This window comes from Pogona vitticeps, chromosome 13 (genome assembly GCF_051106095.1).
Source record: "Pogona vitticeps strain Pit_001003342236 chromosome 13, PviZW2.1, whole genome shotgun sequence".
In the NCBI taxonomy this organism is placed as follows: Eukaryota; Metazoa; Chordata; class Lepidosauria; order Squamata; family Agamidae; genus Pogona; species Pogona vitticeps.
The window spans coordinates 12,711,863-12,856,041 of NC_135795.1; the positions used below are offsets into that span (position 1 = coordinate 12,711,863).

Below are 144,179 nucleotides of genomic sequence, written 5' to 3' on the forward strand. Positions count from 1 at the left end.
GATGCTGTACTACCTCAGGTCGTACTGCTATGAGAAGTGAAGCACTGGACAGAATTGTGGGATACTCTGCCTCCTGAGGCCAAGTCACTTGGCTATCTTTGAGTAACTGACAGAGTACCTTGAATATCTTTGGGTAATACTCAGCATGGGGCACAATTTCCAGCTGAGCCTCAAGCAACCAAATATCGTCTGGAAAAGAGATTGCAGGAAAGGAGAGAGAAAGAGAGAAAGCGAGAGACTGAGGAGATTTTAAAAAATACAGTGACATCACAGTTACATAAATAATCCTTCTTGGAATAAAAATGCTGATTTAGTAAATTTAGACATCACTTTTCCTGTGGGAGAATGTTAGCTTCCTGGATTCTCCCATTTAAGCTGGAAAAGGCATGGATAACTGTGGAGAGTCCACAGTGGGTGACAACAGCATGTAAAAAAGCCCATCTGTTTTTGGAATTCTATTTCCTTTTTAAACTCATATTTTGTGTGCAGGTGTTTTAATATTGTAATTGATTGTATTTTTAATTGCTATATCTCTTGTTTTTTAAAATTCTATGGAAGCTGTGTTGGGTCCCTCTAGAGAGGAAAGGCAGGATAAAAATAAAATATAATGGTAGTCCAGCATTCTTGATTGTAGCTCGGGCTTTTGGGAGTTGCAGCTCAACAACATTTCATGGGCTGCAGCCGTCCATCATTGGCTTTCAGTGTTTTATTAATGAAGAGTTCACAACTCATAAATACCACGCAACAGGAGCCTTGCTGTTGTTGTATTCAGATGGACTTTGGACTATCCAAAAGAGAGAAAAACATGCACAAATGGAAGGTCTGTAAGCTGTAGAAAACTATGCACGCGCCACCCAAAATTTGGAAATTTAAGAAATGGAATAATGAATGATTCCAAATACTTCCACTTTGCAGACATAGTGCAGGAATTCAGGAGTTGAAAACCTGGGGGAGAATGTCAACAATTTCTACCGTCCTGATGTCTTCTTTGAAATTTCAAGGCATCTTCTCCTTGTTCTTGGCCTAGAAGAGGCTGAATGTCATCACCTCCATTCTGAATCTAGTGGTGGCAATTCTAAACTATTATGTTCGTATTCCCATATTGTGGTGGTTCCCAATCTTGGGTAACCCAGGCATTCCTGGACTGCAGTTCCCAGAAGCCTTCACCACCACCTATGTTGGCTGGAGTTTCTGGGAGTTGTAGTCCAAGAATACCTGGGTTAACCAAGGCTGGGAACCACTGCCATATTGGAAGTAACCAACATAAAATAGCAGATGTCAGAAGGTTGATTTATTTGGAAACACTCAGTTGAAGCTATTTTCCTGCCCATTCCAGTTTCCTTAGTATACTTCTTTGGATTTTTCCAGCAGGCGTCTTGGGCAGCTCTTGTACAAACTCAACCTGTGTTGGGGAAGCAAAAAGATTTTCTGACTTTTACGTACTCTTGTGCCAGTTCAAAGCTTCAAAGAGCTTACACTTCACTTATTTTATGGATTTGCTGGTTTCATTCCTATCCCTACCACAACTCTGGAATAATGCTTTAGCACTAATGTCAAAATCATCACGTTTGCCTGAAACAAGCAAATACAGTAGATGCCTCTAGTCTTCTAAAAAAGAACATTTTTACAGTACTAACGTTTTAAGCATATTTTTAAAAAAATTTACTTTGAGAAGATCAGAGGCATCAGTTTGTTTGTCTCTTTACTGCAGAAGTAACAACTTCAATATTAACACAGGCTCCTGCATGGGCAGGAATAATAAAAGATTACAATAGACCTTTGAGACAGGTCAATCTGAAAGTCTGAGCGTGGTCCAAGTTTGCCCACTGCATCCCACGCTCTCCCAAACCTCTCTACAACAGTACCTCTAAAGCCCTCTACAGCTTTGGGCCAGGCTACCTGAAGGACCGTATCTCCCTAGATGTGCCTTCTCGGTGATTAAGATCAGCAGAGGAGGCCCTCCTCTCGGTCGCATTGCCAGCACAAGGACAGCTGATGGGGGACACGGGAGAGGGCCTTCTCGGTGGCAGCTCCCAGGCTATGGAACGCTCTCCCTCGGGAGATCAGATCTTTTTTATCCTTCTGAAAAAAGCTAAAGACCCATCTCTTCAGGCAGGCTTTTAACAATTACAACTGGATCCCTGAACCCCATTTTAGCAGATAATTTTAATCTTTTTCATGTTTTCATTTTATTTTAAATCATATATTGTTTAATTTGTCTTTTATTATTTAACTTATTGTGTTTTTAATTGTGTGAATTTTAATGCTGTGCGTCCCTTGTTGGGAGAAATGCAGCATACTACTACTACTACTACTACTACTAAATGATGATGATGATGATGATGATGATGATGATGATGATGATGATGATGGTGGTGGTGGTGGTGGTGATGATGATGATGATGATGATGATGATGATGATGATGATGATGATGATGATGATGATAATAATAATAATAATAATAATAATAATAATAATAATAATAATAATAATAATAATAATAATAATAATAATAATAATAATAATAAACCAACATCTTAACCGTGACACAACCCAGTAGAAACGGGCACAAATCTGGATTGTTGGATCATGCAGAATTATTGTACTGACACTGCAGGTGCCATGTGGCCCCATACTCCCCCCCTCCAGTTGGATTCCCCCACTCACCAGCTAGTGCACGCTGTGCTCCTTCTCCTCTTCAGTCACATCACCAGTTGCAGTAGGCGCACACAATGTCCTTCTCCTCTAGCAGCTGCCCTCTCAGATGAGGAGGCGGGGCAGGGATGGCTGAAGCACTGCCTTTAAGTGGGCAACTGCTGGAGGAGGCAGAGAAGGGAAGTCTGTGCTACTGCCACAACTGGTGAGATGACCGAAGAGGAGGAGGGGTAGAGCATGCACACGCTGGTAATTGGGGGAATCTGGCTGGGGGTGGGTGCAGAACAGGACCATACAGCAGTTGTGGTACCAGTATGACAATCAGATTCATTCCTATCTCTACAACACGGCCATCATCAATTTATTCAGGTCAACAGCGTCTTACAACCAAACAAAAAATGTAACTTTTTCGAAAGTGCGAGTCGAACCACTCTACAATCCCATCAAATAATGTGGGAAGAGCCCTGATGTGTCAGCTCTCTCTGGTACAATAGCCAAACATACATCCTAAATAATTCAATAGGTAAATGAGGAAAATAACTTTGATTTTCCAGTGTGATCCTCCATACTGATCCAATGCAATTTTCCTGCTCAGGAGAGGAAAAATACTTGCCTTTCTAGGATACTTGTAGGGAGCAGTGACCTTTTTCACATGATCTTGGAGTTCCTTGATTAATTTTTCGGGATCATGTGATGAAAAGGCAGGAGACAAAATGACAAAAGCTTTCACTACCTGTTGAATAAGAATGATATGCATTCTGAGAAAACTCTGAGAAAATGTAGGTCTTTGATACAATTGGGTTCTTAGCACATTGGTATATTAGTTATTTGGGTATATTGGTCTACTGGCTATTGTGACCCAAGACATATGAGATCTGCAACAAAATGTGGTGGAGTGATCCTGTTGAGGGTTCCAGACAGGTGGCTCACCAGCCAGCCAATCAATCACAACTCTTTCCAAGACTCTTCATAGGATTTATCCAGGAAAGGCAAACAACAACAACAACAACAACAACAACAACAACAACAACAACAACAACAACAACAACAAAACCATGCAAGATTGTCAAAATTCAGCACAGAAATTATAACAATCTTGTACAGAGTGGTGTTTCATCTGCCCTTCCTGTGCAGGATTCCTTTGGAAAGGGCAGAAGAGACACCACACTGTACAGGATTGTTACAATTCCTGTGCTGAATGGAATATTTCCTACACAGGAGTCACTGACAAGGCCATGAACAGAGTGATAGTCCCCCCAGTTATGGTGAGTGGTGTTGAGTATATTCATTTGAATTATAGCGTTCCCACACCTCACAGATGTTCACATAAATTAGCCTATGCAATTTTATGCAAAATAATGTCCTCTTTTTTTTCTACTATGCATTTCCTCTCATTTTTGGTGATGAATTAAGTTGCCATCCTAATTCTGAGTGGGTCTTTTAATGTCTACAGTACAATGTTTGGGCACGTCCAGACGAAATGACTGAAGACAAAAACTGATGAGAGGGCAACTTTGCAATGAGGAAGCGGTAAAAAGTTCTACCCATACAGACATCTTTTTCTAAAGCTTCAGAGCAAACCAATCAACGTACGAGTGAATTTTGCTCCTTGCCTGAAGACCAATCATTGAACAAATGTTAGGGAATTTGCAACCTATCAAGAGTGAAACCTCCTGGTAGGAAACACAAATCTCCCCATAATTGGTAAGAAACTTATTTTATTTTATTTTATTTTATTTTATTTTCAAATTTTGCACCTGGTCCTGAATCGACTTGATTACCTCGCCTCTGACAGGATCTGGGCTGCTGACAACAGCAGATTCAACCACGGCCGGGTGTTCTATTAAAGCACTTTCCACTTCAAAGGGTCCGATACGATATCTAAGGAGACAATGGGATCGTTTCTCGGGAGCTTTTGAACAGAACAGAGAGCAAACAAATAAGACAACCAAACCCGAGTCTAGTGAACTTACCCAGCGGAATTAATGACATCATCCAATCTTCCAACAAACCAAATATAGCCATCTTCGTCTTTAGTTGCTCGGTCTCCAGTGATATAAAACCCTCCACGTTCACTGGCTGCTGTTTTCTCTGGGTTGTCCTGGGAAGAATTAAAACATGATTCTACACAGGCATTTTGTCTGTGGCTGCTAATCTGTCTACTTTGGGCATTGTCTCTCTGCCCCCCTCCACCCATTGCAGGGATCCCATGTCCTGCCATCTGCCACTTTTGTCACCTGCATACCTGTCTTCCCCATCTGGCCCCAATCCTTCACTATTGCCCCCCAAGGAAGAAGAAAATAATGAGGTCAGGACTCTCCCCTGGAAGGCAAAGGTAGGAGATACTACAGGATGGGAGCAGGCCTTTGGCAGGGGCGTGGGGCTCAGCCTGTGCCCCCCCAAGGCTTGCACCAGACAAACAGTTTTGCCATTCCTTACCCTGCCTGCTGGGAAAGTATCCCTTTCATAGCACAGAATAAGGAGAGCGCTAAGAGCAAAGTCCATGGGAAGGCTAAAGACCTGAATAAAATCCCGGCACTGTCACCAGCAACGTATATTGCAAAATGAAACATAAGCAAGCTAACAAGTGTCGCTCAAAGGCACGTGAAAAGTAATGCTTACTAGGTAGGATGAGAACAGACAAAAGGGCCGCTTGGGTTCGATTCTGATTGCAATATCCCCTTCTTCCCCTGGAGGCTGAATCTTGCCCTCGGCATCTAGGATCTGATGAACAAACAAATAAAAGCAAAAACAAACCAAAAGCAAACCAGAATATTATTTATTTATGTATTTATGTATTTATGTATTTATGTATTTATTTATTTATTTATTTATTTATTTAATCAGATTTATACCCCGCCCATCTAGACCAAGAACAGAGTAAAGCAATGATGATGAGGGATATATAGTTTCAGTGGATCAGTGCTAATTTCAAAAGTGTTTCTATATCTGGAACTGCTAGATAGCTCAGTGGTTTAGACATCCAGCTGTGGAGCCAGAGGTTGGGAGTTTGATTCCCCCACTGTGCCTCCTTGACAGGAGCTGGATCCAATGATCCATAAGGTCCCTTCCTGCTCCACAGTTCCAAGATGATGCTGATGATTTGAAAACCAATGAAAATCCAAAAGGTCACTTACAGTGGTGCCTCGCTAGGCAATTACCCCGCATGATAGTTTTTCGCTAGACATTGACTTTTTGCGATCGCTATAGCGATTCGCAAAACAGTGATTCCTATGGGGGAATTTCTCTGGACAATGTTTGGTCCCTGCTTCGCAAACCGATTTTCGCTAGACAATGATTTTGTGCTTGCAAAACAGGTGTTTTCGGGACTTAAGCTTCGCAAGACAGTTATTTAAACAGCTGATCAGCGGTTCGCAAAGCGCCTTTCCTATGACCGATCTTCGCTAGACAACGACGATTCTTCCCCATTGGAATGCAGGTTTCAACAGGTTTCAATGCATTCCAATGGGGAAATGCTTTTTACTAGACGATGACTCCACTAAACAGCAATTTCAGTGGAATGGATTATCGTCTAGTGAGGCACCACTGTAGTTCTCAGTGGCATCCGTTCTCCATTCATAGTTGCACAGAATGAAAATTGAACAGGAAGGAGGAATGGGGCTACTGTACCCCTCTTCCTCATCTGTCTAATCGACAGAAACATAAAATACCCAAAGGGGTTTCACTTGTGTGGAGAAATGGGGCTACACACTCAGGTTGCCTCCGTTGCCAATGGAAAACCCATTAAATTCTGTGGAATAAAGCGAACCACAAGACTAGGAAGCTGCCGCTGAATTTTAAAGATGCCAGGGTGTGCCTAGCCTGGCCCCATCCGTTGTCAAATTTTTCACATACGCAGCCCGGGACATGCAGAGACTCTGAAAAAGCCTGAACTTACTCTTGAGACCTTTACTGTCTGTTCACTATAGACATAACTGAGAAATAGTGAAATGTGCCTTGTACAAAAACAGGTTTTATTTCCATATATCCCCTACGTAGCACAAAAATGACAACTCTTCTAGTTGCTATTTTCAGTTTTGTTGGGCTTTGGAAGATGTACCCTGGACAGACTATTTCACTATATCCTAGTCAAGTCCCAGACCCACCCTATTATATTGCCATATTGTTTCCTGCTGACCTACAGGGAGGGATCTTTGAAAATTAACCAGCAGTTCTCTGATTTCCTTACATGTGTTTTGCATTTCATAGGAGATTTTGCACAAATAATGCGAAGAGTGGGCTTTGTGAAAATTGTGGAGACCCTGATGAGGGAAAATGGCCTGGAGGTGAGGAATTGTGTGGGGCCTGAAAATTCATTATCCACCTATCTCACTGGATAAAGACAGGATGAATTAAGAAGAATGAAGAATCCATTATGTATTTTTTTACACCCCTACCTGGACATCGTAAGGTGGAGATGCCTTTCCCAAGGAGCCAGGTTTAATTTTCATTCCTTTTGCATTAGAACATATTGTTACCTGCAACAGAGAGAAGGAGAAGCACAGATTAATGAGATTTCAATTGATTTCCAAGTGGGATGTGTAGGACTTTTTGCAACCTCGCATGCTGCCTCTAGCAGGTTTGGCTGGGAGGGACCTTTCTGGAACGGAGTGACTATCAATCTATCCAGCAGTAATCAATTTTTCCTTCCCTGCCTCTGAGTTCAAAGAGAACTCCAGCCAGTTTGTTTTTTTTAATACGAAGGACGAAAAAAACAGGTAAATATTCATCCCTTTGTATTCGTGGAGATCTCTGGAACCCACAAATATGGATCGTTGAATATTTACCAAATTGGCTATATTTGTTGGAAAAAGCAATCCGTTTTTATATTCGTCCCCGTCTTTAATTTCTATTTACTGTCAAAAGTTAATTTTTAAGGCATTTGGAAAGGAACTTTTCTAAGTAACAAGAAAAAATATTTTTATAGCATCTTCTGCCTTTTCAGGAGTATTTTCACTAGAATTACCACTAGAATTGGCACTAGGGCATAACAGATATAATTCTCCTATATTTTTTAAGCCTGATGACACCAGCTCAATCTTCTAGTGGCAAAACAGTGCAGTAAACTATTTTTGGGGTGGGACAAGGGTAAAGATGGTGACATGGTTAGCCCTTAATGAATAATGCAACAAATTTATTTTAAAAAGTAATCATCATCATCACCTTAGACCTGCAGAACTGGAGTGGACTCTATGGATGGGGAATCCTAACCTCTAACTAAACTACCAGGCTATGCAGCAGCCAACTGTCCCAATTTTGATCCCATTCATGTGCAGCTCTCCTTAGTCTAAATTCTAAAGTGATCGTGCCAGATATATTTGTGGAAAAACAAAAGCACACAGACGTACTGTTTCCGTTTGTCCGTATCCTTCATAGATGTCCAGTCCGGTTTGTCTCTTCCAGCGCTCAAACACTTCAGGGTTGAGGGGCTCTCCTCCGGTCACACAATGCTTCAGGCTCATGAATTTGTAGCTTAAGAAGAAATGATGGCAACAAGGAAGGTTATAGGCCTCTCTGCTATAGGCAGGTGACCTTCGGATTTCTTCTCCCATTTTCATAAGCTCTTGAATGATGCGAGATTGTGTGTCTCTTAAACCTCACAAATAAGAGATGGGCATGAACCACCAAACGGGCGGTCCATGCCCATCTCTACACACAAACCACACTGCCACCATATTATGCCAAACACAACCTGCAGACTTCTGCATTTCAGACTGTGCAGTGCATACGGTAAAACCCCCAAAATTATGGAATGATTCGAAGGATAGCTTGGGCTAAACGTCTGTGAAAGAGACTGTCTGTTTTCCTGGTCTTCATAAAGCAATTGTTTGATATGCTAAAGGGTCCTTTTCATACATAATTAGCACACATTTGTTAATACAAACCTGTGCACATCTACTTAGAGGTAAATCCCACTATGGTTAATGGGGCTGCTCCATTATTTGCCAGTGTGTTGTAAAACACAACATGCTGTCACATACATATGCTAGAAAGCTTGACAACATTATTGTTGTTATTTTTACTACAATTCTTAGGTTACTTTGGGGGGGGGAATTTTATTTTTTTCAACTGAAATCCTAATTACATTGGCTGGATTGTAGTCCAAGATCCTCCCATGCTCAGGGTGCAGGAATTAAACATATACAGTGGTGCCTCGCAGAACGAGCGCACCATAGAGTGATGAATTCGCTCTACGGTGACGCTTTTTCGATCGTGATGCGATGGCCCCAATGGGCGAAAATCACAGAGCGAAGGTCGGTAAGTGGTTCGCTTACCGATCTTCGCTTTGCGACCCGCGGAGCAGCTGTTCCGTGGCAACAAAATGGCCACCGGAACAGCCGAAATGGCCGCGTGCAGCGTTTTCGCGCCCTCGTTAAGCGAGGGGAGGGCGCGAAAATGGCTGCCGGCCATTGAAAAACTTCGCTGAACGGTGAGTAAATCAGCCGATTGGAACGCATTAAACTAAGTTTAATGCATTCCAGTGGCTTTTTTCTTACTGCTCAGCGATGTTTCACACAGCGAGGGTTAATCTGGGACGGATTAACCTCGCTGTGCGAGGCACCACTGTATTTATATAACTATATGGATGAATACTGTATATGATATTAGAAATTCAATTCTTAAAAAACCTCTGGTTTATGAATGTGGGATATTGTGTTTCTGCATCTACGATTCAGAATGTCAGGAAATGGCCCAGTATCACTGCACAATATAATGGCCACATTGCCAGCAGGAAAAAGGATGCCAAGCTTTACGTAGCATTGGCAGCCTGAATGTTGACGACACCCATGGCAGCTGTCAAGATGGTCTACAGGATGCCCTCTTGTGCTCACTACCCTTCACAAAGTGAGACCATGCAGGGATAAATCCCAGAAGCTGACTCCTTTTTTTCCCATCAGTTACCCATTTCTCACCAGAACACAAAGCAATTGTCAGGGCTGTTTTTCAACAAGTGTGAACAGCTATACTCTTTTTAAAAAAATCGTAGACTTGAAAACCCTTTGACCAAAGGTCCCCAAATTTGGCACAGATCCAGAACAGATTTTCTGCTCTATCTGTCCCAAATTCATTGCTGATCCAAGATGCAGTTTCATATCATTTTTGTCTGGGGCACACACACACACCCTTTTTTATTGAGTTGGCTTAAAGCCTGCTGAATGCTGCTCCCGCACAAAATATTCACTGCATGCTTGTGCAGCAAAATATACTCATGTAAGTGTTATTTTAACTGGCGTCTGCAAGAGATCTACTGAAGGGCTAAAGATCTAGAGAAGAAAAAGTAGCCTGAAGAATTTTGAAGATGAAACCGTATGTGTGAAGTGTGATAACCTAGATGCACCACTAGATTGAACTATTAGGATTTTGTACGTCTTTCTACCTCATATGTAGGGACCCTGGGCCAATGAGTATGTTATTAGATCACCGTTCTCCTCACTCCCTGCATGAACCCTGGGTGTGTGTTTGTATGTGCACTAGAGCAGGACTGTAAGAAGTAATGCCAAAATTTCTTGTTCTTGACAATTTTCCAAATCTCTCCATGCTGAGACTGAAACTTTCTCCTGCATCTGGTAGATATCTCACCTTTCTACACAAAAGGGATCCTTCTCTCTCACACACACAAAACACCCTTTGTAACCCATTTTTCTTCATTACAAACTGCCAAAAATTTTTTTTTACAGCTTTATCTCCTTTCTGGAGAATCCCGCACAGGGAAGATATTATTCTGTGTAGAATTGCAACAATCCTGTGCCGAAAGAGGTTTCTTCTGCTCTTTCCATGCCCAGGAAAAATGCCATTCTGTGCAGCAACCATAATAATTCTGTGCAACTTGGCATTTCTTCCATGAAAAAAAAAATCCATGATATTTCCTAAAGGATTTCTCAGGTAGGCAAAAAAAAATCCCCCACAGTGAAGTCTTCCTTCAGGAGAATGTTATTAGTTTTTTTTTTCTGGATTTCTGTTCAAAATAGAGGAACTAGGAAATTTACACCTCTACAGCATCAACAAGACGCACCCACTTCCTTCTCAGTGATCAGATTCCTACAGAGACAGGGGGTGTTGAAGCTGAATCATGAAAAATGTGCATCCAGGAATTTGCACTGATTTTACAAAGGCATTTCTTGGGGTGCAGATGGAGAGCCCAAGACCAAAATAAGATTAGTGATTTAGCAGAGCTAAGAAGTAGCACAACAACTGGGTAGCTTTCCATTATATCAGATAATGATATTATCATTATCTGATATAAGCCAGATGGGGATGATAGGAATTGTAGGCCAACCACTCTGAAAGGTGTCAGGTTTGGGAAGACTGAGAAGGAAGTATACTTGATAAAGAGGGCTAGATCAGTGGTCTGGAAACAGGGGTAAATTACCCCAAATTGGGTAAAAATGGAAATCCTGGGGGTAATGAGCAGAGCCTGCCTCGTAGGATTTTAAGCATAACCTTAACCTTGCTAACGTGTGAAATGAGTGCAGTAATTGGAGTATTCTTTGGCACTTCCCTTCTTTGGGATTGGGATGTAGACTGATCTTTTCCAATCCTCTGGCCACTGCTGAGTTTTCCATTGATGATGATAAAAAAAAGCACACCGGTCTTTGATAATGGGCTGTGGCACCAGGGTGTGTGACATGACCTTTAGCCTGGTTTGTTCCTTTTTGCACACCACACATGGAATGATTAAAGTGGTAGGAAACGCCCACCCCCAACTCTGTGTTGGCTGTCTGTAGCAAGCATGTCATTGCTAGCACAAATCTGGCAGCCACTGATGATGATTAAATCCTCTGCGAGCTAGCAAAAATGTAATGCAACTTGTTCGGCACGTTGGACACCTTACTACTCCCTATACCACCCCATGGCTGGAGTCCAATGTGTTCCAGCAAAAATAGTGCACATCTTTATTAAATTTGGTGCATCCTGCTAGTTTGGTACACAGCCTGTGTAGATTCAATAATATTTTGAATTCAAATAATGTATGATTTCCTTCCTTTCAAATCAAGGGGGTAATGTTGGCATATATAAATTTTTTGGGGGGTAAAAGGTTAAAAAGTTCCCTGACCCCTGGGCTAGATGGAGGAAGCCAAGCTCAGAAAAACCACTGCCTACCTGTCTTGTGTCTTACCTTCGTGTATCCATGCCCTTAGAAATGTGACCATGCATTTATGGTCCAAGCTACCTGCTGAGGCAGTACCTGGTGGCATCGTGCTGAACCAACATCCGGTAAGCAGTGGGAGCGGTACAGAAAGTGGTGATGGGGTATCTTGCAAGGGTCTATATGGAGAAAAGGATGTTAAAGTCATTCCCTGCATCCCCAAATGTGGCTTAGGAACATGGTGGCTGAAATCGAGCAGAGAGACCTATGCAACGTAATGCTGATCACTTCATCACCTTGGATGGTTTGTTCAGAATCAAAGCATTTCCAACCCGAACCCCCACTCCCGCAGGTCCTAAGGTTCCCTTCAGATCCCTCTCATCATAGTGTAGCCCCTGGAAGTCAAAGGTGGGAGGGAAGTCCTTAATTTCTGGAAATTGCTGCCTGTAGTAAAATCATGCCAGCAGCTGTGATTTTTGGAAGTGAGAGACATTCGCCCCGCCCCTCTCGTGGCCTCCAAGAGCATCTCCATGACGAAAGCAGTGCCAGGGGAGCAAATCCGTCCAAATTTCAGTCAGGTCAGAAAATGTAGGTTTCTGAAAACCTGCCATGACTGATGACATCACCGTCTTATTTGTTTTACACTAAGGTATTTCAGCGAAGATTTGCCAATACTAAAGCATGAGGAAGAATCCCTTTTACTGGGTAAATGACGTATGTAGTTGTATACAAGGAATAAAATATATAGTATGGTACGGAATTTTGTACCAAGAACCAATAGGAAGAAATAACAAAATATGGATGATTTGTGTTTTTTAGAAAATGCAAGATCCAGCGGGGGGGGGGGGAGGAGAATGTGAGGAATGTCATTTGAAAATATACAGTGTTGCATATGTATAAAAGAAAGAAAGCTTCTTAATCATACTGTTTAAAATTTTAAAATGCTTCTCATTAAATGTTTTGGCAACAGCCCTCCTAGAAATAATAGAGCATAACAGCTCTGTTGGTAGATCACTCCACATGATCTCCAGATTTCAGTGATATGGGCGGAAGGTCACCCTATAGAAATTATCTGTTCGTGCAGGTGCAGGTTTTCTTGACCAGATCAGAAAATGTCAGGGATTGAAGATGGGACCCTTGCATGCAAAATATGTGATCTATATCTTAGGGAGCGACTAGACAGAGAAATGTGGAGCAATCTAGGTTGCATTTTATCTCTTATCTTTGGTGCAATTTAGCCTCTTATCTTTGGTGCAATTAATTTTATCTCACGCTTGTGTGATCCTTCCATGAACACAGGAGATGTTTCTTCTCTCATGAGAAGGATCCAGACAGCATTTCAGATTGCTCCAATTTCTCCCCCTTTTGAATATTGCTCCCCCTCCACTACCCACTCCTTTCCTCATTTTTTGTTGCGGCTGTCATTCCACTTCCCTTTTTTGTTTAGTAAGTGATATAGCGCTACAGCAATACATCAATTTAGCACGGATCCTTTTATCTGAAATAGTACTGTGTCACTTAGGATGACTTTTTTTTGAAATTGTGAGAAGTAGAAAACTTTAAAGAGGGTTTCCTCACCATCCTTCTATTGTCACAACTCACTGCTGTGTCACAGAGTTGCTACCAAAGAGAACACTGCTCACAACTCTATTTGAAAAGAAATTAAGCAACCACACAGAATGAAATAATCAGAAGTGTTCCCAATCACACCAGATAAACTGAAGCCCTAGCGCTGTGCCAGAGAGGAGCAGAACAGCTCACGAAAGGGGCAGGATGGGTTGCTCCTACTGAAAACACATGTGCTCCCCAGAAAATTTTGTTGTTGTTTAGTCGTTAAGTCATGTCCGACTCTTTGTGACCCCATGGACCAGAGCACGCCAGGACTTCCTGTCTTCCACTGCCTCTCGGAGTTGGGTCAAATTCATGGTGGTCGCTTCGATGACACTGTCCCAGAAAATAGGGCAAACCAAATCTCACCAAAAGTGAACCAAATTATGAGCTACAGTACGTCCTTTCTGATCAACTCCCTAACTATAGACATTCTTTTAAAGAAGACCTGCTATCCCGTCTGCACATGGTGGCCTCTTACATCCAGTATGACTTTGGGTTCAAAGTGTGGCAGGTGATGGACAAAGACACACGATCCAAGGATCCATGGTGCAAACACACTACTCCAGGCTGATTTGACCCATCCTGTGTCTGATGTATTCCAGAATATATCCGAAGGGCTAAGGTCCATCCAGCGCCTGTGGAGGAGAAAATAATGTATCTGCCGTCATTTGCAGACTCCAGACTGAAGAGTCCTGGAAAGTAGGTTTCATGATGACACAGCAAACAAGTCCATGCAGAGGAATTAGATCCCAGAAGAAAAATTTATTGTAAGGGCTTCCTTCCTGCTTTGCATACACAGAGATAAATTTTGACATGTTGGCTAATGGTCCCCATAGCCACATCCTTATGGCCGAGATGGTGAAAAAGGGCCATGCTTCTGGGGTGTTCTAGGATTGTAGTGCAAAACAACAGCAGCTACAACATCCCTTTCCCCATCTCTGCCCCCCGAGGATTGTAAATGCAGGCAGAGAGATGTAGTCATGCCATGAAACTAGTGTTAGCCGTTTCTATCTGTGCCACCAGTAGGTCTTAGAAAAGTAAGTGGGATTTAATTGCCTGTTCTGCACCAAAACCCTGAAAAAATGCTACAGGGCCAAGTCAGAATGTTGTATTATTAATAGGGAGATGAGTTAATCCCACTCAATTACTGGGAGGGAATGGGGACGTATATGGCAAGCCATACTGTATATCCCAATTAAGGACCTTTGTTTTATATGCCCACTGTTATGTACCCAGAGGTTGAGTTTGCTGCAAAAACCAGATTAGTATCATGGTTTTAGAACAGAGACCGGCAGAGGTGCATCTCTCCAGATGTTCTGCAAATCAGTCAACCCTACCCCAGAGGCACAAGTAATGAATTTTGTTTACCTTCTGGTTTTGTGCAATAAGTAATGTAACTAGTAGTTGAAAGTTTAAGGCGTAACTGGTAACTCTCCAGTTACTTGGATATGACCAGCAAGACCTAGTTGCTTTCCAAAGTTACTTTTAAAGGCATTTAAAGGAACTTTTAGAGGCATTTTGACTGGGGGTTTTTTTAAAGGTGTTTTTTTTTAAAGTTTTTGCTGTTCTCTGATGGATCTAATGGCAACTGAAGTGTTATTTGGTTTTGTTGCTAGTAGTTTTACATGCATCTCCCACGTGTAATATCAAAATTGACCATTAGAGGGAACCAGAGTTTCCCTGTATTTCCCCTGGCCCTTAAGAGACTACATGATGCAGCGATTAAAATGTTGCACCACAGAACCAGGAGACCATGATTGACAATGATCACTTAGCCATGAGACTCACTGGGATAGACCGACCTACCTCACAAGATTGTTTTGAGAGTACAGTGGGGAAAAGAGAGTCGTGTACACCACCTTGAGCTCAGTGGAAGCAAGGCACACTATACATGAAATGACTGACTGACTGAAGTCAGTTTCTTTGGCATTAATAATAAAGAGCGCAACAAATTGTATCCGGAGCCATAAGTAGAATCGGGTGACTAGGGCTTTGACAAAATGTAGAGAGTACATGAATTTGCCACTGGAAGAGTATGAACCAGGCAGGAGGCTTTGAGATTTCTCATAATTTAGCCCCTATAATTCCCCAAGAATTTCCTCACCCAGAATTCTGGGAGCTGCGGCCAAGAAATCTAAGTCCACAGAGGACTTTTCCATCACTCATAGGTTAGCCTCAGGACGTACTGTTTGCATTTGAAGGGGAAAGAACTGGCTAAACTTGAGAGGTACTACAAAGAATTATACGACTAGTTGTTTTTTGAGATGCACCCTTTACACAGTCTAATGGGCAGAAGGGTTACCGGTGCCATAATCTCTGGCTGAAGCAATTCCTGGTGGATTCTGAGAGTAGCCGTGCACGTCTTATTACGTCTAGTAGAAACCTGCCTTTTGGTCTTTGCTGGTAGTACGGTTTAACCCACCCATCCTGTGCAGTAGTACTGCACAGAACCAATACAGCTATTGGGTGCTGAGACCCAGACACGCTTCTCCATCCCTCCTTCTATTTCCCCACATATGTCAATTTCACACAACCTATGTTTAACCCATAAAGGGCATCAAAGCTCTAAGTGCTAAACTAGTTATGATGGTTTGGGGAGTAACAAGCATGAAAATGGCCACCTGGTATGTATAATGCAGCACATTCCATTTAAAAGGGGACCAACCTCTTAAATCCCTTTTGGTGCCCCTGGAATTTAGGCCCTCCTACCAAGCCATACCCTGGCCAGCAGGGCCAGCCCCGAGGAATGCTGGGAGTTGTGGTCCAATGGCACCTGGGCATGAGACTTGGTCCACCCTGGTTTAAAATGTTAGAATGGGAATTGGGAAATCTATGAGCCCTTCCACTAAATTGGGTCACTCTCTTGATGTACCTCACAGGGTTGTTGTGAAGAGAAAGGAAGCCATCATGCATTGGAAGAAAGATGAGATATGGATATTGTTACGGTAACGGTGATGTCATCTGCCCATCATTGATATGGTTGTTTGTCATCTACCAATAGCGTGACGGGAGGTGGGACATAAGAGGGTGGAGCTAGGGTATGTGTCGTGTGAGGAGGCTGTCACAGATATAATTAATAATAAATAGCTAAAATGACTTCCTGTCAGGTTTTGAGCTCAATTCAAGGTGGAAATCATCATCTATAAAGCCCTAAATGGTTTAAGACTTTGATGCCTGTCAGAATGTCTCTCCTATAAAACATCTGCTCTTCTCAGTCCAGGATGTTAAAAACAATGATCCTAAGGGAAGTCAAAAGAACAAACACCTGCAACCAGGCTTTTTCGGTGGTGGCTCCACACCTCAGGAATAAACATCCAGCAGAGGTTCACCAGGTGCCTTCCTTCATAGTCTTTAAGAAGGCAGTAAAAATAGAAGAGTTTAAAGCTGGCTTTTATTAATGATTCTTCCTGTAATGTCCAATGTCATCTTAAATTGTTCATTTATTTAAAGGATAAGTTAGCTAGTCAGTGGTTCTATTGATCAATTGATTTGATTATTGATTTGTATTTGTATATTGTTTATATTTTTATTGTTTTATGTTTTATTGTATTTTGCCAGAGAGTGCATTGCTATAGGGCAGTTTATCCATCCATCCATCCATCCATCCATCCACCCACCCACCCACCCACCCACCCATCCATCCATCCATCCATCCATCCATCCATCCATCCATCCATCCATCCATCCATCCATCCATCCATCCATCCATCCATCCATCCATCCATCCATACCTACCTGCCACTGGCTGTAAATCCAATGCCATAACTGCAGTGGGTATGTTCCACCATTTTGGGTGATCCTGTGCTTCCACTGGTAAAGTAGATGAGCATCGGCTCTTGGCTCTTTGTCTTAACACACTTGTGGTCAGCAGGTGCTTCTCTTAACAACAATCACACCACGTGGCATTGTAAAAACAAACAAACATACAGCAGCATGAATTGGCCTAAAACGAAGCAGATCTATGAACTGTTCAGTCGGTCTTGACTATAGAAGGGTTCTGCTCTTGTGGTTCGAGATAACGCAGCCCAGCTGCCAACTGGAGTGAACGCTCCACCTCCCTTGCCAAGTGGGCTAGAGTGTAAAGATAAGCACTCTAGCTGGGAAATTAATTTGTGCCTTTGAAGGTATCCCCTTTGTGGTAGCCTTTGATCCCTCTCTGAGTCCTAAATGGAAGAATGTTCCTATGGCCCTGCTTCGCAAGACGAATGTTTTCCTTTTTTTGTTCCTGCCTCATGTTTGCTGGTTTTTAAATGTTTTTCTATGATGTTTAAAAAGTTAAAGTTTTTTGACTGAATTTTTAAAAATCATCTGCACAATATATATGGCTTTAAAGAGCACTTAATAAACCCTTTGTAAACCAAATTTGACTTTGTTCTGACTTTTTTGCCCATAGGAACGCATTAATTAGATTTCAATGCATTCCTATGGGAAAACGTGTTTCGCAAGACACATTTTTCGCAAGACAACATTAACCGCAGAATGAATTAAATTTGTCTTGTGAGGCACCACTGTATCCTGATTCAAAAGAGGTGGGGAAGCAGTTGCCCAAAAATCTTTCTAGATCTTTTGCTCTCCCCCGCCCCCATGTAATCTAGCAATTGATTGCAGTCAACTGTTAACAACAGATATACTGAGCAGAATCCAATGGAAAATTTATGCTGGCATAACTTGATCAGGTGCCTAAACTCCAGATGCAGATTGTCACAAGTTAAGAAACAGCACAAGCATTTGCTGTCCTGTGCTGAGTCACATGGCTGGGGTTCTACAGCAAATGCCCAGGCTGACATCTTAATTTGTGGCAATTCACAGCTGAGATTTGCATGGATGGAGTTAATCCAGCAGGTGAAACTAATAGCATTCTTGCCCATTCTCTTATTTCTTCCTCACTCAGTTGCAACACCTTCCAGAAGACCTACTGCAGGAGGTCCTTGAAGTTCAGCCAGCCGTCTCTGCCTCTGTCAGACACAAGGAGCTTGGTTCTCAAGGATTTGCATTCCGATGCAATGGAGTCCACTCCGGGAGCCAAAGTCTCGCTGACCACAATGCATTTGGCTTTGGAAGCCTGGAGCCTGTAGGCAATGTCCTTAACTGTTAACTGGGATGTCCCCGGAATGAAAACAATGCCTAGAAAAGAAGCAGGGAATGAAATAAGTAAAGAACACCCACTAGGAGGTGCCCTATGGAGCATTTTCCTGCTCTGTACCATGGTAGAGTGGTTAGTATTAGGTCAGAGCTGTTGTGAGAACTTTGGTGGCTGAAGAGTCCAATTTCAGGGGTGCTGTGAATCTACTCCAGGTTTTAGTACACACTTTTCAAGGACTGTCTAAATTGGTAATCCAACCATCAAAATAGGTTCACCACCTTGGATAATTACTGCGATATGCAAACTACAAGTCTAAAACCCAGAGCGGATTCACCACACTTCTGAAACGGGAGTCTGCCACCACCATTGTAAATAAAATAATATTGTTCCTACATATTGTTTCGTTGAAGGAGGAGGATGTGGATCAAATGCAAGAAATAAATTAATAAAACAATTCTCCATTCCAAGATGCAGAGCTATGAAACTAGGCTAGCAGCACCCGAAGTTATGCCTGGATCTTCCAACATCTAAATCATATCTCACCTGAATAAGCAAACACATACAGTACTGGCCAAGATCCTGTGGCTTAGTGTAGTAAGATGCACGAGAGTAGGCCCATTGAATCAATAGGGATTGAGTGAGTCAATTGCTTGATAAGTTCTATGGATTCAAATGGTCACACTCTAGCTAAGACTTACTTTCAAGTAGAAAGCCACAGTTAGAGTAAATCCACTTCAATCAATGGAAGTTATCAATGGGTTGACTCTCTAAATCCTCATTGATTCAATGAACCTACTTTAGAAAAATTTACTGTGCTGAGTAATAGGATTTTGGCCACTGGATCCATTTAAAACACTTCTTATACAGTATATCCATGTATTTGCTTCTTTAGCCATATCATATTTGTGCTGTTATAGGAATATGTCTGCTACAGAGTTTAGCAAAGTTTCTTTTTCAAACTACAATTCCTGTAATTTCTCCCAACATCACTACTTTTTTTAAAAAAATAGTTGCAGCAGCAACTTTTAAAAGATTTGATACGGTGTCTGAGTTTCTCATTGGAAAAGATGCTGGTAAAAATCAAGAGGGAATAAAAATCAAGGAGATAGTAACCATAACCATGTGCCATCAAGTCAATTCTGACTTATGGTGATCATTTTCAGAATTTTCCTGAAAACTGAGAATACAGTGGTGCCTCGCTTAATGGGCGCCCCGTTTAACGACGAAATCGCATAGCGATGAAGACTTTGCGATCGCAAAAGCAATCGCATTGCGATGTTTTAAATGGGGAAAAATCACTTTGTGATGATCAGTTCACTGTTTTGCTTACCGATTATCGCATAGCAATGATTTTCCAACAGCTGATCGGTGGTTCCAAAATGGCTGCCAGGTAAAAAGAATAGCCGCCCGCTGTGTTTTTGTGCGGTTTCCTCGCTTACCGGGCAGCGAAAATGGCCACCGTATGGAGGATTTTCGCTTAAAAGTGAGCTTTAAGCCCATAGGAACGCATTAAATGGGTTTTAATGCATTCCTATGGACTTTTTATTTTCACATAGCGACAAAATTGCTTTGCAGTGATTTTTGCTGCACGGATTATCGTCGCTATGCGGGGCACCACTGTACTCAGAAGTGCTTTACTATTCCCTTCTTCTAGGGACATCCCAGAGTTGTGCAGCTTGCCCAAGGCCACACAGGCTGGCTCTTCTGAAATGCACAGTGGGAAATTGAACGCCTAAACTCTGGCTTTGCTCCCAGATGCCTAACTCACTGATTGAGACAGGCACACTCTTGTGCATCTTAAATCTAACACATTTATTTTCAGTGTAAGCTTTTTGTGAATTAAAACTCACTTCTTCACACAAAAGGAATGCATGTTTATGCACAAAAGTGGATTTTAATCTATGAAAGCTCACACTTAAATAAATCTGCTAGCCTTCAAAGTGACACAATACTTTGTCCTTGGTTGTTGTTGCTGTTTGCTTGGGGTTTTTTTTCTTCTTCCCCTTCAAAAAATTAAATTTGAATTTAAATCTGGATTCAGATAATGAAACATGTTCAGAAAATGTTAAACTACAGAACCAGTGAACAGTTTCCCGGTAATATTGGAGTATTTACTCACCTGCCCGCATACAGGCCACTTGTAATAACCACCACTCTGGAATCCGTGGTAGAACTGTCAGGATTCGGTCTCCTCTTTTCAATCCACAGTGACCTGAGAGGACATTGGCAGCTTTTTGAGCCAAGAAGCCAAGTTCTTCAAAGCTCCACTTCACCTCTTCCTGATGGTCATTCACCCACCAGAAGGCTGGGTTTGGAGGCCTCTTTCCATCCTAGCAGACAACATATGAAGTTTAATGAGGTAGAAGGTCTATAAAGCACCCACACAATCCACAGTGCTTTATCTGTGTTGCAGAAGTTTGAATTTTTGGTAAAAATTTCTTTGTGCTACTCAGTAGAAGTACAGAGATTCACAGAGCAGAATAGCTACAAGTTTCCCAGATAGTCCACCCCTTTCTCATTAAATGGCACTTGCAATCTCAATAGACATTAGTAGGAGAAAGAATAAAAACAGTTCATTACTAACAGTCGTGAATCGATCAACAACAAACAAACAAAATGACTTCCAACAGAATAAAGAGAGGGAAAAGGAGAATAAATAGCAGAGAGGTAAGATTGTCTTTGAATTCACATGTGGGAGGAATGTTTGGTTAGTGATGGATAGAATGACAGTCATGCCAGCGCAGAAAGGTCCCTTCCAGCCAAACAAACTATAGGCAGCATGCAAGATGGTAAAATCCCCAATAATTTGTATGTAAGCAAGATAGGATTTTGCAATTAATGGTGATAGGGAATGAATAAAAAAAGGTAAAGGTAAAGGTTCCCCTTGACAATTTTTGTCCAGTCGTGTTCGACTCTAAGGGGCGGTGCTCATCCCCGTTTCCAAGCCATAGAGCCAGTGTTTTGTCCGAAGACAATCTTCCATGGTCACATGGCCAGTGCGACTTAGACATGGAACGCTGTTACCTTCCCACCGAGGTGGTCCCTATTTATCTACTTGCATTAGCATGCTTTCGAACCGCTAGGTTGGCGGGAGCTGGGACAAGCGACGGGCGCTCACTCCGTCGCGTGGATTCGATCTTACGACTGCTGGTCTTCTAACCCTGCAGCACAGGATTCTGCGGTTTAGCCCACAAGGAATGAATAGCAATCAGAAAAAGCAGTCAGGAGATATGGATCTAATACCTTTAACTAGGCATAGTTCTACTTTTGCTTTGCCCCTCAAAATGTTGCCGATTTGTCTAAATCCCAATCTGAAAGAGGACTGAAATTCTTACTCAGTCCTAGTGATGGGCATCTGGAAGTTTTGCTTGCTCCTCCCTTTGTAGATTTGGGTAAATACTAATCAGAAATTAATAGCAGCAACAATTTCACCCACCCCTGCCTGTAATAAGTTACATTTATCACTCTGGAAGGCCTACCCAAATTAAATTTCAAATGGAACAGAATTTATAGGCGAGACAAATTTTATTGTTGCAAAATTTCCTAGTTACTTTACAAATGCATTTTATAACCATTTTGATGCAAACGTTTGATGTTTTTACATGAGGGGGACCCACGCAATATGAGGCAGGTGGTTTTAATGTTGAGGCTGGTCTGTGTATGCTGTTTTTCTATTCAATCCTCTTGTTTAAAGAAAAGTAACAAAAATGAATAATACATCATGCGACTATTACAAAGTGACAATGACCAAGATCATTATTTTTAAAATATCATATTGAGTCATGAGACTGAATTATCTCTAGAAAGTAAATGTCCAAGAACATTTGTATAGAGTTCCTTTGAGACAAGCCTTCCCTATGCTTGCATCAATGGCTACTCTTTCTTCACAAAAAAAGAAACAAACAAACAAAAACGCAAAAAACCTCCCCAAAATATATACAGTGGACCCTCTACTTATGGAATTAATCCATATTGGAACGGTGGCTGCAGGTCGAAAGGTCTGTAGGTCAAGGCTCCATTGACCTACAATGCATTGAAAACCGATTAATTCGTATCCGGCCGTTTTTGTTCCATTTTGGTTTTTTTCTGGTCTGTAGATCGATTCTCCAGCTGCAAGTCAAACCTAAATTTTGTAGCCAGAGAAGTCTGTAACTCGAAAAGTCTGTAAGTGGAGGCATCTGTAAGTCGAGGGTCCGCTGTACGTAAGATGCTCCTGAATTCTTCTGAATGCAATAGTCACATGACCAAGGAAAGCCAATCCTAGGCTTCATGCAATATTTTAGTTTTGTAGGATCACTGCTGCATAAAACCACCCTGAGCATTAAGGAGAAACCCAAAGAGGACGTACATTGTTGGTTATGTTGCAGCTTGCATAGGATGCTGTTAAGATGTTGGGAAGGAACTGCCGCGAATGTCAATCAACTCAATAACAGCCAATTGTTCCCGCTCTACCTCAACTTTCTTTTTCCCACCTTTTATTTTAGTCAGAGTTTTGTCAGGGTTAGCAACAGAGTCTGCCAGAAGTGAACAGTTTGGTCAGCTATGTAACCAGGCAGTCTGTCAGTCAAGAAGCTCATTAAATTATTAAATTCAGTGAAGTAACCAGTGAATAATTTCACACACAATAAGATGGTTGTTTCTATATAAGAACGGTAAGGAAATAGAACATTTTATTTTTTTTTCATTTATTTTGTTTATTTATTTATTTATTTGATTTTTACCCCGCCCCTCTAGACCATGTCTACTCGGGGCGGCTTACAAAATAAAACAGAACAGTATAAAAATATATAAAATCATAAAATTACAATTACATGACCAGAGACTCTGAGTAAATTATGGAAACAGCAGTGCCAGTTGAGGGAAACTAACAAGTAAGGGGTGGTCTATTGAGGGAAACTTGAAGCCAATCGGCTTTGTCGGTTTCTGCTTGAACCATTTTAGTAGTTGTGTAATTAGGAAGGGGAAGTTTGCTTTTCATTTTGAAAGCCACACTCCGTTTCCTCATACGCTCTGCCCCAACAAATGTGGCCATCCGTGTCCAATATACCTAACAGCTGCAATAGCTTTGGCCAGAGGAACAGGACACCTACCTTTTCCACGAGAGTCCACTCATCCAGGACATCGCTTGCAAAATTGAAGTAGTCGGGGACTTCCTGTTCGCCCTTGTTTATAGCTTCGTAGTGAGAGGTGGTGACAAGAGAGGCCAGCTGTCTCTTGGGATGACGAAGGGGTGGGCAAGGGGGCCACAGAATTTGGAAGCCCTTGAACAAGCTCCTTTTCATGACAACAGCTCGTACAGCTGTTCCAGAGTGACAGTGTGGTTCGTTTCTCTGCAACAATTTCGAAATCGCCATCAACATCGTCGTCTAAAGAAACAGTTCTTCATGTCACAGTTAGCGTCAACAGCTTATATCTGCAGGCATAACCAAGTTGCAAAGATCACTCTTTCAGCATCAATCTTAGAGCTTACTCACATCTTTTCCTCCATATTATAAATGCCAGCCACCTCCAGTCTTACAAAATAAAAACATAATACTATTCGGGGACAAGCAAGTTATCACAGATAGGACAGTTGATTTTGATAAGCTGGATATTATACTTCTGGATAAGCAACAGAGAAAAGCATTGGGGTTCCATCTACAAATAATTGTGCGATGTCAAGTCAGATCTGACTTATTGGAGACCCCTTTCAGGGTTTTCTAGGTAAAAAGCATGCAGAAGTGGTTTATCGTTTCCTTCTTCTGGAAGCATCTCAAAACTGCACAGCTTGCCCAAGGCCGTACAGGCTGGCAGTTCTGGGAGAAAATACTCTCAGCCTCTGATTCTGTAGCTAGCTATCTTACTTACTGAGCTACCTAGCCAACTCCATCTACAAGCAACCTCAAAAGTACAGAAAATACAAAAATTGCAAAGTACCAAATACTGAGGCAAGAAATTAAAAGAATATAGAAGCAAGATTGAGTCGCCCTCGTCCCCATTCTAATTTCAACAACTAGAAACATTCCGAAATGTTTAGTTGCTAATTTAAAACAATTACCAGTAGCTGCTAATATGCTCTGTGCAATCCAAAAATCAGTGATTTTGCAAATGCCATTTCACCTTCAAATTTTTAGAACTTGATTCCTATTTTTTTAGATTTGACCCTTTGGTTTGCTTCCAAGTACATACCAGCAATGCTGAGAAATAAGAAGTGCTGTATAGTAACTTCTACTACAAGCAGAACTGTGAAATACTGTATTGGTAAATATCAGCTCTTTTGGGAGCAGGGCTGGCAAAAAGACATTTTAAGAGCTGAGGCAAAGATGGTCCCTTCTCCATGTATAGAAATGAAGAGATTAGCATTCTGGGAATTGCAGTGTAATAAGGAAGAGTTTGACCCTTGCTTAGGGGTAAAAGGAGGGCAGCTCATAGAGGCAAGCCTCACCCCAAAATTTGAGGGGGTTGTCTCCCACCCTGGTTGAACCCGAATGAAGGTGCGCAAACAGCATCCTATCAGATTTCATTTACCTTACAATTTGGCACCCGTTCACCCTGAACGAATGGACAGGTGACCTGGTGCTGTTTGGTCTCAGATTTTTGCAGCTACAGTATTTCTATGTTTGAGAATTGGAGTGGGGGGGGACCCTGAAAATGAGGAAACAGACATAGGGGAGGTGTTCGTCAGTGCCATCAACTTCAGCAGTGTGGTGGGCTTTCAGTGTGTAGGCAAAGCTCCTGGCAGGTTTCTTCCTGCCTGCCTGCCTGCCCAGAAGGTGTGTACCTAATCCTTCCCCAACTCCTTTTCCTCCATGAGTCCCTAGTACGTCAGGCAGGGTTCCTATGGACTCTGGATCACTTAAAAGGAGATCAGAGGAAGTCCCTGGCTTGGGATCTGAATACAGTGGTGCCTCGCTTAACGGGCACCCTGTTTAATGATGAAACTGCTTAGCAACGAAGATTTTGCGATCGCTTTTGTGATCGCATTGCGATGTTCCCTATGTTTCGCTTACCGATCATCGCAAAGCAATGATTTTCTAACAGCTGATTGGCAGTTCCAAAATGGCCACCCACTGTGTTTTCACGCCAATTCCTCGGTTACTGGGCAGCGAAAATGGCAGCCGTATGGAGGATTTTCACTTTAAGGTGAGTTTTAAGCCCATAGGAACGCATTGAAGGGGTTTCGATGCATTCCTATGGGCTTTTTAAAATTGCATAGTGACGAAATCGCTTTGCAGCGATTTTTGCTGCACGGATTATCGTCGCTATGCGGGGAACCACTGTACTGTTGCCCACCTGTTACTCAGTTCTGGATCCCTCCAAGATAAGCTTCCAGAAAGAGCATTGCCTTTAACCGCACCCCACCCCCAGCTTCACTCCTGCCCCATCTTCTCCTTAGAGCTGATGCTACCAATGCTTCTGCTACTGACCCTCCTAACTATTTGCTCCCCTGCCTAGGAACTGGGGCTTTGTTCCTGACCCCTGCAAAGATATGTGCCCGGGCCAGTCAAGATGGAAGGTCCCTCTCTTAGGCAGAACCTTTGTGCAATGTGTGTCCAGGAGACAATGCTGAGTGAAGGATGGTTGCAAGATGCAGCAGTTTGGTCTCAAGTGCTTCTTCCACTAGGCCTTTGTGGAGGACGAGGTGAACAAAAGAAAAAAGAAAGGAGGGAGGGAGGGAGGGGAAGATCTAAGGCTTGGCCTGCTCTCCTAGCCCTCCAACGGGGCTGGGCTAATGCTTGGAGAGGATGTGGGGCACAGAACCCTTTAGGATCCATGGCATGGGGCGACCATCTCAAACCATGGAGCTGGATAACAGCAGACAGGTAGATTCAGGCAATCATCTCTCCTCTGGCACTGTTGCAGGGAGTGCCCCCAACAGTACAATAATGAGAGGAACAGGAGTAAAAAAAAAAGAAAGAAAACTGGGAAGAAAGTCTTCGAGTCATAGAATCATAGAGTTGGAGGGGTCCTATAAGGCCGCCGACTCCAACCCCCTGCTCAACGCAGGGATCCAAGTCAAAGCAGATCTGACTGATGGTTGTCCAATTTTCTTTTAAATGCCTCCAGCGTTAGAGCGCTCACCACCCCTGGAGGTAATGGGTTCCATTGTCGTGCTGCTCTAACAGTTAAGAAGTTTTTCCTGCTATTCAGACTAAATCTGGACCTCAACAGATGGGAAACATCTGAGCGTTCAGCCTGGAGGCAGGCGGTGCACCACGGCCTCTCCCAATTTGAAGAGACCCTCGCCCAGCAGGCTGAGGCAAAGAGGCAGTCACGAAAGCAGCAAAATCAGGGAGCTGGACAGGGGACAGATTGGATTTGTCTCCAGTGTGGAAGGGATTGTCACTCTCGAATTGACCTTCTCAGCCACACTAGACGCTGTTCCAAGTCCTCCATGCAGAGCACGACACCATAGTCTCTCGAGACTGAAGGATGCCTATGATGATGGCTTCCTGTAGCTTGAGCCCATTGTTGCATGTCCTGCACTCTGGAAGGACAGATCCTGCCCTTTATAACTACCTTTCAGGTATTTGAAAAGTGCTCTCATAGCTCCCCTTAGTCTCCCCCCCCCAAGGCAAAACATGTCCAGTTCTTTCAGTCTTTCCTCCTAGGGCTTGGTGTTCCCATTCAGTAGCCTGGCTACTCTCCACCCACTGCCTGCTAGCCAAATTCAGAGCCTGGCTTGTTTGCCGGCCCGCCAGCTGAGAACATGGAATGGCCGCAGAGGAGTTTTTTAAATAAATGGGTGAGGCTTGCCTACATCATGGGGAGGGAAAGCAACAAGTCAGGTAAATTTAGGCAGAACAACAGAGGTCTAAGAAAGTTATGAGAAGAACAGTAGTGCAAGTTTAAGTGTGTGTCTGAGAGAGAGAGAGATAGGGAGAGAGAAATGTCCCTCTAGTGTTCCCAAACAGTGGTCTTGCTTGCCCTTAATGCATCCCCTCAATGCTTAGCCAACTCAGAATGCTGGACTCAATTTGCCATCTGCCGTCACTGGAACACAAAGAGGCACCCACAGCAAAGGAGGAAAAGGTTGTGCAAACGAAGGCTGGCAGAAAGCTAAAAATAGACGAATAAATACAAATCAATACAACGGCAGGGGACAGAGAAGAGTCCCTAACGTTACTGCGAAGTGCTCTCTTAAAATCCACACAAGAGATTCAAAAATCCATTCCACACTCACACAGAGAAAGGGTGCAATCAGATGGAGATATAGTTTTGGGCTGTTGTGGTATGGGCCAGTTCAAGCCATTTTCTGGCAATCAGATGAGGTACAGGAGATGATGAACCAGCAGGCCCTGAATCTGCTCCTTGCCCAAACCAAGCCTTTTGGACCACCAGGAGGGCTACTCAGTTTTTGGAGCTGGGCTAGAGTGCTTCCTCTATGCCTGGAAGGGTTTGCTTTGAGAGAGATTGCTCCTGGCAAATCCTTCCCATCCCTTTCACGGCTGGGATCCGATGGCTGTTGTAGGTTTTTTCAGACCGTTTTGCTGTGTTCTGGAGGTTTTTCTTCCTAACGTTTCGCCAGTCTCTGTGGCCGGCATCTTCAGAGTTCCGACTCCGGTCCTCTGAAGATGCCCGCCACAGAGACTGGCGAAACGTTAGGAAGAAAAACCTCCCGAACATGGCCAAACGGCCTGAAAAACCTACAACAACCTTTCCAGTCCATTCAGAACACACTCCTGTATTGCCATCTGATCACATCCAGAGACTCATGTGTGAAGTGTAAAATTCTGGTGTAGCTGTCAAAAAATAATTTTAAAAAGGGAGCACTTGGTCTTAGAATAAATGGCAATGTACCGCCCCTTCCTCTTGCTGTGCCAAAATACAAAACATCTGTTTCGTGGAATGAGTGGAGAAATTTACCTGATTTGATCTGAGCCCTTTCAGGGGTAGCCAGGAGAGCTTTGGGACTTTTGTTGGGACTTGGGACATCCCTCTCCTTCTGCTTTCATACCTCTTCTGCTACAAGGATAATTCTGTTTTCCCACTGAAACACAGTACCAAGGAATTCCCCACCACCACCACCATTTCATCATTTTAAGTCCCAGCATACTACCTACAACAAAAGTGAGTGATTTCTGGGGAGGTGTCCTAACCCAACGGTCCCTAACCTTGGGCCTCCAGATGTTCTTGGACTGCAACTCCCAGAAGCCTTCACCACCACCTCTGCTGGCCAGGATTTCTGGGAGTTGAAGTCCAAGAACATCTGGAGGCCCAAGGTTGGGGACCACTGTCCTAACCAAACGGAGTGTGTCCGAGGGCTTTTCGAACCAGCATGTATCTGATTCGGTAATGAGAAATATACCTGCTCTGCTTTGTTTACTGACTTCTTTCTAAAGCCGGTGCACACCACTAACCCGAACTGACACTGAAATGCCTTTTTATTCCCCAAATGTACACTAGAGGGTGATTTGTCACAGCAAATTGCTCTAAATTCTATACAGAACAAATAAAAATGGACTTTGCTGTTTTGTTTAGATTTGTCCCCGTTTGGATTAAGACAAACCCTTGATAGAATTTGGAAGAACAGGGCTAGGCATGAGCCATTTTGTATGAGATCAACTCTACAGGGCAGAGTAAATAAAATGCAGATGAGGAAATATGGACTTTCCCAGGACAGCTATTTCCAGCATAACACATAATGCTCAAAGCAGGTTAAGTAAAGGTAATGGTTCCCCTTGACATTTAGTCCGGTCGTGTCTGACTCTAGGGCACGGTGCTCATCCCCGTCTCCAAGTCATAGAGCCAGCGTTTGTACGAAGACAGTTTCCATGGTCACGTGGCCAGCGCGACTAGACACGGAACACCGTTACCTTCCCACCGAGGTGGTACCTATTTATCTACTCACATTTACATGCTTTAGAACTGCTAGATTGGCAGGAGCTGGGACAAGTGACGGGAGCTCCCTCCGTTGCATGGATTCGATCTTACGACTGCCGGTCTTCTGACTTTGCAGCATAGAAGCTTCTGTGGTTTAACCTGCAGTGCCACCACATCCCTCAAAGCAGGTTACAGACTTTTTAAGAAAATAAAAAGGGATGCAACTACTTGTAGCTAAAAATCAATAAAACCATATAAACCCGACCCACTGCAGAACCATTAAAACCAAACAAAATATATTAAAAACCATTAAAATCACCAAGGTTACAGATTAAAACACCACATTAAAATGGATGGGTTTTTGTGTCCTGAGTGGCCCAGACATTTTTGCTGCCTGAGGTGAAGGACAACATGGCACCATTGTTCTATGCCATGTATGAGGCCAAACTGCCAAGAGAAGGCTACTTCAAAGCCACAGCCTAGAAGTAATTTTTTTGCAAGTAATTCCATTACTTTAAACAGTTTCTTTGGGTAGCAAGTAATATTTCAAGCAGTTAAAAGTTATATCAAAAGTAACACTTAGTAGTTACAAAAGTGCAATGACTAATTTTTCAAGGTACTTTCAAAATTACTTCCTAAAGAAATTTTAAGGCCTTTCACTATTCTACTCTCTTACTAAACCTAAGTGACAGGAAAAATATTATTTGGTCTTCTCTCTTACAGTATGCAGTATTAAAATTGGCCACTAAGGGGAACCAGAGAATATTCCCTTGCATCTCCTAGCCTAATGGCAAACGCAACACAATATACAAATAAGGAAGAACACAATGTATTATCTTCAGGATCAGACAAGGTATAATGCTAATGACAATCTGGTTGCTCAGCAATAATCAATGTTGCAAAGAGATCCTTTTTAAAAAAAACAAGCTGAAGTGGCTTGTGGACAAGAGGGGCACCTCACCCCTAAATTAGGGGGTCATGTGCCATCTTTATTCCAAATTGTCTTCAACATTGGCAAGGAGAAACTATCCCTTCCATCACAAATGAGATCAGCAAGGTAACTTAAAGGAAGGACAGCAGATTGCACAGTAGACACAGTTCTGTCCTCCATCATCTTCCCACAATCCCTTGCGGGCACCTGGCACCTCACTTTGTCTAATGTTAGGGATGGCCCCACTTGAAGGACTCCTGAGAGATGCAGAAAAATGGCTCTTTGGGAGGAAGTGACTCTTTCCAGAGAATGCAGTTGTAAGTATGATTTTAATTCAGTTACGTTACAGAGCAGAAGACGGGATAAAACAGACATTTAAACTTGAATCACTGTATTTAAGCTTAGAAATTGCTGGAACTAAAATGGCTAACTTGATTTAAGTTGAACACACTACTTTCTCACTCATATCCCATCTTTGTAATGTTTAATGATTGTCTGAGGCATCTAGTCACAGACATTATGGAGTTTGCTAGCCAGTGTGGAGTAATAGAGTGTTGGACTAGAAATCAGGAAACTTAAGTTCAGATCTTTGCTCAGGCGCTGAAATTCATAAGTGGGAGCAGAGTGGAGAGTGCACAGCAATGGCAAACCAAATCTTGAACATTTCACATACCTTGAAAACCTTATGACAGTTGTCTCAACTCGGATATGATTTTGTAGCACATAAGAACAATGAAGTAACTAATTAAACCGTTAATCATTTTTGCTCAGCTTCTCTTCTCTTCCAGCATTTCACTTGCAGGAAACCTTTTGGGAGCGAGATGTAAAGGTAAAGGTAAAGGTAAAGGTTCCCCTTGACAATTTTTGTCCAGTCGTGTTCGACTCTAGGGGGCGGTGCTCATCCCCGTTTCCAAGCCATAGAGCCAGCGTTTGTCCGAAGACAATCTTCCGTGGTCACATGGCCAGTGCGACTTAGACATGGAACACTGTTACCTTCCCACCGAGGTGGTCCCTATTTATCTACTCGCATTTGCACGCTTTCGAACCGCTAGGTTGGCGGGAGCTGGGACAAGCGACGGGCGCTCACTCCGTCGCATGGATTCGATCTTACGACTGCCGGTCTTCTGACCTTGCAGCATAGAAGCTTCTGTGGTTTAACCTGCAGTGCCACCACATCCCTCAAAGCAGGTTACAGACTTTTTAAGAAAATAAAAAGGGATGCAACTACTTGTAGCTAAAAATCAATAAAACCATATAAACCCGACCCACTGCAGAACCATTAAAACCAAACAAAATATATTAAAAACCATTAAAATCACCAAGGTTACAGATTAAAACACCACATTAAAATGGATGGGTTTTTGTGTCCTGAGTGGCCCAGACATTTTTGCTGCCTGAGGTGAAGGACAACATGGCACCATTGTTCTATGCCATGTATGAGGCCAAACTGCCAAGAGAAGGCTACTTCAAAGCCACAGCCTAGAAGTAATTTTTTTGCAAGTAATTCCATTACTTTAAACAGTTTCTTTGGGTAGCAAGTAATATTTCAAGCAGTTAAAAGTTATATCAAAAGTAACACTTAGTAGTTACAAAAGTGCAATGACTAATTTTTCAAGGTACTTTCAAAATTACTTCCTAAAGAAATTTTAAGGCCTTTCACTATTCTACTCTCTTACTAAACCTAAGTGACAGGAAAAATATTATTTGGTCTTCTCTCTTACAGTATGCAGTATTAAAATTGGCCACTAAGGGGAACCAGAGAATATTCCCTTGCATCTCCTAGCCTAATGGCAAACGCAACACAATATACAAATAAGGAAGAACACAATGTATTATCTTCAGGATCAGACAAGGTATAATGCTAATGACAATCTGGTTGCTCAGCAATAATCAATGTTGCAAAGAGATCCTTTTTAAAAAAAACAAGCTGAAGTGGCTTGTGGACAAGAGGGGCACCTCACCCCTAAATTAGGGGGTCATGTGCCATCTTTATTCCAAATTGTCTTCAACATTGGCAAGGAGAAACTATCCCTTCCATCACAAATGAGATCAGCAAGGTAACTTAAAGGAAGGACAGCAGATTGCACAGTAGACACAGTTCTGTCCTCCATCATCTTCCCACAATCCCTTGCGGGCACCTGGCACCTCACTTCGTCTAATGTTAGGGATGGCCCCACTTGAAGGACTCCTGAGAGATGCAGAAAAATGGCTCTTTGGGAGGAAGTGGCTCTTTCCAGAGAATGCAGTTGTAAGTATGATTTTAATTCAGTTACGTTACAGAGCAGAAGACGGGATAAAACAGACATTTAAACTTGAATCACTGTATTTAAGCTTAGAAATTGCTGGAACTAAAATGGCTAACTTGATTTAAGTTGAACACACTACTTTCTCACTCATATCCCATCTTTGTAATGTTTAATGATTGTCTGAGGCATCTAGTCACAGACATTATGGAGTTTGCTAGCCAGTGTGGAGTAATAGAGTGTTGGACTAGAAATCAGGAAACTTAAGTTCAGATCTTTGCTCAGGCGCTGAAATTCATAAGTGGGAGCAGAGTGGAGAGTGCACAGCAATGGCAAACCAAATCTTGAACATTTCACATACCTTGAAAACCTTATGACAGTTGTCTCAACTCGGATATGATTTTGTAGCACATAAGAACAATGAAGTAACTAATTAAACCGTTAATCATTTTTGCTCAGCTTCTCTTCTCTTCCAGCATTTCACTTGCAGGAAACCTTTTGGGAGCGAGATGTAAAGGTAAAGGTAAAGGTAAAGGTTCCCCTTGACAATTTTTGTCCAGTCGTGTTCGACTCTAGGGGGCGGTGCTCATCCCCGTTTCCAAGCCATAGAGCCAGCGTTTGTCCGAAGACAATCTTCCGTGGTCACATGGCCAGTGCGACTTAGACACGGAACGCTGTTACCTTCCCACCGAGGTGGTCCCTATTTATCTACTTGCATTTGCATGCTTTCGAACCGCTAGGTTGGCGGGAGCGAGATGAGCATCTTACAAAGCGAATCAAGCCATAAAGGCCAATGCCTTGTTCATTGGTGCCCACAGTCTGTTGTGCAGTACCTAAGGGTGCCATCCAGTACCTAAGGGTGTAGATCTCTTTGCACAAGTGAAAGCCTCGTTGCTTTCAATGGGATTATCTTTGACTTGTACTGCTGCAAGCTGGAGATCACACAGTGTTCTGTCTGCAGAGCTGTCACACTCTCTGATCTATCTATATATTCATTTTCTTTATATTATTTATAATAGAAACAATCCATAGAGGGTCCAAGGCAGCTCACAACTACTAAAACTATAAAACAATCAACAGTTTTAAATGCCATATAAATATTATATTAAAAACAATTAGACGTGTATCTAGATTAAAAACAAGATTAAAAACATTTTTAAAAACATCTAACAATCTGTAAATTAATAAATGAAGCAATCCCGAGACGCTACTTAAAAGCCTGACAATGGGAGGACAAGAGGGAGGGGGCCAACCGGGCTTCTTGGGGCAGTGCATTCCGCAGTCTGGGGGCAACCACTGAGAAGGCCTCCTCTTGTGTCCTTGCCAAATGAACCTAGGAAGGTGGTGGTATCCAGGGAAGGGCCTCCTAAGAGCTGAAGAGGCTCATATAGAGTGATATGATCCTTTAAATAGCCTGGAGCCAGACCCTATAGGGCTTTGTAGGCAATAGCCAGCACACTGAATTGGTCCTGGAAACAGACTGGCAGCCAGCGAAGCTGTTGTAATAAGGGAATTACATGCTCCCTGTAACCAGCGCCAGACTAGCGGCTGCATTTTGAACCAACCAAAGTTTCCAAGCACTCTTCAAAGGCAGCCCCACATAGAGCGTGTTACAGTAGTCCAGATGGGATGTAACTAAGGTATGTGTCACTGTAGCCAAACCGACATCTCAAGGAACAGATGTAGCTGGAGCACCAGCTTTAGCTGTGCAATGGCACTCCTGGGCACCACCAAGACCTGAGCATCCAAGTTGAGGATTAAGTCCAGGAGCACACTTAAGCTGCGGACCTGACTTTTAAGAGGGAGTATAACCCTATCCAGGCAGTGGTCCCCAACCTTGGGCCTCCAGATGTTCCTGGACTTCAACTCCCAGAAATCCTGGCCAGCAGAGGTGGTGGTGAAGGTTTCTGGGAGTTGAAGTCCAAGCACATCTGGAGGCCCAAGGTTGAGGACCACTGCAGTACAGGATGAAACCTTATTCCCTGCTTTGCCTTTGGACTGACCGCCTCTGTCCTGTCTGGAGTAATTTTCAATCAGTTAGACACTGGTCTAAGTACAGAATGGCTTCCTTGGAATCAGTTGGGAAGGAGAGGGAGAGTTGGGTGTCATTTAGCATACTGGTGGCATCAAACCCCAAACCTTCTCAGCAGTTTCATGGAGATGTTGAATAATACGGAGGACAGGACTGAGACCTGAAGGACACCACAGAGACATGGTTAGGGTTTCAAACAGGATTTCCCCAACATTACCTTCTGAATTTGGCCGACCAGGAAGGATCGGAACCACTGTAAAACAGTAACTCCAAGACCCATCCCAGAAGGATACCATAGCTGATGGCACCCAAAGCCACTGAAAGGTCCAGCAGAAGAGAGGAACACACTGTCCAGTTCCTGTGGTAGGTCATCCACCAAGGTGTCCAAAGTTGCCATAACCATGCAACGATATCACATGCACCAGAGCTTGATAGAAAGGAATACTATTTTGGACTACCACTCCCAGAAACCCCCCTAGCCAGCATAGCCAGAGGGAGCTGAAGACCAAAAAACACAACTTCTCAAGTTTGAGCATGTGGTATGTGATGTGACTGCTTCAGATCTAGTTCACTCCTGGCAACTACTGGAGGTTAAGGGACTGTGCATGCCCATCCTTGGGCTTCCAAGAACACCCAACACCACCCCCACAAAGGTGCGAAATCATTTTTTATTCCCCAAGCTCCCTTGTACCCACTCAGGCACACAGGGGGTAATTTTACTTTATCTGTAGCAGGCACTTTAGATTCTGCTCTAGATTCTAAACATATTTGTTATTTTAAGGAAGACAAACACTGTACTAGAGTGAAATGTGCTACAGTACTTGAATCATGCTACTATGACACAATAAAATTCCACGTATTACTGGACAGCTGGAACTGGGGAGCGAACTACATGATGTATAAAATTCTATGATTTCCCCCTAATCATGAAATTATATAGGGCCATCAAGTCCACCCCTCTGCTTGATGCAGGAATACAAATCAAAGGATATCTACCAGGTGATTATCTAAGTTTTTCTTGAATGCCTCCAGTGTTGGAACACTCACCACTTTCTTAAGGTATTTGGTTCCACTGTCTTATTGCTTTAACAATTAGGAAGCTTTTCCTGATATTCAGCTGAAATCTGGCTTCCTTTAACTTGAGCCCACTGGTGCGTGTCCTATACTCTGGGATGATTGAGAACAGATCTTGCCCTTCCTCTGTATGACAGCCTTTTAAGTAATTGAAAAGTATCTCCCCACAGTCTTCTTTTCTCAAGGCTAAACATGCCCAATTCTTTCAGCCTTTCCTCATAAGTCTTGGTTTCCAGCCCCCTGATCATCCTTGTCGCTCTCCTATGAACTTGTTCCAATTTGTCAGCATCCTGCTTGAAGTGTGGTGTCCGGAACTGGACACAGTACTCAATAATAATAATAATAATAATAATAATAATAATAATAATAATAATAATAATAATAATAATAATAATAATAATAATAATAATAATAATAATAATAATAATAATAATAATTTATTGTCATTGTAAGTATATACACATACAACGAAATTCACAGACACCCAGAGACCAGACACATGCACACACATAAAATTCCCCAAACACTCCCCACCCACTAAAAGTCCCCCACTAAAAATACAAACATCTACACCTCAGGACAAGTAACACAGTCCAACTAATTATTCACTACTGGTGGTCTTTAAGCTCATTATTAATTGCAATTATAGCTCTAGGATAAAAACTATTTAGAAAACGTGTGGTCCGAGTCTTAATTGTTCTATATCTTCTGCCAGACGGTAACAGTTCAAAAAAGTTATAAGCAGGATGGGAAGAGTCTCTCAGGATGCTGTGTGACTTCCTCAGACAGCGGGATGTGAAGATGTCATCCAGGGTTGGTAGCTGGAGCCCAATGATATTCTGGGCAATTTTAATGGTTCTCTGTAGAGCTTTTTTGTCCGCTACAGAGCTACTCCCAAACCATGCCAGAATGCCATAGGTTAGGACACTCTCAATGGTGCTACGATAGTGGGACAGAAGTAAATGCTGTGATAAATTTAACTTGCCGAGCATTCTCAGGAAATGCAGCCTCTTCTGTGCCTTCTTCATTAGCATGTTGGCATTTATAGTCCATGAGAGGTCCTCTGAGATGTAGACCCTAATCTAAATAATTTCATAAGGCACCATGCATGACTGTCTGGCTCATAAAATCACACTTTCCAACCTTGGCTTTTCTTTGCAATTCTCCATGGCTGGAAAGACCTAGCCATAGATTTTGGCTTCCATGCCAATCCACTTCCACTCTTTTACTATTTAGCCCGAGAAAGAGTCCTACCGAGTATACATTTTGGAAGGTTGCGTATTTTCTGCATTATTAATTAATTAATTTGATTGATTGATTGATTTTCCACCTTTTCTTTAAAAAGGACCCAAGGTGGCTTATATGATTAAAAACATAAAAGCTGAAAACAGCAAATTATTCAAATATAAACAAGAATTAACACTATATTTTAAAATGCCGTATCCAAACACTACGAGAAACGGGTTTAGAAGCTACAAAACACCAGCCATCCCATTTATTGTCCCATTTAGTGACAGTCAGCCACTAACCTGCCTGAAGAGAAATGCTAGTTGGAATAAAGCCTTTTAGAGCTTCATTGTTCAAATGAGGATTTTGAATTCTGCTCGGATCTGAGTCAGCAAGCAGTGGAGGGGTTATGTGATCCCTGTGTCCATCCTCAGATAACAACTTGATTGCAATGTTTTGGACCTGCTGAAGTTTCTGGACACTTTCCAAAGGCAGTTTCACATAGAATGCATTACAGTGATCCAAATGGGATATAGCTAAGGCATGTCTCATGTGGCCAGGTCAGACCTCTCCAGAAATGGACGCAGCTGGTGCAGTCGTTTTTAATGATGCAAAGGCTTTTCTAGACATGGCTGAAACCGGCTCAGAGGCAAATCCTATTGATCCTTCTAAAACTATGATTCCACTGTGGATTTTGTAGCTTGCTTGCTCATTGTGGAGAAGTTTGCACAGCTAGGGAAAAAATGATGGTTCCGAGGTGTGTATTCACAAGGTTACATGTTTCGAAGCAGCACTGGCTCAAAAATCTAGACAGGATGCAACCCAAACACAAGCTGAGACCCTTTTTTTGTTGCTTCCAAGGATTATGCCTCTGTCCTCAGGTGATGAGCTGGGCTCTGGAAAAGATTTTCCAGGATGGTACTTCTGGTGCAGAGCATTATTTGCCGAATGGAGGCAAAGTTTATCTCCCCTCTGGGTCAGAGTGCCCTCTTAGCTGGCAGAGAAAGCCCTCTTTCTCTCTCTAAATTAGGATGATCATAAAGAAGACCTCAATTATAAACTGTAAGCCTCTTTCTGTATTGGGGGTACCATGGGGGCTATTTACCTCCCTCCCTGTTCAATAAATGTCAGGAAAAGGGCCTTTTTGAATGCAATCCCGAACTGGTATGATTGTTGGCATCACTAACTAGTGGATTCTCTGGCTTATAATTTTTTTTTTTTTAAAAAAATCATTTCTGAAACTCTGGGGGGAATACAGCTATTGCCATGCCCTCCCCCACCATGTTTTTCCATGTGAATCTGTTTTCAAGAAATTCTCTGAAATTGGCTCTTATCTCCCAATTCCTTTGTCTTTCAGTGGTTTTCTCAATCCTATTTCCTTCCTCTGGACTATTACAGTATCATCATTATTCGGGTAGCAAACTGGGTCAAGGCACAGCCTTCCACACGTCCTTCCTTCCTTCTTCTTTTTTAAACCAAGGGAACAAGCCAACTGTTAGCAATGCGGTCATTTCAGTGGTGAAGTGAAGCCAACTCTGTTTGCACAAACCCCTGTTCTTAATATATTTCATTGTGTGGGAATTGTGCCACATAGGCATATGATAAGGCACTGGGCATTTTTTTTTTAATTGGAGTGAGTCAAGGTTGTCTCCCTCTTCATTCCTGGTGCCTGTGAGGTATTGGAAGGACAGAATGAGAAGTTGGTGGCTTCTCCTTCTTCTGGGGTCTGCGTATTCGACCTTCTTCATGGTAGAAACGACCATCAGCCCAACGGAGAAGAAAGGGAAGGAAGCCAAACGGATTAAAGAGGAGGATAATGTCCTGGTGTTACAAAAGGGCAATTTTGATCAGGCCTTGAATGAAACAAAGTACCTGCTGGTGGAGTTCTGTGAGTATTCTGAATGATGGGATCCACTAAGATTGACCGTAGCCATTAGCAAATATTGACAACTGGATTTGGCAGATGGCTACGAATCAACTGTAAACTTAAGCTTTTTACTAAAGCAGTGGTTCCCAGACGTGGGACCCCAGATGTTCTTGGACTAAAACTCATCAGCTGTTCCGGGAGTTGTAGTCCAAGAACATCTGGAGAATCATGGTTGGGAACCACTGGACTAAAGCATCTTTGTTGTTATCAAGTCAGAACCAATTTATGGCGACAGGGGTTTCTATACAAGTGGGATATTTAAGGAGTGTTTTTATCCATTCCAGAATCCCAATGAGCATCCATGGATGAACAGGGATTCGAACCCGGGCCCCCTGTGTTCTACTTCGTTACTTTAGCAACTACATCACACTAGATATTCAACAATAATTGTGTTCTGTCAAGTCAACTTTGACTTATGTTGATCCTTTTCAGGGTTTTCCTGGTAGAGGATACTCAGAGGTGGTCTACCATTCCCTTCTTCTGGGGGCATCCTGGGATTGTGCAGCTTGCTCAAGGCTATGCAGGCTGGCTCTTCCAGGATGCACAGTGGGAATTTGACCTCCCAACATCTGACTCTGCAGAAGCTGATACTTAATTCACTGTGCTATCCAGCCAACCAAAATCTTAATGCCTCCAGGAGTGCTCCTTCATCCATGAAAGATGGCTAAGGCGGGTGAGAACTTCTGTCCAACAACATCTGGAGTGCCAAAAATTGCCCACTGCTACTCCAAGGTTGTGCATTTCTGTGTCCGGTTATAGTAGCTACCATGTTAGTAGTACCAAGTCTTCCATAATGATCTAGACCTACTCTTCTTCCAGGTTATTGACTGGGTAAAGAGTTAGTGTAAGAAATGGCAGCCACTGCAAAATATGGTGCACAGTACACTGAGTATATCTTGAAGATCTGTAAGCTCATAGATGGTGCTTCCCCCGAGGCATGTCACAACTACCTCACCAGGTTCATAGGCTTGAAGGTCAATTTGTCACCTCATGGTCCATGGGTTTGTCACCTGATGACCTATGAGTAAGAAGCTTCTTCATACCAAGCTAGGGTGGGGCTTCAGCCACCTCTGGGACCCTACTCAAAGGCAGCTTGATAAAATCTGCCAGAGCTTGTGCTACACCAGGGTAAACACCTCCAAGAGCCATGGTCACCTCTGTGCCACAATGATGGGGCAGATTCACCCTTTGTAGATGTCCTAGTGAGCAAATGGATGCAGAGGAACTTCTTGAGCTCGACTGTGTCGCAAAGTATGTCTGGATTATTGCACAGAACAAAATAACTGCTAGTATTTCATTTTTGTAATATTCACCTTACTTCATTTTCAATAACTATAAATAAATAAACCAGATAGATAAGTAGACAGGCAGGCAGGCAGCTGGCTAATAAAAATGTGCTGCTTTTAAGGGACTCCTCCCCCCCCTCAAGCAGCTGAAGTATCTAAAGGCTACTCAGTCTCAGTCCATCATCTTCAGACATAACAACTGCTAAGTCTTGTCTCTTCAGAATCAATCAACAAAATCCAAGCCTCATTTATATTTCAGGCCAAAAACTGTAAGAGGCGCAATTCTGCATTAGTGTACATGCGCAGTTCTCCGTTTTCTCTGCCTCTCCTGATTATGCGCGTTTACCCTATTTGTAGCTCTCAGGTTTAGGTATTTGTTAAGTAAGACGGGAGCAGGAGAGCACTGGATCTGTAGCTAAATGTGGTTGCTTATTAACTTCTCACAAAGTAAAAAGCAAATAACTTAATGTAAATCATTAATGTATTTACTGATAGTGCTACAAAAATAGAATGATTTTGTAGGCGTTGAGTATTTACCCAATAGAATGCCATCTACAGCAGGAGTTCCCAATCTGGGGTACATATACCCCCAGGGGTACAAACTAGGACATTTAGGGGTATGTGAAAAAAATCGCATAATAATGGGAAACGGCCTAGGGAACGGGAGGGAGGTGGAACGGAGGTCTGCATTATGGATGGGCATTTGGACAAAACTTATGTGAGAGCTTCCGGACAAGCATCCACGACCCTCCACAGTCCTCAATGGTCGGGTCCATTCCATCTCCTCTCAACTTTATTGTCCTCATCAATTGGTTGCTGCTTGATTGGTGAGAGGCAGGTTCGGGTGACACTGTGTGAGGGGTCGGGTTAAGCTGCCTTTCCAGTCTGTGACTATGTGTCAGAACTGCAGCTGCCCTGTCAGCCTTTAGCATAGGGCAGTGGTTCCCAACCTTGAGTCAACCAGATGTTCTTGGACTGCAATTCCCAGAAGCCTTCACCACCAGTGGCACTGGCGGGGGTTTCTGGGAGTTGCAGTCCAGGAGCATCTGGGCCACCCACGATTGGGAACCACTGGCTTTGGGAGAAGCTGGTGAGTCTTGCATCAAGATTCTTGGAGGGGCTGAAGAAAGCAGAACACCAGGTGGGCTTGGAAGTGCTTTGGGATTGGAGGTGGAGGAACCTGTTACCATTAGACTGAGGTGGCTGTTTCGGTGTCGGGGACTCTGTGGGTTCCAGCCCTGCTTTATTCTCTTCAGTGCCAAGGCCTCGGATGGGGAGAGGGAAGCAAGCCATGTCACACAATCCATCCTCGCCTTCAATTCCCAGTCCGGCTAAAAGGATAGGGCTGTGTGTGGTTTAGACCCTCCTCACCAAGGGGTGGGAGCTGCTTGGTGCATATTTTGGGTCTTCTGATTGCCCTCAAGAGGGGGTGGGTGCTCCAACACTGGAGGTCTTCAAGAGAAAGACAACCCCCTGGCCGATCTCCTTTGATTTGGATTCCTGCCTCGAGCAGAGGGTTGGACTGGATGGCCTTTGAGGGCCCTTCCAACTTCACAATGCTATGATTCTATGACTTTACTATCTTAAAGTAAAATTGACCTAACCACTCAAACCCATAAAGGAAGTCATGCCTTCATCATGAACGTGCCTATCTATATGCATGCACACGCACACGAGGTTCTAGTGGTGTAAAAATTATAATAACTAAACCAAAAAGAAGAAAAAAGAAATAAAAAATGAGAACACAAGTTGTCAGGCAACGTAAGTCCATCACCTCATATTGCAGCTAAGCCACATGTGGCGGAGAGCAGCTGCAAGGGAGTATATACAGCCTGGAGCCCTCACTCAGAGGTCCTTCCTGATGTCGAGGCAATTGGACGGTTTGAAGTGTATATCAAACAGTCTTCCTCTCCTTTCGTGCTTTCTCAGCATCTCCCGTTTTGGGATATTAATGCTTTTTCTTTCCCTCTTTCTATTTTTAATCATGTCTTTTTTCATTTTAACATTTTAAACCCACGAATGCTGGAGTTTACATGAAGGCTCCGGGGGCGGGGGGGGGTTGCTTCTCTGTCCCATGAGTACTTCTGAGCTATTTGCTCCACACAGTGGTCAACACAGGAATACCGAAATTATCCATCCATTTACAGTGGTGCCTCGCTAGACAGTTACCCTGCATGACAGTTTTTTCGCTAGACATTGGCTTTTTGCGATTGCTATAGCGATTCGCGAAACAGTGATTCCTATGGGGGAATTTCACTGGAAAATGTTTGGTCCCTGCTTCACAAACCGATTTTCGCTAGATGACGATTTTGACAGCTCCCTCCATGCTCGCAAAACAGGTGTTTTCGGGACCTAAGCTTCGCAAGACAGTGATTTAAACAGCTGATCGGCGGGTCGCAAAGTGGCTTTCCTATGGCCAATCTTCACTAGACAATGACGATTCTTCCCCATTGGAACGGATTAAACAGGTTTCAATGTATTCCAATGCTTTTCACTAGACAATGATTTCGCTAAACAGCGATTTCAGTGGAACGGATTATCATCGTCTAGCGAGGCACCACTGTATACCTAAATGTTTCAGCGTTCAAAGACCATACACAGCTCTAGTTTCCACAGCCTGAGATCTACTAACAGGTTGCCACACTAATTGATAGACTTTGTAGAGCTTGAAATACGTCATTACAATATCAAGATACATGCAGCAAATTAATCAGTTACTGTGTGGAAATTTCCAGCAACCTGGTACCAAGGACGAAGCATTAAACCACACTCCCAAAGCCTAGCTGTGACTAGCTTTAAGCCCATCTTAAGAAGATGCCTGGCCATGCATTTTTGGGACATTCATTCATATTTTTCCTGCATTGTACACAAATCTGCTGGCGCAGACTTGAAGAAGTGATATTTTAATTCCTGAAAGCTTGCATGAATTGTAGAAAATTCTGTTTGACATTCTGAACAAGGTTGTGCTTGGTAGCTAGCAGTGTCTGATGTGTTGAAAAAAGGAGCAGAGCTATGGCAAGTCAATACAGTAATGTGCCTTTTCTAGATAGCAGGGAAAGAGAGAGAGAAACACATTGATCTTTTGAAGGGAAAGGCTGGGGGAGGGTCTGAACTAACCAGAAAACCCTTTGAAATGTTTTCTGACTCTCTTATGAAATAGAAAAAAGGTGTTTTTTTGTGTAAGGAAATCTGGAGAGGCTTCCAGTTTCCAATGAAATTTACGATGGGCCTGGACTCCCTCTTGGAATTTCTTCCCAAAATTTGGAAATATTCATTTTTAAGATCCCATGGCTGCTGGTTATGATGACAGGTTCCTTCTTAGACCTTTAACCCGAAAGGGAACTTTCTCATGTTGTGTTTCCAATCCTGTGTTTGCAACAGGGTTAGTAGAGCTTGCTAGAGACTGACTGGAGAGTGGTTGGGATTAACTGGACCCCCCTCAAGAAAAGCTGTGGCCAGGAAGAGGCAGCCCATCTTTCCCAAAACAGTGATAACTGGAATAAGGGAAGTTTTCCTAAGCTCTCCATAACGTACAAACACACACCATACCCCATACACACATATGACAAAAGCATAGTCCTCTGTTGTAGTTCATCGGAGTTGAAAGCATACTAATTTTTAATCTCTTTATTGCTATCGTTATTGCAACAATGATAAGATGATCTTACACAAAACTCTGTCTGAAAAATCCTCACAATTTGTGGCTAATGACAAGTTGTTTATTTATTTAAAATATTTATATGCTGCCTTTCTCCTAAAGACACGAAGTTAAAGGCTAAATAATAAATTATTGCAATATTTTGAAAAAGTTATTCCAAAATGCAGATTTGCTGGGTTGCCCAGCTTTCCTCCAAAATGTCATATGTTTCGCTGTGCTTACCTGCCTTCGAGAAGCGGAAGGAGCTAACTCAGTTAACCATTTGTCTCACAGCTAAAGGCTCCTGCTTGCTGACGCTGATCTTTTATCCATGTTCAGTGCCTTGTTTTAAATGAGGAAGTTACTTATGCCACAGCCTGAAAGGACCCGTCCAAACGGCATATGAACTGCGCAGTGGAGTGGGACAAAGTCCAGCTTTAGCACAGAACAGTGACCTAGATCTGCATGCATTTCAAGAATTCACAAAGTTTCTTTTCAATGGCAACATCAGTTGGGGAATTCTAGGGACCATTGTCCACAAAAGTAATTTTCCTGAGATATAATATGTCCAGATCCTACCCATGAAACTTCTAAGGCCTGTAGTAACAGTGAATAAAAGAATAAGACAAACATTAGGGATAGGTGGTTGCCCTTCCTTCCTTGTTAGTCTCCACTAGAGTGCACCCACTGAGTACATGGACTTGTTAAGTCTGCATTGTCCCATTGATTTAGTGGGTCTACTCTAGTGGTGGCTTTGCTGGTATGTGTTGGGGGGGCAGAGTTCTCACCTATACATATCCAAGGTAAAGGCAAGGGTTCCCCTTGACATTTAGTCCAGTCATGTCTGACTCTAGGGCACGGTGCTCATCCCCGTCTCCAAGCCGTAGAGCCAGTGTTTGTCTGAAGACAGTTTCCGTGGTCATGTGGCCAGCGCGACTAGAAACAGAATGCCGTGACCTTCCCACTGAGGTCGTACCTATTTGTCTACTCGCATTTTTACATGCTTTCAAACTGCTAGGTTCGCAGGAGCTGGGACAAGTGACGGGAACTCACTCTGTTGCGTGGATTTGATCTTACGACTGCAGGTCTTCTGACCTTGCAGCCCAGAGGCTTCTGCGATTTAACACGCAGCGCCACCACGTCCCCATATGTATCCAAACTCATGTGTAATTCAGATTGCCAGCCTGGAAAACAATAAAAAAATTGCATATGAAGTTCAGAGACATGACAGACCTTAAAGAGGGGTTTAAAGATGCTAAATTTGTAACAATTATTCCAGGTTTAAGAGTACTGGACAACTTTAGAATTCACTTTCAGTGGGATGGCACTGAAGCAATTCATTTCCCATTGAATTTGATTTTTACTATCAGTCTGGATAGCTTTGTAAATCTGCTATGCCTCGCTCCACCCCAGAATTGAATCTGACTATTCTGGTTCAATCAGGAATTGATACAGATCAGTCCATATCAGACTGATTTTGTCAGTAATTTGGACACTGGCTGAACTCAAGGAAATCACTGTAGATCAGGGATTGGGAACCTGCAGACCTTCAAATATTTCTGGACTACAGTTCCAGTATCTCTAACCACTGACTATCATGGCTAGGACTAGTGGGAACTGCGCTTCAGCAACAGCTAGAAGCTTAGGTTTTTCCACCTTTGATTAATTTCCCAAGCAGTATTCAATACCTCCTGCTAGGAATCTGTCAATGTGGAGTGTCTTCCCCTAAGCTAGGAGTGGCTCCCTCATATGATGTGACAATAAATCTTTCTCTCTCTTTTTTGCTTGCTTGCTTGCTTGCTTTGTATGCTGCCTTTCTCCCCATAAGGGATACAAGGCAGCTCACAACAACTGAAATTAAATCTATAAAATGAAAAGAACTGCTAGATTGCTCTGTGGTTTAGGCATCCCACTGCAGAGCCAGAAGTTGGGAGATCGATTCCCCCACGGTGCCTCTTTGACAGGGGCTGGACTCAATGATCCATAGAGATTAAGATAAGATTAAGAACAACAGTATTAAAAATAAAATATAAATATCATATTTAAAAACAATTAAACATATATTAAGGTTTAAAAGCAATTTCAAAACATTTAAAAATCTGTAAATTAACAAAAATGCATTCCAGAGGCACTTACTCCTTAAACGTTCTTATATTTTGGCTCATTTTAATGTCAGACATCGAAGACAGGAGATAAATAATTCATGTGAAAAGGGAACGATGGGTCTTATTTTAAAGCCGGTGGTGGTACTGGTTGGTTAGACTGAAGATGATTAATGGAGGACTAATGATAATTCTGATGAAAATAAATGTTTCAGGGATTTGGAACTGATCGTCAAGTTAAGAGAAAAAGATTTAAATCTCCTACACATTTATCAAAAGTCTAATAGAAATGACTGTCCAGACCAGGTTTGGAGGGCATTGTTATATAATGCGGTGTCTTCAAGAACAGTTCTAGAAGGTCATGCATTTCAACGTTCATGCCAGTCAAGGGTGGAGAAGTCTTGGGCTCCCTAGGATCTTGGCACGTCCCACCAGAGGAAGCCAGCCAAAGCAACAATAAGGGATGATGAGAATCGGAGTTCAACAATATCAGGAGGGCTGCATTTTCCACATCCCTGATCTAAACTCAATTTCCACTAACACAACAAGAAGGTTATCTCTGCTCAGAACGTCCAGCTGGCCAAGTTTTAAAAACCATCTCTGACATTAAGACCACTCAAAATTGTTACTAGCAAGATCCTATGTTGGGGATGGTGAGACAAACCTACCAAGTTGGATGGGAGATAGGGTGTGATTTAGCTCCCCACCAAGGAAGGAACATGGATCTGTGTAAGCCTCAAACTATACATCACAGATAACACATTGTTAGAAGCTGAATTAATGTTCCAGTTATGGGATTCTGGCATAACTTCAAGTCTGTTTGCAAATTAAACCTGACGCCTAATCATAAAACAAAGCAAGGTAATTTGCAAATTGTGGGAAGGCTGTAAAGCTCCTTCTGAGATGATCAGGTGTCTTTCAGCACTTGAGGAATTGCATCTTCTGATCACGAGCTATCTCTAGAGTTTAATTCTCTCCATACAGTTCAGTATGGAAGTGAGAGCTGGACCATAAAGAAGGCTGACTGCCGAAGAATGGATGCTTTTGAACTGTGGTGCTGGAGGAGGCTCTTGAGAGTCCCCTGGACTGTAAGGAGAATAAACCTACCCATTCTAAAGGAAATCAACCCCGAGTGCTCATTGGAAGGACAGATCCTGAAGCTGAGGTTCCAAATCTTTGGCCATCTCATGAGAAGAGAAGACTCCCTGGAAAAGACCCTGATGTTGGGAAAGTGTGAAGGCAAGAGAAGGGGACGACAGAGGATGAGATGGTTGGACAGTGTCATCAAAGCAACCTACATGAATTTGACACACCTCCGGGAGGCAGTGGAAGACAGGAGGGCCTGGCGTGCTCTGGTCCATGGGGTCATGAAGAGACGGACACTACTTAAGAACTAAACAACAACATACAGTTCAGTCTGTTTCCCATGAGCCATCCTGAATCATCAGAGCATTGGGCTCTGTAGCATTCTGTCCTCACAGTGGCCACATGAATGTGCTTGGTATGTCCACAGGCAGGACACCAGGACAAAAGCATGCTCTTGCTCACAATCCCCAGCAACTGCCACTTAGAAACATGTTCCTTCTAAATGTGAAAGTAGCATAGAACCATCATGATGGAAAGTCATAAAAGAGTTTGAAACATGCAGGATAGGCTGGTGCAGTTTTAATCCACTCCCCAGCCCTTAATTTCAATTTGCAAAGGGTCATCAGAGTTATGTTACAACAGTGGATAAAACCAAATATCGGTAAAGGTAAAGGTTCCCCTTGACATTCTTAGTCCAGTCGTGTCCGACTCTAGGGGCGGTGCTCATCCCGTTTTTCAAGCGGTAGAGCCAGCACTTGTCCGAAGACAGTTTCTGTTGTCACATGGCCAGCGTGGCTAGGGAACGCCATTTTACCTTCCCACCAAGATGGTACCTATTTATCTACTCACATTTACATGCTTTCAAACTGCTAGGTTGGCGAGGAGCTGGGACAAAGTGATGGGAGCTCCCTCCGTCACGTGGATTCGATCTTACAACTGCTGGTCTTCTGACCCTGCAGCACAGAGGCTTCTGTGGTTTAGCCCACAGCACCACCATGTCCCAAATATAATTCTTACCAATTTGGATGTTTTCCTACCAAGCATACGAAACATGTTTCAGTTCTACTGGTGCTCAGTTTACTCAGGCTTTAAGTCAAAATGCAATAGCCTGCCAGTTTACAAAGCAGAGTTTGGACTCATACAATAACATCCTGGGTCACAACACAGGGCTGAGTTCCATACAACCTCTGGGACTCCAAAGTACAGCTTATTTCCATAGGACAGTTCCCTAATGCTGCAAATTGGTTCATATAATTTATAATTTATTTGGCTGCAAAACCGAGCAATCTTCTATATATAGGATTGGTCTAAGCTGCTAAGCAGTGTTCAGTTCCATGCAATAGTTATCCCAGTTACAGAGACCAGCTCCACACTGTTTTAACAGTCTTCTATTGTCAGGGTCAAACGTATAACACTCAAACATAGGTTTCAGAGCACTATAAAATGTAATAAAACTTCTTGGCAGTTTGAATCTATCATGATTTGTCACAACTGACATTTATCCCTGAAAGAGTTAACTCCATATGACTCCAAATAAGCTAACCGATCATATCAATGTGCATCTGGGTATCAAGGCATAAGTAGTTTCCTTGTTGGAATGATTCCAGGCAACATCACCTTGCCTATTTCTACAAGATTTATTCATCTACATTGCTTCTATGCATAAAAATCCAAGAGTTATTAAAATATGTAACTTTTTGAGACATTACAGGTACATTTTAATTGCTTCACCATGCAAAAAAAAAAATCATTCTTATAGCTATGAGAAGACGCTGTAGGTACAAATGCTTAAACAGTAATCCATTCTTGAAATTTGTCACAAGTGATTTTTATCCAAAATGCTTAGAACTATGGAAAGTTTCAAACAGAAATACTGCACGTTCAAAAGCAAAAGTGGTATGCAGAACTTAAATCATGTTACAATCAGAGATGGGTTTGAACCAGAAAAAAAAATGGTGGTTTGTGTCTGTTCATGGTTTATTGTAGTTCATGAACCACAAACCACAATCAACAAACAAACAAACCCCAGTTCATGTGTGTCTGTTAACCTGAAGGTGGTGGAGAGAGCCTGTGAGCTCCATGGCCCAGGAAATCAGCCACTCAACAGAACTAAGTGCCGGCCAGGCAGGTAGGTGTAAAGGTGAGTATATTTAGGGTGAGAGGAGAGAAAACAGTAGCCTTAGTCTGTCCCCCTGAAGGTGGCATAGAGATCTTGGTGGCTCTGAGGTCCAAGTGAAACCTTTCAACAGAACTAAGTATGAAGCAGGCACACTTAAATTTTAGTACAAAGGAGACTCACAAAGAAAAAGGAGTCCAGTGAAAAAACTATTTGCAAAAAATAGGGTTGAGCCAATACTCACCGGGGCAAGAAGGGCTGGAAATAAGACTCTAATTTCAAAATAAAGAAGGCTGAGATATGAAAGGAATCCCCTGGAATCTGTGTCTCAAAGCGAAAGAACAGGCGGTGGGGGGGGGAGGAAGGAGGTGAAAAGCAATCCTAAAATACCAACCCACCCACCCTTTCTCAGCCACAAGAGTTAGATAATTTTTTTAAAAAGTTGAAGAAGTATTGTACCCAGTTGAAGAACAGGCTTGAAGGGGGTGTAGTGAAAAAAATTAAGTAAAATATATCTTGTAACCCCCCCCACTGAAATACAAAAGAGCTATGTACCAATTTAAAGAAACCCACCCCCAAAATCCCAGTAGTCAGGTTTAGTAATCTGAATCAGTTCAGTTCAGTACTTGCCTAACACATGTGAAGTGAGTCCCTGGAGCAAAAATGATAAAATGGCTGCCATGTGCTCCTCTTATATATAATAAGAAACAACTCGCCCAGAATACGTTCAGCTGCATGTTTGGCTGCCAGACCTGCCAATCAAGCTGTCTCTATGTCTTGCCAAGGGTTGCCTAGTGGATTTGATTGACAGCAGCAGTCTGTGCAGGTGTGTGCGTGAGGAGGGGTTAAAAAGGGAGAAAAAAAAAACAACGAACCAAAAATTGATTTGAAAGTTTATTGGTTCAGTTTGTTTCGGTTCATAGATTTTTCTAAACCCAAACCAAACTAACGAACCAGCCCATTCTGACAAATTTCGGAGTTTGTTTTTTCGGTTTCTGCCCATCTCTTGTTACAATCTTATTTTAAAATTGCAGGAGCATATAGCCTGAAAAGGCACAGTCAAAAAGCAGAAAATATACATCTCTTAAACTAACAAGTATATTTGTATTAAAAGTAAATATATATGAAAGTAAAATACATTTCTTAGCTTTCAAGCATGTTCAGACACACACAAAATTATTTAACAAGGTTCTTACCCAGCCAAGCCAATTTGAATCTATGGAGGACAATCATGATTTCTGTGTGTTGCCTTTGTGTTGTTGTATCTCCTGCCTGCTTCTTGCTTCTGCTGCCTGGTTTCTGTGTTGTTGGGGTATCTGGTGTATTGCAAATTGTGTGTCTCTTGTCTCCCTATATTTATATTTCTCTTATTTGTTTACATTTCCCTTCAACTATAAACAACTGAAATTTGCCACAACTGGTAACCCACAAAACTGGCTCTTCAAATTTCATAGACTCAATAATTGAGTTGAAAGCGCCTATAAAGCCATTGAGTCCACCCCCCTGTTCAGTGCAGGAATCTATGAGAATCTAAATTGCTTTGCCAAACTAGCAACACACTGTGGCAGCAAAATATATTGCTTTATTTTATTTTGACTTATTCCCTGGAACACCTACTGTAGTGGCAGGTTGTAGGCATCCTTCAGTCTCGAGAGACTACGGTAACGTGCTCTGAATAGAGGACTTGGAACAACGTCTAGTATGGCAGAGGAGGCTAATTCAAGAGTGACAATCCCTTCCACACTGACAACAAATGCAATCTGTCCCCTGTCCAGCTCCCTGATTTTGCTGCTTTTGGGACTGCTTCTTTGCCTCGGCCTGCTGGACAAGGGTCTCTTCAAATTGGGAGAGGCCGTGATGCACCGCCTGCCTCCAGGCTGAACACTCAGAGGTCAAGGTTTCCCATCCATTGAGGTCCATTCCTAAGGCCTTCAGATCCCGCTTGCAGATCTCCTTGTATCGCAGCTGTGGTCTCCCTCTGTGGTGCTTTCCCTGCACTAATTCTCCATACAGGAGATCTTTTGGAATCCAATCATCAGTCATTCTCATGACATGCCCAAGCCAACGTAGATGTCGCTGTGTCAGTAATGTATACATGCTAAGGACAGTGGCAGGTTAACTCTATTGTAATTTACTTTGGTACAGTTTTGCTAGGTGAGAAAATGCCAGGAGGCCAAACTGCTGGTACAACAACTCAACAAGGCATCAAGGCACCACACTTACATTTCAGCAATCTATATTTTTCTCTCTCCCCCCCCTCCATTGTTTAGCTTTGTTTACACATACTTAAGTGGTAGCTTGTAGGAAAGAAATTCCTTTATGAGGCAACATTTTTATGTTTATCTTGCTTATCCTGTAAGGCTTTGTCTTGCAGTGAATTTTAGCACACAGCCGTCCAAACCTCATTTTGTTAAGTACTATGTACCTTTCCAGGATTGCATTTTTACACTCGCCTTTATTATTATAACACTGTATACATACAACATTTCAAACCTTGACACTATCACTTATCTTCATGCTTGATCAAAGATAGTAGTGGAAGAGGAGCATCAATGGGGAATTAATGCAGACAGCACCTCTCCAGGGTGGAAATCCCTCATATAAGATCATGGACACACAGATAACGTGACACCTTTTCTGTTGTCAAACCAACAAGCAGATAAATAGTGGTCTTTATTTTCTCTTGTTTTGGATTTTTACAGATGTTGCTTTATCTGGCCCATCTCAGAGCTTGGCTACAGAATTTGCTAAAGCTGCAGAACAGCTGAAGAATGAAAACATAGAGATCCGACTTGGAAAAGTTGATGTGACAGAGCAGAAAGAGTTAAAAAAGGAATTCAATATCCAGGAATATCCCACCCTGAAGTTTTTTGCAGATGGTGACCGAAAAAATCCCATTGACTGCAAAGGTAAACCAGCAATTATTTTCAATCCTCCAGACCTTGCAGATTGTGGTTTATTCACAAGGGGGAGCTTGTGTCCAGCTCTTAAGGACTGAGCACAATAACGTCAACATTTTAAATCAGAGCAAATGTATGCATGTGAAATTTCTCTCTGTAAGGGAAAGGACATTTATTAAGTCTGAGCTTCACGAAGAGTAGCCAGCAAGGAAGAGGACAAAAGATCACACAGACTTACATACGCAGGCAGAAGAGTAAATAATTGCTGTGATTTAAGTATTTTTAAAAGTTGCCATGCTAATTTTTTTCCAGAATTGGTAGCTTTGAGACTAATGTAACTGTTTGAACATGAGGTTTTGTAGCTCCTAATCCACTTCTTTACACACATTGGTTGAACACCTGTTGGTTAGAGTAGTAAGTTACACTAAAGCAGACCCATTGAATCAGTGGGGATTTTGTGAACCAACTCCTCCAATCAATCCTCCTTTGATTGACTGAAATGGGTCTACTCTGGTTGAGATTTACCTTAGTGTAGTAAGTCACAACTAGAGTAGGCCCATTGATTCACTGGAACCTTTAGAGAAGCTGATTCACAAAATCCCCACTGATTCAATGGTTCTGCTTTAGTGTGACTCTAACCAAGAAGATTTCAGCCAGTACCCAGAACTCATGTATCAAGAAGTGGATTGTAATCCCCAAAAGCTCACATGGAAATGAATATGTTAGTCTGAAAAATATGTCAACATTTTTCTGCTGTTGTGAATATGATCTAAGTAGAAATATAATGCATCTCATAGAAACAAATCCAAGACATTTTGCTGTTTGAAGCACGGCAACGATTGGTGCCCTGATACTGTTCTAGTCGAGGTGCACAGCATCTCCAAACCTAGGCATGTTATTCGGGCACCTGAGGTCAAAAAGCTCTGGCCATGAGAATAAGAATGAAGAAGTACAGTGGTGCCTCACATTATGACGTTAATTTGTTCCAGTGAAATTGCTGCAGAATGAAAACGTCGTAATGCGAAAATAAAAAACGCATTAAAACCCAGTTACTGCGTTCCAATGGGCTAAAAACTCACCGTCCAGCGAAGATCCTCCATAGGGCGGCCATCTTCCGTGGCTATCTTGTGAGGAATCCGTCCCAGAAAACAGTGGGGAGCCATTTTATTTACCCAGCGGCCATTTTGAAACCGCCGATCAGCTGTAGGAAAATCATCATTTTGTTCGCGAAGCAGGGAACCGATCATCGCAAAGCGAAAAAAGCCTATTCAGACCATCATTTTGCGATCGCAAAAACATCGTCGTAATGCGGTTCCATCATAATGCAGGGCAATCGTAAAGCAGGGCACAACTGTAATCATTTCCTACCTTCATATGATACCCAATACTTGCTATCCGACGTGGTTGCTTCATTTGGTCTGATAACAAGGCCAGACCCTTATTTTGCTGCCCAAGTTGGAAATTCTCCCCAGCACTTCTCCCTGGAAATAAAAGCTCAAAATCATAAACTACATAACCGAAACTATTCTGCCCTTTCAGGAGAGTCCAAGTCAGTTGTCTGTAGGAGTTTAATCACTCTATTTAATGGCAGGACCATGTCTGCTTTTGAGAGTCTTCCCCCCCCCCAGCAGAAACCATGCACGGAGAATCAGTTTTTAATCCTGAAGCTAGGTATCCTACTTTCTCATGCTAGTGGAAATAAAAATATTATTCCTAGAGGAATATTTTATATTTATTCTAACAAGAGTGCAGTGTGTGAGGGCTGAGCTTACAGCTATTGAACCAAAGTTACTAATCCAGAAGCGTGTCATTTGGAAAGTACACAACATTTCAGTGTATTGCTTCAAGGAACTTATTCAGAGAGAGTGCAGAAGAAAGAACGCTAAACCTAGGTATAGAAGCCACTAAAGTTGCTTTCCAGGTTGGCAGGTCTGCTGAGCTGAGCGATTCAGGTGAAGCCTCTCTCGATAGAAAAAAAAGAAACAGGAAGTGCAGGGGAAATGAGCCAATGAGGCCAGTCTAAACATAGACTTAGAAAAGACAAGGGGAAAAATGCGAAACGTTAGGAAGAAAAAACCTTAAGAACATGGCTGAACAGCCCGGAAAACCCCCAACAACTATCGGATCCCGGCTGTGTACAAAAATGTACAAAAATGCTACTGTCTTAAAAGCACTAAGAACAGTTCTTAAAATGTCGGGAGGACTAGCAGAGTTTTAACCTGGTGCCAGAAGGATCATCCTGAAGGCTCCAGGCGAGCTGTTCTGTGGAGAACATTCCAGAAATGGAGGGAGGGCGACCCTCCTTCTTAGAGTTTTATTTTGAAACAGTTGTTGCCGTATATGAAAGCCAACTCCATTTGCCTGAATAAATGTCACCAAGGATAATAAGCTCAGTTTGTGAGAAATATGCACGATGGAAACAGTGACAGTATATTTCAATTTAAAGGCCAATGTTTACACTAGCTGATTTAACCATTTGGACTTCATGGGGTTTTTTTTTAATTACATAAAAGAGCTCAGCTGGGCACTTAAAATGCTGACTGACATCTTTCAGCACCTTTCCATTTTCCCTTTTGTTTAGCAGAAAAGCCCACACAAACAACCCCCCCTCAAGAGGGTTTTTCGCCCCTCCTTTTCTTCTGACATCTAATTTAATTAAGCTGACTGCTCAATAAGCCACAGGGTGGTCTTGAAATCTTTCTGGATTACCCGGCCGGTCAATATTTTGCATGGAGGGTGGGTGGGTGTGGGTGTGAGGGGCAGACAGTGTTTTCGAGGGCTGCCGTGCCAACTGTGGCCCTACGTGCTTTTTTCAAGGTTTTTCAGGGAGAATGGCCTGGCCCAAAAGAACATCTGCGAAAGCTGGTGATTAGGCAGCTAATTGGCAACATATCCAATTAACTGGGGAAGTCTTGAAAGCATGAAGGAGAATTAGAGACTCAGTTGGCAAGTAGGTATTATTGTGGAATTGCCCTGGCCTGCTTTGAGTTTGGCCACAAACCCCTGCCAGGACGAGCCCCACAATCAGGCATAGCGAGTCTCCTGATATGGGCGGTGAGTCTATTTGCTGCCTCGTACACTCTCAGACACCCAGTGTGGTTTCGTGGATTGAGTAGTGAAATAAGACTCAGGAGGCCTGGGTTCGAATCCCCACTCAGCCATGGAAACTCACTGGCAGTGTGGAACTGATAAAGCCACCCCTTAAATGTCTTACGAACCTTGAAAGCCCTATTAGGGTCGCCTAAAAATTAGTTCCAACTTAGAGGAACATAACAGCAAACACTCAAATATAACATACACTGAGGCTTTGTCAGGTTTCTGGGGCTTCTGCCCCAATTCCCCCCATCTCAGGCAGAAGTCTGACTGGACAAAGATATGCAAAGAAATCTGGGCACGAGAAATCAGCATGCTGGACAGTTCCAAGAAGAGTTTTCGGTCTGGAACTCAGCCTAGAATGCTGGGGCAACAGAAACGGATCAGGCCCAAAAGGAGCCTAAAATGGACGGCAGGTCCCTTGAAGCCTCGTTCACCTCACCTCTATGCTGCAGGACAGTTCTTGTGGAAACCAGGGATTGCCAGCGCATGGCCTGTTTGCCACAAGCTTGAGAGGGGGCCAGAGATGGCCTGCAGCTCCCTGTCTGCAGCACCCACACAGTCCACATTTAATTTTCTTTGGAAAACATTTTCTTTGTTCAGAAAGTCCCCTTGTGCCCAGTTTGGTCAAAATAAAAATTGAGGGACACTGCAGGATGAAAGCCTTTTTTTAAAAACACACACACACACAATTTGTGTTTTTAAGAAAAAGGGAGTGGAGCATGGGAGCAGTGGTGGTGCTCCAAGACCATGGGCCCTCTGGAGATGGGCCATGGCTGGCCTACGTCCTCTGAGTCAGAGGGCAGAAATGCCACCTCTCCCCACATCTGTGCGGCTGACCCCGGAGAGCCTTCGCAAAGGGCTGCATCCAGAGAGATAAGAATCTCATGAGATTTCTGGAGGCAATATCCTTCCTGAATATTACCCTTTGCAGGATCCTGGCCCAGCAGATTTGGCATGTCATGGAAGGGTATTAAAATGTTTGCCTCTTAATATGTTAATGCTCTGTTTTTCTGCTGCTGGAGAATGGAGACAAGTGCTGAGAGACTTTCTCTTTCCATTCCCAAAATGACTAGATTGATTTCGGATACTATGAACCTTGGTTTAACTTGATTGAATGGCGGGGAGCGGGCAGTTTGCTACTCTGCTTCAGGCACCAAAATGTGCTGGGCCTTGAGCCCTTGGGTGGCATGGCCTCATGATGGCAACAGGACCCGTGTGAGCAGCCACTAAAATTCCCCACACTGAAGTCAAAGCAAGTTTACTTAAGAGCATTGTGGAAAATTTAAATGCAGACTATCACTTTTCCATATTTCAAGGGACTCGGCACTGCTCTGCTAAGGTGATGAGGGACTAGAGACTACCTGAAGTCTGTTCTGGAAGCAGTGTCCTATTTAGTGCTGGAGTTTTCAAGTACAGCTCCCTAGGTGTTGTCAAACTACAACTCCCAGGATACCTGAACGCAGACCAGGTTCTGGAACTTGTGCTGCAGCAATAACTAGGAACCCATCTTCGGGAGCGATCGATACAGTGGCTTGTGAGCTGGAAAATATCATTCTCTTCTGTGGCACACTACTGCGTGGGGAAGGGATAGTGTTATAAAGGAGGAATCGGGGCTCTTAAATTCAGACAAATCTTCTGTCTATTAGACAGGCATTCCTCAGACCCTCTTGTACCATAGCTTGGTGCTCACAAGAGATGTGGTCGCTGACTTTGTTAAGCAAGGTTCTATCAGGTTAGGTAAAGGTAAAGGTTCCCCCTTGACATTGAGTCCAGTCGTGTCCGACTCTAGGGCGCGGTGCTCATCCCTGTTTCCAAGCCGTAGAGCCAGCGTTTGTCCATAGTCATTTTCCGTGGTCACGTGGCCAGTGCGACTAGACACGGAACGCCATGACCTTCCCACCGAGGTGGTACCTATTTATCTACTTGCACTTGCATCCTTTCGAACTTCTAGGTTGGCGGGAGCTAGGACAAGCAACGGGAGCTCCCTCCGTCGCATGGATTCAATCTTACGACTGCTGGTCTTCTGACCCTGCAGCACAGAGGCTTCTGTGATTTAACCCGCAGCGCCACCACATCCTCCCTATCAGGTTAGGCCTCACTAAACATAGTCACCCAAGTCAGGCTGAGGAAAATATAGCTGGGCTTGCTCCTCCACTTCATAAAACTCAATTTAACCTTGCCCTGATTTCACAAGCTCTGCCTAATTTCCCTTGTTTTTCATATATATATATATCCATGATAATCTGCAGCAGGAAGACCTTAATACATACAGTTATTCATGTGAAGGCTTCACTATTGTGGAGGTTTGAATTTCTGGTAAAATTCCTTTTGCTACATAGAGGACAATAGTCTGAAGTTCCCAAAAATCCACCCCTTACTCATCAACTGGCACTAAAAGTCCTAGTAACTCACTCTGAGATATTTGTAGGAATTTTTTTAAAAAAAAGTTCCTTTGCTTAAGAGCTGCTTGAAATTACCGATTATTTGTGTATACTGCTTTCTTTATTGCACACTGCAACCAACCAAACAGATCAACAGCAAACAAACAACTGACACCAACAGAGGAAAAAGAGAGAAATAAACTCTCAGCAGAGAGGCAGGGCTCTCTTTGAATTCAAAGGCTGGAAGGAACAAATGGTTAGTGCTGAATAGACAATAACCCCAGCCTTGAAAAGGCCCTCCCAGTCACACGAACCACTGAGAGGGTGCAAGGTTGCAAAACCTGCATGAAAGGTGTTTTTTTTTCCAGCAAAAACATTTTGTGCCAGGGTTAGGGCAGAGAGCATGCACAGTGGGGTCTCGACTTACAAACTTAATCCGTATTGGAAGGCAGTTCTCAGGTCGAAAAGTTCTTAAGTCGAATCTGCATTTCCCATAGGAATGCATTGAAAACCATTTAATCCGTATCTGCTCTTTTTGTCCATAGAAACTAATGGGAAGCTGCTATTCTGCCTTCTGCCACTAGAGGGGGATATTTTTTCTTTTTTCCTTTTAACCTAAGATGACTTAGCTTTTTAAAAAAGGAAAAAAAAGAGTTCGTAACTCGAATCTAAGTTTGTAAGTCGAGTCCATATATTCCTATGAGAGCGGTTCGTAAGTCGAAACGTTTGTATGTCGAGCCGTTTGTAAGTCGAGACCCCACTGTAATTCTGTCAACACAGCTAATTGGTACAACCTACAGTTTGATAGGATTTAGAAATATTACATGTTGGAGTGGCCTTGGCTGGTTAGGAAACCTGAGGAACTTGCATACAAAATTAATCTTCACAAGCTTTCCTCCTTAATATTTGCTTTTCCTCTTCTCTTTTCTTTGTATTTCATTTTTCATTCTTTCCCATCTTGAAGTTTTTAATATTGATTGTAATAATTCTTTTTTTGTTATTGCTATTATTATTGCATTATTATATTATGACTTTGTAAGCCGCCTAGAGTGGTCATATCGACCAGATAGGCGGGATATAAATAGAATAAACAAACAAACAAACAAACAAATACTCATGCCCTGATACAGGGCATCGAATAATTACCATTCTCCCATAGAAATGAAAAATCATTCTGAAAGAGGATTATAATTTTGAAGGTAAGCTGGCGAATCATTGACCACATCTTTTTTTTTTTTTTAATGACAGGCGTTAGAAAGGCTTCAGCCTTTGTTACCTGGGTTAAAAGAAGGCTAGGACCTAGCACCATACTTGTTAACAGCACAGACCAGGCCCATGGCTTCATAAACGCTGAAGATTTGGCAGTAATTGGCTTTTTTAAGGTAAGGCATTGCGTTACTTTCATTGCTGGCTCCTAACCGAGCACAGTTGAGGAATAAAGCTGAGGCAGACCCCGGGAGCTCCTGACCAAGGACAGCTAAAAGGCATTTGATGAGGGAGAGGTAGGAAAGAGAGATCTATTGGAGGAAGCAGCAAAAGAAACGGAGAGATTGAGGAGATCGGTTTAAAAGGAAGGGAGGTATCCTTAACAGCAAGCTAAAACTAAAAGCAATATTTAAAAAATTCTTCAGGTACGTGCAGAGCAAAGGCTAAAGAAAATAGACAGCAGCTCAGCGGCTCAGTGGAGATGGAGAAATGATAACAGAAGACAAAGAAAAAGCAGAAGTTCTCAATTCCTGTTTTAGCTCAGTCTTTTCCCGGAAGATCCTCCAGACAATTGTGAAGTACAGGTGGAGGGGGATAAGATTGCAGCTGGAGGTTGATAAACAAATAGTGAAGGAATAGCTTAGTAACTTGATGAGTTCAAATCTCCATCAGTACTCTTGGATGAACTGCATCCGAGCGTATTGAAGGAACTGGCTGAAGGACTCTCAGAATGGCTCTCCATGATTTTCTTGAAATCATGGGAAATGGGTGAGGTGACAGAGGATTGGAGGAGGGCTAACGTTGTCCCTATCTACAAAAAAGGTAAAAAAAGAGAGAAAACTGGGAACTACAGGCCAGTCAGATTGACATCAATCCGAGATTGCTAATCAAATTTGTGGATGACACAAAATTGGGTGGAATAGTTATCGCCCTGGAAGAAAAAAAAAAAACAAAATTCACAATGACCCAGATTGGCTTGAGGACTGGGCTGAAAACAACAGATTGAAATTCAACAGGGCGAAATGCAAAGTACTGCACCTAGGAAAAAGAAACCAAACACACAGTTACAAGGTGGGGGATACCTGGCTGAGCCATACTATGAGCAAGAATGATTTTGGAGCTATTGTAAATCAAAAGCTGATTATGAGCCACCAGTGTGACGTGGTTTCAAAAAAGGCAAATACTATTTTAGGCTCCATTAACAGAAGTATAGTGTCCAAATCCTGTGAAGTGCTACGTTTGCCTCTATTCAGCCCTGGTTAAGCCTCACCTTGAATATTGTGTCCAGTTCTGGACACCACACTTCAAAAAGAATGCTAACAAATTGGAACAAATTCAGAGGAGGGCAACAAAGATGATGAGGGGGCTGGAAACCAAGCCTTATGAGGAAAGACTGAAAGAATTTACTATGTTTAGCCTTGAGAAAAGAAGACTGAGGGGTGATATGATAGCACTTTTCAAATATTTGAAAGGCTGTCATACAGAGGAGGGGCAGGATCTGTTCTCGATTATCCCAGAGTGCAGGACACACAACAATGGGCTCAAGTTACAGGAAGCCAGATTTTGGTTGAATATCAGGAAAAACTTCCTAACTGTTAGAGCAGTACGACAGTGGAACCAGTTACCACGGGAGTTGGTGAGTGCTCCAACACTGGAGGCATTCCAGAAAAATTTAGACAATCACCTGGCTGATATCCTTTTTTTTAAATTCTTGCACTGAGCATGGGATTGGACATGATGGCCTTATAAGCCCCTTCCAACTTCATGATTCTATGATTTATAATTCTATGATTCTACATTACAGTATTACAAATTTGTGAGGAGATAATCAAGCCCACTCTGGACTGCCAGAGAGATGAACAAGTGGATTCTAGAGCAAATCTAGAATCCTGAACCATCTCTGGAGGCAAAGTGGTGAAACTGTGGCAATCCTAATTTAGGCACACAATGAGAAGGCAGGATTCTCTGGAAAAAAAAACAATAATGTTAGGAAAGGTGGAAGACAGCAGGAAAGAACGAAGACCAAATGCAAGAGGAACCATAAACCATAAGGAACTTAACTGCATGTCCTCAAAAACAACCCCCTATTGTGAAAAACCAAGTTACAAGGGACAAAAAAAAAAAACACCTCAAAGCATCCTGGGCAATTTATATTGTGCTGCATTCTTGACGGCATTATCAGTAATGGGATGGCAGCTAAATCCCTCTCTCCATAAAATCCTAATGCTATATAAACCCCTAAAACCCTTGTCTAGCTGCCGTAGTGCAGCTAGACAAGGGTTTTAGGGCTTTATATAGGATTTACTTTCTCTCATCTTTCCCATATGAGGCTATTGGGTACTTCCCTGGAGAAATTAGATCTCCTGGTTTCCCTGGCACCTGGGATGAAGCCATGGTAGAATTCTGAGCCCTAGAAAAAAGGTCTCTTTCTGTCACCGAATCACCTTTCAGGGATGAGTGGCCAAGACAGACAAATGAGAAATGTCAATGCTTTGAACTACAACTCCCAGAATACACGAACCAACATTGACTGTGTTGTAGCTGGAAAAAGCAACATTTCCTATCTCTGGTGGTGTGGTGGCATCCTTCTTCACCTCAGTTTATTGTCCAAGCTGGAAAAGAACTATCTCAAGAATGGTACCAAGTTCAACACGGGGGGTGGACATTAGGAGCATCCCCAAATTCATATTTCCACCTAGGCAGATGGAAACAGGATAGAATTCGATGTGTTATTTGTTTCAAATTATGTGGGATTCTGGGAGTTGCATTCCTAGGCCATGTTTAAGCATGGGGAACGAAGACGTTTGTGGGACGAGTAGAAACCCTTGGTGGTTCCCTCCAGCCTTGGGCTCAAAAGTTCTCCATCCCTAGGTTACAGTCCATCTGTAGGATGGGCTCTGTCTTTGCCAGGTTCAGCCTGCTACAGTATGGACAGCTGGCTAGATTGCTCAGTAGTTTAGGTATCTGATTCTGGGCCAGAGGCTGGGAATTCAATTCCGCACTGTACACCCCCAAAGAACCAGCCTGTGTAGCCTTGGGCAAGCTGCATACTCCCAGGGCACATCCAGAAAAAGGTCATGCTAAACCACTTCTGAGTATTGTCTACATAGAAAACCCCAGAAAGATGCCATAAGTCAGAATCGACTTCACGGCATGCAATTATTATCGTAGTTCTGGTGCGTGGTATAGTGGATAAAGTGACAAACTAGGACTCAGTTCAAATTCTCCTCAGTCATGGAAACTCATGGTGTGTGTAGAACTGGTAAAACCACTCCTTAAATATCTCACTTACTTTGAAAGTTGCTTCTCAGCTTTGGAACCAACTCCTTCCTCTTATCTGCCTGGCCCATTTGCTGGTGACTTTTAAGAAGCTCTTTAAAATCTGGCTATTCCGACAAGCCCTTTGCTCCAGTTCCTCAATGGAACCCAGTGAAGTTAACAGCTACTAAGACCACAAGGCTGTCTTTTTAAATGCTTAAATGCTCAAATGTTTTTGTATTTTATTATGTTAGGGTTTTTTTTGTTATACTAAAGTTGAAGTTTTGGTTTATTGTGTAGGGTTTGATGTTTACTTATTGTTTATTGTTTATGTTGTGAACTGCCCAGAATAGCCTCAGGTTAGATGGGTGGTACATAAATAAAATAATAAAAGTCCTACCAGGGTTGCTATAAACCAGTTCTGTCTTGATGGCACATAACTGTACTGATGGACAACATTTCTTTAAACAGAGACTTCAAGGTGGAGCCGTGGAGGTTTTCTACGAATCTTCAAGAGATGTTCCAGAACTCCCTTTTGGGGTAACAGCCAGTGAAGAAGTTTTCACTGATTTTAGTGTCAGAGAAGACATGGTGATTATATTCCAAAAGGTATTCCTATGCATTTCATCATATACACTGAGTAAGCAATTCCTTCAGTCCTGCTGATCTTTATGTAGCCAAATGTCATCATTCACCCACAAGAAGAAGGATGTATTACCAAGCTTGGGAGAACCTCAAAGTTTGCAGTAGGGTTTAAAAAACCCAATACATAGCAGGTGAAGATAGGGAGGTATCGTTTTTGCCTTAATGTCTTTTTTTTGGGGGGGGGGGGTTTGCAAGGGACCAAACCAGCCTTCTTATTAAACAGGGTGATCTCATGGCTTTCGGCAGCAGATTTGGGATGCCAGGAAAATATAGCAAATTCTTTGGTTTTTGTGTATGTGTGTGAATGTAATTTTACTACCATGGATGAGGAGAGATAGGGGTGGTCTCTTCTGCCTCCTGTTCCAAAATAACCTGGCTGGCATTTGATATAATCTGCCTTCATGTGTTTGTGTGTGTGCATGCGCGTGCACCTGTGTGCTATTCGTTGTCCTGTCTCATACCACAAAATACTTTGTGCATAGGGTAGAGGGATCTAAAGGACAATTGTAGAGAAAGAGGACACTGGTCCAAAGAGGTCTGATCTAGCAGAATCCTTCTCATGTTCTCCTTTCTTTTTGACAGCTAGTTAAAGCAACTGTGAAATAGCACTTCAGTCCTTTCCATGGGATGGAAGATGCTCCGAAAGCCATTTTTACCCTCTCCTGGGATTGGGTAGGGATGGTGGAAATAATGAAAGGAGGCCTTTCTTTAATTTTCAGTCTTTCGTTGCTCTCCGAAAGAAAGTCTCTGCAATATGAAACATTTAGCATTCCGAAGGGGAAGTTAAGGAAGATTACGGATTTCTTTTGTATTTTGTATTTGAATTACTCTGCCTTTTTTTTTTTGTCTTTTAATTTATTGATGTTTGCAGTGACCTTCTCCTACTTCCTTTAATGTTGCCGGAGTGCCCAGCTGCCTGTCCTTCACCTGGTGAAATGCAGCCTATGGTACTGCTTTGAAGCTATCAAAGCAGTGGAAGAGAGAGCTGTCTTTCCAATTCAATCATATTTTGAAGCTTGGGGTCAATAATATGTCCTTAGTAACTGTGTGCAATTTTGATTTTGATCACGATAATGGCTTCACTTTCTCATCTGTGTGATTTCCTGAGCAAACTAGCCTCCTGCAGGATGCTTTCCAATTGTCTGCAGCACTGGTTCTTAACCTTGGGTTACTCAGGAGTTTTGGACTGCAACTCCCAGAAGCCTTCACCACCAGCTGTCCTGACTGGGGTTTCTGGGAGTTGCAGTTCAAAAGCATCCGAGTAACAAAGGTTAAGAACCACTGGTCTACAGCAGTGGTTCTTAACCTTTGTTACTCAGGTGTTTTTGAATTGCAACTCCCAGAAACCCCAGCCAGCAGAGCTGATGGTGAAGGCTTCTGGGAGTTGCAGTCCAAAAACATCTGAGTAACAAAGGTTAAGAACCAGTGGTCTACAGCAGTGGTTCTTAACCTTTGTTACTCGGATGTTTTGAACTGCAACTCCCAGAAACCCCAGCCAGCACAGTTGGTGGTGAAGGCTTCTGGGAGTTGCAGTCCAAAACTCCTGAGTAACCCAAGGTTAATAACCAGTGGTCTACAGGCCCTGGGGTTGTAGCAGCAATGCTTCAAACAAGGCTGAGTCCGGCTGCCATTTTGTGTTTCCCACAATGCCCCAAAGTACTGCCAGATTAACAGTATTGTGGGAAATTAAAGAGACAGCTATCCCGAGGTGCTCAGAAGGCTGGGTCGAAAAGAATAATGAGGTGGATCTTAGGACAGACATCAGACGTTAAAAGCTTTGCATTGCAGTTTTTAACAAATGTTTCTTCAAGAAGGGAAAGAACTTAAAAGGAAAGATACGCTCTAACTTCCTACTCCCTTCATGAGATCTATGGTTGACTTCATTGCTAAATCCAGTGTTTCTTGCGATCCAGGGAAAGCCTGTCCATAATGAAGCATTCAAAGAAGGCAAAGTAAATCAAGTGGAACTTACCAGACTAATCAAAACATTTACCATGGAGTTGGTCACCGAATATAATCTTGAGGTATGTTAGGTGCTTGCTGCCTAAAATCAATGGTATGGATACCCCCTAAAGTGCTGAGCTGAAAATGTTACTTTTAAGATTAGGGAATATAATGACAAGGAATATAGTGGTAGGATGATGCTCTGGCTGAGAGTATACTATTTTCCCATTCCCCATTTCCAGTTGGCTTCAGTATGGTGTTATGTCCCTTTTTTCTTTTGGGGGAAAGATTGTCTCCCCTCTAGAATTAGGCATTAATAGATGAGTTTATATCTGGCCTGTGTGTTTTCCATATCCATCAAATCACAAATTTGTTCCACCCAATTTCCAAATCATTCTGCATTTCCCTTGTCCAACCTGCACAAAAATTCATGTTCATGTCCATTTGTAACTTTTCCTTGCATACACATTTTTGTTCAGTGATTCACCTAATTATTATTATTATTTTGTGTGCACCACTTCCTTCAATCTGCACATTTCTGTCTGGAATTTTTTAAGGAGGTAATTGCATCACAAATTTTGGAACAGGGCATCATGATAAGAACAACTCTATTTTGATTCCCCCTCTTGCTTATCATGCAGAACAAACAAAATTGCTTTCTGTCCTATTTCTTTTAAATTGTTTACTTGTTTTGTACTCTTCATGAAATGTGTACAGTTTATTGCCGGGTTTTTGTTATGATAAACAAAACACAATTATTAAACGTAAGAAAAGAGTTTAACAAGGAAGCATCCAGGAGGAAAGAACTTTTGGTGTGGGTTGGCATCTAGATCTTTCATCCCGAGTCCACCTGCAGGTCTGTTTCCTCCTCTCTTGAAATCATTTGCAGCTCCCATCAGCCCTAGCCATCATAACCCATGTAGGAGGAGGATGGGAATTGCAAGCCAACAAGGACCAGACTTTCCCATCTCTTCTCTAGACTTACCAGTCATCATCCTGATAGCCCAACATCTTTCTTGTAAACTAGGCATTTGCAAATTTCAGATGTCCGGTGCTAATGCTTCTTCTCCAGAACCTCAGAGAACCACAACCATCCTCTGCCCCCCACCCAATTTGCAATTTTTGAAAAAAGGCTCTGTGTGTGTGTGTGTGTGTGTGTGTGTGTGTGTGTGTGTGTGTTCATGCACGTGTGAAGCCTACAAGCCAGACACAGCCATACCTCATCTAGAGAGAGGTAATCCTGGAACACAAAGTATGATAGCAATTGCTAGAGAACAGAAAAGCTTTCCATGAACACTTCAGTGCATCCCTGATGTATTTCAGCTTTGGTAAATGTTAACAATAAGCTCCTCTGAGAGCCAATTTGTGCTGGGGGAAAAATGGCTCATTTAGCACTGCATTGAAATCTCCCAGTAGAACTTTTCCCCAGCCTTTAACCAGGGGCCAGGGATAAGCATCCCATCCCTCTAATTATCAGATTCTTTGCTTTAAGGAAGCAGTGAGCAAAGTGGGCCCACCAAATATCTAACTCCAAGTAGGGCATTAAGGGGAGGAGGGGCATTTGAGCTCACCTCTAGCCAGCTAGATCATCTGCAACTGAGCACAACTATCAAGCGGCACCTTTTTTCCTCTGATGTGCTACACACTTGGAATAGTTTGATTACATTTTAGGCACTAGGAAATCCTGGCTCGGTAACTTGTAATTAGTGTTACTAGTTCCATGGCAGTTAAAAGTGGTGTCCTACTAATATAACGGTGTAGAGTAGGCAAACTATCTTTCTGGATTCCGTTCTCCACTTGGCAAATACTTATGGAAAATAAACTGTTTTCTGTTTCCCCAGACATCTGTGAAGATTTTTGATATACCCGTGGACAACCACGTCGTGCTGTTCATGCCCAAAAGCTCCAGTGCGTTTGTCGAGGCTTATGAAAATTATTCATCTGTTGCTCCAGAATTCAGAGGAAAGGTCTGTAGAGTTGACAATCAAGTTGAGTTCTCTTGCACTTCAAATGTCAAATATCAAAATATGGCTGTACATAGAGGCATGGCAGTAAAGAGCCTCGTGGCGCAGTGGTTAAAACGCTGTACTGCAGCTAAAACTGTGCTCACGACCTGGGGTTCAAATCCCAGGTAGCCGGCTCAAGGTTGACTCAGCCTTCCATCCTTCCGAGGTCGGTAAAATGAGTACCCAGCTTGCTGGGGGGGGGGGCAATGTGTAGACTGTATAATTAAAAATTGTAAAACCGCCCGGAGAGTGCTTGTAGCGCTATGGGGTGGTATACAAGTCCAATCAATCAATCAATCAATCAATCAATCAATCAATAAATTTTGATGTGCACGTAACTCATCACAAGGATCCCACTAGTCACCCATTAAACCATAGAGTCCAAAATGGAGGCAGTTGTGTTGTTGCAGATCAACAAAACCTGTTCTAGCAGTGTTCATCTCCATCGAGAATACAATGTTTGTAAGACTAATGGGTCTTAATCACCCATTCAAGATCAATAAGGGCAATGGTCAGGGAGCTGGGAGTTTTCATCCCACTCAATCAGAGGAAATCAGGTTGGGAAAAACTATTCTGGGAAACTTTCCTGCTTTGCCCACCATTCCTCAGATCATGTTCATCTTTGTGGATACTGATGAAACCAGAAATGGGCGTGTGATTGAGTACTTCCGTGTCACGGTGGCGGAAATCCCTGCTGTCCAAATCCTAAATCTCACCAACGATGCGAGGTACAAGATGCCTGCCGAGGAAGTCACCCCAGAAAATCTACGGAGCTTCTGCCAGAACTACTTGGAAGGAAAAGCAAAGGTACTGCATCTTTCTTGCATGGAAACAAATGAGATCAAGTAACCAGGTGGCATTGCGGATTAAACCGCAGAAGCCTCTGTGCTGCAAGGTCAGAAGACCAGCAGTCGTAAGATCGAATCCACGTGACGGAGTGAGCCCCCGCCGCTTGTCCCAGCTCCCGCCAACCTAGCAGTTCGAAAGTATGTAAAAATGTAAGTAGATAAATAGGTACCACCTCGGCGGGAAGGTAACAGCGTTCCGTGTCTAGTCACACTAGCCATGTGACCACGGAAACTGTCTTCAGACAAACGCTGGCTCTATGGCTTGGAGATGGGGATGAGCACCGCCCCCTAGAGTTGGACACGAGTGGACTAAATGTCAAGGGGAACCTTTACCCTTACATTTAACCCAGTTAAAAAGCTTATTTACGAAGCAGACAAGTTTCTCTAGTGTTGCACTGAGTTTATGGTGAGCTGGGGCTATAGTGCTGTGGAAATTTCACATTACTTAGACCAAAAAAACCCACCAAACATAACCCCCCCATGTAAGCCTTGAAGAGAAGATTAAGTTGAGTGATGACAGCATTCTTCAGGCATCTGAAGATGGAGTGGACATGTTCTTTGTTGTTCCGGGGGTGGGGGGGGTGGCATGGCAAGAACAAATATGTGTGAACTGCAAAGGGGAAAAAGCTTTCAACTCAACACTGAGAGAAACCTTGTTGGTGAATTGCTTTGAAAGGTGGCAGCCTCTCTTTCACTGACAGAGACTGGATGACCACAACAATGATTTTGTAGTTCTAACATTCATGAATGACAGATCCTGTATGGACAAGAGAGTTGGACCAAATCACCTCAAATCACATCTGCATTAAAATACTATGATCTGGTGATCCTGTCTTTCTCTTCCAGAATTTATATGAATTCCCCTGGTAAGTCAAAATTCTAAAGGAATGAAATATAGAATACAGTGGTGCCTCACTAGATGATGATAATCTGTTCCACTGAAATCGCTATTTAGTGAAATCATCGTCTAGCGAAAAGCATTTCCCCATCGGAATGCATTGAAACCTGTTCAATGCGTTCCAATGGGGAAGAGTCGTCGTCTAGTGAAGATCGGCCATAGGAAAGCTGCTTTGCGAACCGCCGATCAGCTGTTTAAATAGCTGTTTTGCGAAGCTTAGGTCCTGAAAACACCCATTTTGCAAGCACGGAGGGAGCTGTCAGAATCGTTGTCTAGCGAAAATCGGTTTGCGAAGCAGGGGCCAAACATTGTCTAGCGAAATTCCCCCATAGGAATAACTGTTTTGCAAATCGCTATAGCAATCGCAAAAAGCCAATGTCTAGCGAAAAACCTGTCATGCAGGGTAGCTGTCTAGCAAGGCACCACTGTACTGGACAACACTGGAACAGGATTCAGAGATAAGAGCCCATCACTGTGTTGGCTGGATAGTTCAATGGTTTAGGTATCTAGCTGTAGAGCCAGGCAACTCCCCACTGTGCCTCCTGAGAGAAGAACCAGCCTATGTAGCCTTGGGTAGCCTCCACAATCCTAGAAGAAGAGGATGGTAAACCTCTGAGTATTTCATACACAGAAAACCCTGGAAAGATTCACTGTAAGTCAAAACTGACTTGACGGCATAGAATTATTATTACCATTATTAGTTCATCAGTCCCTATTTATGGGCAATGGTTTTGCTTTGCTTTCAGCTTCTATCTCTTTCTTCTTCTTAGCAACACTTGTCTAGTGAGGAAATCCAGAAAGGCTGGGATAAGAAGCCCGTGAAAGTCCTTGTTGGAAAAAACTTTGACAAAGTTGCCTTTAATGACAAGAATCACGTGTTTGTCATGTTCTGTAAGTATCACTCAGAGACACTGCATCTGTGCTACACAGCTGTAGCAGTTTGACTATCTTATGGAATCCTGGGGTTTGTAGTTTGGTGAGGCAGTTAGATATTTCTGCTAGAGTGCTTTAATGCAGTGGTCCCCAACCTTGGGCCTCCAGATGTTCTTGGACTGCAACTCCCAGAAACCTTCACCATCACCTCTGCTGGCCAGGATTTCTGGGAGCTGAAGTCCAAGAACATCTGGAGGCCCAAGGTTGGGGGCCACTACTTTAATGGACTTCCACAGCGTAAAATTCTGAGCACCTCACCCAAGTTCGAAAGTTCACAATTCTATTAAGTGGAACTATGGCAAAGCGGTAACAAACTGCACTGATTAGTGCAGATCAGTGGTCCCCAACCTTTTCCCAGCCGTGGACCAGTTGGAGGGGGTAGGGTCTGTGTACGGGTGGCGTGGCACACTCGCATGGGGGCATTGCAGGCTTGAGGGTGGGTGTGGCACTCTTGCACGCATGTGCGGGGGCGTGGCATACTCGCACAGAGCGTGGCGCACTCGCGGGGAGGGGAGTTCATGGGGGGCAGGAGATCTGTGTCTGTGGCCTGGTCCTGCCTCGGCCACGGACCGGTGCCAGGTCACAGACTGGGGGTTGGGGACCCCTGGTGTAGATCACCAGTTTAAGAGCCAAACTATACTCTAAAAATCTAATAATATTGCAGACAACCTGTTAAGTGTTTCAGAGAAATGATTCTGATAGACTTTTGTTGTTGCTGTTGTTATGTGCTGTCAAGTCACCTCCGATGTACGGCAATCCTATGAATGAGAGCTCTCCAAAATGCGCTCTCCTCAACAGCCCGGCTCAGCTCTAGCAAACGCAAGCCTGTGGGTTTCTTGAGAGAGTCGCTCTATCTTGTATTTGGTCATCTTCTTTTCCTCCTGCCTTCAACTTTTCCCAACATTATTGCCTTTTCCAGAGGATTCTGCCTTCTCGTGATGTGCCTAAAGAAGGACAGCCTCAGTTTCAACATTTTTGCCTTCAAGCTTGAGTTGATCTAGGACCTACTTGTTCATCTTTCTGGCAGTCCAGGGCAACCACAAAGCCCTGTTCCATTTTTTTCCCTGTCAGCTTTCTTTACTGTCAAGCTTTTAGCCCCTTTAGGGTTGAGCCAACATACATCTTGACATGCAAAACCCATATTTACCTCCCAATATCCAATCACAAACCAAAGCAAGCTAATTTGCAAATTATGGGGTGCGGGCAATTCTATTTATTTATTTATTTATTTATTTATTTATTTATTTATTTATTTATTTATTTATTTATTTATTTATTTATTTATTTATTTATTTATTTAATTAATTAATTAATTAATTTATACCCCGCCTATCTGGCCCACCGGACCACTCTAGGCAGCTTCCAAATATAAAATCAAATAATAAAACATAGACAAATACATAATAATCAAACAAGAACAGCAGTAAAGATAAAAAGGAAAAGTAAGAAAAAATCAAGAGTTGGCTGGAGGGAAGGCCTGAATAAACAGCCATGTTTTTAATTGGGTTTTAATTGTTCTCCTGCTGTGACAAACAGAATTTTTCAGCACTTAAGGAATTCTTTCTTCTAAAGCTATAATAATATGGCTGTATAGTTTGGGCCATGGTGACCAGATTTGGACTGATTATAGGGAACAATTCTCATTATGACTATATTTGCCCTATTATTATTTTTCTCTCCTCACAGACGCCCCATGGTCACACCGTTGCCAGACATTGTTCCCCATTTGGGAAGAGCTTGGCAAGATGTTTGAAAATCACAAAAACGTAGTCATTGCAAAAATAGACTACACAGCAAATGACATCCTGTTGGTCAATGTGGAACGGTATCCATTCTTCAGGTACTTCCCAGCAGGATCTGAAACTGAGGTGAGACCCTGTTAGTCCTGCCTTATGTACTTTTGGGGTGATGTATATGCTGGAATGGAATGAAATGAAATGGGCAAATGTTAATCTCCATTATTGCTCTTAGAAATGGTCAACTTTGATGTAGAATTTGCTGCAATTTCAGAGTAGTGCTTTGAGAGATTAGGAAAACAGCATGCAGGGGAAAGAACACAAATCCATACTGCCTGGATTTTAAGAATGAATGTATCGAATCTGTGACCCGCAAGATTTTGAGTATAAGTGTGCAAAGAAACCTCAATGTTTGAAATGCACACAAATAAACACACACAATTAAAGTGAGTATCTTTGAAACATGTGCAGAAACCTGGTTTAGTTAACCACAGAGATGTAAGCAAAAGACGTACACGTGAATAAGACCATATGCTGTCGAGTCAATTCCAATTTATGGTGAGCCTCCCAGGAGTTTTCCAGGGGTGAAGTATTGAAAAGTGCAGCTTGCCCAAGGCTGCACAAATGGCCGGGTATAAACAACACAACCCACAAACGTTCTTAGTGATCTTGGCTCTCCTGGGGGGGGGGCATAGCGGGGGCTCAAATCTGCAGCCAGGGACTCCAGCCCACACATTAGTGGGAATATGCCTTCAAATTTCAGTACCTTATGGAATTCTATACCTCAGGAAAGGTATTTGCAAAAACACACAGACATTTCATATCCTTCCCCCCCCCCATCAAGGCATTGCAAAACGGAGCAAAGAAGATTCAGTACAAAAATGGGGAGCAAAGGGAGGTGGCATTTGGAAAAACACCAAAGAACAGTGCAGTAAGTGGGAATGACAATAATGAAAAAAGGTTCAAGTTGTACAGAAGTTTCTACTTATTTTTTACTAGAATCTCACCTACAGTGATGATTTGCTCTGTCCCTTGATTTACTGGTGTTTAGTTAATCATTCAGGCCTTCTGTAGCTATCCACCATTTATCTGACTGGTTCAGGTAGCATTTAGAAAGCAGAAGATGAAATAGGTAAATCTGGATAGCTCTGTGGTTTAGACATCTGGTTGTGGAGCCAGAAGTTGGGAGTTCGATTCCTCACTGTGCCCCCTTGACAGGAACTCAGCTCAACGATCCATAGGGTCCCTTCCAGCTCTGCAGTTCTAAAATTATTATTATCAATTATCATTAGTAGCGGCGACAGAAGCAGCAGCAGGAACAACATCTAAGCCATTGCCTCCAGAGTCCTAGCCTATCCGCTTCATCATCCTGGGTATCCATATCATTTTTAGCCACTATTATTTTTGAAAAATAATATTGCTATATGTTGTTTATTTTCTCCTTGTCAACGTCAGTAAGAGAAGTGAGCAACTTTGGCTGCATGCTTTGAGCTCATGATATGGCATGGCGTTCTTCACATTTCTAAGGACAGCAACCTGGTTGTTGCTGACTGCTGTCCAGGATCTAGCCATATGTTGGACCTAAAAGAAATGTCGCAGCACCTGCTCGATCTAGCTGATGTACGCTGTGGCTGAGATCTTAAAGGAGTTCCTTTTGCAGATCACAACGCCCAGAATCCACCAGCCAGCATGACTACTTGACCACAGCAACCAGCTAGGAGGAAGTTGTGTGTAACCTTGCAGGCAAAGTCAGTCAGATCGCTCTGACTTGGATGCTTTAGCAGTCAGTGGTTCTTAACCTTTGTTACTCAGGTGTTTTTGAACTGCAACTCCCAGAAAACCCAGCCAGCAGAGCTGATGGTGAAGGCTTCTGGGAGTTGTAGTCCAAAAACATCTGAGTAACAAAGGTTAAGAACCAGTGCTTTAGATGATGCAGGTCCTGTGGATGGAATGTTGGTCCCTCCTCGTCCTGTTATAATGGATATGTTTCAGTTGGAAAAGCCTGAGGATGTGGACAGGATACCTCGAAAAATGAGAGCCACTATATATGCCCTTGCTTGCCCTTCCTGGCTTATAAAAGCAGCCAGAGTGGGAATGGCTGAGTGGCTACAGGTAGTGGTTAATGCTTCCATGCAGCAGGGTAGGATCCCAGCAAGTTTAAAGAAGGCAGTAATAAGACCATAATTGGAAAAACCCTCCCTGGATTCCAATTTACTGGACAATTATTGGCCAGTCTCAAATACAGTGGTGCCTCACTTTACGATTGCCCCGCATTACGACGAATCCGCTTTATGAGTCCTAGCCTATCCACTTCATCATCCTGGGCATCCATATCTTTTTGCGATCCTGGGCACCCTGGGCATCCATATCGAAACGATGGTCTAAATGGGGGAATTTCGCTTTGCGATGATCAGTTTCCTGCTTCGGGAACCGATTCTTCGCAAAACAATGTTTTTCTAACAGCTGATCGGCGGTTTCAAAATGGCCGCCGGGTAATTAAAGTGGCTCCCCGCTGTGTTTAGGGATGGATTCCTCGCTATACAGGCAGCGAAAATGGCCGCCATATGGAGGATCTTTGCTGGGCGGTGAGTTTTTACCCCATTGGAACTCATTGAATGGGTTTCAATGCGTTTCAATGGGGTTTTTTATTTCGCTTTACAATGTTTTCGCTTAAGGCGATTTTCCTGGAATGGATTATCATCGTTAAGCGAGGCACCACTGTATTCCATTTCTGGACAAGGTACTAGAGTATGTAGTGGTTTCTCAGCTCCAAGATCTCCTGAATGAAGTGGGTTATCTTGACCCATTTCAGTCTGGTTTTGGACTGGCCTATGAGATCATAAAATTGTAGAATCAGGACGTTGTACTCAGAGGGTGATGATTAATGGCTCATTCTCAAACTGGGAGGAGGTAACAAGTGGGGTACCCCAGGGCTCAGTCCTGGGCCCAGTGCTTTTCAACATTTTTATTAATGACCTGCATCGGGGTGTGCAGAGAATGATAATCAAATTTAAGGATGACAAATTGGGTGGAATAGCTAATACCTTGGAAGAATAGGAACAAAATTCAAAATGATCTAGATAGGATGGTTGTTGTGGGTTTTTCTCCAGGGTAGATTTTCAGCCATATGTCTCTCCTGGAGACTAACATTGGAACCCTTCTGCATGCAAATCTGACACTTTATTATGGAGCAGTGGTGCGATCGGAAGCCAGCATTCTCACCACGTGAAAAGCCTTGATCTCTGGAACAGTTTCCTAAATCACTTTTGGTAAACAAGACAGCCGGTGAGCTTTGTTGCATCACAATTAATACATGTTGTATTTATGCAAAGATTTGCAGATGCAACAACAACAAAACACTTTTCTCTCAATTGCTTTTTGGATCCCTCATTCATAGGCTTTTCCAAAAGAAGGAAATAATCTTACAAGAAGGGAAATCACCATTTTTTAAAAGGATGCACGTTCAACAAATGCTCATATTTCACCATTTGGACGGATAATCTAATTGAAAGAAGAACATCACCTCTGGAGCCGAATAATTTGATTCAACTGGAACTCTTTTATAATTAAGACATTACTCAGGTTTTCATTTTTTCCCCCATTCCCCGCACATAAATTATATTCAAAGACATTTGTCCTCATTTAATCTCTTCAGATGGCTCTCTGTTGCTGTGAGTTCATGCCTAGATTCTAATGAACCAAGAAGCAGCCAGTGCATTTAAATGGTGCAACATGTGTCACTTACACAATCCTGAGCCATATTATTTTTTTAAGAATATAAATGCTTTGAGGTTTTTGTTCTGTTTTTACATTGCCATTGGTATAGCTTCAGTTTCTAGAAAGACTGCTTGAGAAGATACTACGTATTACATGCCACCTCTTGGATGTAGATGTTAGCAATTGCTCCAAGACAATGGTTCCAATCTTGTGGTTGTTGTGGGTTTTTCGGGCTTCTTGGCCGTGTTCTGAAGGTGGTTTTTCCTAACGTTTCGCCAGTCTCTGTGGCCAGCTTCTTCAGAGGACAGCAATCTTGCCCCCCAGATGTTCTTAGATTACAATTCTCAGAAATCCTGGCCAGCACAACTAGTGGTAAAGATTTCTGGGCGTTTAAGTCCAAGAACATCTGGAGACTCAAGGTGAACCATTGCCTTGGAGCAATGCGGGGGTCGGAACATGTTAGGAAAAATGAAAAGAAAATTGTCATGAAATGAGCTTCTGTTATAACTGAAGAGTCCTGGCACAGCCGCTTGAGGGGGGGGGGGGGTGGAGCAAACACTGAACAGATCAAGATGCGTCTATATTCTTTGGGAATGTACAAACCCTCAACAAAAAAGAAATGGTAGCTCTACTGATGATGGTGGTGGAGATAGAGAGGCAAGATGTAGCACAAACACTGTGGGGAAATAATGCAAAAATCTGAACATATTTTATCAGTCAGACTTTCTGGAAAACTTATCAACATGACTATCTATGTCTATGCTCCAGCTAAAGATGCTGAAGAAGCAGAAATCAAAGCTTTCATGCCAGGGGCCAAGAGGAAAGTGATCATATATGAAAATAGGATGTGCAGATAATCATGGGTGACTGGAATGCAGAAGGTAATGGGTGAAATCACCACCGTCTTCAGTGAGAAGAATCAGATAGTAGGTGGTAGGAGAAACATTTGACGGAAAAATATGCCTAATAGAGTCAACGCCACGTTGACCTACTGTGTGAAAGAAATGCTAAACAGGATACCCACTCAGTTTTACCCATAGGAAGAGATTTTATGTTCTCATTTTCTTATGAAATGTACAACGTGGCTGTAACTGTGAGGAGACCACATGATTTCAGATCCTTCCACGTTGCTTTAACACCTGCTCCCACTTCCACTCTTTTAAGGTCATCCCTTATAGAGGGGAATACACTCTGGATGCTTTTGCTGAATTCTTAGAAGATCAAATCAAGGCAAGAAAGAAGGTAAGGGATGTTGCTCATCTAAGAGACTATTCTTTAAAAGATGTACCCATGTGTTTCCTGCACATTGCAGCCAATTAGGAAGACTTGAGTAATATAATCTTTATAAGTTGGAGTCTCTGTTGCTTGAGGACAGTGGCATTGTTACCGGGGGGAGGGGGGTGTTGCCATGGAACTGTGCTGGTGGTGATCAGCAGCCTGATATCTATGCCCTTTATGTAGGTCATGTTCCATCTGACTCAAATGCTTCACACACATTTTCTCACTATGCTGTGTAACACGGATGTGCATCTTACAGTCTTTCACTTTTGGAGAGGAACAGAGACCCAGAAATGTTTTATTTTTTTCTCCTGCGTGAGGTATCTTTTTTCCTCCAAGATATTTTATATGAACTTCTATAGGATTTTTTAAAAGTTTCATGAATATTTTTTTTCTGGAAGAAATGCCATACTGTGTTGGATTATTACAATTCCTGCACAGAATGCTATCCTTCCTGTACAGGATTCACCAGAAAAGGCATTAAGCGGTGCAGAGTCTCCTGCATAGAAAAATGGGTGGACATGCAGGAAGGGGATAGAAAAATGAGGCCAAAGTCTCATTCTGATGGGAACCCAGGAAATCTGATGCAGGGACATGTCTTGGAATCAAGAGACTTGGAACATCTCTAAGAACAAGAAAATTTACAAATATTCATTACCTCAATTCTGCATAACTCAGAAGCTTGCATAACTTTTGAAGAATTTCTGCTACACCTCTAAAATGTGTACATGAGATTGTTTAGATGTGGGGTAGGCATGGATCTGAGCAGACCCACAGTGTTGCAGATTTATCCATGTATTGTTGCTTCCTTGGCTAAAATTCAATAGTGAAAAAATGGTACATGCTCACTCTGTTTTCCCTTCTGCATCACACAACTAAGTCTGCTCGTCCACAACTAAGTCTGCTACTTCTGAGTAGCCCGGCTTGATTGTCAAACATATGCTTTGCAAATCCAAGAGAATTCTGGCTGATAGTAATAAAACCAGGGTGAAGACCGAGGCCAAATTCAGCTGTTGGTTCCCAACTGAAGTAAACCCATTGAGACAGTGGGCTTACCTGCAGTTAACAAAAGTCTCAGGCCAAAATCCTGTTGCTTAGCATAGTAAATCACACTGAAAAAGCCCCTTTGAATCAGTGGGGATTTGGCAAGTGAAGTCCTCCATAAGTTCCATTAAATCAATTGAACCTACTCTAGTTGTAATTTGCTGTACTAAGGTAGATTGCAACTAGAGTAGCCCCATTGGAATCAGCAGAACATACGGAGGAGTTGACTCACCAAATAACCATTGATTGAAAGAGGCTACTCTACTGTTACTTACTATGCTAAGCAACAAGAATTCAACCAGAATATCTGCTCTAATGAAGAATGATAATTCAATTTTCACTTGAGAGTCTTGCTACCCATTACATAGATCACATCAAAACAAACTATAAATGACAATCCAGCTGCTGACTAGTGAAGATTTAAAAGTTTTACAAACATTGTGGATGAGAATACCCTGTTGTCACCCTGAAAACCAACCTAAGGATGGGAAGAAATTTTCTTGCTCTACCCAATATAGTTTGCAGCTCCCAGACTAATTCACAGATCAAAACACAATTAGCCTTTGCTTTGCCTGATGTTGTGATGCCACGTTTTGCACACATGACAAATGTGTTTATCCTTGAAGATGCCATATTGTCTCTCAATGGTGCAGCAGGACCAGACCTTTCCAGGGGGTAGAAAAAGGAGACTCAATGGGTCTTATAGATTACCACATGTCCACCTCAAAGTTACAAAGCCAGGCTCAACTGTTTCCTGCTCACTATAACAACAGTGTTTATGAAGTACCGTATTTTTCCATGTACAAGACTATACTTTTGTCTAAAATCTTTAGAATAAAAATTGAGGGTATTCTTATACACGGAAGTAAGATGAGGAGAGAGCAAAAATAAGTGGAAGGGAAAGCAGGGATCAAAGTGATCCTGCAGGGCTTTGATCCCTTTCCCCCTACACTTGCTAAGTCCCACTTAGATTTCTTACTTTGGGTTAGAAAAGGGGGGCGTCTTATACATGGGGGCATCTTATACACAGAAAAATACGGTAACTCTATTCCATAATGTTATAAACATTTCTGGCACAGGACTCATCAAAGACCGAAAAGGAACGCCCTGTGAAGGAAGACAAAGAAAAGACTCAGAAGGAAGAACTATAGATTTTCTACAAAACAGGATGCAAGGTGGTTTTTCAAGGTTGGCTAAATTATGTACAAGACTTTTGAACAGATTGTGTCAACTTCAGGAGACACTGGAAACAATAAATAAAAGATAAACACAAGGGCTTAGTTGTATCTGTCTTGGCTCGGCCATACTGCTTCTCAATAGCGTGGGAAAGAGTTTCGGCATTTGCTCTGAGAATCTTCATTGTTCTCGTCACATGGCTGAGACAAGCAAACCTTGTAAAGTATGCAAGGATCAGATGGTTGGGCAGATTGACCTGTTCCATTGGTAAAACTCAAATGGCTAGCTAGCACACTTCAGAACTGTTCAAATATCTGTGGTTTTCATACTTGCATAAGAGGCACAAAATCAACACCGGAAACTTCCTGTACTTGGCATGCATGTGTCCAGGCATTTGAGAGGTTTCTATCTCCATCTTTCACTTTAACAAAAGCTTTTGAGGCAGCTGATAAAGCCAATCTCACATATGACAATACTTTGAAAGAAAACTTTTCCTAAAAACCAGCTCAGCAAAATATTAAAAACCCAAGAGAATACAGTGCTTTAGTGACTTTTTTTGTGTAATGTGCAGGGATGGGGAGCATGTGTCTTCTTCCTCCCCGATGTTACTGGATGGAAGATTCCATCATCCTTCACTCATAGTAATAGTGGCTATTGATCAAGGGTGTTGCGGTTTAACAACTTTCAAAATCTCAGATACTTCAGCCCCGTTTTAATAGAGGCAATAAGTTAGAAAAGTCATGTTTTACACAAACAAGCAAGGGGAATTAAGATTTTGTTGTATTGCAAAAACTGCTCCCCATCGGGATCCATGGACCACAGATTAAGAACCTACATCGTAGGTAGTAAGAATTAATGAACACTCACCTATGTTCTTTTTTCTCAACAAAGTTTGGAATGGCAAGCCTTGCAAGACTTTTGGGTCTACACAAGAACAAAAACAGCTTATTTTAGAGTAACAGCACTTTAAAAAAAGAGCTGGGTCTTGTAGAATAAACTTGTATTTTGCATTAAAATCCTTGTCTTTCTGTGCAAACGACAGGGCTTTCTGTGCCAAAGATGAAACATGTAAGTGACCTTTTGCAGCCATGTTCAGCAAAGAGAAAAGGTTTAAATTTTTCACTCTCCCTTGTGAGAACAAAAGAAGGGACCATTTTTATCACTAGCCGGCAATACTGTCTGTAGCAGATGGTGACGTTTCAGGACCACGGAGAGCAAAGCATTGAGATGTTATATACACTGGCCAGGAGGCTTTTCCCCCCTGGAACCTCTAATCGCTCAAGTTGTATATCTGACTGGTTAAAACAGCCACTGTCCATTTTTGCAGTCATTGGAGTCTCCCAGCAGATGATAACTGGAGATATGGAGAGCAGTTTGAGGGGATCTTTTCCAACATCCATGGTCCATTCCTTGGAGTCAGATGGCAGCAACACTTCTTGGTGGTGCTTTTGGACTGGATGTGAGATCCAAGGCAGAAAGAATGACTTCGGAAGGACGAAGGACTACTTCCCATGGCTTCTTGTGACTGCTATCATTGGAAACAGCTTCGCTGAAGACTCTCCTGGCCCTTGATGGCAGTTAAGGACAACCTCTTCCATCATCAACAGACGAGGAGTGCTCTCGTGAACATCTCATAAACCTAGTGGTAAAGGAGCATTCTTCTGAGGTTGGGTGGCATAGGGTTGGACTAAGCTGTACAGGGCTTGGCTCATGTAGGGAAGTCAAACCTGCATGGATGCTTGAAGACATTCATCTATTATTTCATGTGTGCTATCCCTATGTATTGCCATAGGGATAGCACATAAGGCAGAGGTAAGGAACCTTTAATTTTGACTCAGGGACCATATTTCAGTAGAAGAGGGGTCTCAAGGGGGCTGCATTTCAGCAGTAGGAAAGGCTAAACACGTGGCATGGGACCAAAGCAATCTCAGCGGGTTCTATTCTAATTTTCTCCCATTTGGTTATTTTACAAGCATAAAAAGCCCCAACTCAAATATGTCTGTGGCTCCTCAAGACTAATTCTGATGCAAAAAAAAAAAAAATCAAAATTAAAATCACAATCCAGGCTACAAACCAAAGACAGATCATATTTCACCCCTTCCTCTACGCACCACTTGTTAAGATAGTAGTAGAAGAAGACTGTAGTGGGCTGGGCACCCCCTGCAGGCCAGATATTCTCCATCATTGGTACAATGAGTGTGTAGACAGAAGGCAGTGGTCTAAGGGTATAAGCATCTATTACATTACAAAGGTTCATAGTGTATCTGTAACAGAGTGGCCTGGGTTGCCAAACAGGTGGCATACCTACCTACCTACCTACCTACCTACCTACCTACCTACCTACCTACCTACCTACCTACCTACCTACCTACCTACCTACCTACCTACCTACCTACCTACCTACCTACCTACCAACCAACCAACCAACCAACCAACCAACCAACCAACCAACCAACCAACCAACCAACCAACCAACCAACCAACCAACCAACCAATAAAAACAAACAAAGAAGAAGACTTTCAAGTTGGAATAGGTTTGTTCACAGGCCAAGCTAGCAAGAGTATAATGGGTTTCTGCCACAAGAAAAGGAAGTTACTTGGGTACAAAAAAGAGGAAATCACCAGTCTTATAGCAGGTGGGCACACCTGGCACAAGGGATCCTTAGGGGTTTTCCTGAGATGTTTAAGGCAACAGGAGAAAAAAAGGAACTCATGTTGGAGAGTAGTATGAGCCAGGAATTACTTAGATATAGATACTAGTCAGATTTTAAAGCAACACACCACTGCCAAGCTCAATAGGTTTGCTGGCATTTATTTGGGAATTAATGACATTCGCTGGGGCCGCTACAGGTAAAAGATTCCTGCCGTCAGTGCAATGCTGCCCTGGTAATGTATGAGATTTTTTTTTACTTTAAATTTTCTGTTCTCTTGTTGTCTCATGCTTTAAGCTTGGTTGATATTTCTTAGATGTGCAATGCTCTGATATGAATCAAGAAAGAAATCCCATCTTTCTTCCACTCTTGATTTGTCTTCCCTACGAGCCTGTGAGGTAGGAGTGTGAATGCTAGACCTATGCATTGCTCCTCTGATTTGGCCCTTGCCTGAATAACAGACCTGGGTCTGATTCATCCTGTGTCCTCTTACAGATGCTCTGATCTGGTCTGAAGATAGGTGGAACTTTTGTTCAGCTACTGAAATTGTCCGATAGTATTGGAGTAGAAACAGGAGCTAGCTTTCCATTTCTGGAGGAGTCTTCCTCCATCTAGCCATGAAAGAGTTGAAGGTGTCTCAGCAGAAAGATGAAAGTTCTAAAAATCAGGGTCAGAGGTACAGGCTTTTTGTTTAAAGCAAGTTCCCAAAATGGGGGCTGCAGAGTCAACGGTGACGGTGTTACAGAACGTCATAAAAATTATTTCTTGGAGAATTATTTACACTTTTCCAAATTACAGAATGCAAGGAAAAAGAAGAACGAGCAGGAGACAATTTTTGCAAGCCATGATATGCGTTGACTTGGATTCTTGCCTTGAGCAGGAAGTTGGGCTCGATGGCTTTATAGGTCCCTTCCAACTCCATGATTCTACGATTCTATGGTTCTATGAATATAACGCCAAGGGTGGATTTAACACAAAGGACTTGTGTTCAGAGGGTTGTTGTTGCTGTTTCACCCCACTGGCAATTTGCTGTATACTATGTGATCAATACAGAGATTGACAAATTGCTTGTAATTCAATTAGCCCTGTTGGTGTTTGGACAAATAAAGCATCTCCTTAGTGATCATCAACATCATCTTGGAACTGCAGAGCTTGAAGGAACCCTACAGACCATCAAGTCCAACCCCTGTCAAGAAGGTACAATGAGGAATTAAACTCTCAACCTCTGGCTCTGCAGTCAGACGCCTAAACCACTGAGCTATCCAGGTATAGTGGTGCCTCGCTTAACGGGCGCCCCGTTTAATGACGAATCTGCATAGTGATGAAGATTTTGTGATCGCAAAAGCAATCGCATTGCGATGATTTAGATAGGAAAAAATCACTTTGCGATGATCGATACGCTGTTTCGCTTACCGATTTTCGTATAGTGATGATTTTCCAACAGCTGATCAGGGGTTCCAAAATGGCCACCAGGTGAAAAAAAAAAAAGGCCGCCCGCTGTGTTTTTGCGCCGATTCCTCGCTTACCGGACAGCAAAAATGGCTGCCATATGGAGGATTTTAAAGGTGAGTTTTTTGCCCATAGGAATGCATTAAATGGGTTTTAATGCATTCCTATGGGCTTTTTATTTTTGCCTAGCGACAAAGTCGCTTTGCGGCGATTTTTGCGGAATGGATTATCATCGCTATGCGGGGCACCACTGTACCTATTTTTTACATTTGTGCCATAGAATCACAGAATAGTGGAGTTGGAAGGCCATTGAGTCTGACTTCCTGCTCAATGCAGGAATCTAAATTAATACAAATGTGACAGGTGATTGCCCTTTTTTTTCTTTCTTGGGTGCCTCCAATTTTGGAGTGCTCACCACCTCCCCAGTTAACTGGTTCCATTGCTGTGCTGCTCTAACAGTTACCCTGTTTCCCCGAAAATAAGACCTAACCTGAAAATAAGCCCTAGTAGGATTTTTCAGGATGCTCATAATATAAGCCCTACCCCCCCAAAAATAAGCCCCAGTTAAGTGAAACCCCACCCTCCACCATTGTGTAGCAACCAGAAGAAGATGACATGACTGTCTTTGAATCAATGTAGATTGTTATACATAAAAAAATTAAATAAAACATCCCCAGAAAATAAGCCCTAATGCATTTTTGGAGCAAAAATTAAAACATCCCCAGAAAATAAGCCCTAATGCATTTTTGGAGCAAAAATTAATATAAGACCCTGTCGTATTTTTGGGGAAACATGGTAGGAAGTTTTTCCTTATATTTAGCCAAAATTCAAAACTTGACCCCATTATTATGTGTCTTGGACTCTGGGATAATCAAAAATAGATCCTGCCCTTCCTCTCTATGATTACCTTCCAAGTATTTGAAAAGTGCTATCCTATCTTCCCTCAGTCTTCTTTTCTTAAGGCTTAACAACCCCGGTTCTTTCAGTCTTTCCTCTTAAGGCTTGGTTTCCAGCCTCCAGATCATCCTTGTTGCTCTCCTCTGAACTAATCTATGTTCCCCTAATAGATGCATTTCTGCACACAAGTTCAAGGTTTGTAGACCTTCCAAAAACCCAACAACTTAAAAAATAAAAGAAAAAAGAAATCTGAAGGCCAGTGAAGATTACTATCTCTTCACATTGAATGACATCTGACTCTTGTTTGGGTGTTGGCGTGATGGAATTAAATTGAGCACCATGACAACTGATAAGGTTGATTGGCTGAATATAAGTATTCCATAGTGTAACATTATTTTGCAGGTCCCAGGTTATGTAAGTGCTGATATTTGTGGCTTTGGCAACTACAGCATTCAGAAAAAGCCAGAGAACCAGGAAAAAAAGGTGGTCTACCCACTCATCACCAAGGTTGGTGTTTTTTCCTTCATGGCAAACAAAGCTGATTAAATATCCGTGCAAACATTTGCTTTCTCAACACATATAAAAGAAAATAGAATGAACTGGCCGGATTTTGTTCTGCTCAACCTTGGGTAAGTAGCTGTTGATTCGATATTGATTATTCAAAGGGCAGTAACATACCCAAGAACGCTGTAATTCGGGTCTTGAGTTCCTAGCATGCTTTCTTATTTATTTCAAAATGTTGAAAGGGATTTAAAGTTTCCAAGAGGAAGGTCTTCTTTTTTGGAGGGGTTTTGGGTTAAACATTGGATCCACGTGTTTTTTTTTTAATTTTTTCTAATTATTTTCAGTTTTTCTACCTCTATCACCATGTGCTGTCAAGTTAATTCTGACATGGCAACCCCTTTTGGGGGTTTTCTATGTAGATAATACTCAGAAGTAATTTTCCATTCCCTTTTGTGGGAGGGGGGAGCATCCAGGGACTGTGCAGCTTGCCCAAGGCTACATAGGGTGGCTTTTCTAGGACACATAATGTGGAATTGAACTTCGAACCTCTGGATCTGCAGCCAGAAGCCTACACTGCTGACCTGGTCTTGACATAATCCAGCCGGCCACCCATTCTTACCCCTACCTCATCCCTATAAGGGTTAAAATGGCTCTCGGGCTTTCTCACAAATCTAGGTAGGTCTACTTGAGAGTAAGCATATTGAATTCATTGTACGTAGGCTAGCAGTTTTGTCTAGTTTTGCAGAAGGCAGAGCCTGCAAATGTCACTTTTCTGGACAACACCTAGAATTCCACACCTAGCATGATTGTGGCCATGCTGCCGGTGTGTGGGTGCACGCATGCGTGCGTGTGTGTGCGTGTGTGCATGTCCATGTGCATGCTAGATTTTAGTCACCCCCCAGAGGAATTCCTCACCCCCTTCCCCCAGCTTCAAGGGAAGTGATAACTTGAATCCATGTGTCCTACATGAGCCTCTCCGCTATACGTTAGAGTACACCCTTATTGGTAATTTTAGGTTTTCATCTACATGTACTGTACGTACAGGTCCTCGGAAAAGAAGCAGTAATACAAAATTTTTCAGTGTTGTTTGTAGTGTTGATTTTTGTCCTCCGGTCTCCTGTGTATTGTTGGTGGGTGAAGCTCTTTTTTCTTTTCATTTAAATAGCAATTATGAAGAAATTGGATCTGCTCTTGCTGTCCATTGGACTGTTTGGTGTGACTTCTGAACAGACAACAAGCACAAATACTGGTAAAGCAATAATGACGACAGTGTGCCGTCAAGTCAAATCTGACTCGTGGAGATTCTTTTCAGGGTTTCCTAGGTAGAGAGTACTCAGAAGGGGTTTACCATTCCTTTCTTGTGGGGTCCTGCTGGGACTGTGCAGCTGGCCCGAGGCTACACAGGCTGGCTTTTTTCTTAGGAAGCACAGTGCGGAATTGAACTCCTCCTATCCTCTAACTGGGCAGACAAGTACTAAAATCACTGAGCTATCCAGCCAGCCACCTAAAGAAAACTTGCCCATTTTCCCCCAGTACTGGATCAGTAAGAAACATATTAGAGAAGCTGACTTCACCTCCCAGAAACCTCCAGCCAGCCTGGCCAGTCATTTTTCCGAGCTCTGAAAAAGGCCCATGCTGAATTCAATCAAAGCCTTCAATCGTTCTTAGATCTGACCAGACTAGCTTTCTTACCTTCTCATGATGATCATCACCAAAATGTGGCCCTAGGAGCTTGGCACTAAGTTGTCCCCTGACAAAACTTTTTGCTGAATTCAAGCAGCTTTCAAATCTGTCACTGAATGTCTAGCAGAGACTAGAATCCTGAGTACTGTATTAGCCATCTGTTAATGTTTGATTTCTCCCAGTTATAACCATGTACAGTGGTGCCTCGCATAGCGATCGCTCCATTTAGCAACGAAATCGCTTTGCAACACATTTTTTGTGATCGCTTGGCGATGTTCCCTATGGGTTTTTTTTTGCTTTGCGATGATCTGTTCCCTGCTTGGGGAACCGAGCATCGCAAAGTGGCGATTTTAAAACAGCTGATCGGCGGTTTCAAAATGGCCACCGGGTAAAAAAAATGGCCGCCCGCTGTGTTTAGGGACGGATTCCTTGCTTAAGAGGCAGCAAAAATGGCTGCGCTATGGAGAATCTTCGCTGAACGGTGAGTTTTAAGCCCATAGGAACACATTAATCACGTTTTAATGTGTTTCTATGGGCTTTTTAATATCGCATTGCGACGTTTTCGTTCTGCAGTGATTTTTGCGGAACGAATTAACATCGCAATGCAAGGCATCACTGTATTGCTGCCTGGTCTGAACTGTTTTCTCCTCTTGCACAGACACTCTGCTTGATACAACTCCAACTGCAGGAAGGTGGAGTGGTGAGTATTGCAGCAAATCTTTTCTAGAATCTTGGTACCTGTGTTGGTAGATGCATCGTCTCTGCTTCTTCCATGTTTACAGTTGGAGACAAATAGCAGATTTTCTGTCAGACAGACTGAGTGGCACCTTAAGCATGCTACCTCATGTATGGTAAGGATCAAGGATCAAGGTTAGGCTTCCCATTACACAGCATGGGATGGCCATGGAAGGCAACTGATGGGGCTCATGAAAGGGTCACACAACATTAATCATTTTTATTTGTTGTAGCATTTTCTTTTCTGGGATTTTTCCCCCCCTGTGCTAAATTAACTTGGCTACCTGGGAGCCCTATGCAGTTTGACTTCTAGAGACAGAACATTGTGGGCCAGCCCTGGTAACAGTGAGGACCAAAAGATACCTTACAGAGAGTGTAGAAGAATGAATTCCTTGCATGCCGAAAGATATCTGAATGACACAGAATGAGCTTTCTACAGCTTCCATAGGTTTTTAATTGTGTTCCTTTGATTTGTGATTGGTCAGCAAGAAGCAGTCACAAGCTTGATTTGCAAGCCGAATTGTTCCAGTTTGAAGGTCTGCCAGAATCACAGATCTGGAATACTAACATGATTTCAGTTTCTAATGATGCGTTTTCTGTAACATATATGTTATCCTTAAGACTTATGCCCAACCACACTGTACATGCCTATCTCTGGCACAATCAGCTTTTATAGAATCGTAAGACTATAGAGTTGGACCTTGAGGCCTTCTACTCCAATTTTCCTGTGCAATGAAGAATGCAGCTAAAATGTTCCTTAAGACAGTGGTGCCCAACCTTGGGCCTCCAGAGGTTCTGGAACTTCAGCTCCCAGAAATCCTGGCCAGCAGAGGTGGTGGCGAAGGCTTCTGGGAGTTGTAGTCCAAGAACATCCGGAGGCCCAAGGTTGAGGACCACTGCCTCAAGAGGACCATCTGGACTTTGATGGCTTCAGGGGCAGAGGAAAATCCTGCTTCTATGTTATTGTGTTCCCTTCTTTGACTAAGAATGAACCCTGGCTGCCCAAAAATTTCATTTGTGGGCGTTACATTCGACTGGTTTGTATGCAACAATGGCTCAAACACAGCTTGGAAAAGTTATACTTTTTTTTAACTATACCCAAATTCCCCAGGCAAAATGGCCACCGATTCAGCTTTTGGGAGGATTCTGGGAGTTTTAGTCCAATAAAGTAAAGGTTCCAAAGTCTGAATGTACACAGTGAAATTCAAACCAACCACTATGGAAATATCTATTAACTCAATGCACAAGCTAGGACTGCTCACATGTGACTGTATGTGTGTGTAGGCCTCAACCAGCTCCCATGACTGAACTATGGGCCATTGTTCTTCCTATCCGTTATGTACAAGGGATAAATGTGCACAATTACCACCTGATCTATCTCTGTCTCTCATGCCTTGAAATTAATTCTCTTTCAGTAGCTTATGAAAATGGCTACTTTATGAGTATTTCAGTTTAGAGAGGAAGAGAACGCAATCCGATACCATCACAGTCATGTTGAAGCAAGAAAAGCCAGGTCAATTCTGGGGAAATCTAGTTTATGTCAAGGGAGGTCTTCTTAGATATAAGACACAGCACTGAAGAGGTCCCAGTTTTAATGGCAATTGAGGAGCTGTTTCTTCAAGAGGCAGGCACGAATCTCTCGGCTTCTCAAACTCAGCAAGAATTTTTTTTAATTCTACTTTTTCTCTTACAGTAAGATTTCTATGTACAAGTTTTTTTTAACTCACTCCACAGAAATATTGTGGGAAATCTCACATTATTTCTTGGATGTTCCGAAGCCATTTCCCCCCAGAATAAACACCAATGGTTGGTGAGGAAAAATCCTACACAAAATGGCACCTTTCCTGTGCCCAGTTCTGCACTGAGGTACCCAGAATTTGGCAGTTACTTGGACGCAAGGACATGACAGCAATAAAAGCAAAGGGCAGCACAACAATACAGGACAAGGGAAATGGGGGAAATGAGACCAAATCTCTGAATCTCGTCATGAGGAGACTTGCTGCTGAGACGTCTGCCTGCATCACAGAGATTTCTTTCTTTCTTTCTTTCTTTCTTTCTTTCTTTCTTTCTTTCTCTCTCTCTCTCTCTCTCTCTCTCTCTCTCTCTCTCTCTCTCTCTCTCTCTTCCTTCCTCCCTCCCTCCCTCCCTCCCTCCCTCCTTCCTTCCTTTTTTGCAAAAACTATACTGGGTGTATGTATGTGTTTCACAGAGAGCCAAGAAACCTCAATAGTTCAGGGGTCCATCTTGGTGAGGAATCTTGGCATGGTGAGACCCAGGAAACTGCAGAGAATTAGGGTGTGATCACATGGGCGTATGGTTCACCTTTTGGACTGCATGTGGCACAGTCCAATGTGACCTATTTCCTGGCAATCACACAATATACAGTGGTGCCCCGCATAGTGACGATAATCCGTTCTGGAAAAATCGTCGCTATGTGGATTCGTCGCTATGTGAAATAAAAAAGCCCATAGGAATGCATTAAAACCCGGTTAATGTGTTCCTGTGGGCTTAAAACTCACAGTTATGCGAAAATCCTCCATACGGTCGCCATTTTTGCTTTCCGGTAAGCGAGGAATGGGCACGAAAACACAGCGGGTGGCCATTTTTTTAACCCGGCGGCCATTTTGGAACTGCCGATCAGCTGTTCTAAAAACATCGCTATGCGGAAATCGGTAAGCAAAACAGCTTACCGATCAACGCAAAGTGATTTTTTACTATTTAAAACATCGCAATGCGATCGCAAAAATGATCACAAAAAATCAACGCTATGCGGAATCATCGTTAAACGAAGCGCTTGTTATGCGGGGCACCACTGTATGGAGAATGCTGCCTCAGCCTGACTCTGATGTATGACCCAGCTGGACCTTTTTGTGGCTGCTGCTTTGGGAGGTTGCGCTGGAGCAATTCCTTGACAGACGAAAGAGCTGTCTTCAGGGAGATCACTCCCAGCAAAGCAACCCTTTCCAGTGCAATCAGATGCACATCTTTCTCACTGTCTTATCACATGGTGTGACATTTTTTATAGTACGCCCCACATTCCTACTCAAGGGAGAGTCATCTAAAGCCTTCTGTGCACTGACAAGATTTGATTCTTGGTCCATGGAGAAGCTCATTGGGCTGTCTTAAATTCTGCAATCCCTGACTTCCACAGGGTGAAGGGAGCACAGTTATCACTGGAGGTTCACATTGACAGTCGGAAGAAGATGAAAAGCTGCAAGGTCCTCGGGCTGGGAAGGCCCATGAACAGATACCGGAGATCATGCCTCAAATGGAGAATCTTGGGCTCTCTTTTTATTAGTATGAGTGAGAGATCGTGTGAGAGATCGTGTTCCTGGATGATGGTATTAAGTGCTGGGAAATATGCAGAGATTATGGATAAACAGATTTCTTTTTCTTTTGCTAGCTACAGAATACTGTTCGGACTGTCACCCCAATGCCACCTGCAAAGAACATGGAGGCCTGCGCCACTGTGTCTGTCAAGATGGATTCACTGGAGACGGCACCAATTGCTCTGACATAGACGAGTGTTCCAGCCGTGATTTGAACCGTTGCCATCCTTTAGCAAAGTGTATCAATCATGGCGGCAGCTATTCCTGTCTTTGCCCCGAGGGTTACGAAGGAGACGGCTACCACTGCAGGGCTGTGTCAAGCTTTGCGGAAGGATGTGCACAAGCCAGTGGCTCCCGTAACTGCTCGGATCCGTGTGTGACTCACACGGTTCTGGACCAACCTTGGCGAAGCACGTCCTATAGGTCAGGGTCCAACTGTGACCAGGATAAAATAGGCTGGTTTCAGTTTGTAGGGAGTGGAGGAAGGCGTATGCCGGAGACGTGCGTGCCAGTAAGTAAGTGCAACACGGTTGCGAGTATGTGGCTAAATGGCACACACCCCACTAGGGATAACGAAATAGTACGTCGGACAGCCTGCGCCGACTGGGGCGGTAACTGCTGCTACTGGTCCATCACCGTAGAGGTGAAAGCTTGCCCGGGTGGCTACTATGTCTACAACTTTGATGGAACACCAGCTTGCACTCTCGGTTATTGCACAGGTATGTTGCCTAAAATTCCTTCATTAAAAAAAAACTTGCTTTGAGAAGAAATAAGTAGCCCCTAAATTATGGCAACCTTTGTGCTTTAATCAGTTCCAATTTTCCAGATCCAAACTTCACTGAGAACCCCTGCCCTCCGTGTAAGAGAGAAGAAGAATGCAGGCTAGTGGATGGGAAATGGAGTTGTTATAACAGTCAAGAGCCTGGTACGTGTCAAGGTCATGAGAGACTGAAAGATGCTGTACATTAGTGCAGGAGAGTCATGAAAATAATGATTGCAACTTCCAGTGGCAGCTCAGACATACATCTTACCCTGGATTTTTCAATATAACAGTGATCAGCTTTCACACATGCAGCATTACACACCCGGGGAATCAACCAGTTCAGCAGCTCCTTTAAGATCAGATATTTGACTACCGGAAATCTACTTCATAATAATAATCTTGTCCCATCAAGTCAATTCTGACTTAGGATAAAGTCAGTGCAACATTTTGTTGCAGGTCATAGTGGCATATGATTGTTTCCTAGATCATGCTTTTTCCATTATTAGCTTCCATATGGAAATAGACATACCTTAGTCAAAGAAATCCTGGCCAGCACAGCTAGTGGTGAAGGCATCTGGGAATTTTACTCCAAGAATATTTGGGGACCCAAGCTTCTAGTGCTTGTCCATCTAATATCCTGTTCCTCCTGAAGCCAGTAACTTTTTAAAATGAATTATTTATTTATTTATTTATTTATTTATTTATTTATTTATTTATTTATTTATTTATTTATCCATCCATCCATCCATCCATCCATCCATCCATCCATCCATCCATCCATCCATTTATTTATTTATTTATTTATTTATTTATTTATTTATTTATTTATTTATTTATTTATTTATTTATTTATTTATTTATTTATTTATTCATTCATTCATTCATTCATTCATTCATTCATTCATTCATTCATTCATTCATTCTTTCTTTCATTCATTCATTCATCTATCCATCCACCCACCCACCCACCCACCTATTTATTTATTTATTTATTTATTTATTTATTTATTTATTTATTTATTTATTTATTTATTTATTTATTTATTTATTTATTTATTTATTTATCCTTCCATCCACCCACCCACCCACCCACCCACCTATTTCTTTCTTTCTTTCTTTCTTTCTTTCTTTCTTTCTTTCTTTCTTTCTTTCTTTATTTCTTTATTTATTTATTTATTTATTTATTTATTTATTTATTTATTTATTTATTTATTTATTTAGCAAATTACAGCATAGGACATGGTTTGTGTTTCTAAAACTGCATGAGTGCTTTGAATGGATTTCACAAAAACAACAGCACTCCATAGAGTGGTCGTAAAGGATTCCCTAGCATTGCTTGGTAAATAAAAACCTATTGTTATCTATTAAGACATTTCTAGCTTGGAACCACAACTCGAGTGTGGGGCAAAGGAAATTAAAGTTTCTATTGAAAAGGATGTCCTGAGTGAACTGGGCTTCCCCAGTGTCATCATGTACTTGAAAGACTACAGATGTTCTGGTTTCGAGGAAGAGGAGAATAAAACCATGATTTCAGTGGTGACCCCTGCCCAGGCTGGCCGGTGTGGAACACAGTTAACGGTAGGTTCTTTATTCACTTCAAATGTTTCAAAGCTGGTGGACTGCATGGCACCCAACGATACAGAGTGAAGGCAAGAAACCTGACCCTCTCACTTAACTGTGTGCTGTCACAATGCTGCTGCATCCGATTGGTTTTGTAATTATGTCACAGCGTCCTTGTGCTTTTTCTGTAAGTCTTGAGTGGCTTTGCCTCTTGTAGTTTGGTGCAGATTTTTCAAAAATATACGTATATATTTTTAAAAATGCATAACTAAAGCAGCTGGTGATCAGAGACTCTAAGCAACTGTGAAAATGCTGAGTACAGTAGGTATGAGGAGCTCAGTTGTCTCTCTTAAACATGTTTTCCTCATTTAAAATGCTTACTCAAAAACATTTAGCCCATAGACAGATGTAACTTCACTGCCATCAAGAGCTGTGTGGCTTCAATTCTTTTTTCCCCCCAACAGAAAAATGAGACCCATGCTACATATAGTAACACACTATATCTGGCAGACAAGACTATCATTAGAGAGAATGAAATCAAAATTAATTTTCACTGCTCATACCCGCTGGATATGGAAATCAGTCTCGAAACAGCCATTCAACCCATTGTCAGGTAAGGGCATTCCTTATTAAGGGAAAGAGCTATCCATCTGTGCTAATGATCCTTTCATTTTGCGTTAGCACTCGTGACATTGGAGAATAATGGAAGGACGTGATCCCGGATGCTCACCTACCATGTGCATTCGCATGCCAGGGAAGAGAGTTGCTGCTTTGGATTACAGGTTCCCAAATCCATCGACCAGGTTGGTCAGAGAGATTCTGGGAGAGGAAGTCCAGAAAAAGGAGCCCTTCCAAATTCTGTCATGGCATGGAAACAACAGATAAAGTTTAACTGTGTTATGAGGGTGAGATGTAGAGATAAAAATGGATTCGTGTATTCTCGAAGGCTTTCACGGCAGGGATCTGATGGTGGTTGTGGGTTTTTCAGGCTCTTTGGCTGTGTTCTGAAGCTTGTTCTTCCTGAAGTTTCGCTGTGTTTTGCTGGCGAAATGTTAGGAAGAACAACATTCAGAACATGGCCAAAGAGCCCGAAAAACCCACAACAACCATAAAAAAAGGATTAGCCTTAACCTAGACTCAGTCCAGTCCATGGGGTCACGAAGAGTCAGACACAACTTAACGACTAAATGACAAGACTCAGTCTATGCCATTATACATCCCCTTGGGGGCCAAGGATGACCTCTTTTCCTTGTTATTACTTGGAACAGTTATCACCACCAAGGAGGAGAAATCAGGTAGGAGTATCAGTGGTGTAATTAATTGGGCCAATGCTTTTTTTTAAAAAAACCATAACTTAAGCAGCTGGTGCTCTCCATACAGAAAGTCCCAGGTTCAGTTTGATTGGATCTGAGATCTTCTAGGTCTGGAAATCTCTCTGTCTGACACTCTGGAGATGCACTACCAAACCCAGTAGACCAAAAGCAGGCAAGCTGGTACTTTCCATATCTTTTGAACTACAGCTCCTATAAACCCCCAATCAGCATGGCCAATGGGCAGAGATTATGGGAGGTATATCTTCAAAGAACTAAAAACATAAGGCTGTCTACCCCTGGTGTAGACAATACTGCAGTGATGTGGTATAGTAACACAAATTTTGTAGTGTAGCATACTGTATAGTATAGTGATCTCGTATAGCATACAGCACATTTCATATTTCTGTATATTCAGTTGCTTCTTTTAAACCCACCACTAAATGCTCAATTGATTTTAAATCAATAATTTATTGTGCTTTTAATTTTACTTATTTTAATGTTCCGAGCCGCCTTGGATCCCCTCATCAGGAAAAAGGTGGCCTATGAATCGTAAATAAAATACATAATCTGAAGGTACACATGTATGTCAAACATGTGAACCCGATTAGATTTCTCAAATTATTGTTTTACAAGAATACTGGAAGGATCCTATTGGATTATATTGATGGTGGGCAACCTCCAGAGGCCACACATTGACTTTGGGGGCCTGCGACCTTCAGGCGCCAATTTTTTCTAACACAAATGTTCTTATAAAAATTGCACGTGTCACTCATGCGAGTCAGGAGGTGAGGCTGAGGAGCCTAATGCTGAGGGAGGCCCAGAAAGAAAAGACAAGAAATCGGGCCTTCTCGGCGGTGGCTCCTCGCCTCTGGAATAACCTTCCCCCTGACATTCGCGCGGCTCCCTCGCTGGGTATTTTTAAAAATCAATTAAAAACACTGATGTTTCGGCGGGCCTTCCCCTCAGCCAACTCCTAATCTTCCCTCTTTTTCCCCTTTCTTAGTGTTCGTCCCATCTGTCTAAAGTTTTTCCCCTATTTAAAATTGTTTTAATATATTGTATTGTGCTTGCTGTAAGCCGCCTAGAGTGGACTCAATGAGACTAGATAGGCGGGACATAAATAAATAAATAAATAAATAAATAAATAAATAAATAAATAAATAAATAAATAAATAAATAAATAAATAAATAAATAAATAAATGAAAAGGCCCTTTTGTGGACACAAGGACACTTTCTGAGCCACGTATTTGGGGAAAAAAAGATTGGGTTGTGTAGGGATGCTGGTGTTGGGTCTCCAACGGGTTAAATATGGCCGATGGGACACAGGCTGCTGACTGCTAGCTTTGACCTGGAATCTACCAGGTTCAGCTTTTGGATGGCGGCAGGGACAGACAAAATGTCTCCGGGAAGCCCACAAGCAGAAGCTAAAAGCAACAGACCAATTCCAGTCTTGTTCCAGGGTAACCTCTCAGTTCCCTCATCAGGGCAATCACTCCATAAATGCAGAACTTGGAAAAGTTACTGTTTTCAGTACAGTACCTGGAATGCCTTGTGAACTTTATTCTGCAGATTTAACTCTATGTTAAGAAGGAAAACCTTGATTCTGATTGAGTCTAAAACAATAGAATCAGCCCTGCTGGGAAAGTTTCTGCAGACCCCTTTATTGTTAGGACATAGGACCAACATGGTCAATGTAGGATCTGGGAAGTTTTAATAAGAAGGAAATGAAAGAAGAGGAAAGAAATGCTCAGCTTTATATAACTTATACCAGAAATAGTAATGTAGCACCTAAGAGACTACCAGTAATTAGTCTGTATTTTTCATAAGCATACTACTTCAGATGAATGGAGTCCTTATCCAACATAAATACCACTTTAATTTTCTGAATTATAAACTCTGGAGCAGATCCTCCTGGACAATCCATTCTCCCCTAGGAGTAAGCCCCATTGAATTCACTGGAGTTTATTTCTGAATAGACATGCACCAGATGGATTTATAAGAGCAGCAATTTAGAGACACTTGAGGATGCAATGCAATTCAAGCTTGTTTGAAGCAGGCTGCCATGATTTGAATCTTTTCTACAAATGGGCAGATATGAATCTATTTACCTTTCACATCTTGTACCTCCCTATATTGTGTTGTGTGGTTCTTGTCTCTAAAAGACATGTCAAAATGCATATTAAAATACTAGGATGTGTGTTTTGTGAGGAATTAACTTGAAAAAAATCTGTGTTTAAATAAAAATATTTGTTAAGTCTTATTTTAAAAATCAGATTAATGGAGAAACAGAGCAGAACAAATCAAAACTACAGTGAGGTCTCTACTTAAGAACTTAATCCGTATTGGAAGGTGGTTCTCAAGTTGAAAAGTTCTTATGTTGAATCTGCATTTCCCATAGGAATGCATTGAAAACCATTTAATCCGTATCTGCTCTTTTCCGTCCATAGAAACTACAGTGGAACCTCTACTTAAGAACTTAATCGGTTTTGGAATGGTGTTCTTAAGTTGAAACGTTCTTAAGTTGAAGCAAAATTTCCCATAGGAATGGACTGAAAACCAATTAATCCGTTCTGGCTGGTTTTTTTGTTATGTAGAGGTGCGTTTGTACATTGAAGCATTAGTTCCCATAGGAACTAATGCAAAGCTGGTTAATACGTACTCTACCACTAGGGGGAGAAATTTTTTTTAACCTAAGATGACCTAAGGTTAAAAAAAGAGCAGGAAAGGTTTTTTTTCCTGTTCTTATCTTGGATTTCTGTTCTCAAGTAGAAGCAAAATTTAGCAAATGGAGCTGTTCTTAAGTTGGATTGTTCTTAAGTAGGGACGTTCTTAAGTAGAGACCCCACTGTATAGAACTGTAGAGCAAGGTTTATTGTTGTTTAGTTGTTAAGTCATGTCCGACTCTTTGTGACCCCATGGACGAGAGCATGCCAGGCCCTCCTATCTTTCACTGCCTCCCAGATTTGGGTCAAATTCATGTTGGTCGCTTCGATAACACTGTCCAACCATCTCGTCCTCTGTCGTCCCCTTCTTCTCCTCTTGCCTTCACTCTTTCCCAACGTCAGGGTCTTTTCCAGGGAGTCTTCTCTTCTCATGAGATGGCCAAAGGATTGGAGCCTCAGCTTCAGGATCTGTCCTCCCAGTGAGCACTCAGGGTTGATTTCCTTCAGAGGAGAGCAAGAACGTACCCAAAGGTTTATTAAGTCCAACCCCCTTCTGAAGCACCTAAAGTATATCTGACAAATGGCTGCCCAACATCTGTTTCAGAAATGTATAATGAAGGAGAATCCATCATCTTCCAAATTAATTCATTCCACTGTCAAACAGTTCTTATTGTCAGGAAAATCTTCCTAATGTTTGAGTCTGCTATTTTGATAATTTGAATCCATTATGTAACTTTAGCCACAGAAAACAAGTGTGTTCCTTTCTCCCTGTGACAACTCATCAAATATTTGAAGATCAGTCAAATCATATTTCAGTCTTCTCATCTTTAGGTTAAGCATCCTCAACTGTTTTTTCATGGGTTTTGTTTTAAAATCCTTCATAATATTCAACCTCTCCTCTGAACATGTACTTATTTAAAAAGAATGCTTGTTGGTATTCTTTTTAAATAGTGGTGCATGAGATTAATGCTGAGGTTCATGCTTTTTCCTGTTCAATCAATTCCTGAGATGAAAGAATGGACATTAAAATGTTGCTATTTTTGACTACAATTTATAGAATCCTTCATGACTAATGGCCATAATGCTTTGTAGGATTTCAGAAGTCATAGGCCAAAATAGCAATGTTCTTGTGTTCTAGAATAAATATATATTGAATTGACATTTAGTTAGGCATCGCTCAGTCTCGAAAGACTGTGGTAACATGCTCTGTATGGAGGACTTGAAACAGCATCTAGTGTGGCTGAGAAGGCCGATTCGAGAGTGACAATCCCTTCCACACTGAAGACAAATTCAATCTGTCCCCTGTCCAGCTCCCTGATTTGGCTGATTTAGGGACTGCCTCTTTGCCTTGGCCTGCTGGACAAGGGTCTCTTCAAATTGGGAGAGGCCATGCTGCACTGTCTGCCTCCAGGCTGAACACTCAGATGTCAGGGCTTCCCCTCTGTTGAGGTCCATTCCTAAGGCCTTCAGATCCCGCTTGCAGATCTCCTTGTATCGCAGCTGGGGTCTCCCTCTGGGGCGATTTCGCTGCACTAATTCTCCACACAGGAGATCCTTTGGAATCCAACCATCAACCATTCTCACGACATGCCCAAGCCAACGTAGACATCGCTGTTTCAGTAATGTATATATGAATTGACATGGACTAGGAATAACTCAGATATACCTATTCCTACAAAGTCAATAGCTTTTGCTGTTAGCACTGGTGAAAAACTATTTGGATAGGAATTTGAATTGTCATGTAGACCAGGAGCAAAGAAGGACAAAAACAGAGGTATCCCCACTCAATTGCTGATACTAAGTGTCAATGGTTCTTCTAGCTTTTTGTCTTAACTGATTTTGTTCCTTCCAGTTCTATCAACATCAGCATTGGAGGTGCAGGAGAGTTTATAATTAAGATGGCTCTCTACAGAGATTCAAATTACACTTCACCCTACGAGGGATTTAAGGCAATATTATCAACCGAGGACTATCTGTATGTTGGGGTCATGATTGCCAGTGGGGATACAGCTCAGTTTGTCTTGCGGATGGAAAATTGTTTTGCAACGCCTACGGAAAGTGCCAGTGATCCCCTGAAATATTACATCATTCAAAACAGGTAGAATATGAAGAGTGGTTCACTCTGAAGGTCGTAATTTTAATTTACAGGGTTCTTGGGAGTGGATGGGATCAGGTCCAATAGATTATAATCATATCCACAGTAGAATCAAGAATGAGACTGAAGCTAGTGGACAGAAGGGAAAAAAATACAGCCAGACGTTGAGTCCTAAGCACAATCTGAATGCAGATGGTGCAGCAAGGTTATCTGCAAGTTGAAACTAAGCGGTGGGTGAGTGCCTAGATGGAATGCATTAAAACCCATTTAATGCGTTCCTATGGGCAAAAAACTCACCTTTAAGTGAAAATCCTCCATACGACAGCCATTTTCGCTGCCCGGTAAGCGAGGAATCCGGGCAAAAACACAGCGGGCAGCCATTTTTTTTACCCGGCGGCCATTTTGGAACTGCCGATCAGCTGTTGGGAAATCATCGCTATGCGAAACAGCATACCAATCATCGCAAAGCGATTTTTTACCATTTAAAACATCACAATGCGGTCGCAAAAATGATCGCAAAAAATTTGTCACTATGCGGATTCGTCATTAAACGGGGCGCCCGTTAAGCGAGGCACCACTGTACCTAATTCACTGAGCTATACAGCCAACTTGCCTTGGATGGGGCAGGCAAAATTTGTCTGGATCTGATAGCTACAAGCATTGCTTGAAGGTTCTGATGCATCAGAGTAACAGAAGGTTCAACCCATGAGCAACCGGATACTTTTGCAAGTTCATTAATCAAAATGGGACTATCTATGCAGGACTATAGGTTAGAAATCTAGGAGAGGTATTTGGTTGTCGTGACACATTCAGGGAGAGCCACAACCGACTGTCAGTAGTAGTCATATCCAGCAGGGCTCTTCTTAAATTCTCGTATTCAATCCTTGCTGATGTTCCAGCTGCCCAAACACACAGGATTCAACCATAACAGTGCCCGAAAATGGAGTAGGATCTCAAGGAATGTTTTCTCTCCAAGTCTTCAAGTTTGTTGGGAATCATAACCTTGTCCACCTCCACTGTGAAATCCGTCTCTGTGATAACAGCACTGAAGGTTGCCGACCGGTAAGTAGGAACTGAACTGTTCAGCATAAAGTGTAGCTTGACAAGGGCAGATGAGATGCATTAAAATTGGGGGTAACAAATCACAGAATCCTACAGCCAGCATGGCCTCTAGCCATGTGGGTTGGGAGATTCTGAGAACTCTGCGTTGGAAAAAGTAACTTTTCCAAGCAATACAGCAGGTATCTCTTAATAGGACAGATATTTCATTAGGTCATGGCACCCGCCCACCCAAAGGAAAATGTGTCTTTTTTTTTTTTTACAGAGTTGCTCTGGAGTTGGAAACCGTCGGGCTGCTGGCACCGGCTATTCTTTGCATGTGGGTCCCATTGCTCGCGAAGGTAACGAAACATTGTGGCCTGCAGATGAACACTGACCTATCTTTCAACAAAAAAAGAGAGAGAGTTCTGATAATATTGGGTTTGGGGTTTTGTTAGTTTTGCATTTTCCTAGTCCTTTGTTGTGTCCAGTTTCTGCATCACTTTCCATGTCCCGCCCCACCTGCCTGCCCAGTTTGAAGGGATGCAGCCGAGAGATGGCAGTCGGGGTCTGGAACATTCCGTGTAATGGGTAGTGTGTTTGCTGCATTACTCATTTTGTCCTGGGAGTCAGTTACTCTGTCATTATCTGTTATTGTGCAAGAAATTCATCTCATTGCACATTATTGATGCACCACATTGCTGTTACTAACAGGAAACACATTCTGCTTCCCTCTAGTGTCCAGTAATAGTGAGCCTCAGAAATGTTTATAAAAGTACAGAAGTATATCTGTGAAGATTCTCAGTCATCCAGGTGAGGTTATTTGGAAGCTGAGTCATGGCAACGGGACTTTTTTCTTGTTAGGCTAAAATGTTTTGCTTCGCATCCAAGACTGAAGAAGCTACTTTTCAGCATTTCATCCTAACATGAAAGAAGTCCAGTTGCCATGACTCAATTTCCAAAAAGGCAGAAGATTAACCAGAATACAAAGGACTGCCCTTACTACTTAGCACCACTGACAGGAGTTTGGCATAAAACCTGAAAATTGCCTGTAATAAGTTCTCTAAAAATGGCTTTAAAAATAAGTGTTAAAAGTAGCTTGGAGTCTCTCTTTGTACTCAAAAATTATATAGTGACTGCTAGTCACATTACTTATTACCACAAAATAATGTATTGTACAGTGGTGCCCCGCTTAACAATTACCCTGCTTGGCGATGAATCCACTCACAACGATGTTTTTGCGGTCGCTAGTGCAATCGCAAAATGGTGTTTTAATGGTCAAAATCCGCTTTACGACGATCAGTTCCCTGCTTCAGAAACAGATTCTTTGCATTACAACGATCAAAACAGCTGATTGTCGGGTTTTCAAAATGGCCGCCAGCTATTCAAAATGGCTCCCCGCTGTGTTCAGGATGGATTTTTCGCTGCACAGGCATCGGAAAATGGTCGCCCTATGGAGGATCTTCGCTGGATGCTGAGGTATTTCACCCATTGGAATGCATTGAACCGGTTTTCAATGCATTTCAATGGGCTTTTTTATTTCACTTGATGAGGATTTCGCTCTACAGCGATTTCGCTGGAACGGATTATCCTCGTCAAGCGAGGCACCACTGTACCTAACTACATTACTTGTAACTAGCTACTTCGAAGCTATGGTGCTGGTTTATCTTGTTAGTGAGAAGAACTATTCCAAAGAACTAGATTAGTTTTGTGCTCAGCTTACCCTAACAACTGTCCCTTGAGTTGGCAAGACATGCATTGATGGAGCAAAAAATATATTGCAAAATTCAGTAATATCCACATTGGAAAACAAAGTGTCTCCTTCGGTTTGAAAGACTTGGCTAAAGTAATCTTTCTCAGCTTCTTGAGACTGCTTGTGTCTCCTTAAGGATTCATTGCATTGCATGCTACAGATGCACTGAGTTGCTGTTACCAACAGGAAATACCCTCTGTCTCCCTCTAGTGGTCAGTGATGATAGTGAGCATTAGAAATATTGATAAAAATCCCAAAGACAAACCAAAACATTTAAGAGCTTTACAGACTGTTTCTGAGAAATAATATGAGCTTAAAAGAACGGACACCTTTTTGAAGGCATCTGTCTGAAAATACTCACCACTGAAAAAATATGAAAAATGTGTTTGTCTCTTTAAAAATGGAGTGGCAAATGTTTATGTTAGGTAAATTGTACACTTTAAAGAAAATACGTAGATAAACTGCACGTGAATTTATGCTGGAGGGTCCAATGTGTTTCCATGTGTTTTACTGATGATTTACTGATTATTTAGCACTAGGAAATCACAGAGCTCTAAACTCTTCCCTGATACAAATGTATTATGTATTTATTTAAACCACTTATACCCCCCACCTTTCTCCTTACAATACTGAGACAAACAATATAAAAACTTTTAAAAAGGGAAGGAACAACCCCATAAAATGACAGCTCCTCTTTGGCAGCAAATTACTGGAAAAAAGCCTGCCTGAAGAGAAAGCTATTCACATGCTTGTAGAAGGGCAGCAAAGACGGGGCCAGCTTGGCCTCCTGTGGGTGGGAGTTCCAGAGTCTGGGAGCAGCCACAGAGAAGGCCCTCTTTAATGTCCTCACCAAATGTCCCTGATAGGGGAGCGGGACAGAGAGAAAGGCGTTCTCTGATGTTTTTAAAAACCTGGGCAAGATCCTATCAGGAGATGAGGTCTTTCTGGTAGTGAGGATTCAAATCAGTCAGGGCTTTGTAAGTCCAAACCAACACTTTGAATTGTGCTCAGAAATGGACAGTGAAACCATTGTAACTGTGGAGTTAATGTGGCCCCTGTAACTAGTAAAGTAGGAGAAAAAAACTGGGTTTGAAAAGTCAAAAAGGTCCAAAGACCCATAAAAAGGTGGTATAAAAGGAACATTGCCTGTATGTTGCACAGATTTCCTAAAGATCGGTGCAAAAAAACTGATGCTTAAAGAGGAAGAAATGTCCCATCCGAATGGATTAAAGAGATTTTCATCTCCCCTGATAGTTATGTTTTGATTAACAGAACATTTATCAACAGCTTAGAACGGCAGAGCTGGAAGGGACCCTCTGGATCATCCAATCCAGCCCCTGTCAAAGAGGCCCCGTGTGAAATCAAACTCCCAACCTCTGCCTAAACCACTGAGCTATGCAACAGTTCAGTCTAAGGAGTGTAAATCGGTTTAATTCATTGGTTTTAAATGTGGCCCAAAGAACTTTTCCTCCCATCCCTCTGCACGTCCCTTTTTGAAGTGGCAAAAGCAAAGACTTCTTTGGTAGGGCAGCCTCTGTTTTACTTGAAGCCATCCACCAGAAAAGGTCTGGTCATTAACACGGAGCAGCAGGAGCAATGAATGGAAGGATAAGCAAAAGAAATTGAGATGCCAGCCAAATATCGGAAAGTGAGTTACATTCGGCTCTATTTGACAGACATATGCAAATAGCGCCATCTCACGGTGTTTTGTACAAAATGTTCACTGACCCCTACGAATGCTTTCGTTTACCCTCTCCCCCCTTCTATGCAGGTTTTGAAACTTTTCTCGTAGCTGCTGCTCCTGCATCTCATGGTAAGAACACTTTCCTTTAAAAGATAAAATGATCCCCAGAGGCTTAAAAAAAAGAGAGAGAGAAAGAGAGTAACATTAATATTTGGATGAACTGAAGCTAAATTTTAAATTTGACAATTGTTGCAGAGTTTTGAAATTCTCGTTAAAATTTTCATTTTGATACTCAGGAAAAGTACAAAGACTCACAGAGGGGAATCGAGTTCCTCAGATAATCCTCTTCCTTTCTCATTAGCCGGCACGTACAGTCTCAGTAAATCCCAGATGCAAACAGATAACAGTTTTGTTATCTAACAACCAATTGACGACTTCCAACAGACATAAGAGAGGGAAACAGAACACTCAGCAGAGAGGCGGGGCTCTCTTTGAATTCAGAAGTGGAAAGGAATGATTGGCCAATGTTGGATAGATTGACAGTCACCCCAACCCAGAACATTCCCTTCCAGCCAAACAATTAGAGGCAGCATGCAAGATTATAAAAATTCTAACAATGTTGATTGTAAATGCCCGATGCTCACTTTAAAAAATGGGAACCTAAACCAAAGATAGGGAAGATTAGAATTTATGGATGATGGTGTACTGTATCTCCCATCATCTCTTGTCACTGGCTACTAGGGAGCTCTGGTGGGAGCACCAGTCTTCCTCCAGGCACCTTCGGGCTCAGTGACAACCCACAGGGCTATGGAAGCCTCTTCACAAATTGGTCAGTCATTCAGCGGAAGTGCTAGTGATGGTCATTTCCTGTGGGTAAAAAAGAATTAAGGAGAGTAAATACAACCCAGAACGATGCGGCTTTCAGTGGCTGCTAGTCATCATGCAGTGGTGTAGTAAAATCTCAGTACAAGGACCCCTCGTGATAGACCCCCCACTGCCACCCCTCTGTAAGAAGAATCCAGTAATGCAGACAACTCAGTTGATCCATATCAACAAACGAGAAGCACATCTTCCGTAAAGTCGATAAAGCTTTATTGCCCAAACCACCCACAACCACTTAGTGTTTACAACAGGGAAAGCTTACAAAAATAGTTCACTCTTAGCTACTGTGGAGCTTTCAGCTAAGCTCAGATGGCAGAAAAAGCTGAGGAGGTAAAGGTTGATATCATAGTCCATGCTACTCAGAAGCTCCCAGGGATTTGACCCTATAGTCTTCGGCTCTGCTATATTACCTCTAGGGTCAAAGTTTGTGTGCCTCTGAACACTGGTTGCTAAGTAACAGAAAGGGGAAGAAGCTCTGGGAGTCAGAACACCAGGTTGAGTGGGTCTTTCATCTGATCCAGAGGGGTTTTCCTATTACTCCTATGACCCCCAAAGGGAGTCAGGTCTTGGGCAACTGCAGTGCACGGTCCTTGCCTCGGCCCCAAAGGCTTGGTATAAAATCACTAGCAGAGCCTGGAAAAGTTCCTTTTCCAGGCTACAAAAGCTAGAATCCCCCATGCTTGTCACTCTCTAACCAAGAGAGTGCTTTGCTTGAGCAAAAATCATAGCTTCCAAATAAGGGTGCAGTTACACATTGAAATACTCCTCAGGTTAGGCATGTGTGAAATCAATTTTTAAAATATCCATTCACATTAAATACTAAGTGAATATTTTTTGGTCAGAAAGTATGTGTTTTTTTTTGGGTGGGCGGGGTCTGGAAAGCAAGGGTTTTTTTAAACACCCACTAAAGGCTGGTTTATTTTATCTTGATTATGAAAAGTTATTTTGAACTGGTTTTGCATGTGTGCTCACCTGTATCGGAGTAAATTGGGTCTGTGGAATTTGTCGAGTGTTGGATATCAGGAGCATAGGTTTCAGGCTGCATGGTGACCTTGTAGTCTGATCTGTTTGTTTTTCTGCCTGTAACACTGATCTAGTGCTATGCCAGTTTGGGAAAAAAAATACAACAAATAAAAAACACATTAAAAATCACACCACAGCAGAAAAACATGGTTTTTGTCGCTACTGCCCACATCACCTCAGTGTGGGACGTTGTGGTGGTGGCAAGTGCCTACAAGAGACAGCCAGCACGAGAGAGGGCCAGTATTTATTTATTTATTTATTTATTTGATTTATACCCCGCCCATCTGGCCTAAAAGGCCACTCTAGGTGGCTACCAGTGAAAACAATAAAATAATACAAAAAAATTACATAAATCATAATTATAACATACACAATACAAAAATATAACTGAAATAAATAAAGGAGAAGAAGAGAAAATCAAGTGTTAGCTGGAGGGAAGGCCTGACTATATAGCCATGTTTTTAGTTGCTTTTTAAAGGTGCCCAAAGTGGGGGCCGCGCGAATCTCAAGAGAGAGATTATTCCAGAGGCGAGGAGCCACCACCAAGAAGGCCCGGTTTCGTGTCTTCTCCTTCCGGGCCTCTCTCGGCGTCAGGCTCCTCAGCCTCACCTCCTGGCTTGCGCGGGTGATCCGGGTGGATCTTGGTGGGAGCAGGCGTTCCGTTCCAGTACAACACAGAAGCCTCAAAAACGGTTCCAGGATGACGTGCCAGAAACCAGAACATCTCGCTATAGCTATGACATCACAGGATTTTATTTTATTTTATTCCAAAAATGCATAGCCTCAGGAGGACAAAACACTGCAGGCCGGAGCTCTACGGTGCCAAATTTAAAACAATTTTTAAAAAAACCCTGTAGCCCCTTCAATCAATATACAACACATCCTAGACCCAGATTAAAAGTTGTTGAAAGAGGACACACACTCCCAACCCAAAAACCATGTGACTTTAAACGGACATCAAAACCCTGATCCACTCCCAATTTATTTCAAACATGCAACCAGGTCCTAACTTACAACATGCAACCTTTGAATAACCACACTCCTTCTCCACAGGTTTACAAGACATGTGGAAGATCATGCTAGTGCCTGTCCTTATGGGTTTATTTCTCCGTCCATTGGCCTAATAGAAAACCAGAACTCTTCACCTTGTTGGAAAGGCAAAGGGACCCTGAAGAATTCATGTGAAAGAAAGAAAGAAAGAAAGAAAGAAAGAAAGAAAGAAAGAAAGAAAGAAAGAAAGAAAGAAAGAAAGAAAGAAAGAAAGAAAGAAGAAAACGTAGAACAATACATTATCTACATATGTTGGGGGGGCGGCTTCCAATACTGCAAAGAAATCTAGATTAATACACATTTATTAGATTTGTTCACAATGTGTGTGTTGTAGAGTTGTGCACAGGTCACTTCTGTATGGAAGACTGGTTCTTCAGAATATATCCAGATATCTGGAGATTTTTTTCTCCATTTGATTTGATTTGTTTCCCAAATCCAAACCAATTTGGAAATTTGTAAAACCAATGCATTCAGGACCTGAAAGATTCCCCCTCCCCCGTATCAGTAATCTATGAAATTTGAAGTGTCTAAAGATGGGACAAACCAGCCATATTTCACAGATCAATCTACAAGGGTCTGCATATTAGTCAACTTTAAATTTGCTCTTAAGAGAGAGAAACAACAACAATAGGCTAGAAAGATTTTGTGCTCCACCTAATTCCATTCATGCCTGGGATTCAAGCTGGTTTGTAAATTTGATTTGATTCATCCTGGAAATGAATCTCCCCATATTCTGCTTTGATTCAGAGCACAAACAAATTGCTCTGAATTAGGCTGATTTAATTTGGGATTTGTCTGATTCTAGTGCACAGCTCTTACCATGATCTGATTTTACTCCTGTGTTCATTCCAGAAGGAGTCTTTAAACAAAATGATGCTCCAGAGGAAAAGTGTACTTTGTATCCCTTTCTATGTGTACAAGGAGAGGATGGCTACCAATGTCTGCTAGTCATGACGGCTATGTCTTCTTTCCAATATTGGGCATGCTACCTGTGGCATATGGGGATATGTTACTATTCTGTAGCCCAGAATATTAATTTTTCCAAGCTTTGGAACCTGCATAACTTTTCTGACATTCTTCACTTTGAATGACGTACATCCTTTTGTTTCCGTCTTGTTTTTGTTTCTTTGGGAGGAAAGTGTTGACAAACCTGGACACCGTCTTAAAAAGCAGAGACATCACCCTGCTGGCAAAGGTCCGCATAGTCAAAGCTATGGTTTTTCCAGTTGCAATGTATGGAAGTGAGAGCTGGACCATAAAGTAGGCTGACTGCCAAAGAATTGATGCTTTTGAATTGTGGTGCTGGAGGAGACTCTTGAGAGTCCCCTGGAATGCAAGGAGAACAAACCTATCCATTCTAAAGGAAATCAGCCCTGAGTGCTAACTGGCAGGACAGATCCTGAAGCTGAGGTTCCAATACTTTGGCCATCTCATGAGAAGAGAAGACTCCCTGGAAAAGACCCTGATGTTGGGAAAGTGTGAAGGCAAGAGGAAAAGGGGACAGCAGAGGACGAGATGGTTGGACAGTGTCGTCGAAGCTACCAACATGAATTTGACCAAATTCCGGGGGCCAGTGGAAGACAGAAGGCCAGGGCGTGCTCTGGTCCATGGGGTCACAAAGAGTCGGACACGACTTAATGACTAAACAACAACAACCACTAACATCACTGCTATAGTGCTGGAAAACTAATTTGTCACATTGCCTTTTACTTTGTTACTCTCTATTTTGTTTTGTTTTGTTTAGGGGTTGAAAATTGGAATTATTTTATTTATTCCCAACTTAGAAAAGAATGGCAGTTTTTCAAGAGAACTTGAAAAAAAAATCCTGCCTAAATGCTTCTCAGTGTCAGTTCATAAAGGTTTTTGTTTCACTTATTATAGGATTAAGTCTGTTCTTTATTTTTAGCATGCAAGTCCTTGAATTATTGGTTATCATTGCATTCAACTAGACATGAATAGAACATGCTGAACTGATTACACTTTCGAATTGGGCCTCGTTTTGTTTTGTTGTTTGTGTTTTTTGTAAATAAGTGACAACTGAAAATGAACATATAATTTTAATAGTGCTCTAAGTTCCCTTAAAATACTGTATCCTAGAAAAGTTTTGAAAATTATGAAAAACGATATGTGTTATACTAGCAGAGTAACTTTGTCCTTGCTTTCCATGTTGCTTCAGAATGTATCTGGTTACGCTCTTGTTAACACCATCTCAAATAAATAGCTACCAGTACACTACCTATGTTATTTGTTACACATTCCTTCCAGGCTTTGTCTGCATGCATCGCCTCTTTGCTACAGACCATATAGTTTGTGGACATACAAGTTCCAGGGATCTAAAAAGGCCACTTTTCTGTAACTGGGAAACAATACATTGATCTCCCCATCCCACCCCCAAAAGCCTGAAGAACAACATTTTTGGATGCAGGGGTGGACACACTGTTTTTGAAGCATTAAAAATGTGTGAAGACAGGATTCAACTCATCAAAAACATGAACCACCACTCCTGGAAGGGGCAATTCAATGCAAAAAATATCCATTGGCGCTGGAGACTGTTGATTTCAGTTTCACCTGAATGGTGAATCTGCTCTGAGTTGGAACTTTACAGGAGCACTCCCTCTCCACCAAAGAGGTTCAGCACCTCGGAGAGCTCCTAAGCAGTTCACATTAAAACTCAGAGCAGATTCAGTGCCCTGTGAAATGATGTCATCAACCTCCATTCAGGGGAGTCTGAGAGTGGTAGAAGAACTGGGGGGGGGAGAATACTCTTAAGGACACATGTGGCTTATCCCTAATTCAGCTGCTGCTACATTTAGGTCAAGATCAGTTGGCCAGGCATTAAAACATAGAAAAGAACTGGGGAAAATTGGTTGATTTGTTGCTACTTGTTAGCTGCTGAATAAGCACAGTCAAGACCACCATGCATTCAACAATCCTCATATGATCTCAGCTGGGCTTTCTCTGGTTAATCAGTATAACAGCATTGCATAAGCACCAGATAAATATCAACAAAGCTTCTTTTCTTTTTCAATGGAGAACATTATTAAAATGCAGGTAGACTTTCCACAACCTCTGGAATAAATGCCATGTGCTTGCTGAGAAGGCTAACACCAAGAGCATCCTAATTAGCCAAGAGAGTTGACAGAATTTGTGTGTTGTTCAAACATGGCTGAGGAAGCAATATGCCTTTATTAAGTGGCAATCTGGCATAAGCTGTGCTGAGTGTTTCCATTCATTTTTCATTCCATATTCCAGGCAGGTGTGCAGGGCGATTTCGAGGAGAGAAAAGTCATATCTAATTGGGCTCTCAAACAGGTGCTCCTTGCTAATGAATGGGTTCAAAAGAGCTGCAGAAATTTTTCTCTCTCTCTCTTTGGCTCCAGATCCTCCTTTGATGTATAGCAGGGATGGATGAGGAGAATGCTAGTGGCCCCTGAAGGCCAATCGTGAAGACCTCAATCCCACCACAAAGCACACATACCCCAGTTTTAGCCAAAAGAAAAATGAGCAAGAATCATGGTTCAGTGGTGGGATTCCATGGGTTTCCACTCCCCTGCCTCCTCCAGGTAATTGTCCACTCACCAGCAGCAACGCGCTTCCCTTCTGTGCCTCCTCGGGTGACCACCCGCTCAGAAGCATAGCTGTGGGCCTCCCTGCCTATCTGCATGGGTGGCTGCCAGAGGAGGCAGAGGAAGGAAGCACACTGTGGCCAATGGGTAGGTGATTGCCCAGAGGAGGCAGCAGAGGGAAACATATGGTGCCCACAGAACAACTGTGCAGACACCAGACTGGGCCAAATTGCCAAACCACATTTCATGCCCATCTCTAATTCAAAAACATTCTCTTCTACTTCTAGAGGCCTTCAGGAATAATGGATTTGGCACTGGCAAGTTTCAGATATCATAATCCTTCATCCACTCAAATATAAATACTCAGATTGGCTATCTAGTCAATTTCAGGCAAGTATTTTCTCCCCCCGCCACTCCAAGCTCTAACACTTTGGGGCCTCGCTGGGGATTAAAATGTGGTTCCCAGGTGAAATTTGAAGCTTGGAATCCTGAGTTTCAGTCCAAGAATCTATCCAGAAATACTGGATTGGGAGCAGCCCTTTTCTTTGTCAATTCAGCTCCCCAGCAGTCAAGTCATGGAATGGGGACTTTTTGATGAGTCTGAAGCCTCTGCCTTGGATACAGCCAGAACTTAGAAAAGTTACATTTTTGGACTACATCTCCCAGAATGCCCCACCTACCTGAACAGAATCACAGTCAGGTCTTTCTCCATGATGGCCCTATATCTGTGGAATTCTTTCCTGACAGACCAACATATTGTGTCTTCCCTGCCAGTTTTTAAAGCTTTATTTTTCCAGTCCATAGTTTTCACTGGAGTTTTATACAGATGAATTCCTTTTCATCATATTTATGTATTTAAAACCTGTGGGGGATGGATAGATAAAATGCCTTGTGAGAGCCATGTTCTCTCAAATGGGTGATAAAAGGTGAGAAAGACTGTTGTTTAAAAATAATTCTCTATTAATTGTTGTTTAACTGTTTGGCTTCACTTGCTTTGAACATTTCATTAAAATTGAACATTGTCTCGATGCGGTCTGGTTTACTCTGAGTCACAATGATGTAGAGATCATATCTGAAGAGCAGTTGCTCTGGCTCAATTAAAAACAAATATAAGGTTATACATCTGTTAAATATCTCTATTACCTGAAACTAGCAGCCTAGAAGCAGATTGTAAGGGGAACAAAGCAGTAGGACTATTTGACCATCTCAAATGGGTGAAGGGACTCACCTCAGCCAAGGGTACATGGCTGAGAAGACAGGGGATACTTGGCTTAGTAGTACTATGAGTGAGAAAGATCTTGGAATTGTTGTAGATCAAAAGCCGAATATGAGCCAACAATGCAATGTGGCTGCAAAAAAGGCAAATGCGATTTTAGGATGCATTAAAACAAGTATAGTCTCCAAATTCCCTGAAATTCTAGCTCCCCTCTATTCAGCATTGGTTAGACCTCACCTTCAGTACTATGCCCAGTTCTGGACACTACACTCCCGGAAGGATTCGAACAAACTGGAGCAAGTTCAGAGGAGGGAAATAAGGATGATCAGGAGACTGGAAACCAAGCCCTGTGATGAAAGACTGAAAGAACTGGACATGTTTAGCCTTGAGAAAAGAAAATTGAGGGGAGATATGAGAGCACTTTTCAAATAGTTGAAGAAGGGCAGGATCTGTTCTTGATCATCCTAGAGTTCACGACACATAATAATGGGCTCAAACGACAGGAAGCTAGATTTAGGCTGAATATCAGAATAAACTTCTTAACTGTTAGAGCAGTACAGCAGGTCATGAATGTTCCTATCCTGGAGGTACTCAAGAGAAAATTGGACAACCCACTGTCAGTTCTGCTTGGACTTAGATTCCTGTTTTGAACAGGGAGTTTGATTATAGGCTCCTTCCAACCCCATTATTCTATGATTCCCCCAAACAAAATCTCCCTGCCATTCTTCACATCAAACTATAGTATATTTTAATTTCTCTTCCCTCTTGGAGGTCAGAATCTGCAGAAGTGAAAACTACATAAGAAAAGGTGAACTGCAAAGCACGCAAGTGTGAACTAGTGTGGATGAGTGTGACATCCATAATTTTCCTGTCTTCTGGTTGGCTTCCTTGCCTTCACCCCTAAAATTCAGTTCTGTGTTGGTAGATGGCAAGTTGGGAGAAAAAGTGCATTACATGACCTTTATTTATTCCCAGAAAGTAAACCATCCCTTTGTCCTGCAGCACATGATGTGACTGTAGCATCTTAGCAGGGCCTGAAGTGACAATCAAATAAATAAATCAATCAAATAAATAAATAAATAAATAAATCCCTTCCACACTGAAGAGAAATGCAATCTGTCCCCTGTCCAGCTCCCTGATTTTGCTGATTTTGGGACTGCCTTTTTGCCTCGGCCTGCTGGACAAGGGTCTCTTCAAATTGGGAGAGGCCATGATGCACCGCCTGCCTCCAGGCTGAACGCTCAGATGTCAAGGTTTCCCATCTGTTGAGGTCTATTCCTAAGATCTTCAGATCCCGCTTGCAGATGTCCTTGTATCGCAGCTGTGGTCTCCCTCTGGGGTGATTTCCCCGCACTAATTCTCCATACAGGAGATCTTTTGGAATCCAACCATCAGCCATTCTCATGACATGCCTGCGCCAATGTAGACGTCGCTGTTTCAGTAATGCCCACATAGACATCACTGCAAAAGGCATGTGCAGCTTTAAATATATGTTTTGGAAGTCCCATATGCTTACCATTATTTAGCCTCTTTCTTTTGGACTCGGTTCACAAAGGTGCGATAGGAAAAAGCCCAGGGTTAGCTGAACAAGCACGGTGGAAGATGTAAAAATGTGAAAAATAACAAGGAAATAGAAGGAAAAGCTGAATGGCCAAACTTAAACCATATGAGGCAGAGAAAATAGCTAAACATCTCTGTCTTATGAAGCATCTAACAAAGAACAACTTATACCCCAGTGAGAACATGGAAATCTTTCAACAAATTATATGGATTATTCAAGGGAATTTGTGATAAGGTTTGCTATGTTCATTTTAGCCAATAGGTCACGGCCATCAAAAGGTGCTTCTGCTAAGATTCTCCACCTCCTAAGATCCGGCTCATGCTCCCCCTGACTCTCCCATTAGCCCCTAATGCTGAGATCCTAAACCAAAGCGAGGTGCTTTGAGAAAAATGCTGGAGAAGATGATGTGCTGACTTTGCTTACACACATGCTTTGGCTTGACTGAAGGGGGATTGTGCCAAAGGCAAAAGAACACCATGCAAATGTTTTGGGAGGCAGATTTCCAACAAATGAGGCCACGGGGGGGGGGTTGTCAGGAGCACCTGGCCTGCTAGAAGGAGGATAAAATGAATGTGCTGATGTTGAAGATTAACAGTAGGCAGCAGCGGGCTGGCCTTTGGCAGATATCCTTGGCTCAAATTAATACCCAAGGTTCCTTTCTTGCCATACACAGCCACCATGCTTCTGTTGTAAATCCCCATTTGACATTTCCCAGAAGGACATCTGTAGAGATTAGACAGGGTCCCCTTCACAGGTAGGCACTTCTGTTGAACATAAATCCATGCCAATGTCTATGCATGCCCCCCCCCCCTCTTTACTCTCAGCTGCATATCATAGCATTCAGCATTGGCTTCTGCTCCTCACTCAGGTACTAAGTGTTTGAGTTTTATTAGCACGCTCACATACTATCTGTGGTTTGTGTGACTGAGAGGGACTTTTTCTGGCTGGGGTGATTGTCTATCTATCCAACACTAATTGTTCCTTACAGCCTTTGAGTTCAAAGAGAGCCCCACCTCTCTCCTGAGTGTTCTTTTCCCTCTCTTTACTCTGTCGGTAGCAGTTGTTTGTTTGCCGTTGATCTGTTCAGTTCGTTGCTAGTATGTGTGCAGTAAAGAAAGCAGCAAACACAAGTCTGTAATTTCAAGCACCTGTAAGTAAAGAAAAGTGTTTTATTCTTTCTCTTACAAATGTCTCAGTGAGTTATTGAGACTTTAATGCAGTTAATGAGAAAGGGGAGGACTCTTGGGAACTTTTCAATATTCTCCTCTGCGAGTCTCTGTACTTCTACTGTGTACAAAAGAGAATTTTTACCAGAAATTCAAAACTCTGCAACACTAATATACATAAATGGCACACTTTTAGTATTTTCTTGGTAGTGTTGACCAAGCCTTTCCCAGTTTAGTGCCTTCCAGATGTTTTAGAATACCGCTCCCATCGTTCCTGACCATTGGCCATGGGGGCTGATGCAGTGAACATACAGAGATTTTCTTCACCTAAATACAAATACTGTAGGCATCTTGACACTTTGACAAAAAATCCAAAGAAACAAGACAAGACAAAACCTGTGGCACCTTCAAAACTATTATATTTTAATGTGAGCTGTCGTGGACCAGTCCACTGCGTCACACATAAGGAGACAAAATGAAATGATGGATGATGCTCTGAGACACACTTTCAAAAAGAGAGAGAGCAATGGCTACAAGATTTTTCACTCCTGCATATTAGCAGAGACTGGCACTTTTTCTTCCACCCTCATCATTAGCTTTCTTCATGAATAAACAAACCCACACCAACTATTTTGACAAAGAAACCCTTTTATTCTCTGCAGTTTGTGTGTGCAGAGAACCACCTGAGGCTACAGTGCAAAACGCTTATCTTGTGGTCGATTAAAGATTTGTTTTAGGGGATCATCTTCATTCTGCAGTTTATGTTTACAGAGCCAAACTCTTTATGCTGAGGAGAGGATCGTCTCCCTCAACGCTGTGACTGAATCACCTCAAACCGTGACAGGTAATCACTGTGATTCAGAGACATCTGCCTCAGACTGCCACCCAGGAGTGGGAGTTGATTTCTCATCCCATGCGCCGAAAAGCAAGTTCAGGTAAATCACCAGCAGGGCAAGCATCTTCTTTCAGCATTTGTAAATATCAATACCTCTTGTTGAAGATTATCGATTCTTTAAAGAGTTGTAGTAGCCTGCAATAAGCTTGGGGCACCACTTTGTAAATAATAATGACAACATGTAGCCAGAGATTATCCATGCACATGAAGAAAAAAACCTGTCTTATTCTATTCACCTTGTGAGCCCTGAATCCACAAATTGATTGCCCAAGCTCATCTAATTGATTGTAGAAGGATGTTGCATTGTGAACATTACTCAATAACATGGCTGCTTCATTGTAGAATCAAAAGCAAGCCAACACAGTCAAGTTATTATTGCAGAGTTTTGAATTTCTGGTAAAATTCCTTTTTGCTATACAGTAAAAGTACAGAGACTCATAGAGGAAAATGGCTACCAGTTCTCCAGAGCCCACCCCTTTCTCATTAAATAGCACTCAAGGTCTCAGTAACTCACTCTGAGATACAGTGGTGCCCTGCATAATGAGTGCTTCGTTTAACGACGAATCTGCATAGTTATGAGGTTTTTGCAATCGCAAAAGCAATCATATTGCAATGTTTTAAATGGTAAAACATCGCTTTGCGATTTTCGCATAGTGATGTTTTAAAAACAGCTGATCGGCGGTTCCAAAATGGCTGCCAGGTAAATAAAATGGCCGCCCGCTGTGTTTTTGCCTGGATTCCTCGCTTACCGGGCAGCAAAAATGGGGGCCGCATGGAGGATTTTCGCAGAACGGTGAGTTTTTTGCCCATAGGGACGCATTAAACGTGTTTTAATGCGTACCTATGGGCTTCTTTGTTCCGCATAGCAACGAATCCGTATAGCGATGTTTTTTTTTCGTATAGGATTATCGTCGCTATGTGGGGCACCACTGTATTTGTTGTAGGAAAAAAAGTTTCTTTATTTACAGTTGCTTGAAATTACAGGCTTACTGATATGGTTTTCTTTACTGCAAACATCCTAGCAATGAACCAAACAGGTCAACAGCAAACAAACAACTCCCACTGATGAACTAGAGAGAGGCAGAAGAACAATCAGGAGAGAGGTGGGACTCTCTTTGAATTCAAAAGCTGGAAGGAACTTTTGGTTGATGGTAGATAAATATCATCATTATAATCTTAGAACTGTGTTGCTGGAAGGGACAATTACTCCAGTCCAAAAAAGTTTCTCTCAGTCACTCAAACTACAAACAGCATATGGCATTGTAAATAAAATCCCAACAGCTATTTGGCAAGGTATCTCAGACATGTCTGCTTTGGCTGGCAGTAGCTTTCCCTATTACAGTACCTTTAATGTGATCTTTCTCCCAGATCTCCAACAGATTCTGGAATGTTCCACATGATAGGACTTTAAAAAGGGATGGAGAATATTCAGAAGGAAAAAAAATTCTTCAGAATGGAGTTCTTGCAGAGGTTACACTTGAGGAAGAGAGAAAACCTTCAGAAATGATCTCAGGAAAATATATATGTGTATATATATATATATCTTCTCATAAATTTGTATTCACCTTGATTTAGGACAGCTGAGGAGAGCCGGGCGAGCTGATCTATTCAGAAACATGACACTTTTGTGTGTGTGTGTGTGTGTGTGTGTGTGTGTGTGTGTGTGTGTGTGCGTGTGTGTGTGTGCGCGCGCGCGCGCGCGTGCGTGCGTGTGTGTGTGTGCGCACGGAGGGGGGAAGTGTTACGCTTTCTTCTTCCCTCAGGCAAATAAAACTGAGCCCTTGACAACCCTGTTGCAGTCGTGGATAAGGAAGGTCTGCCCTGCAAGCCTGAAGGGAGAGCTGCAAAATTGTCCCAGGAGAATGGATACCATCACTAAGAGCTTTGTCTTTCATTTAGAACCCAGTTAACCCTTTCCACCGCCACCCTGACCCTCAGGATTCTTTCTACATAGATTAAATGGAAAACGAGCAGTCTTGCCCCAAAACCAATCCTTCCCCCTGCCAAAGCAATAGATTTTCTGTTGTTGTTGTTGTTGTTGTTGTTGTTGTTGTTGTTGTTGTTGTTGTTGTTGTGTTCCAGCAAGTACTAGCTGATTCATGGTGACCCTTATGAACGGGAGATGTCCAAAGTGTCCTATCCTCAGCAGGCCTGCTCAGATCTTGTAAACTCAAACCTGTGGTTTCGTTTAGGGAGTCCATCCATCTCATATTCGGTCTTCCTCTTTTCCTGCTGCCTTCCACCATTTCCAGCCTCATCGTCTTTCCCAGAGAATCCTGCCTTCTCGTGATGTGTCCAAATTAGGACAGCTTCAGCTTCAACCTAAAGGACCGCCTTCTTCCATATGAGCCTGCCCGTCCTCTAAGATCAGGCCAGGAGGCCCTTCTGAAGGTGCCATCCCTGAAAGAGGTGAGGGGGATGGCATGTCGAAATAGGGCCTTCTCGGCTGTTGCCCCCCCAACTTTGGAAGCCCCCCCCCCTATAGAGATCCGCCTGGCTCCAACACTCTTGGCTTTTCGGCGCCAGGCAAAGCCCTTTCTGTTGAGCCAGCATTTTAATTAAACAGTATTCCCTAGCTGGCCACATGAGCAGCAGGACTTATTAATATCAATGTTTTAAGAATTGTTTTAATATAGGATGTTTTATATTGTCTTTTAAAATGTTTTTAAGTTTTAATGTTGTTGTATGCCGCCCAGAAGCCACTGGTAATGGTGCGGCTAAAAAATATTGTAATAAATAAATAAAATAAACCTTTTTTTTGCCTCCAGAGAGTGTTCAGGGTGGATTGGCTCTGGGGACCCACTTGTATGTCTTTCTGGCAGTCCAGTCCGCAAAGCTGTTCACCGGCAGCATATTTCAAATGAATTGATTCTTTTTCCTGTCAAATCTACTGTCCAGCTTTCTCACCTGTACCTGATGATGGGAAATACAAGAGTGTGGATGATCTTGGACTTGATCTCCACATCCTTACACTCCCCAGTCTTTTCTAATTCCTTCACTGCTGCCTTTCTGATTTCTTGGCTACAACCAAGGTATACAACATCTTACTCTTTCCATTTCTTTATTGCCAGTGTTAAAATTGTATAGTTCTTCTGTCAGTCATCATTTTTATCTTCTTACTGTTGAACTGCAGTCCTGCTTTTCATTTTCACTAAAAAATCATTTCAAGTGATTGCTGCTTTCAGGAAAATTACCTCATCTGTATATCTGAAATTATTGATGTTTCTTCCACCAGTTTTCACTCCTTCTGAACCTAGTCCAGTTTTCCACGTAATATGTTTTGCGTATTGAATAGAGAGATAAAACCACCATCATCTTAGAACCGCAGAGCTGAAAGGGGCCCTATGGATCATTAAGTCCAGCCCCTGACAAGGAGGCCCAGTGGGGTAATTAAACTCCCAACCTCTGGCTCTGCAGACAGATGTTGAAACCACAGAACTATCTAGCAATTGTGCATCCTTGTCGGCCATCTTTGCTTATAAGAAACTACTGAGTCTGTCCATATTCTTTCCTAATGGTAGCTTCTTATCCACAATATAGGTTATGTATCAGGACAAACAAGTGCCAAGACACACCCATTTCTTTCAGAACAACCCATTGTTTCTCATGATCTACACAGTCAAAGGTTTTGCTGTTGTCTATAAGGCATAGATCTTCTGAAATTCTTTCGTGAGCTCCAGCAGGCTGCAGATATTTGCAATATCTGCTGCCTGCTTGGTATCTGGTTGTCTGTTCTAAGTGACTGATGGATTGATTGATTCAGGAGATCTGAAAGGAAACTTTTATTGTTTTATGATCCAATTTGCTCAAGGATGTAAATTCAGAATATGTGAGCTTTATGCTTCTAAGCAATGGCCACCTATCTGGGAAACAATATATTCTGTGCAATATATTCTGAAGGCCTTAGGAATGGACCTCAACAGATGGGAAACCTTGACATCTGAGCATTCAGCCTGGGGGCAGGCGGTGCATCATGGCCTCTCCCACTTTGAAGAGACCCTTGTCCAGCAGGCTGAGGCCAAGAGGAAGTCCCGAAAGCAGCAAAATCAGGGGGCTGGACAGGGGACAGATTGCATTTGTCTGCAACGTGGAAGAGATGGTCACTCTCGAATCGGCCTTCTCAGCCACACTAGACGCTGTTCCAAGTTCTCCATACAGAGCATGTTACCATAGTCTCCCAAGACTGAAAGATGCCTAAATTAACTCTTTATATACTTGGTAAATCCTAACGTATGGCTAGATCTCAAAGTTACAATGAGGAGGGATCTCCTCTATAGCCCGACAGCCTATGCTACATCTTGTTTCTGTATTAGAAACACTCAATTTCTTCTGAATTTGTAATTCCCAGAGTAGAGCACTTTGTAGATTGATTCTGTAGTCAATCCACTTTAATTCATTGTTGCCAAGCACAGCAATGTTCTTACGTTCCATGTCTCACTGTATGGTTTCCAGTTTCTGTTGATTCATACACCTTATGTTCCAATTGTATGTAGCACTGGACTTTCCTTTCACTTCTTTGCACATCAGCCACTAGACATTCTTTCAGCCTTAATCTTCTTGTGTCATTAGCAACAACAATATTCATTCTTCTCCTTTGCTCTTCCCCAGTAGCTGGTTGAGTTCTTTCTGTCCTGTGAGTCTCAATTCCCAGCACTATCTCTTGATTCATTTTGGACTTGGCTCATCATAGAATTTTCATGGTAAAGGAAGTTCAACAGAGATTTATCATTGCCACTTCTGTGCAATACTAACAAGAGTTAGCTTAAGTGTCATTGCTGCCGCCTCCTCCACCAGCGTCACCTACCACTGCTGCCCAGTACTGGCCTTGAAGAGGGTGGATGCACCTTAGTCTGTTGTCTCAGCTGTGGCATTCCACCTTGGGTGACCCTGCTAGGAGTCTAGGCTTGGAGTCTGGTCTCCTGATGGCATTGCTCTCAGCTTCACTGATACACTCAGACCCCCTTACCACGTCAAGGTGTGCATCCAAGAAGGGGAACACATTTTCTAGACATCATAAAGAGTGTCATCTGCAAAGCTAAGTACAGCTAGAATACAGTGCATATTTGGTGACATTTTAATCATTTTAGCTGTGTTGAAAAGACATACTGGGATACACTGGCTTGATACCTCTACCTGGAAACTTTGGACGGCTGCCAGGACCAAAATGGTCCATCTGGAATCATCACTGATACCAGAATCTTTCTCCACCCTGATATAGCAGGGCTGGTTTGGGGAGTTGCTTGCCCTTTTAAATTTTCTGCAGGACGTTAGAGCTCTTGATATTTGGTTATTTGGTATATTGTGGGTACATCGGGTGCTATTGACCCATTTTTGAACTTCTGGCCATTTTTCTAAGTCCTCCTCAAAGCTGGAATGAGTTTCTAGAATCCTGCAAAGATTTAAACAGAATCTTGGCAACCATCTGGGGTGCTACAGTTGAATTCCTGCAGCAATGCGTAAGCTAGATTTTAGTACCCTTTGTCATCCTATCATTTCTCGGATTGGATGGGAATAATGAGGACTGTAAGCTACGTGTAGACCTCACATGTTGTTTTCTGAGGGCCTCAGAGCCCCTGAAAGCCAACAAAATATTTCTGGCCCACTTTCCAGTCCTCCCATGTGTAGCGCAAAGAGGCCATGATTCCATCTCAACACAAAGGATGGCTTTCCATGTTTTGTCTTAGCAGAAAACAATTCCCCGCAGATCATGAAAGATTTTTCTCGGATGGAGGCAGGGAGAAAAAAGCTCCCCAAACCCCCACCGTCTGCTCATTCCTGTTCTGATAAAAAGGTAAAGGTTCCCCTTGACAATTGTTGTCCAGTCGTGTCCGACTCTAGGGGGCGGTGCTCATCCCCGTTTCCAAGCCATGGAGCCAACGTTTTGTCCAAAGACAATATTCCGTGGTCACATGGCCAGTGCGACTTAGACACGGAACGCTGTTACCTTCCCACCGAGGTGGTCCCTATTTTTCTACTTGCATTTGCATGCTTTCGAACCGCTAGGTTGGCGGGAGCTGGGACAAGCGACGGGCACTCACTCTGTCGCCTGGGTTCTGTTCTGATAACATCACAGAAAAGATGCATGTTTTGAGGATGGATTTGAAAGACCTGAAGGAAGTGGCCTCAAACAGGTATCACTAGCCCTCATCCTGACTCTCCACAGGTCCGTTTTGCCACCTAGAAGAAGACGGATGAGATGCTACCGAATGTATATACCTTGGAAGATCACGCAACAAACCTCCTTCCCCTCACAGAGGTGGATGGGTTCTGCTGCCTGCCTGTTCCATGGAATATCTATGGGCAAAGAAATGGCCACCTGTAACCAGATGGTCTGCTGGTGGATTTGTGTTGACACATCATACAGCATGTTGGAAAAAGGATTTTAGCTATGCGACCAAACTGGGTATGGATGATAATGCCTCACTAGCCGGAGCACATGTTAACAGGTATAAAGTCGGCTCAACAGCAGCAAGGTCATGCAATAAACATCAGCGCTTCCCGGGTTTCCAAATTACAGCCGGCAAAACAACATGGCTCATGTTACTCTTTTATCTACAAGCCAGCCTTGCAGTCAGACACGGGGATTACAAAACATTTTGCTTTATTCCATGGAAGACAGTCAGCGATGAGTGGAGCACCTGTCCTCCCTCCCTCACCAGGGGTGAGTGAGAATGATTCACCAAGAAAGATCAAATATCATAGAATCAAGTATGCAGAATTGGCACTGCTATTGGAAAGATGCCAGGTATGTTATCATCCCACAGAGCAGTGGTTCCCAAGGATGGGTCCCCAGGTGTTCTTGCACTAAAGCTCCTAGCAGCCCTCACCACTAGCTGTGCTGGCCAGGATTTCTAGGGAATGTAGTCCTGTAACATCGGGGGACCCGATCTTGGGAACCACTGCCATAGAGGGAAAGAAGGAATATGCAGATGTTGCAAAATTGGGTGAAATAGCTAATACCCCTAGAAGACAGAAACAAAATTCAAAATGGCATTGATAGGATGGAGCACTGGGCCAAAAACAACAGAGTGAAATTCAACAGGGATAAGTGCAAAGTACTGCACCTCGGAAAAAGAAACCAATTGCACAGTTACAAGATGGGGAATACGTGGCTCAGCAAAACTACGAACAAGAAGGATCTTGGAATTGTCGGTGATCACAAGCTAAATATGAGCCAACAATGTGATGTAGCTACAGAAAAGGCTAATGCTATTTTAGGCTGCATTAATAGAAGTATTAAAAACCCGTGAGGTGCTAGTCCCTCTCTATTCAGCATGGGTTAGTCCTCACCTTGAGTTCTGGGCACCACACTTCAAGAAGGATGCTAACAAACTGGAACAAGTTCAGAGGAGGGCAACAAGGATGATCAGGGGGCAGGAAACCAAGCCTTGTGAGGAAAGGTTGAAAGAATTGGGCATGTTTAGACTGAGGGGTGATATGATAGCTGAATACACCCTTAAACAAGCTGGAAATGAAATCCTATTTCAAAACATAGAAGTACTGGACAACACCAGCAATCATTACATTAGACTACACAGGGAAGGCATTGAAATCCACAAACTCCATCAGAGTCTCAATGAAAAGGAAGAAAGTCTAAAACTCAACAAAGCCTGGCTCCCAGCACTGAAAAATACAGCCTGCAAAAAGGTCAACGAATTCTACCCCGCCACAAGGACCAGTGATCACTGACACCCATCAATCACAGTGACAGATCATCTCCCCCCTTATCACAACAATACACCCATAACAAAAAACACCCTGATCACCATAATCACCCAATCTCCTGAAAAGGACAAAAAGCTGATCCCACAGCTACAAATACTTAACTGTCCCACACACTACACCACAATACAGACAGAGTTCTAACTCCTGTCCTCTGAAAATGACAGCCACGGAGACTGGTGAAACATTGGGAGGAAAAACCTTCGGAACATGACCAAACAGCCCGAAAAACCTACAACAACCAATCTCCAAAATGTTTTGTCCTCAATAGCCCTGCTCAACCCTTGTAAACTCAAGCCTGTGGAGCCAACCCATCTCATATTTGGTCTTCCTTTTCTCCTGCTGCTTTCAACCTTCCCCAGCATTTTTGTCTTTTCCAAAGAATCTTGCTTTCTCATGATGTGCGCAAAGTTGTTGTCATTTAGTCGTTTACTTGTGTCCGACTCTTCGTGACCCCACTCTTCGTGCACAAAGTAGAACAGCTTAAATTTCATCATTTTTATCTCTAGAGTAGTTCATGCTTTATTTACTCTAGGGTCCACATGCCTATCTTTCTGGCAGTCCAGTCATTTTTTTTCCTGTCAGCTTTCTTTATTGTCCAGATTGGACTCGATGGCCTTATAGGCCCGTTCCAACACTACTATGATCCATACCTATCCATGGTGATTGGGAACATGAGAGTAGTCTTGGTCTCTAATGATAGATCATTATAACTGATGGTCTTTCTAATTCCTTTATTGCTACCCTTCTGAGTCTCCATTTGAACTGATGATTGAACCAAGGTGTGAAGAAATTAAGAGCCTGGGGGTATCATGAAATATGAAATTCATTTGCTGGCATTTTCAGCGCTGTTGTGAGCCTGGGAAACTGACCACAACAGGCGTAAATCAGATGGAAATGGACAGTTCACACCTTCGTCTCACCTCTTGCTATCAAACATTTCAAAAGAAGGCAGAGCTAGGGAGCAGATGCTTCCATGCTTATCTTTATCAGAGCATATATCACAGTTGCCTCAAAAGGCATCTGCCTTATCTGTAACCCTGATGTGAAAGGACTCAGACTGCTTCCTTTCTGAAGAATTATGTAGGTTGGGATAATGGGCATGGCATCAAGTCAGGAAGCTGCCCTTTGACCTGAAAATGACTAAGATGAGACAGCAGGAGGTGCTTAATGACTTGTATAAAAGAGATTAGGGAAATTATTTAGCTGGCATGTTTCTGCAGAGAATGAGGTCTCGCTCCTCTGCTGCTCGAAGGGACTCCTCCTGACTCATGAGCAGACTCAGGATCAATTTGCCATTTATCACATTGTGTGAGGAGTCAGCACTCTGCGCATGCTCGGAAATACACTATGTTTCCACTCAGATGTGAGTACAGATAGGGTAGATTAACTTTTATTGTTTTTGGTATGTATTCTTCTGGCACATTGTACATTTTACTTCTATGTTTTGAAGAAAAAACTTGCAACTGTTTGGAACATTTATCCTTTTATCCTTTGGAAAAAAAATTCTTTTCCTTAAAATAATAAACTATTAAAATCTTTTCAAGCAAGTTGTCTGGATTTTAACTGAGAGGGTAGAAGGTACTAAAAACGACCCTAGCCTTGTCCAGATATTGGGATTTTCTACAGTGTTTGTCTGTGGGAGTGCTGGCAGCTACCTCACAAAGTAAGTGCTCTTGGACTGAAAGCATAGCCTTGGGACTTTCCTTTTTGTGCAAAATGCTCTAGAGCACTTCAGAGTCAGGGGAACTAAGCAAGTATTGAGGGAATGAGATGGTTTCATTCAAACCTCCGTAGCTTATACCACATCTGACACTCTTTGGGCATGTCCACCAGAGGATGAGAAAGAGTAATGTGGTTGAGTGATTGTAAGAAAGGGAGCTTGGCAAGGGAATTGTGAGACAAGGTCTACAAAATCTTTCACTATTTCAATTTCTTCACTGTCAACGCTAAAGTTGGGTAGATCTGTAGTCATGATTTTTGTCTTAATGTTCAACTGCACTCCTGCTTTGGCACTTTCTTCTTTCACTTTTACTAAAAGTCATTTCAAGGCATTGCCGCTTTCTGATAGTAAGATGATATCATCTACATTTCTTAGATTATTAATGTTTCTTCCATAATTTTTCTTTTCTCCTTCATTTGACTCTAGTCTGACTTTCTGTATGATATGTTCTGTATACAAGATTAGACAGATATGATGATAAAATGCACTCTTTTCTGAAACTTTTAAGATTTTGACAAATTCAGTCCCCATGGCTTGAAATAGTTCTATCAGTATTCCATCTATTTCTGGTGATATATTCCTTCTCAGTGCTTTCAAAGCAGTTTTCACTTCATTATCTAGAACAGCATGTTCTTCATCATAAGATTCCACATCAGAGAAGTCTGTCACCATTTAATCTTTTCTGTATTGGTCTTCAGTATGTATTTTCTTTAGGGGTGCCAATGAAGAAATGACTCATGTCTTGTGTCATTTCTTCACAAGACATGACCCAACTCCTGAGAAATCTATATGTGGGACAGGAGGCAACAGTTAGAACTGGATATGGAACAACTGATCAGTTCAAAATTGGGAAAGGAGTTCAACAAGGCTGTATATTGTCCCCTGGCTTATTTAACTTATATGCAGAATACATCATGCGAAAGGCCGGACTGGAGGAATCCCAAGCTGGAATTAAGATTGCCAGAAGAAATATCAACAACCTCTGATATGCAGATGATACCACTCTGATGGCAGAAAGTAAGGAGGAATTAAAGAACCTCTTAATGAAAGTGAAAGAGGAGAGCACAAAAAATGGTCTGAAGCTCAATATCAAAAAAACTAAGATCATGGCCACTGATCCCATCACCTCCTGACAAATAGAAGGGGAAGATACGGAGTCAGTGACAGATTTTAGTTTCTTGGGCTCCATGTTTACTGCAAATGGTGACAGCAGCCACGAAATTAAAAGACACCTGCTTCTTGGGAGGAAAGCGATTACAAACCTAGACAGCATCTTAGAAAGCAGAGACATCATCTTGCCAACAAAGGTCCGCATATTCAAAGCTATGGTTTTTCCTGTAGTGATGTATGGAAGCGAGAGTTGGACCATAAAGAAAGCTGACCGCCGAAGAATTGATGGTTTGAATTGTGGTGCTGGAGGAGAACAAACCTATGCATTCTAAAGGAAATCAACCCTGAGTGCTCACTGGAAGGATAGATCCTGAAACTGAAGCTCCAATACTTTGGCCATCTCATGAGAAGAGAAGACTCCCTAGAAAAGACCCTGATGCTGGGAAAGTGTGAAGGCTATAGGAGAAGCGGACAACAGAGGATGAGATGGATGGACAGGGTCATCGAAGCTACCAACATGAATTTGACCGAACTCCAAGAGGCCTATTCTTTTGGAGCTTGAGTGAAATTCAACACATCACAGCATCCTTTCCAAGGAATCTTATGCTGGAAATATGCCAAATTTTTTGCATAGGAATATTAAAAACTGGGTGTGGAGGCAAACTGACCGCAAAGCATCCAAGGAACAACACGAGAGTCCCTTTTTTAAAATAATCACACAGAGAAATCTAGCTGTGAAAAGAAAAGGGGGACTCCCCACCCCCCGTTCTTACTGAGAGCAAGAGACTGTGAGCTTCGCATCCCCGACAACGCTCGGCAGCATCCCATTTTTCTGATATTTCAGGGACAAAGCTTGAGGCCTTTCTGATATTGTTGCGTGTCACTCTTTGGCAGCAATTGCAAAATGGCATGTGTGTAACAAACAGCGCACAGACTCAGGGATAGCAATGAAGTCCAAACCCATGAATTCCAGCAGCAGCTCTGTCCACTGTGAGGGAAAAGACAAGTAGGGCTCAATGCTGTGCCTCTGAAGCTGTAAGAAGTTATTGGTTGGTTGGTTGGTTGGTTGGTTGGTTGGTTGGTTGGTTGGTTGGTTGGTTGGTTGGTTGGTTGGTTGGTTGGTTGGTTTGATTTGATTTGATTTGATTTGATTTGATTTGATTTGATTTGATTTGATTTGATTTGATTTGATTTGATTTGATTTTTATCCCACCCTTCTAGACTATGTCTACTCAGGGCGGCTACTCAGGACTCCAGTAAAGCCCCCAAAGCTTGGATTGCTATGTCAGTGACATCCTACTCCCCCAAAAACTGAGGTTAAAACCTGGAGACAGAGAATGGATGTCAAAACCTGGATCTTAGGGCCAACATCTGAGGGAGAATTGCACAGAGTGTGGCTACATGTACCCCCAATGAAGTGACTGCTTCGGGTGGCAAGTGAAGCTATGGCTCATTCTTCCCTCTTTAAACCACCCCCCCACCTTCAAGTGCTGTCCAAGACATTGCCAGTCCTGAAGCAATCCAGTTCGTTCTGTACGTAGTAGAGGGAAGGGCTGCCGTTTTGCCCTCCCCTCCCAACCCCAGCAGCAAAACATATTGGTTGTTTTGGTGTTTTCGGGCTCTTTGGCCATGTTCTGAAGGTTGTTCTTCCTGACGTTTCACCAGTCTCTGTGGTCGGCATCTTCAGAGGACTGGAGTAAGAACTCTGTCCATGCTCTGTTCTCCAGTCCTCTGAAGATGCTGGCCACAAAGACTGGTGAAACATCAGGAAGAACGACCTTCAGAACACAGCCAAAGAGCTCGAAAAACCCACAACAACCATTAGATCCCAGCCGTGATAGCCTTCGAGAATACATTAAAACATATTGGGTTAGTCCTGGTGCTGCCAATCCTGGCACTGCAAAGCCTCTGCTAAAAGACAGGCAGGAGGGAGAATGTCAAAGGCTTCAGGTTAACCACTAGCAAACCAGCAAAACGTGGTAGCCGATAGCAGGCAGGGAAGCTTTCTCCAACTCCTGAAGACAGAAGGCTTCCTGAGGTGCTTCCAGGTCTCTTTGCCCCAGTGTTCATTCCGCTCACAAAGCAGCCACAAAGAGGAGGTCATTGGCCACCAAGGAGACATCTCTCTAGGGGTGTGTGTACAAGATATCTGGAGGGGTACTGCTCTTCTGAGAGGTCTAACTGGTTGAGGTAAACCCGGCTGTGCCAAGGTGGTCTCAGTTTCTCCTGGAGCTTCCCACCATTGCGAATGGAATGAGCGAAAGGCAGCCCTCCCAGTGTGTTGCTGGGAAAGAACTCCCAGGATTCCTCACCACTGGCTTTGCTGCTCTTGAGGCAATTTCACCAACAACACATCCACACTTAGCTGTTTTAATACCACTTCTGATGTTTTCTTTTCCCAAATTTCCTTCTGAGTCTAATTTGGGTTGGTCATCCTTGTGATTTCCTCACCTGCTTAAGGAAAGTTTATTTCTCTAGGGCTGGTGGATAAGAACTGGTCCAATTAAATCTGAAGAGATGCACTTCATCTAGCCTTGACTTCTAGGATTTATTAGATTAGGCATCCTTCAGTCTCGAGAGACTATGGCAACGTGTTCTGTATGGAGGACTTGGAACAGCGTCTAGTGTGTCTGAGAAGGCCAATTCGAGAGTGACAATCCCACAATGAAGACAAATCCAATCTGTTCCCTGTCCAGCTCCCTGATTTTGCTGGTTTTGGGACTGCCTCTTTGCCTCGGCCTGCTGGACAAGGGTCTCTTCAAATTGGGAGAAGCCACTACGACCACTTATTTATTTTGCCTAAGTGGCTTACCCAAAAAATGTGTGCTATGCAATTATTTCCTTTTCTCTTTTTAATAGCAACTTAATACCTGTGTAGTTTTTTTCCTGTCCCTGCTGTTTTCACCATGACTTCTCCCCATAGCTTCAGGTTGGCACCCCACAATTGGTTTTCTGTTAAATAAGAACTTAAGAACTAGATCCCAAAATCAGGTTTAAAGGTAATTTAGTGATGTTCATTGCTTACTGTTTAGTATTGTTTCTATTTCTGTCATCTTGAAAGTTATATGATGTCTGATAATGGGCTGTTTTGTTTTTCTTTATGTTTATGATTTTTAATTTTATTTCTGTGGACCTGTGATTGTTTCTTTTCTAACTGCCCAGAGTTGTATTTTGCCACCAGATGGGTGGGTGGGTATCAGTTAAATAAATAAAAAATGAATCCCACCTTTGTTGTACCAAAGGTTGATCCAATTCAAAATTCTATAATCATACCAAACTTTGATCCGGTCAAAAGTTTGGTGACATGTGACCCTCTAAATGTTGTGGGACTACAATGCCCTAGCCAATTTAGACATCTGGAGGACTACTCTCTCTAGTCAGATCTAATCCAAAAATAGATTGTCACGGTATATGGAGTTATTTATTTATTTATTTATTTATTTATTTATTTATTTATTTATTTATTTATTTATTTATTTAATATCCCGCCTATCTAGTCCCTCAGGACCACTCTAGGCGGCTTACAACAGACATATAACAATATAACTAAAACAATTTTAAATAAAGGGAAAAACATTAAACAAGATGGGGCAAACACTAGGAGAGAAGAAAAAGGGGAAATCAGGAATTAGCTGAGGGCAAGGCCTGCCGAAACATCAGTGTTTTTAATTGATTTTTGAAAATACCCAGCGAGGGAGCCGCGCGAATATCAGGGGGAAGGTTGTTCCAGAGGCGAGGAGCCACCGCCAAGAAGGCCCGATTTCTTGTCTTTTCTTTCCGGGCCTCCCTTAGCGTTAGGCTCCTCAGCCTCACCTTCTGACTTGCGCGTGACACGGGTAGAACTTGGTGGAAGTAGGCGTTCTGCCAAGTATCGAGGCCCTAAGCCGTTTAGGGCTTTATACGTAAGCATCAACACTTTGAAGTCGATGCGGAACCGGATGGGCAGCCAATGCAGTGCAGCCAGAGTGGGTGAAATGTGTTGGTATTTTGTCACACCACTAAGGAGTCTGGCCGCAGCATTCTGCACCACCTGTAATTTCTGCAGCAGCCTCAAAGGCAGCCCCATGGAGAGCGCGTTGCAGTGGTCTAATCTTGAGATTACGAGCGCATGTACTAAGGTAGTGAGGGCCCCCACATCGAGATAGGGCCGCAGCTGGGCTATCCGCCTAAGATGATAGAAGGTGGTTCGGACCACGGATTCCATAGTTAGCGCCGGGTCCAGATGGATCCCCAAACTGCAGACCCCATCCTTGGCAGGGAGGGTCACCCCCCCAAAGGAGAGGGAGTTTCCCAAACCCCCCACTGTGGGGACACCCACCCTCAGCACCTCCGTCTTGTCCGGGTTCAGCCTCAGCCTGTTCTCCTGCATCCATCGCAGTACGGTCGCCAAGCAGCGCTGAAGGGACAGAATGGCATCTCCTGCAGAAGGTGGAAAGGAGATGTAGAACTGAGTATCATCAGCGTACTGATGACATTGAGCTCCACACCCCTGGATGACCCCCCCAGCAGCCTCATATAGATGTTAAACAGCATTGGGGAGATAATCGACCCCTGTGGAACCCCACAATTGAGACTCCACAGGGCCGAGAAACTCTCCCCAAGCTGTACTCTCTGGGGCGGTCCTCCAAGAAGGAGCAGAGCCAAGCCAGCGCAAGGCCCCCAATTCCCAATGCAGAGAGCCTCCCCAGAAGGATACCGTGGTCAATGGTATCAAAGGCCGCTGAAATATCGAGGAGGACCAGCAGGGACACTTTTCCCCTGTTGGCCTCCCTCAATAGGTCATTGCACAGGGCGTTTCTGTACTATGGCGCGGCCTGAAGCCCGACTGAAAAGGATCCAGGGCATCTGTTTCATCCAGGTGCGCCTGGAGCTGATCGGCCACCACCCTCTCAACTACCTTGCTTATTTTGTCCGCCACCAAACGTGGTTTCTTCCTAATGGGCCTAATGAGTGTCTCCTTGAGGGCAGACGGAAATCTACCCTCAAGGAAAGACCCATTAATTATTACAGTGGCCCATTCCATTGTTGTAGGCCTGGCCGCTTTGATTAGCCAGGCCGGGCAAGGGTCAAGGGAGGAGGAGGTGGAGTTAGAGAGTGTAAGAATGGCTGGATAGCTCAGTGGTTTAGGTCTCTGGCTGTACAGCCATAGGTTTGGAGTTCAATTCTCCCTTATGGACTTCATGATCCATAAGCTCCTTTCCAGTTCTTCAGTTCTAAGATTCTTATTATTATTATTATGGCTTTACTGTTCTGGCAACCTAAAATGAACAAAGGCAAAGGTCAGGCATGAGTAAGGTTCCTACAGGATGTTTCTTCATGATTGATTCAAAATATTGATGAATCATAAATCCAGGATGCAATTGTCTGCTTGCTGCATCCAAGTAAACAACCTTCAGATCTATGAGGGTTTCATAGGACACAGATTCCATACTCTGGGGACTTCTCCATTTCCTACCATCTTTGGTTGACACTCATCCAGCAACGCTAAGAGCCAAGAAATATAAGTGATACATCATACAGTTCCCTGCTGGGCACAGATGCTAATACCATTTCCCCCCCCCCACCCCATCATTTCATCTCACGCCACCAGTATGCCAAAAGCTAGAAAACATAGCAGACCACAGCCAACTATCCAACGGAATCATTGTACAAGCAGAGCTTCAGGGTCTCAACGGGTTTGGATGGTCGCCCTGAGCAAACAGGTGTTTCACAGTCTTCTTCATTCAGGTTTTGGAGATGGAGTGGGGTAGGCGTTGCAGAATATTTAGAGCCACTTTTTCAGAAGCAGAATCTTGCAGTACCTGGAAGGTGGGCAGATTTACTGTAGCAAACGCTATTGTATACTAGCTTTCTCATTAGTCTCTTGCACAAAAACAAATGATGCATCTGCTAGTCCTTTAAGTCACCTGCAGTCTTTTCTGCTGTTTTTATTACTATAGTCTAACACATTTCCCCCTTGTGTAACTTCGCAGAATCCTTTATCCTGACTCTGTGCCTGTAAAACAAAAGCAAACAATCCACAGAGCCCAGAGTGTCCTCGTGTGACCCTCACTATAATTCTGAAACCAGCAACCAGACAGACGTCTGACGTAAGTGATTTGAGACTTCCTATTGGCTCAATAGCCTTGTGATGGAGAGAGAAAGTCAGAGCAACTACAGTTTTCAAAGTTCTTTTTTAAAGTGACGTTTTACTGTCATAATTTGAAAGCCCCCCAAAACTAATTACTGCTATAGTTACAATAATACAAAAAAACTATTTACTTTTCATTTCTCAAAAATGAATAAGATACTGTTACACTGGTGTGTGAGGTTTTTTTTTTACTTTACCAGTGACTCCACTAGTTTTACATAATTAACTTTGTCAAAAGCTTACTTGTAATGAGTGTATCAACCATACTTACCAACGTGCATTTCACAGCATCTCTCTTCAGGAATATATATAGAAGTAATGCTTCCCTGGTCTTAAATCCTCTTCCAAATCCAGAATGCATGGCTCCTGCGCTAAATCGCCATGTATTGCTTTAAAGAAAATCTTAAGAAAGTGGTTTATTAAACATATTGTTCCATAATAATTACCTTTGGCATTTTCCTGTTTGGATACTGTAGTAAAGACTGATCTTCACCCAATATCATGAATGATTTCTGTTCTGGAGATTTAACTGAAAAGATCTAATAAACATCTTAAGACACCCTCTTTTCTTAATTTGAATACTTTTGCAAACACATCATCAAGTCCAGAAGATTCATCGTTTTTAATAAACATTTAGCCATTGGATTTCCAGTTCAGCACTGACTTTTAATACAATAAACTCTGTAGTCCTATTATCTTCAAATATCTCTTAATATAATCTCTTAATAGATTCTGACACTGTGATTTTTCCTTGCCATCCAGTGTCATATAATTATCCTGTCCATGTATAGACAGCATTACCAATTTTTGAATACGCCTTTTTTGTCTTTGTCTTGAGTATGTTGAAGGACTTGTGAATCTTGTCTAGGTTTCTATTTTCATACAATACTCGGCCCACCGTTTTAATTTGACATCCCCAATGGGATTCAGCCCATAATCTTTCTCCAACTGAAAAGGCATGCTGACTAATCTGTTAAGCTCCCAGTCACAAAAGTATAGTTTAAAAGTACAAAAATGACTAAAAATACGTATTGTGTTTTCTTGTAATACTAAATGAATATGTTCTAATACATCCAGTCATTAAGGGACTCCTATTAGATGCAACTACATCATATGCCACAAGAAAGCATTGTCCACATTACATAATCAACACTTAGCTGAAACTGCCAATTCCTTCCTAAAATAACAGTAATTCCCAATACACCTCAATTACACATTTTTACTTGACCAAATGCAATTTTATATCTACAGAAATATTAGGTACTTAAGCAAAGGCAGTTTTCCTTCATTGGCTTGTATGGGGTTCTTTATTTCATTCAGTTCAGGCTACTGTGATGCCAAATTTAGTCCTTTCCAATGACCATTTTTCAACTACAGTGGTGCCTCGCTTAGCGATGTTAATTCGTGCCGAAAAAATCGCTGCTAAGCGATAACATTGCTGAGTGAAATAAAAAAGCCCATAGAAACGCATTGAAACCCCTTCAATGCATTCCTATGGGCTTAAAACTCACCGCTGAGCAAAGATCCTCCATAGCGCCACCATTTTCGGTGCCTCTAAAGCGAGGAATCCGTGCCTGAAAACAGCAGGCGGCCATTTTGTTTACCCAGTGGCCATTTTGAAACTGCCAATCAGCTGTGTGAAAATGGGGGCTTTGCGATGATTGCTTCCCTGTGATCATCGCAAAGCGAAAATACCCCATAGGGACCATTGCAAAGCGATCACTTTTGCGATCGCAAAAACTCCGTCACAAAGTGATTTTCATCACTATACAGAGCGATCGCTATGTGAGGCACCACTGTACAGGTTTTGGTTCCAGTGTTCTGAGGATACTGTTAATATATCAACTCAATGTAGCAGGAATGGCCAAATCACTCAGATCTCACAGGCAGGCACCACAAGGTTTGCAATTATAGATTCCGACACAGAGGACCAGGGGAATGACTTGTAGACGGCAGTGTTGAGAATGCCTGGTGCTTGGGCCATTCCATGGGAGAAGTGTGCTGATCTCTGTTGTTTGAGGAACTCTGGAAGTTGTAATCCAAAAAGGAAAACACAAATCTAGGCCATTTCTTTCCCTAAGAAGGACTGCCTTGCAGTGAGTGCACCATGGGGTTAATTTTGTATGAATCAGATAAGGTCAAAGTGGATAGGCATTGTACTCCCACAACATCTGGAGGATCACCTGCCACCAAACCCTTGCTTGGCATGATTCTGTGAATGGTAGTGAGCAGAAGAGGGTATCCTGTAGACCATCTTGACTGCTGCCATTGGTGTTGTCAACATTCAGGCTGCCCTTTGCTATATTAAGCTTGGCAACCTTTTTCCTACTGGCGAGGTGGGCACGAAATTGTGCAGCAATATCAGGCCATTTCCCGACATTTTGAATCATGGATTAAGAAGCACAATATCCCACATTCATAAAACAGAGGTCTTTTTAAAATGAATTTAATTAGAATATAGCTGTGTATGTCTAGTACTTTGATTTGTTCTTCTACTGCTGTATATTGATCCCTCTAGTCTACACGAATGCAGAGCAAGGATCTCAGGGTTCAAATATAAACGGGGGGGGGGGGGGAACTCTCCTTCAACTACTGAGGATCCAGCTATATAAAACTAGAAATATCATCACTGGGACTGTGAACTCTCATGGTGTTTGATTTTAATGTAGCTTTTGCCAAACTTGCTGCCATCGGGAACTCTCTGTACTGAAATATCCTTTCATCATCCATGCCCTTGTCCATACCTTCCTCGCTTCCCTCTCAGAGGCCAATGGGCTGTAGAACTGCTCCCTGATGGGCTTTGCAGCTGACACTGGCAATAAACTGTCTTCCCTTTTTAGAAAATTGGGTCTGGAAAACTAGGGAGTTCTCCTTTACAGGCCAGATGGAAAAGGGGGTTGTAGAGGCACAAATAATTAAGCACAAAAAGAGAGAAAGACGTAGCAAGTCCATGTTTATCCACCCATTATTTATCTTGTCTCTGTTATTAACGACATTTTAACCCAACGGAAGTATGGGTCGTGAACACCACCATTAACGGTGCCCTCTACCTTGATTTAAATGCATCCAACGGACTCGCTGCCTTCTTAATCTCAGCTGAAAATTCATGACAAGAGATCCTATCAAATAAATTGAGTTGTTGTTGTTGTTGTTTAAAGAAAAGTGTCCTTGGGTTGTTGACTTCCCTCAAGCACATGGACATTTGTCACTTCCCCCCCTTCCCCTCCCCCATGAAACATAAACAAACAGAAAAAACGGATGAAACTGGCACAGGAAATATAAATTCAAAGTGGTATATACAGTGGTGCCTCACATAGCGACGATAATTGGTGCAGCAAAAATTGCTGCAAAGCGATTTCGTCACTATGCAATATTAAGAAGCCCATAGGAATGCATTGAAACCCCTTCAATGTGTTCCTATGGGCTTCATACTCACCTTTAAGTGAAAATCCTCCATATGGCCACCATTTTCGCTGCCTGGTAAGCGAGGAATCGGCACGAAAACACAGCAGGTGGCCATTTTGTTTACCCGGTGGCTATTTTGGAACCGCCGATCAGCTGTTAAAAATCATCCCTTTGTGATGATCGGTAAGCGAAACAGGGTACCGATCATCGCAAAGCGATTTTTCCCCATAGGGAACATTGCAAAAGCGATCGCAAAAAGTTAATCACTATGCGATTTCGTCGTTAAGCGGGGAGCCTGTTAAGTGAGGCATCACTGTACTCTGAAATGAACAGGTCATATAGTGGCAAAATTAGAGAAGGGGAGGTAACATGATCTCCCAGAGCTTGGAAATGTTTCCTTTTTTGGAATACAACTCTCAGTATCCTCAATTGTAGTGCAAAAGGGAACATTTCCAGATTATGATAAACTCTTATCTAAATCCCTAAGACAACCCCCATGACATTCCACGTATAACCCAATTACAACCCCCGGCCATAGCTTAGGGTTGCTGGAGTCCATATGCCATTTGGATACAAAGATTGCACTCAGAAGAGCAATTCTATTTAGCTGTATCCAGCCCGCTCCAAAATGAGCGTGTAGACAGGACTGCAATGGGCTTGCCCAACAATGCACCTGAGGATCCTGAAAAATAATGCAAGATGATTGGGGGCAAATGGTTTGGGAGGGGGAAATGGGGGTCTTGTACACAGTTTGGGATAATATTATCATGCTTGAAGCAAGGAAAAGGTCTGCACAGAGACAATAAAGACCAAATCTGTGTTGAGCAGGAAATTCAGAACTCGGAGGAATGAGAAGACAATAGCAAGAACTCATTTTACTTTCCTGGAGGATCAGGTGTGGAAAGGGAAAGCTGGTTAAAGTATGCTGATGTTTGCTGACATTTTGCAGGCTTCGTTCTGTTCATTTTCCAAGATGGAATGTTTCCTGTTGCGAGCTTTTAGTAGCAAGTGTGAACTTGCTTCCCTAATGAGTGTTTTCTTAAGACATATTGAGACAATTCTTAAGTTGTTTGTTGGCTTCCGTATAGGGTAGAAAACGGGTAAAAAGGAAAGAGAGCAATGGAGGAAGGGAAGTATAAAATCATCTGCATATCATAAACTCCAAGAGAAGCAGAAATATTACATATTTCTAGAAACCTGCATTGCAGAAAACAAGGCTCCATTCCCCTGGACTTGACATCTCCATCAGGGGTGTGGTAGATCATTTCTGGAAGCAAAAAGTATACAGTGGTGCCTCGCTAGACGGTTACCCGGCATGACAGTTTTTTCGCTAGAAATTGGCTTTTTGCAATCGCTATAGTGATTCGCAAAACAGTGATTCCTATGGGGGAATTTCGCTGGACAATGTTTGGTCCCTGCTTTGCAAACCGATTTTCGCTAGATGACGATTTTGACAGCTCCCTCTGCACTCGCAAACAGGTGTTTTCGGGACCTAAGCTTCGCAAGACAGCGATTTAAACAGCTGATCAGCGGTTCGCAAAGCGGCTTTCCTATGGCCGATCTTTGCTAGACAACGAAGATTCTTCCCCATTGGAATGCATTAAACATGTTTCGATGCATTCCAATGGGAAAATGCTTTTCGCTAGACAATGATTTCGCTAAACAGCGATTTCAGTGGAACGGATTATCATCATCTAGCGAGGCACCACTGTACATGAAAGGAGAGCATGACCAATGTAAAGACCCCCGGGACATTTCCTGTCGCTGGGATAAATCAGGAACAGGCCACATGATTGTGGAATCCATGCTATCACCTACTCCTTCATTGTACAAGGAAAGGAAGAGGCAAGACATGCGCCGCTTCACCCCAAGCCAGAGACTATAAGGGGAGGAAATCCTGCTTGTTTTGTAAACACAGCCAAGACTATTTCAAAGCCTGAAGATGCTGCTAAGGCAGTTTTCTTCAGGCGGGCCACTTAAGGAATGGTCCTGGGCCAGTGGCCAGGCTAGCGGGGGGATTCTGGGAACTGTAATGGGAATATAACTTTCCCTCGCTCAGCAGTGGAGAGAAAGAGGTGGTCAGTCCATGATTGTGTGAGGATAGGGGTGTCACAAGTATTCAAAAAGCATGGTCTCTTTCTTCTGGAAGGCTCAAGAGAATAGAAAAATCATCATCAATTTGGGGCCCCGTTTCCCCCCTTGGCGTCATTCATGTTCATGATGAGGTCTCTTCAAACAGTAAATTCTCTCTCTCTCTCTCTCTCTCTCTCTCTTTATCTTTTCCCTCCTCCTTCTCCCAGCATCAGTTTTTTGGCTTCAGACTTATAATTAGCCTTCACCGACTGAAAACTTTGATTAAACGCCTTTCAAGCTTTTATCTAGCAAGCCTGTTAGCTGGCCCTGGGTTATTGCATTGTACAGCGCGCTGATTGATTGAACTGTATTTTTTCCCTCCCTTTCCCCTCCCCCCTCCCCCCTCCCACTCCGTAGCCATTTCCTCAAGTAGTTTGATCCTCTTGGCAAATACTATGACATTATTGATTTGCTCTTTGCTACGAGTCTGGAGGCTCATATGCAAAAGCATTATTCTTTATTGCTTCAATAATTTCACTTTAGGAGTACAGAAGACTCTTTTTTTAAAAAAAAATCCTTAGTATTTAGTGCTGCTTTAAATTTTTTATGAGTTCTCAAATAAAATCGCCGCTGCTTGCAGAAATGCAATAGGATTTATCAGAAATTCCATTCTACCTTCTGCAGGTTACCAACTTCTTTCAGTCCCAACCTACGTAGTCACTCCTTGAAATTGTACAGAGAATAGTACATAACCTGGTCCATAGAGACTGTGGATCTATTAGCTTCTCCCACCTTTAATTTTGTTTTCCCTCAGGTTCTTTTTAATCCATTTATGAATGCTGGAAAATTCTTACCAATGTATGAACCAAGCAGAGGTTCCATCAATCTGCACCAGTCATATTCCACTGAAACAGCAATTCTCAAAATGGGGAGGACGACGTTGTTCCTTCTGCTGACCAACAGGTACAGCAAGAGGAGGGGCTGGTCAGAACAACAGAGGTGGCAACCATTGTGCTCACAACAGGATTCAATATTCCATAAGCCAACTCAAAAACTAGGGATACTTCTGCCAAAAATTATAACTATGAACCTAGACCTTGGACCAGGGCCAAATTTGGCACAGATGTAGCAAAAAAAAAAAAAATCTGCTCTTACTCTGTGTACATTTGGGGATGTTAGGGCAAAGGGTTTCTACACTGTTTTACTCCCATGCAGAACCAAGTGACCTTGAGTTCTGACTGATTTAAAACAGATCAAATACATTGATAAGACCAAATTTATATACCTGGGAGAAAATGGTCAGTTCCAGCTGCTTTTTTAAAAAGGTATTTAAACATTCATGGCTCTAATCCACACTCTCAAAGTAGTGATCTTAAAGCAAGATAAACTACCAGTTTTCTGCTTAGTTATAAATTGGCAACATTCTAAATGGACTGAACTTTTGACTATGTCATTCAGAATCCCATTCTGAACTGTGAAATATTTTTTTTAAACTTCTGCCTGGCCAAACTTTTAACTCCTTCCTGTCAAAATATTTTAAAAGATATTTTAAAAATAGAGAATAATATTTAGAAGTTCACTCATTTAAGCCATGAAAATACTTTTGTGGCTGGGAGTAAGTTTTACCCAGTTTACTTATGAGCAAGTTTACCCAGCTTATTCAAGAGCAAGGAGACAGCAGCAAGTGCAGCTAAGGACAGCATGAGGAGAGATCATTGAGGTGAAGGTTAGGAAGACAGAAGGGAGATAACGCCCCTCCTCCCCTTTCTCACTCTGTATCAGATACTGACTTCCTTAATGTCGTATCATTAGGATCTCTGCTCAGCTCTTGCAAACCAACAACATTTAATATTAAGTTGAAGTTGTTTCCTCTTCCTGCTGCCACCCACTTCGTAGCAATATTATCTTTTCCATTACATTCTGCTCAGATCTTGCAAACTAACAACTGTGGCTTCCTTTATTGAGTCTACTCATCTCATATTAGATCTTCCTCTTTATCTACTGATTCCCCTGACTTTTCCCAGCAATATAGCCTATTCTAGTCGCTTCTGTATTTCAGTTATATGCGCATGGTAGGGTAGCCCCAGGTTACTCATTTTTCCTCAAGTGTGAGTTCAGGGAGGACTTGATTAACCACCCACTTTTCTGCTTTTCTGACTGTGTATTTGTACCAACACCACGTTTAAAATGAGTTGGTTTTTTGTCTCTCTTTCATTCTTTGCTAACTCCAACCTCTTCTCTCTCTTTTTTTTAAATTTCAAAAAGCAAAGGGACATCTTTTGGAAAACATGCACATGACATATCCGTAGAGCTTTTGGTCCAAGACAGCTTTTCTTCCTCAGCTTGTCTAACTCAAAGAAAGGGATATGAAATCGGACCATAGCTTTCCAGTCTGCATTTGGCAGAGCAGGCATGGCAACCTTAGCTTAACCAAGAAGTTAAAGGGTGTGCATGTTCCTCCATTGTATGTGTTGTACCTACTCACACCTTTGTTTCACCGTTTCATTAAGTCTTCTCCCAGTAACCAGAGTACAGATCATAGGCTCATCTGCTGGAATCCTCTACCACTGGGTCATGTCCCTATGAAGGAAAATTCTGATTGAATTTGAATGTAGTATATGTATACCCTCTCATGCTCACTAACATCCACACTTGTTAAAAAAAAACAGCCCTGACAATTCCTTTGTGTTTGGTGAGAAGTGATGAAGTGACGAAAAAAGGAGTAAGCTTCTTGCACTTTGTGAAGGGTCGTGAGCATAAGAGGGTATCCTGTAGACCATCTTGATGGCTGCCATCAGTGTCATCAACATTCAGGCTGCCCTTTGCTATGCACAGCTTGCCATACTTTTTCTTGCTGGCAACACGGGTATGACATGGTTGCGATTTACGGTAACATTCAAGATCGTCATGGTCACACTGGTGACAAACAAGAAAACCACAGTGGTGGGTTTAACACCACACTTTTGTGCTTCTTATAAATTATTTCTAGGACGTGCACCCTATAAAGCATAAAGCAGTTCTGACAACTTTGGAAACTTACATAAACAAGGGGTCATGGGGAGAATCGGTGCTGCTCTTTTCTTATTCCATTATCTATGGATGAAATTTGAAGCATGTTTGATGCCAAGCAATTTCTTCCTGGAATCAATCACTGCAATGTGTCTAAATCACTAGGGTGTCCTAAGGCAGGCCCTAATCACAGAAATGTCCTCCGGTTCTCCTCTCTGGCCAGAGAGACCCGTGAGAACAAGGACTTTGTGCTCTTCACTCCACAGGTTCCTTTGCAGCACCTAAAATTAGATCAAGTCAAACAAGGACCAGGAAGGTTATTCTTCTTTAAATTAGATCCTTGGGGGTAACTTAACAGGGAATCGGGGGAGAACTCATTAGCAAGCCTTCCGTTGCACTCCACGCGCACAAGATCAGAGAGTCCTCTATTAAACCTGGCTTTAATAGATGTCCTGTGTTCTCACCAACCTTCTCTGACTTTGGAACTCCATTTCTTCCAAACTCTTTTGACAGATGATTACAAAATATTTCCAGCCAGCCAATCAGCAAGCTGAAGATATGATCATCCTTTGTACCAATTTGGGGGACCGTTGCAGGACAGCACATTCGGGGGTTTGCCGAGCTTGGCCACCTGCCTGGCTTGCTATAGCAAAAATTGAGCAGTACAGGATCACAACTGCAATGACACACAGCATGCATGTTGCACACAGGCCCTACCTGGCTTTGGGGAAAGCCAATGCTGAGTAGACTCTTTTGGCAAAGTCAAAACAACGTAGTTAAGGGTCTGGGCCAGTATGGCTGGGACAAGGAGCAGGGATCTAGAAAAGGGAAAGCCGAAGAGCAATGTCAAAAAGGTAGTTCAGGGACAAGGTAACAGCGTCCTACGAGGGAGTAGGTAGACAAGCCGGAAGGAACCATAGTCAAGGAGCAGTCTAGCCAGAGATCAGCCAACTCAGACAAGGTAGCGAAAGAGTCAGCCACCAAGAAATCAATCAGAGTGGGAGCACAGTTGACAAGATCAATTATTTATTTATGTATGTTCTTTATTTTATTTTTATACTGCCTTGCTTCTAATTATTCATCCAGCCACACCACAGCTTTCAAAATGAAAGGTAGGTCATGTAGGAAATTACGTCCCTCAGTGCGACTCAGCAAATATATTATTTGATTTTTAATTACCAAAACAAACTAAAAGGTACAGCAGCCCATGTAACGGAGACGCAATGATGCTATGAACCAGCTTCATCAAGTTCTGTGGACCTGTTCCAGCGCTGCAGTTTGGTAATGCTTTTGCCCGGGCACCTATTAAATCAAACACGCCAGCATCAGGTTTGGCATTTAATACCGACCATGTCGCACACAGGAGTTAAAAATGAACTTAATTATGTTTAATAATTCAAGGGAACTTGATAAGCTTCATTGTTACTCAGAGACGCTAATTACCTCTTTTCCACCGCACAGCCTTCCTTCACAATATAAATAAAGTGTGTTCAGGAAACATCATTCAGAGCAGAAATGCATTAAAGAACAGTTCAGCTGAAGTCTCCTCAGACGATAGGCAGGGTTTCAAGTATAATTCTTTTTCTACAATGATGTCCCACAGGACGGGCTCCATATTTTAGGAAACTGACAAAATACCCTCTGGTGGCTCAAGAGGGATGTAGAAAGCCTTCGAGTCTTGGTTTCTCCTGCATTCAGGTTCCTTCTATCTTAAATATAAATAAATATGTGAATGCAGACAAATTGCTCCAAAGCAAACTGCAATAACATTCTCTCCATCTTCATTGTTCGCACGGGTCTAGCTGTAGAGGAGACCACGAGGTCTACCAACACCCACCCCTTCTTCTTGTGATTTTGCACTCAGTCAGTTTGAAGCATAGGTTTGAAGCTCAAGAAGATGATCTTTGGAATTTACTCCTAAAATTATGAGGCAGCAGAGGTCCTATGTTCCAAGATTAACCATTCAAGATGTGGATATTTGTTTATTGCCAAAATAGGGGAGAAATGTGTCTCTTTTTATAAGGCCAAAACAGGATGCAGATTTGCATAAAATGTGCATGTGTTGATTTATATCAAGAGGTGCAGAACTGTTTGTCTTCCCGTAGTGAGAAGCCGCATAAAACAGGCCTCATCTACAGCACCGTGTCCAGTTCTGGACACGACACTTGAAAGAAGGATGCCAACAAATTAGAGCAAATTCCAATGGGGGCAACAAGGATGATCAGAGGACTGGAAGGACTGAAGGAACTGGGCATGTTTTGCCTTGAGAAAAGAAGACTGAAGGGAGATATGATACCTCTTTTCAAAGACTTGAAAGGCTGTCATACAGAAGAGGGGCAGGATTTCCCCCCAAAGTGCAGGATACATAAGAATGGGCTCAAGCTACAGGAAGCCAGATTTAGGCTGAATATCAGGAAAAACGTCATAATTGTTAGCTCAATACAGCAATGGAATCAACTACCTCGGGAGGTGGCGAGCACTCCGACACTGATGTCATTCAAGAGAAAATCCATCTGTCAAATCTGCTTTGATTTGGCTTCTTGCATTGAATTGGACTTCATTCCAACTCCATTATTCTATGGTTCTATGATTCTATGTGAAATGGTAGGGGCTCATGGTTATTATACCTAGAGAGCTTCAGGGTCCCTAGTCTACATGAGGAAAAAAAGGCAAAGCAAACATTCCATAAAAGGTAAAGGTAAAGGTTCCCCTTGACAATTTTTGTCCAGTCGTGTCCGACTCTAGGGGGCGGCGCTCATCCCGCTCTTCAAGCCATAGAGCCAGCGTTTGTCCGAAGACAATCTTTCTGTGGTCACATGGCCAGTGTGATTTAGACACGGAACGTTGTTTACCTTTCCACCGAGGTGGTCCCTATTTATCTACTCACATTTGCATGCTTTCGAACCGCTAGGTTGGCGGGAGCTGGGACAGGCGACGGGCGCTCACTCCGTCGCGTGGATTCGAACTTACAACTGCTGGTCTTCTGACCCTGCAGCACAGGCTTCTGCGGTTTAGCCCACAGCGCCACCACGTCCCATAAGGGAGTCCTTTTCCCCATCTCATTGTGTCCCTTGGGACAGTGCCTCCATAATCATGACCGGGATGCGGCCACCCAAACAAAATGGCACATCAATATTTCTAAAGGAGCAGGTGTGCATTTCTTTATGGTTTCTAATCAAGTCATAAGCTGAGCAGTCCCTTATAAAGATATTTGCCCCTGCCAATGTTAGCCTTTAAGGAAGGATATTTGGAATGTTAGTAATTTATGATCAGGCTTCAAGTTGATGGACCACACAAAAAAAAGGGTCACCTGCCAAAATCTTCCTGGATCAACAGAGAGGAAAAGAATGTCCTTCTGCTCCTCCAGGCCAATTTATCACTTTTCCTTTCCCACTTCGATGTCACTCTCTCAAAAGCTTTGCAGCAAAAACCTGTTGTTAGAAACTCATTTTAAAAATTCTAAACTGTTTCCATCGCACAGCCTAGGGGAAACCAGGCCAACTGCCTCATTGAATTCAAGACAAGCTGGGGGTCAAAGAAGCCTGCATATCTAGGCTGGCCAAACTCTGCTTTGTGGATAGTCCAGGGTTTATGCACAACCCAACCAGACTACAGTTTGTGTCCTTAGACTAGGAGGTACCTCAAGTGGCTGCTTTTACATCATCAAAAAGGATGACATGCATGTCCAGAAAGGAGGGCAGTATATAAAATACAGTATATAAAATGGAGTATGCAAACTTGTTCCTGCCAACCTAGCAGTTCGAAAGCATGTAAAAATGCAAGTAGATAAATAGGTACCACCACAGTGGGAAGGTAAACAGTGTTCCGTGTCTGGTCACACTGGCCACGTGACCACAGAAATTGTCAATGGACAAACGCTGGCTCTACGGCTTGGAAACGGGGATGAGCACCACTCCCTAGAGTGGGACAAACGTGTACACACAGATGCAAAGTGACAAGTGATCTTTGTAATTTAAGCAGAGTTAAGCCCAGCCTGCAGTGATGCTGTCAAGAGGCTTGTGTGCTGAATCTAGGTATTCCCTATGGATGGACAATTTCAAAGCCCTCAACCTTCCTCTTTAGGTTTGCCTTTAAATCAGATTTGAACTGGAGAGCCACTCAAATGGAAGACCTCCCCCAAAGGCAGTCAGTTCTCCAGAAGCCAACTGCATAATGATTACCATCATCCCTCAAGAGGGGATATGTGGCTGCTTGAGATACAGTGCAGAAATACCCCTTTTCCACTCTGTTAAAATTCTACATATCATCAGCATCATTTGCCATCATAAGTTTTGACTTATGGCAACTATTTTCAAGGTTTTCAAGGTAGGGAATACTCAGAAGTAGTTTCCCATTCCCTTCTTGTGGAGGTGCCCTGGGATTGTGCAGCTTGCCCAAGGCTACACAGGCTGGCTCTACTTGCAGGAGGAACAATGGGGAATTGAACTCCTAACCTCTGGCTCCATAGCCAGACACCTAAACCACTGAGCCATCCAGCCAGCTATATATATTTGTTAATGCTCCAGGGCCTCTTAAAGTTGACATTGCTTCGGGTGTCTACATGTCTAAATAAAAGCCAGAAATATTAAATTTTAAAATGATCCATTACCTTACTCATGACTTCCTGGAAGCTAGCTTGCTATTATTATTGCTCCAATTATGCAAGTACGTTGTTCACATAAACACCACATCCTTTCCAACTGGTCACAAAAATACAGAGAAATGCTTTCTAATGCCCTCTAGTGACTAATTTGGATATTACACCTCAGAAATATTTATGAAAATACAATAGATGTAACCGAGGAATGATATGCAGCCTGAAAATTTCCTGGCAAAATTATTCTTCAACTGCCTTTAGATCCTCTGCAAAAGTAACTTTTGAAAGTAACAAGGTGTTAGTCATTATACTTAAAGAGAATGGTAGTAAACAAGTAACACAGTACACCTAAAAGAACTATGTAATTACTAATAACCAAAAGTAACTAATTACAGAACAACAATACTGTACTTGTAGATAGTTACTTCCAAGCTCTGGTCTTGATCTAGCCTTATTTACTCACATATATGCAAACTTGGTGGAGGTAGGCATTGGACTGATGTTTTGCTCTGACTGAAACACCTCCAGTCCTTACCTCTGTTCTCAAATAATTCAAAGAAGCAAAGCAAACTGTTTGATTAGTACTGGCAGCGTTAAAGGGTGACGACACTGGCAAATAATATAGGAAATGTTTCAGGATTGAGACAGACAGAGTCATGTTATTTTTCCACTGATTACATGTATAGGTCGATGAGAATCAGACTGGAGCCCATTCACCTTGTGTCAGGCTGTGTGATCAATCAAGGTGAAGCAGCTTCATGGCTGAATGGGTGACCAGGAGCAAGCTCTCCCAGGTTCCCAGTCCATGATGGGAAGGGGCACTTCTTGGGGTGTTATTCCACCTCAAACAAGAACTCCTTGCCTCAGAACCATGTTTTAAAAAGGCTTGGTGTCAGCACTGGTACAGTTGGGCACCCAGCAGACCAAAGGAAAAACAAAACAAAAAAGAGGTGGGCCATCAGCAC

At 42.6% G+C, this 144,179-nt stretch overlaps 3 protein-coding genes and 1 long non-coding RNA gene across 6 annotated transcripts; 3 read left to right on the forward strand and 1 right to left on the reverse strand.

Annotated features, from left to right (window-relative positions):
* Positions 1–613: 613 nt before the first annotated feature.
* On the reverse strand, positions 614–44,014 carry LOC110082182 (acyl-coenzyme A synthetase ACSM5, mitochondrial). 3 transcript variants are annotated; one of them, XM_072982560.2, is made up of 14 exons: positions 43,842–44,014; positions 23,529–23,768; positions 20,558–20,768; positions 18,272–18,479; positions 17,091–17,234; positions 13,834–13,990; positions 11,844–11,923; positions 8,005–8,128; positions 7,054–7,134; positions 5,279–5,380; positions 4,630–4,757; positions 4,438–4,537; positions 3,270–3,389; positions 614–1,402 (listed from the first exon to the last, which is right to left on the reverse strand). In XM_072982560.2, the coding sequence occupies exons 2-14, from the start codon at positions 23,718–23,720 to the stop codon at positions 1,316–1,318; spliced, it is 1,734 nt and encodes a 577-aa protein (XP_072838661.2). In that variant the 5' UTR covers positions 23,721–23,768; positions 43,842–44,014; the 3' UTR covers positions 614–1,315. The 3 variants fall into 3 exon arrangements, with proteins under 3 accessions (XP_072838661.2, XP_078237360.1, XP_078237359.1); XM_078381234.1 differs by having other exon boundaries at positions 614–1,023; positions 23,529–23,851; XM_078381233.1 differs by having other exon boundaries at positions 23,529–23,851.
* LOC110082184 (uncharacterized) lies at positions 3,385–8,774 on the forward strand. The gene is made up of 2 exons (XR_013539061.1): positions 3,385–4,360; positions 6,866–8,774. It is a non-coding gene; the product is annotated as an uncharacterized LOC110082184 (long non-coding RNA).
* Positions 38,003–78,065, forward strand: PDILT (protein disulfide isomerase like, testis expressed). The gene is made up of 11 exons (XM_020778397.3): positions 38,003–38,636; positions 51,605–51,811; positions 58,528–58,661; positions 62,215–62,352; positions 64,302–64,412; positions 66,174–66,299; positions 66,948–67,145; positions 68,855–68,975; positions 70,704–70,885; positions 75,635–75,712; positions 77,872–78,065. The coding sequence occupies exons 1-11, from the start codon at positions 38,441–38,443 to the stop codon at positions 77,941–77,943; spliced, it is 1,563 nt and encodes a 520-aa protein (XP_020634056.3). The 5' UTR covers positions 38,003–38,440; the 3' UTR covers positions 77,944–78,065.
* A 10,620-nt stretch (positions 78,066–88,685) lies between these two features.
* On the forward strand, positions 88,686–110,219 carry UMOD (uromodulin). The gene is made up of 9 exons (XM_072982803.2): positions 88,686–89,935; positions 90,043–90,141; positions 91,349–91,557; positions 92,004–92,152; positions 97,369–97,614; positions 98,511–98,673; positions 98,936–99,011; positions 102,174–102,215; positions 105,045–110,219. The coding sequence occupies exons 1-9, from the start codon at positions 89,248–89,250 to the stop codon at positions 105,113–105,115; spliced, it is 1,743 nt and encodes a 580-aa protein (XP_072838904.2). The 5' UTR covers positions 88,686–89,247; the 3' UTR covers positions 105,116–110,219.
* The last annotated feature ends 33,960 nt before the right edge of the window (positions 110,220–144,179 follow it).

Excerpts from the sequence above, each read along its gene's own strand:
- LOC110082182 (XM_078381233.1), bottom strand. The coding sequence starts at position 23,798 with ATGTTGATGGCGATTTCGAAATTGTTGCAGAGAAACGAACCACACTGT. Across the intron at positions 8,129-11,843 it reads GTTCAGCACGATGCCACCAG|CTACAAATTCATGAGCCTGA; the intron begins GTACTGCCTCAG and ends TTTCTTCTTAAG. Across the intron at positions 3,390-4,437 it reads CAGATCCTGTCAGAGGCGAG|GTAGTGAAAGCTTTTGTCAT; the intron begins GTAATCAAGTCG and ends CTTATTCAACAG.
- UMOD (XM_072982803.2), top strand. The coding sequence starts at position 89,248 with ATGCAGAGATTATGGATAAACAGATTTCTTTTTCTTTTGCTAGCTACA. Across the intron at positions 97,615-98,510 it reads TATTACATCATTCAAAACAG|CTGCCCAAACACACAGGATT; the intron begins GTAGAATATGAA and ends CTGATGTTCCAG. Across the intron at positions 98,674-98,935 it reads GCACTGAAGGTTGCCGACCG|AGTTGCTCTGGAGTTGGAAA; the intron begins GTAAGTAGGAAC and ends TTTTTTTTACAG.
- PDILT (XM_020778397.3), top strand. The coding sequence starts at position 38,441 with ATGAGAAGTTGGTGGCTTCTCCTTCTTCTGGGGTCTGCGTATTCGACC. Across the intron at positions 64,413-66,173 it reads TCACCGAATATAATCTTGAG|ACATCTGTGAAGATTTTTGA; the intron begins GTATGTTAGGTG and ends CTGTTTCCCCAG. Across the intron at positions 66,300-66,947 it reads CTCCAGAATTCAGAGGAAAG|ATCATGTTCATCTTTGTGGA; the intron begins GTCTGTAGAGTT and ends ACCATTCCTCAG.